At 47.0% G+C, this 141,279-nt stretch overlaps 1 protein-coding gene and 2 long non-coding RNA genes across 3 annotated transcripts; all 3 read left to right on the top strand.

Annotated features, from left to right (window-relative positions):
- Positions 1-9,937: 9,937 nt before the first annotated feature.
- On the top strand, positions 9,938-15,244 carry LOC113844062 (uncharacterized). The gene is made up of 2 exons (XR_003498200.3): positions 9,938-10,227; positions 14,670-15,244. It is a non-coding gene; the product is annotated as an uncharacterized lncRNA (long non-coding RNA).
- An 8,362-nt stretch (positions 15,245-23,606) lies between these two features.
- On the top strand, positions 23,607-47,812 carry LOC119717379 (uncharacterized). Its single transcript, XR_005266785.2, has 3 exons — positions 23,607-23,631; positions 23,766-23,866; positions 46,069-47,812. It is a non-coding gene; the product is annotated as an uncharacterized lncRNA (long non-coding RNA).
- A 6,834-nt stretch (positions 47,813-54,646) lies between these two features.
- Positions 54,647-124,610, top strand: TCERG1L (transcription elongation regulator 1 like). The gene is made up of 13 exons (XM_038181573.2): positions 54,647-54,999; positions 55,602-55,751; positions 56,615-56,795; positions 69,431-69,619; positions 93,269-93,394; positions 100,800-100,894; positions 102,081-102,169; positions 106,145-106,299; positions 112,094-112,163; positions 116,075-116,210; positions 118,086-118,175; positions 121,346-121,464; positions 123,618-124,610. The coding sequence occupies exons 1-13, from the start codon at positions 54,742-54,744 to the stop codon at positions 123,772-123,774; spliced, it is 1,815 nt and encodes a 604-aa protein (XP_038037501.2). The 5' UTR covers positions 54,647-54,741; the 3' UTR covers positions 123,775-124,610.
- The last annotated feature ends 16,669 nt before the right edge of the window (positions 124,611-141,279 follow it).

Below are 141,279 nucleotides of genomic sequence, written 5' to 3'. Positions count from 1 at the left end.
CCATACGGACTTTTAATATGTGAATATAAATTTTGAATTCTAAACAGCTCAGCCAGGGAAGAATTAGTTGCACCCATAATAATCAGACTGCGTGAGTTTATAACTTTCCTTGGGCAGGAGAGCAGTGTTATGGAATTAGTCTTTAAACAACAAATTTTGGATGGGTTTTTGTACTCTATGCCTGTGAGCTGGGGAGCTTTGTTAGATGAGCAGAGGGACAGCCCGGCTTGGCATGGGCTCTGATGGAGACTTGTCCAACTCGAGGCCAGACTCTGCTCATAGCAAAGGCATCCAACAGTTTGAAAAAGCAGTAATTTTTCTGTGATTCTGCAGCTTTGTAGCATGGAGACTGACAGCAGAGAGTGACGACGAATTACGGGGGGGACTGCTGTACCTGAGACAGCTGTCCAAGCAGCACCAACCCACCTGCCTTTTGCAGAACACCCAGCTGACAGCGGTTTGAAAACCAAACCTCTAATAAAGTGTTAAGCCATTTTCCCCGTGCCCTCTGGCTCTTTGCTTGAGGACTTAGCGCTGTGGTTTGGGCAGCTCCAGGCAGCACTGTCGTACCGCAGTGATACAGGAGATAGCACGGGATGCATAAGAGAGGCACGATGAAGCAGGTTTAATCTGTTAGAGTACACAAAAATTTATCACAAATATTAGTTTGCAGCTCTTAAGTGTATGTCCTGAATGTTGAAACCAGAAATCTTTCGGCAAGCGTGGATCCATGAAAACAAAGCCCTTGCGAAGTGGAAAACAAGCAAGTTTCCCCGCCTGTCACAGCTCCATGTCACTTGGCACCCGTTCGTGGGGAGTGAGAGGAAAGGAAAGCAGAACTGTGTGGTGCTAAACACTGAGGAGTCTTAAAAAAAAAAAAAAAAAAGAAAAAGAAAAAGTTGCCAGCTGAATAAAGTAGGCTGCACAGTGATGTTCTGCAGGAAGGTGTTAGTTATGCTCTCCATGGGTTATTTCTGACCAGACCTTTGGTCTAACGGGGGATGAAGCCTACAGGCTCTGCCACTAGCTTTAATGAAGACAGATTTCCACGTAGATGGATGTGTTGTGCTGAGCTGCACGTTGTTGCCCAGCCGTGGAGGAGATGAGGAGGTGCCGCTGGTCCCCCCCCTCGTGGAGCACCTGGGCTGCCCGGTCAGCCTCCTGCTGCTGCACCCAAATAAGTGGCTGAGCTCTGCCAGGGGCTGACCAGGTCTGGGTTTGTTGGCCTTGCTCTGGGGGGTTTCGAGCTCCCTGAACCACGGGTTTTCCTCTGTGTGCTGCTAGGGAGGGCGAGATCAGCCCCAGCCTGGTCTGCAGGGACAAGAGGGATGCTCCAGCACACTGTGGGACACGTAATGGGGGCAAACCAATGGGTGAGGCACCCAAAATATGACCAAAATAGGTGCTGTGGGATATACCATGGCTACGTGAACTGCAACAACCGCGTGGAGAGGAACCCAGCACCCAGAGGAGAGGGGAGGGAGTCAGAGCTGGAGGAAACGCCGTGCCTGCCAGGGCTCTGACAAGAAGACACCCAGTTCATCTTCTGATGTGGAGCTCAGCTCCGTTAAGCTTTCTCCATCTCTTTAACGCTGCTTAAGTATGGCAGCGCAACACAACTACATGCCGGAGTAAGATAACGCACACAATTTTCTTAGTGAATAGCAGCATTATCTCTTCTGATTAAACCCCAATAGATAGCACGCTGTATGTAGGTATGTGTTTAGGCAAGGCCTATGAATTTTAAGTCCTATCACCTCCAGAATCACATATCCAATTATTGCAAAACAGCAAGTCCTTGGAAACTGGCAGCTAGCCAACACTAATGAAAAATTTGTAGCGTGGGTAGGAAATGCTGAAAAATTGGAAGTGCTCTGCTTGTGGCATCGCTCCTCGAACTGCAGGAGCTACACACATCGGCCCTCTCAGGTGTGCGTTTGCACTTTGCCTCGGTCAGATGGCACCTGAGGATGGGCGCTGCTCTCCAGTGAAGCCTGCAACTTTTTCTTTTTTTTCTTTTTTCCCCCATGTTTGATTTTTCTGCTGGTTGAAGCAGAACACAATGGCATTTTGCAGCCTGGCCATTTTTTAACCTTTGAACAAAAAAGGGGATTACTTATCGAGAGGACTCTTTCCAAGTACCCTCATACCTAGTTCCTAATCAAGTCAGACAGCAAATGCAAAACTACACAAGAAGCATTTTTGTATTTCACATCATAGTGCCTTTAAGGACACGTCAGTAGTGTCCACACAACTGAAGTGAGACGAGCTCGTTTTTCGTTAGCACCACAGAGCCACTCGCTGCTGACCCACTGAGGAAGGGGCTCTGCAGCAGCAGGATCTGAGCCCCGTAGGGCTGGGCTGGGCTGGCTCAGGTGAGAGATGTGCCCCTATTGACCCTCATGGGGTCCTCCGCTTGGTCAGCTGCAGTTGTGCCAATGTGGCTGAAAAGCAGCATTTGGACAGGATCTGACAGTCCCTGCATACACAGCCACGGAAAGTTAATTGTGTGTTACAGATTATTTGTATTTGGCAAAAGGCGTTGACAAGAACCCGTTGTTGCAGACTGATATTGGATATAAACAGAGCATTGCTAGTGAGAAAACACGCTGAAGTGTTCAGAGCTGGTTTTGTTTGGAAAAATACTGCACAACTGAAAGCAGATCGGTAGCTCATAACATGAAAGCTCTGAAAAAAGAAAAAAATGACAATTTTTGTAGATGCCTTTAGCTGCGTAATAGATTTAAATAGAGGCTGTGGTTTGGGTTTTGCCTATTTTACTTTAGCTTAGAGTTTAAGGTGCTCAAGTCCCTGTACGTGACTGTCTTTCTTGTGTTGTTGGTGGTGGCTCCAGCCAGTGCCCTCCATGCTGACCTCCCTGCTCAGTGGGAAATTCAGTGCTGTGGTGGGGCTTTTGTGAGGCCAAATCCAGAAGAAGAGACTCTTATGGCTAATGAACTTCCATTTCTAACGTGCAACATTTTAAAACGCTGTAACCCTGCTGGTTTCCCAATTTTTGTCCTGAATTCTGAAATTAATTCCAAATGAATTTATTCAAAAATGAATTATGATCAATCTATTTTAATAGGAAAAATGAGACAGGCAGGTTGTTTCATCCAAAGAAAACATTTCAAAATACATTAGCTGCATAAAAATGAATATTTGAGGGAATCTTTTACAACTTAATTCTGTCCATATATTCTATTTTTAACCATTAATCAAAGCTCCTGGCTTTTTGGGAAATATAGTAAATCTTTGTATCCCTAAAGCTTTTAAATTATTCACTGTGCTTGCTGTTCTCTTCCCGACAGGTGATTATCCTTTATAATTGGAAAATTTCTGTTTTTTTCTTTTTTTTTTTTTTTTTTTTTTTCTTTGTGTGTGTCTGGGATGGGTGCAGGTCAAAGTGCCCAAGCAGGAGGGAGGCAGAGGACGTGCGGAGCCTTCCCACCAAGCACCCCAACCGTGGCAGCCGTGCCGGTGGCACCCAGAGCCCAGCTCTCTTTAGGACTTCTTGTCCCCACTAGCGAGCTGCCATCCCGCAGGTGCTGCCTTTAATCATTACTAACACAGGTGCTTTATGCAACCAGGTGTATTCACCTCGTGCTTTGTGTGCTTTAGGCCCAGCCCTGTAGGTGACCCACGCCGGGCTGTGTCGGGCCCTGAGCGTGTTCCTGCCTGTTTGCCCCTGCTTCAGCGTGTGCCAGCTCCAAACGTGAACAGCAGCAATCACAGAATCACACTTCTGTTACCTCCTCTCTAGGTTATTAATGAAAAAAAAATGTTGTAAATCACTTTAAAAATTGTTGGTTTTAAGTCTTTGGGATCAATCTGGAAGGAGCCACGGCCAGGTTTTACCTGTGATGTTTAATGACACTTCAAATTTTTCCCTCTTATTTCCAATCTATAGAAGCTACCTTTTAATTCTCCGAAGTTAGGCTCATGCTTGAAATAAGGAATTCTTCCTCGATGTCTGTCAAACTGGTGAGACCCTTGGGGCTGATCCCTGTGCAAGAAGAGTGGGAGGCTTTGGCCCAGGGCTTGCAGCAGCCCCGTCCCCGCCAGCCTCCTGGGGTGCCCCACAACCCGTGAGCCAGGAGCAGCTTTGCAGGAATATTTCCACCAGCTCCTTCCCAAAGCTTTCATTTTTTTCATACCAGGCCCACAAATTTCACATAGTTATCCACTCGCTCTGAACCTCTTGAGCTGAAAATTTCATGAGAACAGTCTGCCTCACGATTTTCTGCTATTTCATGCTTTCTCTCTTGATGGCAAATTGCTGTGAGAACAGCCTCTTTTGTTGATTTCAGGAACCTGCCTTATTTTTTTTTGCTGCTCTGAATTGCATTTGAAAGCATCTCCCCGCACAAGGCAAATATTGGGCACTGTGGAGAGCCATGAACTAAGCTGCTTTTGAATCTTAAACGATTTGTTTTGAGCTGCTGATGCCAGGCCACGACCCGCTGAGTTTCCACACAGGCGCTGCCTCTGCAGGCGTTTGCCTCCAGCCCCTGGTCTGGCTGCGGGGGCTCAGGACCGGCTCTGTCCCATCCACCCCTCGCTGTGTGTTTCACTGCCGTGTGGCATGCATTCCTCCTCTGGTGTAGGGCAGAAAAGGGTCAGGAATATGTTCATTTTAGGCAAAAACACATCTACACAGCCAGGTGGCTCAACCAGCACCCAGCATGCCACGGACTGGCCATTGCCTAATAAACACAACAATTATTCTGACAAGTGCTTGATTTTCATCTCCTTGCCCAATAATGCCATGTTTTGCCATTTCTAGTGGCAGCACAGACCAGCCTGGTCCAGGTGGCCGTGATGCTCTGTTTGCTGGAGGCTGGTGCTGGTTTAACGGCGTACACGAAGCATCATTTATTTGCACCTGAGAGGCTCCTGTCCAGCTGAGCATCCAAACCCTGCAGAATATTGGCCGAGTCTGATCTGTGACAAGCGGTATTTAAATGAATTATGATCTTATGATTTATTTAGGCCACGGTGCAGTTTAATCATTAATGGTGTTACGCCGATTTATAGAGGAGCTCTGAAGGACTCATTCACTTTGCTTTAGATGTTTGAAATTCCTAATGGTCCCCGAGGCCCTGCATGGGAAATGAGTTCTTCCTTCTGGTGCTCATAACAGCAGCGAATGGAGGAGGGAGGGCGGGAAAATAGAACAGGGAAGCCGATGCCCTGATTGTTAGCACAGGCAGGTCCCGCGGGCATTGCATTGCCCACGCCCCGTGATCGCTCGCTGCTGCAGGGTGGGTGCCGAGGCTGTGCTGGGGGCTGCAGGGGTTGGGGTGCGTGGTGCTGGCCTGACCTGCACGGGGCCCTGGCCTCCCCAAAGGGGAGAGGTCAGCCCTGCTTTTCCGCCAGTGACTTCCACCTGAGATGCCACTGAAGTCTTTGCTCATCCCGATTCCTGCCTGGTTTGAATGAATTTTATCCCTGCAAAGGGTTTGTTTGAATAGATAGAGTTACGCATTCTATTTTGAACAGAGATAAATGGCTTTTTGGAAAGAATTTTATCAAATTCACCCTAGAAGGAGGATGGAGACAGAGGTATTATTACTGGCAATGGGTTAATGAACATGACATATTAAGATGGCATTCAGCGTGCCACGAAGCAAAACCACATTACGAGTGTTCTTAAACTCTAATACCTTAAATGACTACATCTCGACGACTAGCTTTGTGGCTCAGGAACAATGAAATCCCTTGAAGGGTGCACTGCAGAACTTTCCCCGAACAGGGCATTTTTTCAAAGAACTCTTGCTCAGCACAGGCATGGTAATAATTCAAAACCCAGAATAATTCGAAAGCCCCGAATGTTCCATGTTTTGTTACCAGCCCATTGCCAACGACTACCCTCAAGGAGTGAGCCAAAGCCCCTGCCTCCTTCCCGCTTCCCCCCCGGCTGCCGACATCGCCTGTTTGCATGTCCTTCTTCATCCCTGGCACGCCGCAGTTTGCGGTGATTTTGCTGTAAATTAACTCTGAGACAAGCGGCCTTCAGCGTAAGGCTGGTAGAGAGCTGCCGAAGGGATTTCTGTCCGTCCGTCCGTCCATCCATCCATCCATCCATCCATCCATCCATCCATCCATCCAGCAGCGAGCTGCTCGGCCGCAGAAGCAAGGGCAGGCGGCCGGGCGTTAAGCTGAGGGTGCTTTCGCTGCCCTTCAGCTCTTGGCATCTCTTCAGAGGTGGTGGGGAAAGGATTTTGCTGGAGAGCCGTGATTCTGCAGCAGGTCAGAGCTCAGGGCGCGGGAGCCAAAAGGCAGGTCGGCCAGAGGCAGCTCTCCTTTCTCCTTCACCTCCTGCCCGTCTGCAGCAGAGACAAGAGAGCCTGATGAATACAAACGAACAGCGGCAATGCCTTTAACCAGTGCTCTCTGCTACATGCGACCCATGAGCAAGCAGGGAAGGAAAACCCATGCTCGCATTAGTATGGGCCTCGGGGCGTGCTGCAGCACTGCTTGCCTCCATCGCTGTCAGCTGGCACCGCTCCTGCTCTGCATGCAGCAGGGGAACCACGGGCTCGGTAAGCGTGCACGTTATGGAGAGGCTGTGCACGGTAAGTATGCTCCGACTCAGAAAACAAAACTTCTACTCCTAATTCAGTGTTAGAAAACCACAATATTAAAAAAACATATATTTTTTTTTTAAGTGATTTCTGCAGCTCGAGCTACACCATGCAAGCTAAGAACAGGCATATGGATGATTTGATTACTTGGTTGGGCTCACAGTTTATTTTTGGTTACTGCTGGTAGCACAGCGTTGAAGTTTTCAATGTCATTCAGTATTCCTTAAATACAATTAATCAATACCTTAATAACAAATGCACGGTGGTGCATGCGGAGGTAATTATCTGTTTAGATTCTCCAGCTGTCTGGTACAGATGTCACTAATGGAATCTGGGCAAAAGGCATCCTTTAGTGTCGGCCTGGGGTGGGACTGCTGCGGAGAGACATAAAGCTGCTCAGGGAGTGCTGCAGGAGGCTGCATCAGTGGATCCCGTGCATCATCCTATCTGGGAAGCTCCAGGCTCTGCCAGGTATTCAAAATCCGTCCTGGCCTGTCTTGAGGAATTTTTGTGCTTGTTTTAAGACCAACACTTAAGGCTGGTCTAATAGCAGCATATCTGGATTTCCATGACAATATTCAAACCTTACTATAGCAACTCTGAAGATGAAAATTTGGGCACCAATTTTAGATAAACTGCATTCACTACTACTACAGTCAGCTCACAGTCGTGCCAAGGGAAATCTATCAATATAGTCTCACTACCTCTTAAAATACACAATGCTTGTGGCAATAAAGGATGGCTCTTACAGAAAGCACGTGTGTTACAATTTTAATAGTGCACGTAAGCTGAACAATACCAAAAGTTAATTCAGGGGTTGTGGACCACAGAGCAGAAATGCTGTCACACAGAGTGGATTTGCAGCTGCTTGAAAAAAACTACAGATGTCTCAGGAAAACAGATAACACAGTTTTAACAGAAGGCTGACACTGCCAAATAGTGCTTTGTCTGCGTTGCCTAATGGGAGGGGAGCTGACTAATGTGGGTTCTAAGAAGTGAACAAGGAAAATGTGAACATTTGCTGATTGCCTGCCATGGTCCCCTTACATCAAAATGGTTAAAGTTCATTGGTCTTTTTGTGAATGAAAATTATAATGGTTATAACATCCACAAAATGCACGTGCATCTGTCCACAGACCATCCAAGCCACTGCTGTTAAAACCCAAGTGAATGTGAAGTAAAATTGCCTTTATAATGTAAATAAAAGCAAAGTTTGTCTTAAGTGGCAACCTCCACTTGGTTTTAATTGATCTTACAATTACTGAGAAGGGTGATTTGATTGCAGAAGGGTTGGTCTGCAAGCCCATGAAATAAGCAGTGCAGATGGCGAATGACTCGGCTTGCTGTTTTCTTCTCTTTTTTAGGCTGCTCACCCTGGGGCCTCTCTTCCCATGGGTGCTGGTGTGATGGGGACCCCAGGCACTCCTTTGTGCCGTGCTGGTCTCTGTGCTCCCTGCCCAGCACCAGCAATATACGCCTTGCTTGGTTATTAATGCATTTGCTGATGCTGTGGTAGAGCAAGGAGCAAGGAGCAAGGTCAGGCTACTGTCCCCACCTCCCTGCTGCCGATGAGGGATCTGAGCTCCCCAGGGGATGGTTTCACCCCCGAGGTGCCTGTCATGCCCCAAATGTGCGTGTAGCAGCAGTCCCCGTGCCTGCAGCCCCTTTCGGCTCAGCCCCGAGGTGCTGCAGGCACCGCACGTTGCAGGGTTGGAGGATCCCGCCCATACAGTCTGCAAGGCCAGGGAATGCATTTCAAAGATGAATTAGTTAATATGAGCACACACCCCGTACACAGGGAGAGCGGATAATGTATAGCACGAGCAGGAGACACTGTCTTCACCTCCAGCCAGAATTGCCAGCCTTTATTTATGGCCAGTATTATCAGCAATGTCCCGAGATTGTGTGCGAGGCTGTTGCTTGCAAATAGCTTAAATGTTTTTAGATGAAATACAAGATGGATAAAAAGGATCTTTATTCTGTCAGTTTGATGAATAATTACAGTATGGGAGCTACTAAAAAGCTCTGCTTGTAACAGGTTTCACCATCAGAGTTATGGTTGAAAGAGAAATGCTTTATTTTTACTATATTAACTAAAGCTACATTTACAGTCTGAAAATTGACTGGATAGCTCCAGTCCTTCAGATGTGGATTAATACCTGTTTAATTCAAATATATGACGCCAAGTTTGGTGGAGCTGAATGTAACGGTGTTTCTAGCAAGGTGGTCCTCTCTTAAATCCTCAGAGTCCAAACATTTCCCCCACTCTATAGCTTTTACAGCACCTATTTTTTTTGCAATTAATGAAAATATTTGAACTTTCCTCAGTGCGAGGCTTGCTAATTAGAAATCCATGTCAGTGATGAAGCTGTTACGCATTTAAAAAGGTTCATTTAGGGGGATTTTTTAGTCTTGTGCCTACATTTTTATGCACCTAGAGTTTATCTGTGTGATTGAACACTGCCGTAGCAATGGGTGGGAAAACGTGCAGCCTCCTCATTTGCATGCTCAGGTATCTGGGTTGCAAATGTAGCCTCAGAATCAGCGTGTTTGCCCACAGCTCAGCTCTGTAAACAAGGGCTCAGCGCTTGTTGACATACAGGGAATGGGCAAAAAGCCTTCCACCCTTCCCTGTGAGGAATCCTTCAATGCAGGAGCACATACTGAGAACGAAAAGCTCCAAACCCAGGTTTCGGTAATGGCTCAGGGTGCAAAGTCTGCTGTTATCAGACTGGAAGGAAGGTGGGTGAAATAACCCAAAGTAGCCAAAGCCTCCAGCAGGAGGTGAGTGGAATGTGCCTGACACCAGGGAAACACCAAAATACTTCGTTAAGTGCCTCCTCGCCTTTTGAGGAACATTTAGTTTGGAGCTGAGCCCAGAAAATGCATCTGCCCCTGCAATTTACACCTCATTGGTTAAGGCTAAAGAGGGAGGAAATCAAGATGATTAATTAAGGAAAAGTAAATTAGTCTCACATTGTATGTAGCAACTGTTGGTGATTTTCCTTATTAGAGAGAACCTGTTTGTGAGCTGGCTTATTAGCCCTTTGTTTCTGCAGTGAGGGTGTGTGAGCGTCAGCCCCTAACAAGCTGTGGGCAGGAGCTATGGGGAGTGGGGCACGATTTGGTTGGGGAAAGAAACTCACACCACATCCCCAAAGTGCTCCCTCACCATGGCTGCCTTTCTCTCCTTCCATGAGGTTTTGTTCTCCCTTTGTTGTCTGCCAAGGATGATGATAATATTGCTATTTTTGATGCATGTGATTAAAAAGAGAAGTCAATAGCTTCTGAGAACAGATTAAGCTCTCCTGAAAGTCTGCTTATCTGCCTAAAACCAAAATAAACAACAACAAGAAGAAGAATAGTGTTTTGTTTTTATTCTTGTGATATAAATGTTCCAAGCGTGGTTCTTTCCTGATGCCGGTGTAAATCAGGAGCAATTTAAGGAAAGTCTGGCCCTCTTCTGGGAGTTACAGGGAATGAAGTTTTTATCCTGGACTGTTTGATGGGAGGCCAGCTGGGCACCAGGACAGGTCAATGAAGACCCCAGCAGAGGAAGGGGCAGGAAGCCAAAGGGGTGGCTCTTCCACTGGAGGCTCAAGGAGGAGCTGGAAAACCATTTTCTCCTGGCCCTGTGCAGGTGAGAACACACTGAGGAGCGGGGGGCTTCCCCCCAGCCCTGCCTAATGCCAGCCAGGGGCTGTGCGGTGCTGAGAGAGCATGAATGTGACAGGCAAAACGGAGAGCTTGCAGGTGGAGGGAAAGCTGTGCTGAAAGCTGTGCAAGAACAGCCCCATTCCTTCATTACACGTAGCATCTGCAGAATAACATTCCCGTTGAGTGGGAAATGACAGGTTTGGCTGTTTTTTAATGCTAGCGCTGCAATTTCCCTGCTCTACTTTCTCCCAGCAGCAACGGGAAGCCTCCTCTCCTGCCCGTGAGGTCTGCTGCCCTGGGGGCTGCCTGCAGCAGAAGAGCTGCCGAGCCCCCGCCTGGCTCCTCGCTGCTCCCCAGCTGCCTGCATGTCCCTGGCTCCCCTCTGGTCCCTGCCCTCCCCGAGCCCCTTCCCCAGCTCCTGGGACCCCGGGCACAGAGCTCTGCTGGCCCTGGTGGGGAAGGGAGGCAAGCCTTGGAGATGTGGGCTACACCAAGGAGCCCTCCCAAGAAAGCAACCACTTGCGTGCCACCAGGTCGTAAGGACCATGGGGCACCTGTAGCACACGTCAGGTGCTGTTACCAAGTGCTGAGGCACATCCCAAGGGTCCTGCATGCTGTCCTGTGCAGCTTCCCTCCTGAGCAGGGGGCTGTGCAACCCCTGCCTTTGGGTTCTCGGTGCCTGACCACCCCAATGTGCCCGGCTTTATAGGTGAAAGAAGCATTGTTCCTCGAGAAAGGACCCAGCCTTCCACTTCTTCCTGTATTTCTGTAATGTGGTTTGATTCATTTCACTCCGTTCACAGAAATGGATGGCTGTCCTCTGCTCCTCATTACAGAGAGAGCTTTTTTGAAAACGCAGGCTCTTCTTTCTGGCACAGCAGAGGTTTAGGTTCATTTCAATTCATCATAATTAGAAAAAAATGATGAAGATTAAAAGACACATGACCATCTCCTTTGGACTTTGCTCTGTCCTCAGCAGCAGAAGCGTCTCTGCTGGCTCCAGTGGTAGAGAGAGAAAATCCTCTGAGATAATGAGACTGGCAGCTTATATGTAAATACCGCGACTTTCGCTTGGAGTGGAGAGCACCTAATGAAAGCATCGCCCGTTTTCATTGCCTGGGAATCAAATAGCCAGCGGTGTGCGAGATGTCCTTCTGGGTGCCTTCCAAGGTCACCCCCAGTGAGCAGAGGAAGCGGATGATGCCGATAGCTGGCCTGAGAGGAGGAGGACGAACAAACTTCGAGCTGAACAAAGGCAGTGGGGGGGGAGAAGCATTTTTCACAAGTATTGCCTGCGTCCAGGAGCCACGTAGAATCGCTCCAGATATTGAAACAATAATTTGCTGGCTTTTTCTCTTTGGTGAGCTCCACACAAACCCGCTTATTTCCTGGCAGGTAGACATTTATTTATGTGCTTTTCAACAAAATCTTCTTCTAAATCTTTGTGAGAGGGTAATGGCTTTGCACTGCCACAAGTGACAGCTCGTTGAGTTGCTTTTTGCATATGAAGAGTTTTGCTTTTACAGGTCGTGTCTGGACCCTGCCTGTAACAGCACATCCTGGAGGAGGATTTGGTCTTGCAGAAGTCCCTTCTGGGACCACTCTAAGACTACAACTGGTCTGAATACCCAGGCTGGAGGGCTGTGGGAAGGAGAAAGGTGGGGAAAAGCTCAGGCTGGTTCACTTCATCAGGTGCCGTCTTCTTGTTCAAAAAGCAGCCAAAGGAGCTGTGAAAACCTGGTTTTACCCACTGCTGAGCCTTTCTGGGGCTGGTTTGCTATTCCTTTATTAGTCGTTGAGTGGGAAGGAGAGAGAGTTCATTTCATCATCCCCTTGATGTTTCTTTGGGCAGGACAAGGGGCACCAGCAGCCACCTGAGCTGTGCAAATGGTCACGGCTGGGATGGGACCCTTGGAGCCCTGCTGGGATCTGCAGGGGTTTTTCCCATCCTGGAGCACAGCACCTCTCTGGCAGACTGGGCTTTGCAAAATTAGTTTTGTTCTAGCAAGACCGAAACTTGCTAAAAGTCAGTCAATTAAGATAATAGGAAGCGCATCCTCACCCTAGGAAAAGAGTAGGTAAATGAGCAGCACAGAGAAGTGCAGTATTTTCCTCTGCAAAACCACAGGTACTTAGATTAAATGGATCAATAAGCCATCTGTATCACAGTAAGAACGGTCATAAATTACTCAAAAATTCAGTTTTTGAGCAAGTCTTTGGGCATATGGGCACAGACAGAGCCGCTAAGCGCTGCTGCTGGGAGCCGTCCTTGCGTGCGGCTGGCTGAATGGTTCCTTCTGCTGTCACGGGAGAGTGAGGGATGGGGCGGCAGGATGGGCGGCAGTGATGAAGAATTAAGGTAACACTGGATAAATGGAGTAACGAGTTTAATTTGGGTGCTGTGCAGCATAGTTAAAATCCAAGCAGTGGTTTCGTTTCTGAGCCTGAGCGAACCCCACAGCACGAGACGCATTAAACACCATCGTGGGAGAAAAAAACAGATCTTCAGACCTCCCAGCTAACCATTGCTGGCACAGCCATGGGGAATGTGGGCAGGGGAACCCTGCTCGCCCTGTGCCATGGCTCACGGCACTCACTGCCAGCTCGTGGGGCAGCTTGGCCAGGTGCCTGCCTGGCTATCCGGGCTATAAAAGTGAGCTAATGATAATTTAAAGGCCTTAACTTGGCCCTTTGTGCCGCTGCCAGCTCTGGTGGTTTTATAGCTACTTGCTGACAGCTAAAAGTGATTTTTTTTTTTCCCTTTTTGCTGTGTTACCCGCGCTGGGGAGACGGAGTGAATGAGTGCGGAGAGGAAACACGATGCTACACAAAATGGTGTTGAAAGCACAAAGTGGAAACAGATTTTTTCTCTCTCCTCAGCTCTCCAGTCCTTGTCATGATAAGGAGAGCTGGTGTTTGCAGCCCAGATGCACTTGTTCAGGTGTGTGCCATCGGTGGGAAGCAGGGACAGATCCACAAATTGCCCCTTGCAGGCTGTACCATGGGCAGAGGGAGAGCAGCAGAGCCGCCGGGGAGCAGCTCACACCAAAACTCACACTTGTGCTGCCCCGTAGGAACACGGGGCAGGTCCTGGTACTGATGCTGCGGGGAGAAGAGGCTGGATGGGTCCCGGTGCTGGGGAGGTGACCGGGTCCCTTCCCTCCCTCCCGTTGCTGCTGGGCTGAGCGCTGCGGTGAGCCTCCTGCGCTCCACAAGCAGCCGGCTCTGCTGGCCCCAGCTCCTGACAGTGACCATTCATCCCCTCTAAAGACCGGCACGCTTTAAGGGATACAGATTTCTTTTTTCCTCTGACTTCTGCTGAATTAAATTTTATGACAATGCGGCGTCAATAGGCTTGCAAGGTTTCCGCTGAAGAGACTCTGCGGGTCTGAATGATTCCTGTGGGGGATTGCTCTGCAGTTCGCAGCCTTGTGCACAAATCCTTCCTGTGACTTCAGCGGGAGAAGCAGCAGAGGGGAGGGCAGGATTCACCCATCGGTGACTTTATCTCCTGCTTCCAAAGGTCATATCAAGAAAATATTTTAGTCGGCTGTGTTATCTGCTACTCCATCTTCATATTGCGTAGCGTTTCTCAGGAGGATATTTTAATGCCATTTTTTCTTTGCTTACCAGAAACTCTTATATTGGACAAACAAGATGCATGGCTCATAGCTGCCTGCCGGAGTTTATCCGTAGCTCAGAAATAAAGTATAAAAACATATCTTTAATAATGCAGGGTAGGGCTGTTCCTTAAGTGATTTATAAACTTCATAGATATAGCGAGTCACTGCTAAAGTAGATTTACGGCTATCTCTACACGAACATCATAGAAATAATAAGGCGAGCAGATGCAAAGTTAAAAGAGAGCCCCCGTTTGTTTCAGCATGGCTGGGAGGTAAATCTGTCTTCCCATGTCACGGATTTGAGTTTTGCTTGTGGGCCAAGCAGAACTTCTAGGCAGAAAATAGAAACAAGTGCTGGGAGGAAGAAAATCATTAAGAGACAAGGAGGGGGCAGGAAAGTGTATGCAAAACAGCCCTGGATCTACCGCGCATCTGTTCTCCAGAGCTGCAGCACCAAAAGCTCTTGTCCGTCCTCCCCAGCACAGCCCACCTTCGCCTGGACACTGCAGACTTGGTGCAGACAGCTGGGGACGGATGTCAGTTTGCCTGGCAGAGACTGGAAAAAGTCTTCTGTGCCTCGTTGTCCTGCCCACAGCCGGTCACTGCAGCGTTTTCATGGTCTGACCCCACCCCGAAGTCCTGTCTGTGGCTTCTGCCCTGAAAATCACTCCTCCCCGACCACAGGTGGTGTAAGGGAACAACAGGGTTTGCTGACCGATGTCAGCTCCTGACCATGAAGTAGTAGTCTTGGAAAATCTGAAATGTTATCTTTTAATATGCCACATTTATTCTCTTTCAAAAGGAACAGGCCTCAGTGGTGAATGGACTGAATGCGATGCAAAGCTTGAAGATCTCCTGGTGCTGGGCTGTGGCGTGTTCCTGCTGGAAGGGAAGGAAACCACAGGTTGAGATTGATGCCCACACAATGCCTTCCTTGGGGTTTTCCTCTCAGGAGATACCCGAACGCCTCGTGGTGTGCTGTACCGAGTGAGGAAGGAGGAGGTTTGTCAGTGTCTTCAGTCTCCGCTGCCGTCAATATGGAAACCCAAATGTTACAGCCAACAAAAGCACAGCAGGAGTGGGCTGAAAACTTTGAACTCTTCAGGGGAAAAAAATGTCATTTTATACAAATTCCATTAAAATACGGGTTCTTTGTGTTCCCGGGGCTGTAAGGGAGGAGCCTCTTTCCCTTGGCGGAATGGAAGAAAACATTGCTGATAGCTGCGTGAACTGATGAAAGGGTGGGCAGGGCTTTTAAACAGACTGGGAAAAGGACTCCTCATCCATCTATTTTCTGCCTTCAAATGAACAAACGGGAAAAATAAACACGTATGGTGTCTCGGTCCATTATTCTCCCTTCATTGTCAAAGCAGATGCTTGCTCAGTTAAAAAAAGACGGAAAGGTCTGTGGTTCCTGCAAAGGGCATGTTTTCACTTCAGCTGACACTTTCTGAAGCGATAAGGAAAATGATGTGCTATTTTTTCTTGCCAGATATCTGTTTATCCTTGTTGCTGTGTCTCAGCCCCGGACCACTGTAACACGGAGGACTTTTCCTCCCGTTGCTGGGTCGCTGCACAGCTAAACCTGGTGAGGACGGAGCTCTGTGGTGTGCCCTTTCCTCTGCCCAGGCCATTGCTGGGGTTATGCTGGGGCCCCACACAAGGTCGTGGCCGAGCATCCTGCACCCACAGCCTCAGCTGCCTCTGCTCCTGGTCCCGGCCTCAGCCCCTCAGCCTCCTGCAGGGCTTGGTCACTGTGCTGCAAACCCATGGCTGAGAGTTTCGGTCTGTGGCACGCAGGTGCTGCCGCAGGTGAGCACTGTTAAAAGCATATGTTTACTTATGCTGCTGAGATCTGGAAAAGCTGTTATTTAAAGAGAAATCCTTCAACAGTCTGTGCAAGCATTGGCAGCCCTATCTTCTCAGCTGCAGACGTAGTCAAATTGTATTTGAAAAACAATTTCAGGCGTGCAAAGAGATTCACTTAGAGCAGTTTAGGTACAAAGTCAACACTACAGACGTGTAGGGAGCTGGTGTCAGGTTCTGGGTGTATGTTTAAGATCTGAAAATGTTAAAAAATAGGTTTGTAGCTTTTATACTTAAATAGTACTTACAGCAAAGGTGGCAAGGCCAAAGAAATGCATTTTCCAGGAGCTGAGGTGCTGGGGTCAGTGGCAGTGCTTGGTTTTCTGGGATGTCCCCACAGCAGCCGGAGGCGTGCTGCTCCTGCCCCACAGGAGCACGGATTGAGGTTGCTCTGGGGGCAGGAGGAGGAGAAGGGTGCACGTGTGCAGGATGCCGGGGCAATCAGTGCTGCTGGGCTCCAGCAGGGACGTTGGGTCCAGCTCTCCTTGGGGTTAGTAGCAGGATGCAGAGGACACCCTCCCAGAATAAAAGTTTCCACCTATGTTTCCTCTGAAATAACTAGTCACAACTAATTCTGTGGTCCTTCCAGTGAAATATCTCCAGTAACTTCCCGGGGAGTGTTTGGTAGGAGCAGGCAGCCACCCCACCGTGGGAGTGCTTCTGCAGAAAGCCATTGCAGCAGCAGGGGCAGCAGTAACGTGCAGCCCTTGTAGACTCAATGACTACAGTATAATTTTATTTATGGGTAAATAATACTTAGCGCTGAGCTCACAAACATTAATCTTAAAGCAAGGGTTTTACTTCTAACATTTCCTCCTATTGTAAAATTAATAACAGGTAAGACGCACTGGTGAATTTAAAGGGCTGTGGCTGCGCTGTCACGGAGGCGCTGTGGAAGCACCTCGGTTCGCTTGTTTGCAGACACAGCTGCACCCCCAAACCTCTCCTCATGCAGATTTTCTGAGAGCCTGGGATCGCTCTGGGTTCAAGCAATAACAGCCAGGTGCAAAGCCAAGGAGACGTTTCAATTGCATCCTCTTCCACTGCATTAGAGCACTCTAATGGTATAAAACCAAATCTGTTCTGAAGGCTTCTGTGAGCTGCATTTCACTGGGAAATCTTCATGTATCACAACAGAAGAGTTGGAACAAAAAAAATGGTTTGCCAACCCAGATTCATAGCTCTAAATATCTGTGATCCTGATGCTACCAGGATATGTGGCTCAAATCGAATACAGCCAGCCTGCCTGCATGTGAATTCCCTTCCTATTCCCTTCCAGTTCTCATTTCTCATGAGAAATTGTCTCTTAAAAAGCTTCTGTATGAGTGAATGCTTCCATCCACCCTGGACTTACTCTTGACTTTATGGCTTCTCCTTGACTCAGGACCCTCCTTTGCTATGCCCTCCTGCAAACGACACACTTTCACTTCAAAATCCTTATTCATAAATGTCAACACCTCCAGAGACAGGAAAGTAAATGTGGGCTCTAAATCTTTACTTAAACTCACGACGACATCCTCTGATTTTTAAAGTGCCCGGCATTAAGCAGTTTCCATTGGATTCTTAGCCTAAATCAGCAGTAATAGGATGTCTCCCAACCTTGTACTACAGCCTCTCACCCTATCAGTCATGAAAAGTTTGCATCTCATACATACCCAGGGTGTGCAGCTCTCAGACTTACCGATCCATATTCTGAGATTTATTGGGCATTAACCTGTCTTTTAACTATAAATTTACTCATTTACGTTTGTGATGCGATGTGTCAAGGTAGTTTCAGCATTTGCATGATCCTGGTAGAATCGTGAAGTGTTTCAAAGATGAATTGAGTGATACCTAAATTATTCATGTGCAGTGTCTGGGAATCTTTACATTGCTTTCCTAAATCAGAAGAACTAGGAAAACTGGAAACCTCAGCTAATACCCCCGTAATAACGTGTCATTCTGAAAGGAATTAGAAATAATGCTGCCACTTTCCAGCACTTTTTGCGAGCACTGCTACATATAAATGCTTTGTGCTTGCTGACGGAAAGCTATGGATGGCACATTTTGACCATCATCACGACCGCAATCTGAGGAATACAGCGGGTGTGCCTCCCCGTGACAGCAATGTGAAGGAATCACTGACACTGCGTCTTCGCTGCTAGCCTGCTGTGAATGCCAGGTGCTCGGGAACAAGGCGTTTTGTGAGGTGAGGGGGGGCTGAGCAGAGCAGAGGGACAGGCAGGGTGCCCTGGCTGCTGGATGTAACACGGCCCCCAGGGCAGCCCCCATAAACACTGGGGGACGGTAGGCACTGTTATATGGACATTAAACTTTGATTTTTGGCTCTGAGACCTCTGACATTGTTTTTTCCTTAAACCTCCCCAGGGACATAAAGGGGTAAGGCCACCCGCTGAAGGAGTTATTGCAGAGCATGGGGACACAACACTTTGCCAGCGATGCCAAATGAGACTTTACTACTCGCTGCCTCTGAGCTTCCTTTTGCTCTGTTTTCCTCCAGGAACAGGATTCAGAATTACTGTATGATTACCAAAAGCACGTTGTACTCAAGGGATTAGAAGTGCAAGACTCCCCCTGGCCAGCCGTACGGCTCAAAGCAGACCCCACTGGGCAGCCCGGGGCTGGGCTGCTAACCGAGGAGCAGGAGGCTCGGGGCTCATCCTGCAGCACGGGCTGGGTGTGAGGATGGCTTTGAGCTGTGCCATGCCGTGTAAATGTCACCTGTGCTGCCACACAGACCTCACAGGGATGTCTCATGGGTGTATGTAGGACGTGCATCCTGGGCAGCAGTGTCACACCCCAGCAGTGTCTCTAGCCCGATGCTTCCCCGTGCTGGCAGAGGTCACTCTGAGCAGCCACCAGCTGCCACCATGAAGGTGTCACCCCAAAAGGCCCCGTGGGAGCAGGGACCTCTCCAAGAGGTCTCTGCAAGAGGCTGAGCTCCTCTTCACGCTTCTGCTTTACCACCAGGATCCTTGCGTCCCTAATAGCTTTTATAGCGGCGATGGCCCAGTAACAACACCTCTGATTTAATCTCGTTCTCTGCACTGACAGCTAATTCAAAGCCCTGTTAGAAGTCATCAGATACTGAGAGGCAGAGCAGCGGCGTGTCACTGAAATAAGCTGAAAACGGGTTCCTAAAAATGTCACAGACTGCAATCCACCCTGCAGGCCCCTCCTGTGCATTGCTGCTTCCACGGGGACCTTCTGTCGGTGTCCCTAAACCGGCCCCAACCACCGAGCTTCTAAAGGGCTGAGACATTTCGGTCAGACCATCGGTGTGTGTGCATGTTATCAGCCATCCCAAAGTTAATAGTCCCCTATTAAAAGCATCTGTGATGCGTAGCTGATCTGGATGACCACCAGAGCTGTTCCTCTCCAACCCAAGTGTTTCCCTGCTTCACGTTCAGACTGCACCAGCTCACGTTGCCCCCTTGCATTTAAACAAGAAAAGCCAATTCCATGATGCTTTAGTTCACCAAAACGGAGAAATAAAACCTGCTATATTTTGCACTTCAAAGTTATCTGACAAATTTTATAAACTTCTGCATTTAAAAAGGAGATGATTCAAAGGTCCTTCGCAATACAGTAACTCAGTATAATTTGCTGTTCTGTTTATCATACAAAATTTATCACCGATCCCTTGCAATGTCCCCAAGACAATCCCCACTCAAATTAGTTGTTAAGTAATGTCATCAACTATATTTGGAGCAAAGACAAAGTAAACACAATCCCCAAACTTCTTAGTCGTTGAATAGTCAATGTAAATGATGAAAATGAGTCAGAAATTAAACCACTGTGCTCCAGCAGAAATGTTTTAAGCTTCACTTGACAACTTTGGTTTGCTTTAGACAGGAAAATGTTCCTGGGGAAACGTTTCTCTAGTTAAAGGAGGATTTTAATGCTGCAAAAAACACCGAACTTGTCAGAAACTTTGCAGCTATGCTCTTAGAAAAGAACGCGTTGACTGTTTTCATGCCGTACTTTTCAGATCAATGTCAGGACGCATTATTTGTGGCGCTGAGCCCGCCGTGCAGCATCGCTCCGCTCCGGTCCCTTCAGGCTTCGGGTCTCCAGCCCCTTGTTTTCGGCGTGGGCACATGACAAGCGGCATCCCTACGGTTCAGCTGAATGCTGTCAACAACAGGACCCTTGCTTCAATCTGTCCCTTACTTACAGTAAAGCTTACATCTGCTTTTGTTTCAGTTGTCCATATGAGTCTGGGTAACTGCAACCTTAGCCATAAATCTCCCCTCTGATGTAAAGTCACACTGCTCCTGTTGGTAATCAGAATTTCAAAGGAAAATCTCTCTCACATAGGTTGAAGGGACCTTTACCTTAAAAATCTACCCTCCTCTATCCAATAAAGCCACCTGAGGATGGCAGAGTAGGGGCAGAGCTGCTGGTGCTGCCTCCCTCCAAGGACCACCTCAGCATCTCTCCGTGCCCGCTGGCAGAGGACGTGTGGGGACTTGCTGCACGGAGCTGATCAGGCTCAGAATAGTCCTTCCATATGTTGTTTCTCCAGGAGCTGGCAAAACTTTGGTTAAGATAAGCTAAGCACACAACAAACGGGGAAAGTATGCAAACACGTTTGATTTAGGTGGGAAAATTTTACTCTTCTGTCATTCGACTATGGCACAAGCTCTGCAAATGCTCATCCAAACGTAACGCTCTTTCCAGCCCCCATCCTCAGGGACCAGCAGTGATTTTCTCTGGACAGACTCATTGGACATTTCTCCCACCACTAGCTTTATTTCCCCTTTTTATTACTCAGACTCTGTGCTTGCAAGCGAGGAGTCAAGGACTATAAAACCAAAGGCAAATAAATGAGATAACCCCCAAGATGCTTTGGCAGACAGCTTCCACCCTCACCCACGGGGGCATTTTCTGGTCAGGGGACATCAGAGGTGGAGGCTGCTGCTACCACCAACTAAAAATCTCCCCTTTCTGGTGGCAGACCCCAAGGAAAGGGCTCTCCCACCTCACCAGAGCTCCCCTGGGTGCTGCTAGGGAAAACGCCACCTGGATTCAGGGTTGGTGTTGGTGTCCTCCAAGGAGCAAAGCCCACGAGCACCCTGCTCTGGGCAGCCAGACACGCTGCCGACACCACCCCACACCAAAGGCAGCTCCCATCTGTCTGCACTGGACGCTCATTTGTCATCACCTAGTGATGTGAGGGGGTTTGTATTAACCATGCACAGGGCCACAGGAGCCAGCCAGCTGCTGCAGGGGGCCCAAAATGAGCTGGGGCCTTGGGAGCTGGCAGCAGGGCTCCTCTTCGCTCAAGGGCAGCACCTCACTGGGGTATTTTGTCTTGGGCAGACATGGATACGGCCAGCAAGACGGTTCTGCGGGTCCATCTGCTCCAGCCCACGTGGCAAGGGCGTTGTTAATGCAGAAATTCCTTGTTTTGTTCATCTACTGGTTGTTTATTGTGTTATAACACTGCCTATAGGAGTTTGGGAGGAATATTAGGGAGTTTAGGCACTGCGATGCTTGTGTCACGATCACATAGAAATTTGTTACTACAGTTAACGTTTAAAGTGGGGAATATAAATTAAAGGAACCTATATTCCTGCTTTTCCCACTTAGAAATGTACTATCAGCGTACAAAATGTTGCTGTAACTCCACAGAAAACTAAAAACATGTTAGACCCCAGCTTCTAGCGAGCCAGATTTCTTCTGAGAGATTTCAGCAGGCAGGCTGCCAAGCTGGGAACTGCAGCCACGGAGATATATTTCTTTTTGCTCCGGCTCATTAGCAAGAAGCAGCTGTTAGTTCATTCAGTATTAATGTCAGCCATAATGAAAGACACCCACTTGTAGGAAGAGGTGAATTTGGAGAGAACTATAAAGAAGGACTCCGTGCCAAATTACACGGTATCAGTCAGGGTGGTTGAATTATAACAAGACTCAATTTTTGTGAAACCATAAAGGAATAATGATAAAAGTAGAAAAGATGTGCATAGGCCTGACTCAGCAGACTCTAACCGTAATGCACGCACTTGACTTGAAATTAATGCAACGTATAAAATTAAGAGGAATTTTGCTGGGATGACTTCAAATGTTGAAACCTAAGATATATACATATATATATGTGCGATACTGTTCATGCTTGATGCAACCCGACTCTGAGGCTGCTTAGGAAATTTGCCCTAGGGAATATCTGAAAAAGCCTCCTGAAATGAAACTCACTTCATTTATTTTCCACTTCTGGAAGTATAGGACACGACTTTACAAACATTTAACCATTTTTCTGCCTTTTAAGACCTAAAAAGGAAGCAGTAAATCTGCAGGAAAGATATTCACTGTATAAGGAAGCTAGGAAACATGGAATCAAAGTATTCACTGGAGGAAATGTTTTTTTTTATAACTTACTCATTTTTTTCCTTTTTTTTTTTTTTTTTTCTTTTTTTCTTTTTTTTTTTTCTTTTATTTTCAGACATATATAGGGATGGGGCTACTAAGCAAGGGGAGGATAGGAAAGAAAATAACCCGGAATGAGTAGGCTTTGCTTGCAACCATGGGGAGTGGCTGGACTTGCTCCTTTTAGACAAAATCCAGACAGAAGCTCCTGACTTGGCTGTATAAAAGAGGGGAGCAGCAGAACTGCCACCTGCAGCACCAACCTGTGAACCCACAGCCTGGGGAGACAGGGCAAGGGCTGGGTGCTCACGGAAACTGGGCTGTGGGCTCCAGAAGGCGGCTGGAGCAGGCTGCTGGGGGAGCACGGACAGCCCAAACACCTCCTGTGCCTGGTGCATGGGTAAATAAAATACCTCAGCTGCCAATGCTGCAGATGTGGCACCATCAGAGCGTTCCGCATGCCCTCTAAGAGAAGAGAAAACAGCGCGATTGTGGAATAAATGATGAGTTCATTTCTGTTGCAGAGATGCTGCCTCGTCTCCCGTCGAAGACAGCCTCATCCAGCACCATCCCGGTGTGCATGCAGGCTCCTTGCTCCTAGCAAATCGTGTCAATTCTCTTTCTCCCTGCCTCCCTGTTGGTATTAAAATCCTTTCCAGCAGGACTCCAGCAAGCTGCAAGAGGAGAAGGCAACTGCGTGCCGAGCACTGCCGGGAGTAAACTGAGTGTATGCACACCTTTGCCAGCCTGCTTCACTCATCCCCATTTGGGATCCAAAAACCAGTACATATGCTCAGGGCCCCAGAGCCACCACAGCCACCGCTGCTGTAAGCCAGCCCCATGCCTGGTGGGGGGACACGATGTGTGTGCCACCAGTCCGGGTGACTGACCCAGAGCAGAAAGCATTTGGGCTTGAGACGTGTCTATTAAAGCTAGTAATGTGGGCAGAGCCAGGCTTGCTGTGCTTCTGCAGAAATGTGAGACAATTCTTGTATATGGTAACTTCAGGGAGTTTTATAGATTTAAAGCCGGCGTGGTTGCGAGGGGTGGAAAGAAAGAAAATGCGAGATGGGAGATAAGAGATGGGAGAGCAAACAGCGAGAGCTGATTGGGGCTAAGCAGAGAGAAATCAAATTCTCATTGCAGCTTCTCAACAGATAAAATCCAAATCAAAGCAAATGTGATGAAATGGCAGTGTTAGAAATGTATTGTAACGGGAAGGATCGTGTGCTGCTAACTGTGCTTCCAAGTGTGCACGAGCCAAACGCCTGTGACATGTGTGAGGCCAGGCGGGCCTGCACCCAAAGGAGCCCGGCTGCACCCAAAGGAGCCCATCTGGCCCTAAAGGAGCCCGGCTGCCCCATGTGGAAGCTCAGGGGCAGTCAGGAGGGTCATTGCCATCACTGCCTTCACTGCCCACACCTGGGGGAATCCCACCCCCTCAAAGCAGGGAGCAAGAAAGGGATAAAAAGGGTGGGAAGGGCAGGCTCCTGCTTCTTGAGGGGTGGTCAGCAGGGGGGACTGCTCTGGTGGGTGCCCGGATTATTTGCCCTGGGGTTTGGTTTGTGCCTTTTTGTCATCCTCCTGCAGCCAGCAGGGCCCTCGCTGCTGCCTTGTGTGTGCAGGCCGGGCCAGTGCTGTGACTGAACGTAACCTGCTGCAGGTGTGGTGTCCTTGTACCCTCCTGGCAACTGGCAAGCAGAAGGCTTTTTTACAGGAGTGTGTGTCTGGCATTCCTCTGAAAAGCTCTCGCACAACTTATGGGTGAGTAGTGCCTGAAATTTCCATTATTTAATGGGAGGTAGGCAGCTGGACTCTGAGCTAGGCCAAGCATTGCTTTGTGGCAGCAGAATGGCCTTGGCTTTTGCATGTGCAACAACACTTGTGTGTCTTAATGCTAAACTTGTGATGGTGAGAGGTGAAACCCAGCAGGGGCTGGCAGAGGGCTGGGTGGTAAAATCAGGGTGCTGCCCTCCTCTTCCTCCTCCTCACTGACCTCGTGCCTCTGGACCTGCTCATGGGCTGCTTGCTTGTGGTGCTTTGCAGCTCTCTGTCCCAGCATGGTGCTGGGGTGAAATGTTCCTGTCCTTAACCTGAGTGCAGCACTGAGTTACCTCCTGAGAGCTTTGTGTTTTGCTGGCTGTTGTTCCCAGGCCCTAGCTGCAGTGTCTCGTAACATTGCTTTTGCATCTTTGCTGTGTGGGAAGGCGAAGCGTGGGCACACAGCTGCTTCTGCGACAATAGGGGTGTCAGTGTGCGGGCTTTTAGGTGAAAGTGATGGAAATAACCACTTCTGGAGCTTGGCTTTGCTCCCTGAGATTGCACCTCCTTTAAAATCCTCAAACTTTTTCCACCAAGGGGACAATGCACAGAGGGATTTTAGGTAAGGAAAAACAAGCGGCAGCTAAGGACGCAGGTTTTTAGTGGCAATCTGTTATGAGCTCCCTGGCTTTAGCCACATATTTTATGCAGACACTGGATGAATATATAAACTGTAGCATCTCTTCAGTTTGGTATGGGGTAGTTATAAATGCCTAGACCAAAAATAGGCTTATCAGGAAAGCTCTGTTCTCATTAGGAAATTCAAATGCGCAATGATTTTGCATGTGCATATATTAAGTACTCTGGTTTCAAGGATTCCCCTGGAACAACGTGGTGTGGTTAGACTATGGGCCAAAAGTGGTGGTGAGCAGGGAACAAGCCTGGAGCTGGTGTGTGTGCTTCTATGTGGGTAGTATTTTAAGAAATTGTGTACTACTGTGAGCACTATTTATGCTAATCTGAAGTCTCTTTTGCCCCTGTTGTGAGGCCTCTGAGCAGAGGACTGGGAGGAGATGAGTAAGGCCTTCTGGCTTCCCTGGTATTTAGGAGTAAGATGTTCTGGCTTCCATGGTATTTCTCTGACAAATCCTTTGCAATGGGGCTGTGGTCCTCTCTCTGTCACCAGGGCAGGGTTTCTCTGGTCCCTGCTTGAGCCTGGATGGGAGGAGGCAAGAGCAGATCAGAGGCTGGGTTAGAGGCTTGCTTAGCACGTAGAAATTCTGCAAGCGGACCAAAATGCATTATTTTAAGTACATCACGTGAGATACTTCAGCTTCACGCTGAGCAGAGCCCCTCGTGTTGCTGGGGATGTGCTGCTGGCTGAAGTGCAGCTGTGACTGGTGCATTAAAAACATTTTCAAATGAAGCCACAATTAAACTCATTTTTTCCCTGAGTGAAGCAGTGTATGAGGTGATTCAAAGATCGAAGCCGAAATTCCTTTAAGTGGTATATTCTTTATTGCAGCGCTGGATGCACGGGGGATCTCTCCACCTATCGTGCATACCCAAAGCGGAAAGCAGTCTTGAATTTATACAATCAATCTATCAATATTCTACAAGCGCCTATACATATGCATTACCTATCCCCGCCTTCCCTCGCTTCTCATGCTAATTAGCCTTTTGGCACCTTGCGCCTGCGTAGAGCCTCCCAAGAATTGTGGGCAGGGGTCTTTGGGACGTGGGCAGGGGTCTTTGGGAGGAAGACCCCGAGTCTTCCTCACAGTGTACTTTTCACCTTTGGTCAGGAATCTGCTGAATTGGCACGTTTCTTAATTGCGAGAGCTGGTTGTTGCCAATTCTTCCGTTTGTTGTATCTTTATAATGAATTCCAATGTCCAATTTTGAGATTTATAGTCCTTACGTTTGTTTCTCTGTCCGTCTGCCGCTTCCTTATCATGAGTTCCAGTGTCTTGTTTCGAGATATACAGTCCTTGTCTGGGGATTGTCCTTGCCTCCCCAATGCCTCCCCAATACCTCCTTAATCAATCCCCCCTTTTCTTTTCCCATGCAAATTCTTTTGCATCAGATACTTTCATTATTTACAGTAACAAAACAAAGCAGGCATCTAAACAACATGCACACAAATATTCCTAACACTACTAATGTGATTAGAGCAATGAACACTTGTTCCCACCATTGGAAGTTGGGCAACCAGGCGGTTAACTTATTCCATATTTCACTAAAACTCCATGAAAGATCATCTTTACTGATCTCATGTAGGACCCTTGTCTGCTTCCATATTTCTTCCAGGTCGGTAGAGATCCTTCCACTCTGATCTACATACGTACAACAACTTGTATTTATTACTGTACAGACTCCCCCTTGAGCGGCCAGTAACAAGTCTAGGGCCATCCGATTTTGTAATACTACCTGTGATAAACTAGATATCTCTTCTTGTTGAGCCTTTATAGCATCCAGAGTTTTGTTTTCTAACTTCTCTATAATTGCAGAAATATTAACTATCGCCTTTTCCAATTCATTCACTCCTAGCCATGGGATAAACCATCGAACAAAACTATGAAAAGCGGTGTGTCTCTCTATCAATGGATTGTTAATTTTTCGTCTAATTCTCCAGATATGATTTCTCAAGTAACCTCGAGGCACTACATCATGTACTGTCATACTGGGGACTACTGCTCCAAGAGTGCAAGTTCCCTTCCAGTTCTCGGGCAAGACCTTACGGGCTGTATCATTGCATAGCCAATACCACCCTTTTCCTTCTGGAACTGGCCAGCTGGTTGAATTTGCCCAACTGCTAGTTGTACTAATATCAATTGTTTGATTACAAGATGTCTGATTTCCCACATAAGTAGTACCCGTATTTATACAATCCTGTTTTCCCATACCCTTAGGCGGGTTACACCTTTGTACACATACATAGTAAGATTCCAATGGCACGAAGCTACTAACTTCTAGTTCCAAAACTTCTTCATATTTTTGACCCCAAGATGTGTTTTCCCACAAATTAGTCCAAGGTAAGTTTGCAGGCAAGGGAATCCTGATTAACGATACACCCTTATTCCCATGCTGTGGCAGATGGGTGCATACCCAACAGTTTGTCTTATTAATTACTTGAGAAATTGTTTGTATCAGGGACAGGTGTAAGTTCTCATCCCAAACTGCCCACCCCGAATCTGAGAACCACACCCCTGCAATCATTAGGATCTGGAAAACCATAATTTTGTTGGTCCAATTGGAGTGGTGGTCCATATCCTCGCCAGGGCCTTCTTCACCCTCGAATCGTGGATCCAAGCTGCTTGCTCCTTAATCTTAATGGCGGTGTGTGTTGTCAGTAATACCTGGTATGGTCCCGTCCACTTTCCTTCCGTTTTTCCTCTAGGGGTTGTCCTGAAAAAGTCTGTATATATATAATCCCTGAGCTTAAAAGGGTGGATTGGTTGATCCAACCGTCTAGCCCAGGTCCTGAGAACAAATTTATGTACTTTATTTAATTATTTCTGAAGTTCAGTTATATATGCATATAAATATTCTAATCCTAACTGTGTTCGATCCTCTCCACTAAATAGAAATGGATACGACCTTCCATATAAGATTTCAAAGGGACTCAAATTCCCTTTTATTCTAGGTTTAACTCAAATTCTAAGTAATGCTAAAGGGAGGGATTGAGGTCATGACAAATTAGATTCTTGTCCGATTTTAGCTATTTGTTGTTTAATTAAATGTTTCATTTTTTCTACCTGTCCACTTGCCCGCGGTCTATAAAGAGTATGTAGTTGTCTTTAGAATATCTTTAGAATCTTACTTATCTGTTGTACCACTTGCACACAAAAATGTGAAACTCTATCAGAAGACATTGCTACTAGAATCCCAAAGCATGGTACTATTTCATTTAACAAGACTTTAACCACTTCTTCTTGCTTTGTTTGTTCGACAGGGAAAGGCTTCAGGCCTTCCTGAAATCATGTCAGCCAGAACCAGTAAATAACAATACCCCCCTTTTCTAGGGAGTTCTGAAAAATCAATTTGCCACAGTTGCCCCGAATAATTCCCTTTATCAATGACACCAAATGTCACCCTATTTCCTGTATTGGGATTATGACGCATACAGGTGTCACATTGTTGGGTTACCTGCCTTATTGTGGTATACAGATTTCTTGCTACCAAGACTCGATTTAATAGTTTATACAGGGCATCGGCTCCCCAGTGGGTTTTGTTGTGTTCCCCCAAAACCATAGGCCACACCAAATTAGAGGGCATAACAACCCTGTTGTCCTTCAAATGAGCACACCCATCAACATTCAGCTTCCCTTTTAGATCCTCGATCAACTTTAAATCTTCTTTTGAATATTTAGGAGCCTGTCCTTTCTCTAATGTCTGAATTTTACCGTCTGGTATTAAAGCAAGCACTTCCACTTGACCTCTTTCCGCCGCCCTTCTTGCCTCTTTATCAGCCAATCTGTTCCCAATCTCGAAGTCGGTGGATCCTCTTTGATGCCCTCAGCAATGCATAATAGCCACTTTTTCTGGTTGTTTTACAGCCTCTAACAATTTTAAAATTTCTTCAGCATGTTTTATCTGTTTTCCCTGAGCAGTCAGTAATCCACGTTCTTTCCAAATCGCTCCATGAGCATGTACCACGCCGAATGCATATTTAGAATCTGTCCAAATATTTACCCTTTTTCCAGCTGCCAGTTCCAATGCTCTCGTGAGAGCAACTATCTCCGCCTTTTGAGCTGATGTTCCAGGGGGTAAAGGCTTAGACTCAATTACCTGCTGAGTAGTTGTTATAGGATATCCAGCTTTACGTTGTCCTTGTGTAACAAAACTGCTCCCATCCGTGAACCAAGTTTCTTCCGCATCTTCCATGGGCTCCTCCTTAAGGTCTGGTCGGCTGGAATACACAGTCTCCATAGTTTCTAAACAATCGTGAATCACAGGTTCCGCCGGAGCATCACTAAGAAAAGAGGCTGGATTCACAATATTAGTTATCACAATTTCCACATCGTCCTGTTCTACCAATATTGCTTGATATTTCAAAAATCTCTGAGGAGATAACCAATGAGCCCCCTTTTGTTCTAAAACTGCTGACACAGTGTGTGAGACAAACACTGTTATCTTCTGCCCCATTGTAAATTTCCGGGCTTCTTGTATATTCATAATTACGGCTGCCACTGCTCGCAGGCAGCCTGGCCATCCTTTACTTACTTCATCCAATTGTTTAGAGAAATAAGCCACTGCCCTTTTGTAAGGTCCCAACTTTTGTGCTAGTACCCCTAAGGCCATACCCTGTCTTTCATAGGAGTATAACCAAAAGGGTTTAGACAAATCTGGTAAACCAAGAGCTGGGGCTCGCATCAACTCCATCTTAAGCTTCTTAAAGGCTGCTCGGGCTTCTCCTGTCCATATTAGTCTTATGCAGTTATCTTTAATTAAATCATACAAAGGCCTTACAATTAATCCATAATTGTTGATCCATAATCTGCACCAACCTGTCATTCCTAGGAAAGTTCGTAATTCTTTAACAGTCTGTGGTTCTGGGGTACGACAGATTGCTTCCTTGCGTTCCGTCCCCAATTCACGTTGTCCTCCTGAGATCTCAAATCCTAGGTACGTCACGTGGGTTTGAACCAATTGTGCCTTCTGTTGTGAAACCCGGTATCCATTCATTCCTAGGAAATTAAGGAGGCTCACCGTCCGCTGTATGCAGCTTCCCCTGTCTTCGGTAGCAATCAAGAGATCATCAACATATTGCAGCAGGACCCCTGCAGAATGGGGGGCTTCCCAGGATTCAAGTTCCTTTGCAAGTTGATTACCAAAAATCGTAGGGCTATTTTTAAACCCCTGAGGAAGCACTGTCCATGTCAACTGGACTTTTCGTCCTGAGTCAGGATTTTCCCATTCAAAGGCAAAGAGGTTTCGGCTTTCTGGGGCCAAGGTTAAACAAAAGAAGGCATCCTTTAAATCCAGTACGGTAAACCAAACCAACTTGTCCCTTAACTTGGTCAATAGCGTATAAGGGTTTGCTACCACAGGATGTATGTCTTCAGTGATTTTACTTATGGCCCTCAAATCCTGAACTAACCTATAGCTTTTTTCATCTGCCTTTTTAATTGGCAATATGGGTGTATTGTATTCTGATTCACATTCAATCAATAATCCATACTGTAAAAATTTATCAATTATCTCTTTAATTCCTTTCCTATCTTCTATCCTCAAAGGATATTACTTAACCTTAACGGGTTTCTCTCCTGGCTTTAATTTAGTAATTATTAAGGTCACATTTTTGCTCTTCCAGGGACTTCGGTAGCCCAAACTCCTGGACATATTGATCTGTGATCTCTAAAGGTATTTCACTTTTAGGGTCAGTTTGTATTAGTGCCAAGCTTAACACATTTATTAGTTGTTCTTCTCCTATTCTTAATTTCATTTTCCCTTTTTCAACGACAATTTCTGCTCCTAATTGCTCTAATAAATCTCTACCTAAGAGTGCCCATGAGGAGTTAGGCGTATATAAAAGTCTGTGTATGCCCCATTGTTTCCCTAACTTGTACTTCAAAGGTTCACAAAAATAAGCCTTTTCGGTTACACCTTGTCCTGGTTTCAGTTAGAATAGAGTTAATTTTCTTCCTAGTAGCTGGTATTATTATTATGTCTTATTAAACTGTCTTTATCTCAACTCACGGGCTTCACTTTCCATTTCTCTCCCCCGTCTCAGAGAGGGAGGGGGAGGGTGAGCGAACGGCTGCGTGGTGTTTAGCTGCCAGCCGGGTTAAACCACAACACACCTTTTACCCTAACATAATAATTCTGTGAAGGCATTAATGCTTGATTTAGAACTGAATACGTTGCCCCATATCAATAAGAAATTTCACTTCCATTCCTCCCCTAGCTTCATTATAATCAGTGGAGGATCCGCTAGGGTAGATTCCCCAGGTCCCCGTTATTCCTGTTGAAATCAGGGACCAATGATTACCCTAGAAAAAGGCTAGTCAATTTGTCCTCCGAAGCCAGGTCCAAACCGTTTTGTTTTATTTATTTATTTATTTATTTTCATTACATTTCAGAGTTGGTCCAAAAATTCCATAGGGGTTTCTTTTAGACCTTGTTGGAAGCATATTCTCAATTCCCAATTCATCCAGATTTTAGTATTTACTTAGCCGTTCATAATTTTAGGGATGATTAGGGTCTCAGTGGGGTCGGTCAGGGGAATGCAGTTGTCCACAGTTCCCTGAGCGGTCCCATCGGTAATCTGAGCTCGCACATGAACTCAGGTTGTTTTAAGAGTTAACTGTTTTTCTGTTTCCATAACAACTCTCTCTCGGACCCATCATGATCCATTTGCCCCAAAGGGCTAACACCCATGATTTTAAGATCTCTGCCTAGAGCAGAGGCAGAACTATTAACATTCCTACATCCTCTTTCCCTGCTCATTCAACTTCAAACACCTTTAACACTTTCAACAACCCTTTTAACACTTCCTTTATCTTTCTCCAGCCTGTACTTCTCTAATGCCAACATCAAAGGCTCAGTCAGGGGCCGACTTAATTCCGTACCTTTTCCCACCAAGATGCTGAAACAACATCAGTATACAACATTTCATCCTATTCTCCTTCTCAAAACCAACATTAACTGTAGCAAAACATTAGAGTTTAAAGTTCCATTTAGGGGCCACTTTTCTCCACATTCCAGCTTATAAAGCGGCCACCATTGATTACAATATTTTATCAATGTTTTCCTGTTCACACTTCCACCAGCAGATCCTCCAATATCCTTCCAGTGACTCAAAACACATCCTAACGCACTTTTCTTTAAAATTTCACTGCTTGCTCGCCCCCCCATTTTCCAGTTCACACTTTCAGAATACACGTGTTACTTACAAAAGCGTATCACAAAAACGTATCACTCACAAAATTACAGGCACGCAATATCTTTCAGTAGCGATGTCACAAAGCTACTATTACCAGCAATATTGCTAAAATCACAATAACAATAGTCAGAGTCAAATTCCACATGCGATAAGTCAGAAAACCGAACTGTGTAACACCATAACGATATCTTTCTTATAACAATGCCACGAACCTACTATTACCACCAGAAAAATAGCCAAAATCACAGTAACAATAACCAGAGTTAAATACCACACTCCATGAGTCAGAAAACAGAAATAAACAACACAATTCCAGATGGACCTTAAAGCGAGCTCTTTCCTTAAGGTCCCCAAATATACTTATGGTGCTTACCACAAAGTATATACCAAACACTGCCTCGCAGAAGATCACCTTCTGACTTACAGACAGTTCCAGATACAGATGGACCTCAAGGTCCCCAGATACACTTGTGGTACTAACCACAAAGTATATACCAAATACTGTCCTGCAGAAGTCACCTTCCGACTTACTGGACAGTCCCAGATGACCGGTCTACCAGAAAACCAAACCAGAATAAAGAATATACTCACTGACAATGATGGGGTCCTTGTCTGCCTCCGCAGTGATCCGGTGAGTCGAGGAGTCCCTCCGGGAAATCCCGGGGGTACCCTAGGGAGTCCTGTCCCCAGCGGGTCCTGCGGACCGGCAGAGAGGTAGTCCCATCTGGGGTGCCAGATTGATTCAAAGATCGAAGCCGAAATTCCTTTAAGTGGTATATTCTTTATTGCAGCGCTGGATGCACGGGGGATCTCTCCACCTATCGTGCATACCCAAAGCGGAAAGCAGTCTTGAATTTATACAATCAATCTATCAATATTCTACAAGCGCCTATACATATGCATTACCTATCCCCGCCTTCCCTCGCTTCTCATGCTAATTAGCCTTTTGGCACCTTGCGCCTGCGTAGAGCCTCCCAAGAATTGTGGGCAGGGGTCTTTGGGACGTGGGCAGGGGTCTTTGGGAGGAAGACCCCGAGTCTTCCTCACAGTGTACTTTTCACCTTTGGTCAGGAATCTGCTGAATTGGCACGTTTCTTAATTGCGAGAGCTGGTTGTTGCCAATTCTTCCGTTTGTTGTATCTTTATAATGAATTCCAATGTCCAATTTTGAGATTTATAGTCCTTACGTTTGTTTCTCTGTCCGTCTGCCGCTTCCTTATCATGAGTTCCAGTGTCTTGTTTCGAGATATACAGTCCTTGTCTGGGGATTGTCCTTGCCTCCCCAATGCCTCCCCAATACCTCCTTAATCAGAGGTAAGAGGCATCCGCTTGCAGCTGTCACCATCAGCCATGTCAGCAGGTCACTTTACCTGGTGGCTCACACAGCCAGCTGTGAAACCCTGCATTAAATGCATTGCAGAGAGGGAACCTCCAGGTGAACCTGACCGAGAATCACAGCCAGAGGAGCAGTGGGTTTGAAAATCCCCCTTTGCAGGTTGCAATGGAGGTGTACAAGCTGTGTGCTTGCTTTATTTGCTAGGTAATGTTCCCTGTCTTCATCACAGGGCAAAAACAAGTGGGAGAAAATCCTCATTTAAGAGCATCATTGTGCTCTCAAGTTGAGGAAGAAAGTGCATGAATAAGTGGAAGACTTGAGGAAAATAACCATTTATAATAGCAGAGTGCAGTAATTACGGCACAAGGCAACATTTGTAACTTCTGGGATTTGTGGATTAGACAAGTTCTAGAAGCACAAAATGTATTTTATTATCCTGAGATGTGTTCTCTTATTCCCTGCCACTTCACAACCAGAGCGTTGCTGGATTTTATTGTTTGACAGCTTAATTTCTGCTTTCCCTACAGTGGCAGAGCTGATGGCTAACACAGGTACAGAGGGGAGTGTTGCCAATGTTTTATTTCTGAGCCAGGTAAAGGACTGGGGAAGTACCGGCATCTGATGAATTGGATGGCGTGCTGATTTCTTTGCTCTGCAGCAGTGATGATTATAGCTGCAATGGGATGTCACCCCTCTCGGTGGGATGGCAGAGGCTATTTCCCTGGCTGTGGCAGGTTCCTGTGCCCCTGTGCTGGCAGATGGGCACCACAAGCGCTGGGAGGATGAGGAGGGGGTGTTGGTGGGCATGGCTGTGCCATGGGCCTGCCTCCCCTTCCACCTCTCCAGGGGAACCTTGCACTTTTGTTGACTGGCTAGCAAATACATAGTCTGGGTATCCCTGAGGGAAGGTTGGGAGAGCTGTTGGAGAGCCTGGCAGATCATAGATCCAAGCTGTGTTTCTCTACGTTTATTTTTAAAACGCTTTAGGAATGAGCTACTTCAAAGTGTATGTAAACTAAAAATATTACTTCTAATAAGCCATATCTTATTTAGCAGTATGAACACATTTCTAAATCCTCGCTTTCCAGAGAGATGTAATGTGCAATCCAAGACTATAAAATGTTGAACTCAGCAAGCTGCTCCCTGCCTGACAGCCAGGTAGTGATTAACTTAAATGATGCCTTTCTACACGGGGTGTTTCGATGTCTAATGAACTTCTGGATAATGCTGATTGCAATCAGTTCTCTGTCCAAAATTCACAGAATGATGGCTTTTCTCTTTTGCAAATAATTCAGAGACTTTAAGCGTACATCTTCTGCCAACTGTCCAATGAATATTAATCTATTTGCAATAAACTGCCTTATGAATAATTCGCTTCACAAATGAGTGAGTTTAAGATATTGCAGAGTTAAATGAACCATTAGCGAAGTATGTCTTGTAAATATTGCCTGTTATTGGGTCTTGTTTGAGTTTTGTTGCATACTTTTGTTCCTTCATCTATGAACACATTGCAAAGAGGGGCTTAACTTTTCCTTATCGCCCTTTTTATTGTCCCTATTGAAATGTTGGATGGATTTGTTAGATTACAACAGTAATGGCCCATCACTAAGCGGAAAAGACTGAATGGCTCCTGGCCAGTGAGGAACAGAAGGCAGAGGATGAGAGTACCTCGATTAAAATAAGGGCTGAGGGTGCCTGAGTTCAGATTTTGGGTTGGTCTTAAATTTCCTCTATTAACCAAGGCAGGACTTTCAGCCTGCCTCTGTTCCCAATGTTATAAAGTAAGGATATTCTTTTTGCTTAAGTTTTTTGATGAGAATGCTTGGGCACCTTATTAAGCCAGCGTCCTGCTTAGCACAAAAGGAGGCTGACCTTTGCTCAGGGTATTAAATTCTGTTAATATATTAAAGTTTGTAAAGCTTAACCATAATGCAGCTTAGATGAGTATAAAATGAATGAATGTCTTAGGCTTGTGTTAGGGCTGCCAGGGGGCTGGGGGGGGGCTGAGAAGAGGAGGAACTGCTCCTGTTTGCAGAATGATTGCCTAAATCTCAACAGATCAGTGTTGGCTTAGCGTGCTGTTTTCCTGTTGTGCTCTTAGTTTGAAGTGTTACTCATTTCTGTAGGTGAGCATCAAACGGGCGGTATTAAGATTGGCCTTTAAAAAACACAAAAATAATCAAACCCCATGAGCTTAGTTATTAATCACTTAAACTGCAGTGAAAAACTCTGTAAACTGCTTCCCTCGAAATAAAAGATCCAGTACGCTGGAGAAAGCCATTTTAAAGAAAATGGTTAGGGCAGGTAGATAAGTTACTCCCTTGAAACAATTCTCACCTTGACTTTTTGGGAGCTCTTGCTTTAAAAAAGAATTAAACTAGAAATTAGCATAATGACAGTGGCAGACTTTAATCTGCAATTTAAAGCATATTAAAAAAATATCAGACTTTATTTGTGTTTAAAGCTTTTAAAGCTGTTGCTATGCCTTATTATAGGAATATCTTCATAATTGCTCAAAATTCACTTTCTTGTCATTGAAGAATGTCATTTGCATGTGGAGGAGCAAATGGGGAGGAAAATATGTCACTTTGTTTGCATTGTCTAATCCAGGAATGGAAGAATTTTTGAGTGAACGTAGGTGCTTTGTCAGCAAGTTACCCTTTTCTTTTCCTTTTTAAAATGCTACCTGTGACTTCTGCCGAGAGTGCCGGTGGCTGGACTCTATTTTAATTCACACAATTAGCGTTTCAATATTGTGACAGGTTCATCAAAATCACCAAGCTGCGAACTTCTGACTAATTAGAAGTTGGCTGTACAGGGGATGTGAATCCATTTCCTCTGAGAAATGAGGTGAGACACGAATCTCTCTGCTTCCAAACCCAGAATGGTTAAAGAATTTAGCAATTTGTAAAAATATGCAAGCTGTACAGACAGATAAGGCTTGCTTATGAATAACATTACCCTATAACTCTCATCTGACGCTCTTATCCTTTTTATGCCATTGCTACGAAGATTGCAAAGTAGATAATAGAGCCATTTGTAAATTAAACAAAATGGTTTTTATAAGTTGTTATTCTAACATTTCAATTTGTTTTTCTCTTTCTGCTTTGGGCATCTCGGAGACGACCTATTTCCTGGGCTCTCGTTAGCCTGTCTCAGTGCTGGCTGCGGGGCTGTCGCAGGCTCTGGGGGCACAGCACGCCCTGCCCAAGGACCTGTGTCCATCCTGCCGTGGGTGGCAGTGCCTCTCCTGGCCAAATCCCCATGCAAACAGGCGGTTTGTGCAGTTCCAAGCCAGAAGGCACTGCCTTCCCTGGGCTCACTTTGGTAATGAACCCGTCTGTCCTTGGTGAGCTGGTGGCTCCTTGTCTCATGCTGCCCCCCGGGCACACCATGGAGCTGTGAAGGGAAGAGCTGCCACAGCCCAACCAGCCATGGGACCTCTCCCTGGAGAAGTCCTGTGCTTAACGAGAGGCTGTGACCCCAATAAAATCTATGCAGAGCAACAGCAGTGTCTTCAGCAAGGTTCTGGCCACTCTCTCTGTCCCCAGAGCTGCCACTGACCCTGCGAGCGGCCACCTGCGCGTGGCGGGGAAGGTCAGGAAGGAGCTGGTTTGCGGAGGTGATAACTCAACTTTCTTCTTTTATAGAAAATTAATTAGGCTATTATCAGGGGCTCGGCAGCAGCGGGTTGCCATGTGGTTCTCGTGTGTGGGTGTAGTCCTGAAGGTTTTCTGAATCTTTTAATTACTAGTCATGAGCGCAGCGAAGTCTTGTGAAGAAGTGCCTTTGGAGGAAAATATTACTGCATGGATGGGAGGCTGTGGGGAATGTTTCCAGCCAGGTACCTGCAGCCAGACCCGCTTGAAACAGTCTCTGGGAGAAATAAAACCAGAAGGAACAATTCCGTGTGCTTGAATTAACATTGCAACAGCAGCAGGGGTATATATGTTATGGTTTTAATTTCAACAATCTTATCAAATCTGGCTACCACAGAAAGGGTTTCAGAGGGCCTTTAGCATTGCCAATGTTTTTCTCTATTGAAGCACCCATTAGTGTGTTCTCTTCTGAAAAAGGTCCTTGTTTTTACTTGGCTAATCTGGGCTTTTATACAGATTTTAAAGGTTTATTGCTTAGGAACAGCAAATGCCACATTCATACATAGGCTGCGGTACTGTGTCAAACTGTTAATGTTCCTCAGGTATTGCTGGTGAGGTGGCCAATAGGTTAGGTTAGCTGTCTCCATCAGTAGCTTTCTGTATAGCATCACCAAAAATAAGTATTTTGTTGGTAGCTTTGAAGAAATGCACTGAAAGTACAGAATCGCAGAACGGCTGGGGTTGGAAGGGACCTCTGGAGACCCCTTTGGAGACCATCTCATCCAACCCCCCCCCTGAGCAGGGTCACCGAGTGCATGTTGCTCAGGGTGGCAGCAGGCAGGTTTTGAGTATCTCCAAAGGAGGAGACTCCACAGCCTCTCTGGTAGCATCAGATAATATTAACTCTTATCTAAATCTCCAGCAGATTACTGTTAGAGCAGTGTTTATTACCTGCAGCATTGCCCGTGATGTTGTGTAGTCCTTGGCAATCCTTAAATTCATAAAGATGGTTAAAGCTGGAGATGCTGAGCAGCTCTCACGGCAGCAGCATTCGCAGCTTGACAAAAGCAGCCAACTTTCTTTTGTGGCTATCATTAGGTTGTTTATGCAGGCAGAAGTTTCTGCATGTGGTTTTTGTTCTGAAGATACACATTTAAGAACAAAATCACAAAACTAATAGCCTGTAATAACTCATCATGTCAATTCCTATTTTTTTCTGTGGCATTGAGATTGGCATTGAGACTACACAAAAGTTTCCCTCCAGCTGAGGATCTGAAAGACCTGCGTATTTTGTTTTGTTGATGAAGACAAATTCTTCAAACACTCAGTTGCATTAGCTTAATGTCTGAGTGTGTGTGTTTAGGAATATGATGATAAATTGAGTTGGTCAGTGTTTGGCATACATGTGTGCAGTTGATCACTACAAAGTTTGAGGATAACATGCAGAAGTTAGCTGTTAAATGTATAAAGTCTCTATAGATAGCGTTGCACATCTTGCTGCCACGTCTGCTGAAGTTTCCCTTCCACCCCAAGTTTGGTTTTCAGATTTTTGAGCTTTTCCAGAGCTCCTCGTCCTTTCTCCCTTTCTGTGCAGAAACATATCAGTGGCCTTCCATGTCCAAGTGAAGCATTTGGTAAAAATCTAGTTCTACCTGACCTTGGCTGCATCATGTAAGAAACAAATTTGCAAGATGGCTTAAAACTTTGTTCTTTTAACTGACCTTTGTTCTATTTTCCTTTCATTATTTGCTTTGCTCCTTCATTTTATTCTTCTTGCTTTTTTAATCATCCAACTTTGTCCTCTCAATCTCATCCTTCTTTCTATATCTTATCCTTCCTCTTGGTAATCTTCTATCAGACTGTTTTTTATCTTAACACTGTCTTTTCATTTTATTTTAACATGCTATTTTGAGCTTTAACTTCTGGACTTGCATTTTAAAAAACTGGAGGGAGGTGGCCAATGTGGAGTTGCATCCACTCCCTGTTCTCAATCCAGAAAGCTGACTTCTGTTGCCAGCCTTGAATTCAGAAACACCTTCCCCATCCTTGCAGACAAAACCAGATTTTCCTCCTGTATGGAGGTGATGGCTAAATTCAGGTATTGACCTTGCTGGGAACATGCTGACCTTCAGCCTGTTTGGGCTCTTTGGGCTGGTTACATGAAAGGGTGAGCCCAGGGATGCTTGTCTGCACTGGTCAAGCACTGGCTAGACACCAGCAGAACATTTTCTGGTAATCTAATCTCACTAATTCTGCACTGCTATTGAAAGGGAGAAAAAAGTGATTCAGAATCTGTTTGACTCAACAGATAATGTTTATCCTTCCTGTAAATGCAGCTTGACCATCTATGGAAGAAATATGATCCATTTAGTTTCATATTTCAGACTTCAGCTTCAACTAGTGCAGCAGTAATGAATCATTGACCCTAGAAAAATATCACTGATTTGATTAATTAGCACTTAAAAAAACCTGCTAGGATAGGAAACTTTCAAAGGTTGGAAATAATGCTGGTATTTTATTTGTCCTTTCATTAACTGGATTCCTAAGAAAAATTCTGGCATGATGATCTTTATGGGCATTGTTTCAGCTGGTGCAATGTAGCCTCTGATTAGGTCATCTTTATCAGAAATATTATGATATGTTGATCACAAGAAAACTTCAGAGAAGTTGATTTTATTTGACAGAGATGGAATTTCTCTTTAGAACCAACTTTTTAAATTCAGAAAGCATGGGATCCGTTCAGAACGGGTAATGTATGCATTCCTTCTTATTCATAAAAGATGGTATTTAACAGTTTCCCTGGTTTCAAAGAAATACATCCCACTCTAGCACTTCTGCTGGAAGCAGTGTCTGGCTTTGCCCATAACCAATGTACCCACATGCGACTGAAGACGCAGCTCCCCAGGCTGCTGCAGGAGCAGCTCGTGCATCCTGTGTGCAGTGTTTGGCGCTGGGGGAGGCGACAAGCTCTGTGCAGCAGTGAAGTATGTAAGGGCTGACTGGTGCCGCTGCATCATCTTTATAATATCTCTGCTGTGCTGAACTACTGAGCTCAGTGTTTGCTCTAGATGCGTACCCAAGAGCCTTATCAGTGGAGCAAACGAGCTATTAAGGAGTCCGAAAAGGCATTAAAGTGCAACACTTGCTCTTGCTACAGGGAGTGAAAAGACTTGCATGTGACCAGTGAATGGTGGAGAATGGGTTGAGTGTGGATGCTCAGCAGATACCTGGAGGTGTGATTAAAGGGCTGCAGTTAAGGGATACCTGGGCTGTGATTAAGGCACTTGCAACAGAAAAGACTGATGTGTGTCTGCGGGGAGCCACAGTCTGACAGTGGCCTGGGGCTCAGCACATCTGCTCCTCGCTTTTTGGTGCTTTCTGGTAGACCATGGCAGAAGTACAGAGGCTGGCGTGAGGTCCCCTGGGCTGCCTTGCCACAGGAGGAATACATCACTGGGATCTGCTCTCTGTAATCCAGAAAGATCCGTCTCTGAATTGAGACCTATGCATTTCACGAAACCCATATGCTAACCTAATGGCTTCAGTTTTCCAAGAACTGAAATCTGTTCTTAAAAGGCCCTGGGAAGAAAACAGGAAAATGTTTGCATTTTAATTTCCTTTAGGAACGGACATGTTCAGTGGTAATTTAGAATTTAATCTCAAAACAAGTTACAGTATTATCATTGTATGATATAATGCTATTACATGTTAATTAAATTAATTGAAGTGTGTTAACTGGTAATTAGTCAAATGTACTTTAATTGGATAGATGGCATTATGGCACAGGGAATAGAGCTTGACAGACATCTTACAGATGTCTGCTCTCCTACCTTTGGCTTGTCTACCTCCGTAGTAAATAGGCTTTGCATTTTGTGTTGCTGAACTTTACATGAGCTTTTTTCTGTGAATTGTGCCTTTGGGATATCCTTTGATCCATGCTGCTTATTGGATTAAAACTACTTTAATAACTGCATAAAGCTATGTTTGGATTAAGGAGGGAAATTAACGCTTTGAGGAAGGAAATAACGAGACTTCGCCTAGCTCACTGACTTCAGGCTCCTCGCACGAGCAGAATCTGTCAGCATGCAGCGTTCTGGTTTTTGTTGAGTATCACTTATCAGTATGAAAAATGACATGTTTTTTAAACTCAAATGTCCCTGAAAGTGTGCCATTTGCAATTACAACATACTGAAACGCATTGGTGCCCCTCACAGGAGGGTAGAGTGGCCCTGCCAGTGTGAGCTGCAAGTGAGAGCAGACACGTGAGGATCTGCGCTGGATGCTGGATCATTTTTAGCTGTAAATGGTGTAAAACTCAACACTGCACTTCTCAGCGCTGTGCTGCAGCAGCCCCGTGTCTGTGTGGGCCTGGGTGAGAGCGGCAGAGGATTGCCACGAGTGGAGCTCTCAGCTCAAACCAGAGCTGCGCTGTGCTTAGAGGTGAAGGCCCGACGCTTCCCTCTGGGTAGAAGAGCCTCTACGAGAGCAGCCCCAACACCCAGGTGGCACAGCAGGGCCTTGGGGACAGGCTGTGGATGTGCCCTGCTGTGCTTGGGGCTGTCCCAGGCCTCCTGGTGCCACCATGGGCCTGGTGCTCGCCGCGGGCCTGCTGCTGCCAGGCGCTCGGCAGCCGGCTCCCACTCCTCCGCTGTGCCGCTTCCAGCAGCAGCTTGTTGTCATCTGTTATGACTAGCGATTTGATCGGATCTTATGGTTTGGCAGTTCTTGCTGGGAAGATCCCAGCACAAATCTATACTGTCGAGGGTGACTGCTGAGAGATGAGACTAACTTTTTTTTTTTTCCCTGAGTGTTATTTTCACTCTGGTCTAGTGTAATGATCGTAGATACGTAGTTTTTTTTTCTGTTTACAGCAGTGTGACAGGCTGGAAAGGAAAAATCACATCCAGGAAGCTATTGATAATGTTTTCCTCAACTTCTTCGCTCCAAAACAGAGTATGTCAGCATGAAAAAACCTGCTACAAACCCATATAAATGTAGGGATCTCTATTTGGGAAGCTATTTTCTAGCACAGGGTAGTCCCTGAAGCTGTGTGTGTGTTTCAGACCAGAGTTACTGACCTCCCTGCACTGGTGAATGGCATGACTGGGAGGGATTAAAAACCTGCCTATTTTGAAGCACTTCCTTTTCCTTACGCTGTTTTTAAGATCCTTCTGGTGCTGCCGGGCCCAGCACAAGCCTGTGGGTGCTCAACATGGGGGAGCTGGAGCCGCTCTGGGCCCGTCTGGCTGTGGGTGAAATAATGAGCTCCAGAGCCGAAGAGGATTTCATTCATCTGCAGACGATGCTCTTAAATGAACTTACTGTAAGCTCTTGCTCTAATTAAGGAATAGATGGCTTTCTTAGCGCTCGTTTGGCAGGGAAAAAAAAGATGCACTTGTTTTTGTGTGCTATGCTGGCATTCATACACTGAACACTTCTCTAGCCCTAATACCAAGGCATCCCTCATGAGCCCTGGGCAGAGAGAGACTGAGGTGCCAGTCATGTAAACTGATTATCCTGTCCTTCCCCTTTAAAATATATTTTTTCTTTTACATTTAATGTGCTTGCCTTAGAGCTACAGCACTTTATTGAGAACAAATCCTGCTGCAGGGGCTGCTTGCTGCTGGGAGCTGCCTGGTTCTGCTCCTGGCTGCTGCAGGGACAAGAGGAGAAATTTCAGGGCTCTGTGCACCGGGAGCAAAGGAGTGGTGCTGGCTCCCCCCGGTGTGTCAGGGTGTGAGCTGGGCATTGTGGAGCTGCCAGTCCTGTCCTGGGCACGTGCTGTGCCCTGAGGGATGGATGAGCCCCACAGATCTCGCAGATGAGCCTCAGGATGGGGAAGCTTGCTGGCTGTCCCCACAGCAGCACAACTGCTTGTTCCCCTCCTGCCTGCCATGCTCCAGCAGGTGACAAGCTCCCTCCTGCCTTGGGAACTCTTCCTGGGGTTTCTTGATGGCTGAGCTTGGTAGCAGCAAATTTTTTTAATTTGAGAAATGCAGATAAAAGCCTTGCTGCTAGAACACAGAAGGCCAAGACGATTTCCCAGCCACCCGCCTGTATGGAGAGCCCCCAGATGAAGAAGCGCATTCACGCAGCTGCATAAATATTGCTACTAAAATACTCCAAGCACTGTTATGCCCATCAGCGCCCTTTATTTGGACGTTAGCTCTGCAGCCAGAGAGCAGCCTTCTACCGTAACACAACGGCTCGGCAATCTCATCTGATTACGGGAGTAAGTGGTGCATACGAAGCAAAGCTGCCTGATGACAAAGCCCTGATATGAGGGATCTAGAGATTAATCAGGCACATCAGTTTTTCTGTAGGAAACAGCCAATTTCTTCAAAATTAATGGATTGGAAGACTTCCTAGTAAATTTAGGGAAAAAAAAAAGCAGATTTGTTTGGAGTGTGGAGTGCATGGGGTGTGTTGGGAGGAGCGGTGTTGATCGGTGTCAAGCACAGCACTGATGCTGGGGCTGCTCCAACAGCAGGGCCACCAGGCCCCCATGTGGGACCCCTGGCTCCCCTCTGTCCACTGCACCCACAGGGGATGGCAGTGCCATGGGGAAGTCCTGGGAAACACGAGGTTTCTTTGGTACTGCCGTCACAGCATCGCTGCTGCCAACCAGGCAGTGAGAAGTCTCCTTTTGCCTGCTAGTACCGGTATTCAACAAATAATAATATAATCAGAGCAATCAAATCTTCAAGTGCTGTCACATTATTTCTGGAAGTTGAAAGCATGAAATGCTCTGGCAGCTTTTGCGATAGAGGCTGAGCAAACCGGTGGGTTTGTGATGGAGCAGGGCTGTTTGGGGCCATGGGAGCTGTGCTGAGCTGGGCTTTCTGTCCTGGCTCTGACAGGGAGGGCAGGGCAGCAGCCCCTCTCCTGCCCCCCTGCTGTTTGGGATCAAGCTTAATTTAAGGGCAGAGGTATTCAGGAGACTGCCTGTCAGTGCTGTTTTGTCTGCTGAAACAGGCACAAGGAAGCGAAGCCTGCCCGGTTGGGGTTAAATTTCTGGGTGTCTGTAAGAGTCCTGGAGAACAGAAAAGAGTCAGCTACAAGGCTCTGGCCATTGCTTCCTCCAAGCCAATGAACACAAATCTTTCCATCTTTCCTGAGACATGGGGCAAGGAGAGGTGAACAGAAAATGAATAAAATGAGGTCTCAGGGGTGCGCTGTGAGCTGGGCTGAGGTCTGCGGCTCCGGGCTGAGAAACGGCCGGAATTTTGAGCAGCTTTCATGCGTTTGTATGCAGTGGAGTTACAGGGTGGGGTGTGCTTTTAGTTATTTGTCTTTTAAAATTTTTTATCATATTTTAATTTGTTGGAGAAGCAGAGCTGCTTCATTTAGCTGGGGGAAACCCTTCACCAGTAGCGAGCTGGAGGTCTTTGCTGGAGACACCACGCTTTCCTCAGCTGGTGCAAGACTTCTGGATTCATTTCACAAGTGGAGGAGGGTTTTTAATGGGAGGCCACAAATGTAAGTGGATAAATAACGCCTCAGGAATGGCATTAAACTTACAGTCTGTTAACTTTTATTAAAAGGTTGGCAATGCCACTTCAAAATATTTGTATTAACTTTAGCAACTTATTGGGGAAGCCGTTTCAGCTCCTTGCACCCTGTGCACCCTTACCATGGCACGATCAAGCAGGACCAGCAGTACATCGTGTTGGCTCTGGATGACCCCACGAAGAACCCAGGAAAGACTTAAGAGTGGTAATAAATAATAATAATAGCAATAAAAAAGGCCGATATGTTCAGGGATCTTCCCCCCTGCTTCTACTTGGCGTCACAACAAGAGACACAACTCAATTACTGAAAAAGAAGGACTGTGGAGGATGTAATTGCCATCTAGCAGCAGGACCCTCTTGAATTGATTACTTTTTCCCTTTAGGAGCTTGCTTGTCAGTTGAGCTTTGCTTTCATTAACGTACTTTTCCTCCCAATTTTAGTCTGCTCAAAAATATCCTAAAAAGCAACTTTTTTTTTCTTCCCTCCCTCGCAGAATAGCACTACCAGCCAGTGCAGAGGCTGTTTGTAAATGAAGCTGAACAGGGGAATTTTCTGATAGGGAAGGATTTTGGTTGTTATCGGTCTCCCCTATGAGCCAGGGCTGTGGCAGTGTTCTCGCCTCCTTCAGGTGTCCCCTGGGGAAGACACAGCAGGCGTGCAGCGCTACCTGGGATCGTTTCGCTCCCTTGCTTGGCTTTCTCTGCAAGCTGCTGTGATCAGGGAAACTGGTGCGGGGGTCCCAAGGTGTCCCCTGGGCCTCTCCAGGGCCATGTCCTGGGAAGGGGCTGGTGCATCTCCAGCAGAAACGTGCTGGGAGGAGCGCAGCGGGGAGCTAAGAAGGAATAAAATCTGTTGGACCTGGTGACCTCTGCACAAAATACCTGGTCTGGAGGTGAACCAACCCCTACACCGAGCAGCAGCCAGGAATGTTGTGGTGAGCAATGCCCAGAGAATCGGGGGCGAGATGTGTGTTCCTACCCAAGACCTGCATTAACAATTTTTTTAAGCTCTGTCCTGTCAATCTTTCCATCTTTCCATCTTCCTATGAAGATTTAAGATCATGTGCATTGCACATTAAAAATAGCCATTCCCTTTCCTTCAGGGGAAGGAAGCGATATTTTGGGATTTTGTTCCGATGTCTTTTTCGTATGTATTTCTTTAAAGTGTTCTTGAATATTTTCAAAGAACTGATCTTACAGAGTTAGGAAAGCGCCTTATAATGATGGGATAGCAACGACCGTTATTAGTTGAATGAAAGGAACCAATTTGTATGCAGTAACACTTAGTTTATTAATAATGATTAATCAGAAGTGCTTTGGTCTACAAATATTTTTTAGGTAAGCTTGATGTATGGTTCTAGTTGATGAATTATATCCACTACAACCGAAATAAATGCTCGGGAGCAAATTGACAGACTTGTGTGATATTGCTACCAAGACTTCAGGAAGTGCTGTACGCCTGCTGCAAGGGAAGGACGCTCCAGACAAGGCAAAATTAGAATAGAGAGCAACAGAAATTGAGCAATCAGATACTGCAGGCATTGCCCCAGCTACTGCAAAGCCTACAGTGTGCGTTTAGGACCCCCAGGGCATGTGCCGGGGTCCCTGCTCGTACTGTGGCAGTCCCCAGGCGTTGGTGGAGCATCCCAAAGCACCGCATCCTTTGGGCATGTTTAACCTCACCCAGCACCTGCACTGCCACCGGAGCTTTGTGTTTTACATGGCTGTGTGCACAGGTCATGTGGAAGGAGCTGTGCAAAAACGTAATAATTGTGAAATCTTCCAAAATATGGGTTTGTTCATGGTTACGAATGGCCTCCTGCAGGAGGGTTTCTGTGTGATCTCAGGCTCACGCGAAGTCTCTCTTGCAGTGCTGTGTCAGAGCAGTTTGCTTGGCGCTGTACCTGACAGCTGACTGGGGCATCTTACCCGAATTTGTCTGTACGAGGAGCCAAGTGAAGCAGGTTCTGGATGTCAGCTCGTAGCCCGCAGGAAAACTCATTAAGGGATGAGCTGCACCGTGGACTGTTTTGAAAGCAGAGGTTCTCACAAAGAAGATCATTATTCAACAAAACGGTTTCTCCGAGCAGTAAACAAAATATAATCAGGCTTGTGACGTGAATGGCACATTGTAAAGTGGTGTCAGCTGTGGGTGGGACCTTCAAACAGAAAGAGCATCTGCCCGGCTAAGTGGAAGCGTGCTCTCGGGGAGCCCTCCTTCCTTCAGGCACTGCGCACACAGAGAGGAAAGCGGGGATCAGAGGGGGTCTCCGGCTAATGAAGGGAGGGATGCAGGAGAAAACAACACTGGCTCCTGCCCCCCCGTGTCTCCTTTTAACACTGGAGGGGCTGTCTTCTTCAGCTGAGCACAGCATAAATAAGTCATGGTTCTGGTAACGTTGAACCCAAAGAAAGAGATGCACAGCTTGGGGAGATCTCCAGAGAGACAACATGCATCCGCCCGGCATGGACAGAGGGAACATCAGTCCTTACAGGATTACTTTTATTGTTCTTGGCTGATGTGTCAGGGAAATGAAGCAGGAAGAGGAACTCCAAAGGCTAGCTGGAAAACAACCACCACAAACGACCCCCAATGTGTATTTTAAGGTTTTGAAATCGGTGGAGTCAGCCTAACCACCTCGGAGAAGGAAAAGCAGCCCCGAGGACCAAGGCTGAAATGTCAGAGCAGTGCCCTGGGGAAGGCCCCGAGGTGCAGAGGGACTGCAGGGACACCCTGCAGGCTGTGGGAGCATCGGGTGCCTCTCGGAGCCTGGGACTCGTGTCTGGTGGGGTTATGAGGCTTTTAACAATTCCTGCTGCTTTCAGCTCCTTCCGAGCCACAAGCTTCTTTTTACTAAACAAGGAATTAACTTCCTGTAGGGTTTTCTGTCTTAAAGGGTGGATGCCACACCTCGGTCAGTGTTATGCATGACCTGTGTTAAATGGGATGGTCAGAAATCCTCTCCCCCTGGAAAATCCAACAGGCTGCCAGTGAGTCCCAGGAGCTGGAGCCAGGCAGTGAATCAGGAGAAGCCTCCTGAGCTCTCCCCAGCATCTCCTCCTCCTCCTCCTGCTCCCCCGGGCTCTCAGCTGGAGGCTGGGGGGGGGAGGGAGCCGCGGGCTGCTGCTGTTTGAGCTGTGCACCCAAGGGATGGGGTGCCGGGGGACCCCTGGCTCCCACCTCCAAGGGCAGCAGGACCCAGCCCTACCCCCAGAAACAAGCCATGGGATTCAGGCGCTGTGAGTTTGCTGCACGTCTTTTATCCAGCTCTTTGCTGCCTGGGGAAAGGTGGCTCTGTCTCCGCCAGCCCCCTCCTGCCTGCGGTGCGCGGGAGGGAGAGCTGCGGCACAGGTGGGTGGCGAAATGCAGAAACCCAGAAATGCAGAATGACAGAATCGAGCCCAGCTCGGGGGCTGGCAGCCACTGCCCTATGCTGAGATGGGACTGGGGGCAGAAGGAGCAGCCCAAGCTGGTTGTCAGCTGCCAAGGGAGCTCTTCACGTGTGTAATTAGGTGGCGAGCAGCAGTGAGGAGGGACCGGGAGAGCCCTGACCTGAGAGTGCTGCAAGATGCTCTTCTGGGCATGGAGCAGCACCCGTTACAGCTAAGCGGCTGAACAACAATATTGGGGAGTTTAATGTCAGAGAAATTAAATATGAAGTTTTCCAGATGGAAAAATTAGCCCTTAGTACATTTTTTGTACCTCAACACTGGTATTTTCACATTTGGTTTCTAAACTGGTTTCAGAGATAAGTGTGAGATCGGGGTATGCTGCCCCCACCACCGAATCCAGAATAGTAGGGATGTTATTTAAGAGCAGTAATTTGGGAAGAGAGATAATTAGGAAACAAAAGTGTATTAAAATTACTATAAAAAAGGATAAAGCTCATAAAAATGAAATTGCTTGGCTGATAAAGTGAAGTTTCAAACTTATAATGAGCTTAGACACAATGCTGTTAGCACAGGAAGGTAACACACCTAATTGAGAGGCTAAAAACATGCATTTGTGGCCTGGAATAATGTGTATGAAGCGGAGGTGGTGATGATTTCCCACCTTGTGGTGCCCACAGCGCCCATGAGTTGCCCTCTTGCCCCTTCCACTTCCCAAATAGCCGGCGCTTGGGGTAAGCACCCCCGTTGAAGGGCTGAGTGGCCCACAGCACCAAGAAGATGACAGTTTTTTATCCCTCTGGGAAGAAATATAACTTGCTTTTGAGGGTAAATTAGCAAGTTAGTGTGGTATCTTCTGCTCACCCTGCTAATGCTGAGAGTGTGCTGGGTATCGCTCTTCACCTCTCGTTCTAGCCAACTACCAATGGATACCAAGAAAAATTGAATCTTTCTGCTCTGAAGCCTCCCATTAGTCTTTCTGCGAGAGAGTTCATCTGACTCTCCGTCAAGACTCTCTTTAGAGCAGTAGGTAGATGTGAGCTGGCACCATCTGTTGTTTGTTGCTTTTTGGCTAGCGCGATGTTTGGAGCTCATCGCGTACGCATTTTGGTGAAATTACGAAACAGTTAATTTCTAAACAAGCTACTGAGGGTGAATTCATTGATCTGACTTCACTGAGGACCTGCGATGCTCACGGTTTTTCCCTAGCTATCCAAGCATCACACCCGAGGTACCCAAAATGCATGCAGACCTGCGACGATGAAGAAGGCACGGAGGGGAGGCAGGCTGGCAGGTTAACCAAGGAGGGTTAAAAGCAGATCAGGCAGACTTGGTCCATACGACTGCATGAAAAACAAATCTTTCCTTAAATGTCTGTGCTCTTGATTCTTCAACTCAACAGGAAAATGTGGACATCAACTTGGTCTTTTGTGTGTGCATTTGGAATAAGCCATTTTAAGCATTTCTCTTGGTTTGAGTGCCTTTCTGTTTCTTTTCTTAGCTCCCTGAATGGATCCTCCTATATGCAAAGCCCTGCAGAGCTTAATTCCGGGTGATGCATTTGTTGTTCTGATTTTAAGAAAAAGAGACCTGTCTGACCCCGGAATCCGATGTGCTGGGAATGCCCCTGGGATTTCAGCAAAGGGGCCTGGCTGTCCCTAGCAGGCCTGGCAGGTGTTTGCTCACCCCTTTGTGCTCTCGCTTTCCGTGGAGCATGTGGACGGTGAAAATGAAGTGCAGCGACCCCTCGTTTGTCTTCTCCTCCTAAATAATCAGCGTCTGAAATACGGATATCAATAACACCACCTTTGTATAAAAATAACTTCAGAATGTTGTATGAGAAACTGGAGAACAGATCGATCGAAGTATAATGGGAAGGAAATTCATATTTTATAGTTTAACTTGCCAATTAATCATCTTTGTGCAGTCGTATGCTCCTCTGACAGCTGCTTGAACTGCCACTGGGTTCGTCTCGCACCCAGCAAGGTTAAGATTTACTGTAATCTCCTGATGTGTCCTCCTAAAAAGCCAGCAAGTCTGGGGACAGAGTGAAAAAGGGATCGATGGACAATTAGGAAACATAAAAGGTGCCGGTGGCAGGGCAGCCCAGAGATCACCCCGCCAGCCGAAGGTGGTGCTGCTGCCCCTCTGCCCCTTCCCTCTCCATCCACCCCCCTCCCAGAGGTTATTTTCTGGTCTGCTCCCTCACGGTTTGGCGTTTTAATTCTATATTGTATTTTAATTCTAATATTGTATGTGTCCTCTGGGAACTCAGCAGTGCTGGCCTGACGGCCGGACCCTCTCTGCCACTGCCACCTGCCTGTGGTCTCCTGCCAGAGGGGGGGAGAGGTGTCCTGGGGAGCTGGGCACCTCGAGGCACCTCTCACCATCACCCTGAGAGATGGAAAAAGGGCTCCTAGGAACTCTGAAGTCCCGTGTCACGTATGTCTTGCTGCAGTGGCTTTTGTTGCGCTTTTTATGCCCTTCATTTGACATTTCTGAGAGTTTTCTTGGTGGGGTTACAGCAGGGGACAGACTATTAGTCTGTGTCGTTAGGAGAAAAGGGAATAATCACCTGGCTGGGGCGTTTGTTTGGCTGGGTGTTTTGGCAGCCCTGCTTGGGAAGAAATCAGAGCTCCTCAGATGGGGTTCCTGACGGCTGTGCTGCTGCGGAGGAGTGAGCCGGGTGCTTTAGCACCTGGGAAGAGCAATCTGCTGGTGCTCAGGCAGCTCCAGGCACCCGAGGTGCCAGAGGAGATCCCTCTCCTGCTCCAGCCCCTCTGTGTGGTGTGAACTGAGCAGCTCAACCTCTGGCAAAGATAGCAGCAAACCTCATTCCCTGTGCCTCTCCACTCACAGACAGCACACGGGGAGGCATTTATTCATTAGGAATCTGCTGAAGCATGCAATGCCGGAGGCTCTGGTCAGGGCTAACATCTGGAGGCAACTTCGGCACGGCCACATCTGTGTCTGCATGCCTGTGCACAGGGAGTTCTGTGTAATGCCTGCACAAAATGGCACAAAATGCTGTTCTGCTCCTGGTTATCACAAGTAAATTTTTCCCTCTGTGTGCCTACTGTGCTGGAAGGGAGATCTCAGATACCCCCCTTCCCACCCCCCAAAAAAAGCACTTCCATGCTGAAATGACGATAGTTGAAAAAAGTTATGCTCCAAACACTTCTCTTTTCTCCCACTGTGGCCTTTCCCTTCTAACTCTCCCATTAGTCACAAAGAGGAAAATAAAAGCTTCTGCTGGCGCAAGAGGTTTTTCTCTTTGGCTACAAATCCCGGTGGCCGCGTTGTGTACCTTGCTGGCTTCGTGGCAGAGCCAGCCCTGTGCGGTTGCTCCCTTGCCCCTTTCTCGAGACCTGCAGTGAAGGAGGCTCCCCCAGGCTTTCAGGTTCCCTTTCTCACCCTTTTAAAATTCTTCCAGTTTTCTTCTCTTGCTACAGTTTAGGAGTGCTGCTTCTTGTTCTATCCACCAGGTCCATGAAAAAGAGTAATCCCTTTTTCTTGCCAGCCACCCTTCTGCATATTTATGGATTATTTCTACACCCCTGCTTCCCCACTTCTTTCCCATCTTTAACCCAACGTGGTCCATATCCAGCCACCAGCACTGCTGCTGTGGGCTGCAGCCAGAGGAGAGCCCCAGGGGGGGAATCCTCCAGGGCCAGTCCATGCCCAGGGCCAGCTCGTGCTGTGCTGGCAGCCACTGGAAGGGGTTGCTGCTGTACTGACACCCGTGCTGCTGTGCCAGCTTCTCAGCAGTACAGGCCATTTCAAGCACATCAGCTTTTAATGTGACAGTAAATGCTCCCTGGGCTCGCAGGCAGGTGTACCAAATCTGTCAGCAGCAGCAGAACACCATCGAAACAGGCCCTGAGAATAAGCTCCACAAGGAACCGGGGAGCTGTCAGACCCACGTCACTTCTCCATCACATAGAAGGACATTCTTCCAGCCTTCCCCTCCATAAAACACAAGGGCTGGGCACGAGGATGGCTGCTCAGAGCAGCCCCTACCAGAATGAAGCAACCCCACTGCAGGTGCTTTGGGCTGCTGCATTCTTCCTAAGAAGCTGCTCCGTGCCCTGAAGATGAGCATGAGGCAGAATGTGTGCGCATGAGTATGGCAAGTGAATCCATAGTGGGAAAAGTTTATTTGAAGCTTTTCACTTTGAAAAGCGTGGCTTCAGAGCCAGCGAGTGCTGCACTGATCGCCCCAGTTCTGCGCAGGGATTTGTGGAGTTTGTCCTCTTCCCCCAAGCACTGCGGGGCTGTTCCCAAACGATGGCGTTCGCTGCCCAGGCGCTGTTTCTGTGCGCTTTGCTCCATCCCTGGATGCTTAAATTGAACTCAGCATCACTGCCACTCGCTGGACTGGCCAGGAAAAGCAGAGCACAGCACAGCTCGCTGCTCCTGGCAAGTGCTGCAGCTCGTCCTGCTGCGGTCACCTCCGCCTCGGCTGGGGAGCAGGCGGCAGCGCCAAGCCTGGACCACGCCAGCCTCCTGCACGTGGGCTGGAAAACACCCAAGGATTTCCCCAGCTCCAGGCAGGAGCAGAACAACACTTTCCTTATTATTCTTTGAAGTGTAGGAAAAGAAAGTCTGAAAGAAAAAGCAGCTGATGCTTGTGTGTGCGAGTGTTTAGCCAGGCTACAAAATGTCATTATAGCAGCTGACTCCAGCTGACCTGAGTGAGCTTGGGCTTTCTGAAGTCACATTGCCTGCACAAACCTTCACATCTAATTTTAGTAAAGTATTTGGTAAGATGGCACACTGCTAAGAAATTATAATTCCCCCTCATCACCGTCCCCCCCCCCCCCCCCAAAAAAAAAAAAAGTAAATAAAGTAAAATGCTGGCATTTGCCAGGAACTAAATTTGGATTCAACATTGCAAATAAACTCCTCTGAGAAACATTTTTTTCCTTCTGGACCTTAAATAGAAGAATACTCAAAGATGGTTTTGGTCCTTTCCAACTTTCCTTGCTTATGTGAAAAAAAAAAATAGTATTGACAATGTTGTGTACCTTGGAAAAATGTAATTAAAAGTATCTCCCAGTGATTGGCAGGGCTCTTACTCTGCTCTGAATGCAGAGGTGAGCGGACACCAAGAGCAGCTGAACTCCTTCAAATTCCCCACATTTCTTCTCCCCCAAAATAAATCCCCAGCAACTATGTCCAACGCAATACAATTTGTTGTTTTGCTGCTATATGGAATATTTTAAAGATGAACTGCTCTTAAATAGACAAAAAACAAACAAAAAAACTTTATTAAATAGACAAATTCTACTCCAGGATTATTGCATTTCATAGGAAACAATCATTTTTTTCCTGTCACTATATATTTTTTTTTTTTCCTGTTTAGCTACAATCACCATTACATGTTTTTTGTGTTTAAAAATGTGGCCAAGCACTAAAATATTTAGAACTGATCTTCTCTTTATCTGATTTCTGTCACTTTGTAGATTACTCAAATCTGTGCGTCCCAGGATCTCTGAGGATGACTGTAAGCAATGTGTTTTCCTGACCTCGTGTTTATCCATGTATCACAATAATTGTACTTCAAAACTTCCTGGTAATTAACTTTGCTACGGTTATTCACTGCCACCAGAGACCCAGTTCCTTTGTGCACTGAATACAAAGAGACGATATCAGTTTTTAAGACCTTTGACTTTCTTCTACACTGTTTTGGGAAGCCTCAGGTTTGCCTGTGGACATCTGCATAATCCTGATGCCCCAACTTTTCCATCACTTGTGGGCATCCTGGGCACACGAGGATTTACAACCACGGCAGCAGGTGCAGCGGGATATTTGCCTTTTCTCCCCAGGTGGCACTTGCCATGCCGTTAGGGTGGGGAACCAGAGCAGTGCTGGTGCTCTGGCAGACACAGACCCATCGAACATCCCGAGTTGAAAGGGACCCGTATGGCTCATCAAGCCCAACACCTGCCATCGAGTGACTTTGAGCTGTGCAGCTGAAGTGTTGGTGTGTCCTATGAAGCGAGGCTTCATAAAAGTTGCCTTACTTTTGGAGGGAGGCTGGATGCTGCTGGCCAGAGGCCTGCCCAGCTCCTGGTGCCCAGCTCCATGCTGGAAGCTCAGCCCTGCATGGAGGAAGGCTCCCGAGGCTGACCTGCCATGGAGGCTCCCTGGGGCCTCCCCAGGTTGTGGGAAGGAGCTGCCATGGAGCCCTTTCTCCTCACACCGTCACACAGAACGTGGTGCCCCTCTCCCAGCTGCTCAAGGCTGGGATGCCTCCACGGGCAGCCACATGCCATGGGTTGAGTTTTAACAAGGGCAGTTAATGGGTAGTGCTGCCGGGGGCTTCTTCCCCAGCCTGGCAGGAGCTGAGGGCACTGCTGGTGGTGGTGGTGTACGTGCCTGGTGACAGGATGAGGGGGAATGGGCTAAAGTTGTGCCAGGTGAGGTTTAGGTTGGATATTAGGAAGAACTTCTTTACTGAAAGGGTTGTTAGGCCCTGGAACGGGCTGCCCAGGGAGGTTGTGGAGTCACTATCCCTGGAGGTCTTCAAAAGACGTTTAGATGTAGAGCTTAGGGATATGGTTTAGTGGGGACTGTTAGTGTTAGGTCAGAGGTTGGACTCGATGATCTTGAGGTCTCTTCCAACCTAGAAATTCTGTGATTCTGTGTGTGTGGTGGTGTCACCCCTGCTGTGGGGCTGCTCCGGGCACGCTGTGAGGGCTGCAGGGCCCCCTGCCCTCCCCGTCTGCCCCACCTTGGGAGCACAGCCTTCGAGCAAGCCGGGGCAGGCTATCCCCGCAGTACAGACGCGGGCAGCTGCTGAAAAACCTTAAAGCACCGTGACGGGGGGGGCTCGGTTCCCCTGAGGGGCTCAGCCCGCTTCCCCCGCGGGGCACCGGGCGCGCTGCGGGCGCCGTCCCCTCACCGTGCAGCGGGGGCGGCTCCGCTCTCTGCCCCTCCTCAGCCTCTCCCCCAAGCCCTGAAACACCGAGGGCCGCCCGGAGGGGCCGGGAGCCCCCTGCCATGCCCTGCCCTTCCCTTCCCTGCCCGGCCCGGCCCGCCCCACGCGGGCGGCGCCTCAGCGGGGCGGCGCCTGGGCTCGCCTCAGCCGGGCTGGCACTCGGCGGCGGCTGGGAGCGGAGCGGGGCTGTGGCAGCCCCGGGCCATGCAGGATGCTGCCGGGCCCCGCAGCCCAGCGGCCGCCGCCGCTGCTGTGGCCGGCGGAGCCCCCCTGGGGCTGGGCGGTGCCGGCGGCCGCCGCGGGGCTGCTCCGGCTCGGTGGGGCTGCCCCCCATCCCCATCCTCCTCCTCCTCCTCCTCCGCCACCGCTGCTGCTGTCCGCGCCGGGCTGGCACGTCCCCTGCGAGCCGCTGCTGCCGCTGCTGCCCGCCGAGCACCGGCACCACCGCCGGCAGCTGCTGCCCGGGCAGGTAACGACGGGACGGGGCCGTGGGGGCCGTGGGGGCTCCGTGGGGCTCCTCCGCAAAGAGCCCGGCTGGGCGCTGAGCCGCCGCTAGAGGTACTCCCAGCCGCGGAGCAGCGGCATCTTGCACCGGACCTGCGGTGTTTTCATCTCTTTTTTTTCTTTCTTTAATTTTTTCTTCCCACCCCGCGGCTGGGACCCCCCCCCAGCAGGGCTCGCAGCCTGCCCCGGCCGCTCGCTGCCCCTCGCGGCTCTCCGTGAGCTCGCAGGGCAGAAGCACGCCCGGCAGAGCCCGTGCCCGCTCCCGGCTGATGTTCTGGGTTTGTTCGTGAGGTTTTTTGGTCATGAGGAGAAAAAGCCGCGGTCTGGGGGCGAGCCGCAGCCCCCCCGCCCGGCGCTGCTTTACCGGGGATCGGCAGGGCAGTTCCCGATGCCCCTACAGCGCCTACAGAAACCCAAATGTATTTGGGGGCTGGAGAGGCTTGGTTCTGAAATGTGCAGTCATCTCTTCTTTAATTAAGAAACCATGAAAAGCATCGGTTTAGTCGTGGTGAAATCCCTTTGTTAACTTTTCTCCCTGCTTTTTTTTTTTTCCCCCCCCTCCCTCAGTGGATATTCGGAGGCCATCATTCTCCCGTCATAGGATTTTCGCCGTCGTCGGGTGTGGAATTTGTGCCTCTCTTTCCCCCTGTGTACGCATCCACGGTGCCGCCTCACGCTGGGAAGAACTGGATGGATAAAAGGCTGCCGAGCTGCAAAGTAAGTCCGGGTCTCGTATTCTGGAGGGTGCTTAATGCTGGTGCATGCAGGCTGTGCGAGCCGAGGCATAGTCCTGGTTCTGGAAACTGCAGCTGTGTGCAGGAGGGCAGGGGTTTGTCTGGGAACCCCCCAGGGAGGACGAATGTCACGGGGTGATGGGCAGAGGAGGGCACTTCTAATGTTAAATCTTCAGCCTTGTGAAGTTGTGCAAAGAATAAAATATCTTTATTATTTATCCATGCTACGCTGAGTGAAATGCTTTAGCTTCACTCCCGGATGGGATTTTAAGGGTTTCCATTTTCCCCTCCTGAGCACTTCCCCGTTTTCCTCAGGAGGGGACATGGGGGTGCAGCGCAGGCAGCGTTGTCTCTGGGATCGCTGCCAGCCCTGGGGCTGGCGCCAGGGTTTCGCTCACGGTCCCAGGCCCTCGTGCTGCCCATCGTTATTTACATCCGTAAATTTAACTAGCTGAATAATTGAAATGAGGCTTTGTGACTGTGCGTTCCCATTTCCTTCCCTCGTCCCTGTCACTCCAACCTAGAAGATGACTGAGGTCTCTGAATTGCAGACAGACGTGCTCTGCAATAGCTCTGTCTGAGGCACAATTGGCTTCTGTTATTATTTTCTGTTGGTGATGCTGCATAAACTGATTATTCATGTTCAGAGCCAGTTAATTTTCTCATCATCAGCTAAACACTGTCCACAATGCTTACGGAGCAGCAGCGATCTGTTCTTGTAAGTTTGTCCCCAAATTGAGATACTTTCCGTATCATAACAGTAAGCTAAAGATTAAAAGAAAAAATGAGAAATAGAAGTGAGAATAAAGTATCTCAAACCTTAATGTTTTTATTTGTATTGGACAGATATACTTAAATAATGCATTTGCTCTGGACTCAGCATGGATACATCCTGAGGAATCAAGACTCTTCCAGGGAAATGAGAAGCCTCTATTAATGACAAATCAAGTAGCTATGGCTATAGCCAGGCCAGCTACTGCCTCCAGGCCTCTTCCCACAGTGGTGTTGGCACCTCAGCTGATACCAGGTTAGTAAATAATTAAGTATTTACCGCTTTTTATGCAACTCCAGAGAGGCATAAGCCATTTTCTAAAGTAAGGGTTTCATCCATTCATTTGAAAATCTCTCAATTGATCTGGAACCTTGATGGCAGAGTGCTTTTCATCCCCTAAATTACTTTAAAAGAAAGAAAAGAACATATTAATTATAGAAGATTGCAACAGATGATTCCGTAGCTGGTTGTCTACTTCCAGAAAGATGGGGCAAGCCGCCCTCGAGATACTTGGCTTATTTTCAATTAACCAGAAAAAAATAATACTGATAAGAGTTCGTGTGTGATTCTTCTATTTGCTGTAAGTTGTACAGATTTGATGTGGTTTGTGTAGACGGTAATCAGTAGAGAAGAGTAACTGCTCCATCATCTCATTAGAGCTCAGTTATGCTCGGTGATATTTATGAAATAAATGACATTAATCCACATAACTCGGGTGTGTCACAGCTGCTAATAGAAAAGCTAAGCTTTGTGATTGGAAGAGAGCAAAGCGTGCTGCCATAAAGCTGAGTCTCTCTGTGAATTGCAGTATTAATTTGGAAGAGCAGTTGTCTCACAGAAAGGATTAAGAGCTACAATGCTACTGATGCTTAAACCAGTAACTTACGTTCTGAAATTCAGGATCAGGATATTCTTAATGGTTTGCCGACTTTGTTTCTGTCGTGGATGTAAGGTGATGGTCATTTGGTTGGCAGAGGAGCCCTCGTTCCCTTGGTCTTTCTGTGTAAGGCACTCTGTGTTTTGAGCCTGTGTAGCATGCAGTCAGTTTCTTGTATTTTTCCAATAAGACAGAAGTTCAGTGCGAGTGTGCTGGAAGAGATTACTGTTTGGGTTAATTTGCCAGATTGATTAATTAGCGTGTTGAACAACTCCGATCAGCTCTGTTTTGAAGTTTCCAGCAGCCCTTTACAGTAAGCTGTGCTCGGTCCTTGCCACAAGCAGGCAGTGCTCGGCTGCGGGGCCGTGGCTCTGCTGGGAGTGATGGCAGTCGTAAGTAGGGACACCAGGGGTGAGAACCCATTGCGTTAATGCATTCCCACCTGGATGGGGTAGGCAACGTCTGAGCGGTGTTCCCAGGCAGGATGCATCGCTTGAAATGCATTCTTAATGACAAATGCAGTGGTGAGGAAGGAGTTTGGCATAGCTGCACGAATGCACGTGTGGCGGATGGGTTGGGAGCCTGGTACCTGGTAAACTGGCTGGAATTTATGGGCTGGCTCTGAGTCTTCAGAGAGCTCTGTGCTGAGCTGTCGGCTCAGACAATGCAGCAAAGGCTGAGAGTTTGACATATATCTTATACTTACTCTTTGTATTTGAATTATATATATATATCTGGTAGCAGATGAGGAGAGCTCACGAGGCAGAGCAGGGTCTTCCCAGCCGAACGGCAGGGTTGTGATCCCGAAGTAGCAAGGGGAAGCTGTGTTGTCGCTGAAAATTTCCTTCCTGGTGAACAATATGTGCACAGCCAGGCGTGTGTTGACAGGTCTTCAGATGGATCAAACTGGTGCTGATCCATTTTCTTCTTATTATCCTCCTGCTGTAAAAGGTTTCTGGTAGAATTACCCTGAATGGCATCTTTTTTTCCTGCTGATACAAAGTCTGTCTGCTGTTAATTCCGTCACTGACCTGTCACTGCTTACATTTCAAATTGAACTTGGGGAGCGACCAAGTTGCGTGGTTGCTTATTTGGTTTCTTCTCAGGCTCTGCCTTTCCCCTCTTTTCCCATCTATTGGTTGTTTTCCCATTGCCTTCTCTGTTCAGGGCTGTGTCCAGCACTGTGCTCAGCGCTGCAGCCTCACCTGCCTCTCTGCCCTCAGTTAAATGCACGCATGCTACATCTAATTCTAGTAGCTGCTTTTACAGGACAGGCTTATGACAGAGCCTTTTTTCTGCTCGTGTCTCTAAATTTCTCTTCCAGCCCTTTTTCCTTCAGTGTATGGCAACTTCTTTGACTACTGCAGCTTCTCTCTTGAGCTCCTTTCAGAATGCTGCTCTTAGGGCTGCGCAGCACGGGCAGAGGTTGCTGGTGGTAAAACTCCTGACTCATTCACCTCTGCAGGTCTTACCCTTCAGGCTCCTTCCCCGTGCCACTAGCAGCCTGGCACGGTGCAAGCCCCTGCTTTTCTTCCAGAAGAGTGCTCAGCATTTGCTGCCCTCCTTTTCAGAAAGCTCTCAGTGTTCCCCTTCAAGTGGGAGAGGAGCAGGGGAGGGTGTGAAACACCCCCCAGCTAACTTCTTAAATCCTCCCATCCCTCTCTAAATGTTGTTGTGACCGATGCAATCCATGCATCAGGTGGATGCTAATCAAATAATGTGCTCTGAGGTCTGTGTGCTCCGGAGCTCGTGAAGGCAGACGTGTATATTTATGACCCTGCTGCAAGAATGGGAAGATGATATCAGTGCCTTACAGCCCGATCAGGAGCTGCTTCCAAACATACTTAAAGTTCCTAGGAAGTGTTATGGCAGTACTTGAAGTGTTTCCTATATAATCTTTACAGTTAATATGAAGAGTAATAAAAATACTGAGAGCAAATTGCTTAGTTAAGTGGTTTAAACGCAGAAGTTAATAAGCTTTTTGCAGGCTACATGGCTGTATTCGTTTTGAAAGCCTATCTTACAGGCAGGTTTGCCTTCCACAGTTATCAGTAATGATATAATTGTTTTCTCAGTGTATCAGCAATGTTACAAAGATAAAGGAATGAGGCTTTGGCGTTTGGTGAATGGTAATGCCCGTAATTTCACAGCTGTGAGTACGAGCTACTAGGAGGTGTTATTTTCTGCAAGAGAAGGAAGCTGCTATTATTCTCCAGTATATTACAAAACATGAATTTATGTGCTTACAATTTTGTGTATCTAAAGTGAATAATGGCATTTTATTTTCCCACCCAGAAGCGATAGCTGGTTTTATGTCTGTCGGGCTCATTACTGTAAGCGAGGAAGGCAGTGTTGAGGTATTTTTGCGGAGGAAGGATGAATGCTGCTGTCGCCTGCGGTGTGCTGCCTGCCACGTGGACGGAGTCACAGCTGGTTTGGACCGAGTCAGCCATGCCCGTGTTAGCTGTGCTGTCTGGCTTTGCTCTGCTGAAGGAGCTTCCTGGAAGCTTTCCTCAAAGCACCGTGAATTAGCTGTCCTGGGTGGCTAATCCGTTTGCAACGAGGTCTCTGCCTTGCGCTGAAGCTTTCGGGTTTCAGCACTGAGCTTCCCATGGGGAGCAGCATCCGCAGGCACGGCTCTGCCTGGGGACAGGGGTGCAGAGGTACAGAGATGCACGTTACCTTCCTCCTGCTGCCTTCTGCACGTCCCTGCGCAGCTGGTGGCCTATGGAGGGAGCCTTGGTTCCACTGTTCAGGTGGAAGCTGTAGCCCTCTGGTCCTTGATGTTCGCTGTTTGCTGTTACTGATGGTAGTGAAGCTGCTTTCAGTACGCGTCCCTGCAGCTCGGCGTCTCCGGCTCTGAAGAGCACTGCTGCCAGCAGTTCCCTGGTAAGCCACGTGTTCCTGCTGGTGCATGGAAGAAGGTTTTCACGGGAAAACCTGGAGAACAATCCTTTCATCTTGCCTTCTGCAAGGGGAGGTTCAGGAGGTACAGATGGAAGTCTCGTATCTCTCTAGAAGTGCTTTATGAACCACGGCGAGCAGAGCCCACCTGGGCAAACACCGAAGCTGGTCCCACCTCTGCTCGTGTGCTCCAGCTGCTGGCACGTGGAGGGGGAGTGAAGGAGGCATCCTGGCTGAGGACAGCAGAAACCCAGAGATGTTGTTACATTGAAATGATGGGTTTCAGCCTGTAGCTGTTGAAATCTGTGTATGGCTTCTGCTTGCTGAAGGGTGACTGAAATGTGAGGTTAGCTGTGTGGTGCCTCCTGGGACCGTGAGCACGGTCCCACATCGCACAGCTCAAAGTCCTGTAGGGACTGGAAGCTTCCTGGCTCTGTAGCAATGCCACTAACACGATGTCTTGTGCTGTGTCTGACAGCATGCAGGCACTCTGGCAGCACCAGCAATATAACATCTTCCCGAGGGCTGTAGTACTGTGTAGCTTCCAGCAGAGCACCTGTGGACAGCCTCGGGGATTGTGCAGGGAGATTCCTGGGCCTGCAGAGGGACCTGGGCATCCGTACCTGACCCAAATCCTGTCCGCAGCCGGTGCTGAGAGGGCCCAGAGCTGAAGATTGCTTCTGTTAGTGCTGCTGATGGCTGATTGAATAAAGGCTCCCAAACTTCTCTATGGGCGAGTGTCATGGGCAGTGGCCTAGCCCAACAGTTTGGGGACTTGGTAGCCTTGAGAAAGTGGTGTCTGCAGGAGCCTCAGTGTAAATAGAGCCTGGGTGCTGCCTTCTGCACGTCCTGCTCAGAGCTGAGTAAACTCAGACACTTCATCAGTTTCCATTTTGAAACATTTTGCAGTCCTCAAACAGTTTTTTTTTTTTTTTTTTTTTTAAACACATTTCAACATAAGACCAGTAAGAATATGCAATTTGTGTTGTACTGGCCCTGGTACTTGCCCAGAGAGGTTGTGGCTGCCCCATCCCTGGAGGTGTTCTGGACCAGGTTGGGTGAGGCCCTGAGCAACCTGACCTAGAGGGTGGCAAACCTGCCCATGGTAGGGGTTGGAACTGGGAGATCCTTGAGGTCCCTTCCAACCTGAGCCGTTCCATGATTCTACGGACTCCTGCAGCAGTAGCTGCTAAGTTATGTGCAGAACAATACGTGATGGGAAACCTGTGGGAGCCTTGTCACTCAGAGCACTAAGTGCTGTGAGTGGATACTGAAGAAGTGAAAGCCTTTTAATTGCTTTGATCTTTAACAAAATGCTCTCAGTATTTTTTTCATTGGGGTCAGTCTAACCTGGAATGAAGACTTCGTGTTGGTCTCCTTGATGGAAGTTAGTCTTTTTAAAGCAGATTTTTTTTTTATGGAAAGATTTTTCAACAGATGTTTTCCACTAAGTCAAAGTTTCTTTCCTTCCCCTACACTTCAACGGGGTCTCTTTGCTCAAAACCAGTCAATTTGCTCTTTCATCCATTGATATTGACAATCACAAATATCAGAAAGATGAGTTCATTTATAATTTCACAAAATTACTTTAGCATTACTGATCCCATGTGGACTAGGATTATTTGATCCTTCCTATTAGTATTCATTTTCTTTCTTCTAATCCCACTAACCTTTGCAGAACTACGTCAGTGCCACAGCAAGTATCTGTGGTAGAATTTGTGTACATATACAGATAGATGATTTCAGTTTGAATTAAGACAAATCTATAAAGGAAGGTGACTCCTTTATATATAAAAATTTGCTCAATTTTACTTTGAAAAGTTGTATGGTTCTGAGCAAATTTGAAATACGTGACACAAAAGACCTCTGACCTTCTCTGGTTCCTAAACCAGGCTGGATTTGAGGCTTTTAATGCCAGGAATCCTGTACAAAGCCTGCAAGCTGGGAGATATTTATCTTGCTATTCTTCTCATGCTTCCGTGTTGGCAAAGGCAGAAAAAGAAAACCTCTATTTTGAGTAGGCTGTGAAAAGATGGGCACTGATGGGACACGGCATGCTTCCGGATGCACTTTTCATCTCTGGTACTGGAGAGGGGAGAGTTCGCTGCTGAGGGGAGCTGGGGCTGAGCCCTCAGCAGAACGTGTTGGGGAGCAGACTGGGGGATGTGGACACCCCAGCTGTGAAAGCCAGGCTCAGACCTGGGGTCTGGAAGAGCCGAAATGTCATGAAAGCCTGCTGCCTTTGTGGACTGGTCAGGCGCTGCAGAGAGGAGCACTGAAGTCCTTGGGAACACTTGACTTCAGTGGCACTCAATAAACAAAACAAAAATATCATGAAATTTGTGTTTTTTATGGCTCTTTGTGTTACCTACCTAAGCCAAGTCCAAACCTTAGCCCCAGTAAGATGGGCTTTCGCTCCAGTCATGTAAATAAGGCTACAAGCTGTATGCTTAAGGCAAAGGCTTGTAGTCCTGCCCTGCTTCTCATGTTTTCCTACCCGGTCCCAAGACCCCATTGTACAGAAATTCATTTCTCCTGCGGCTTTGCGGAGGCTGTCAGTGTTTGTGAGGAGCCAGGTCTTTTTACTACATGTGGGCCTAAAAGTGAGCCATTAGTGGTGCTGTTACTGGCAGACGTGTGCAATACCAGGTAACACACATAAAAGGCTGTGTTTTTTTCTTCCCTCTTGGCTTCAGAAGATAGGGAAATCAATATGTTTTCCTTTGTATTGGGATAAATATACTATTTAAGTCAACCCATTGCTTCGTGATATTGATCGATAAGCGCTGCTTCAAGCTGCTCAGCACCTGAAATTTCGAGCCATGTGCACTTCAGGCAGCAGGGCCAGCAGATCCTCCACAGCCTGAATTCTGCAAGAATAAATACTGGTATTACAAATTTATGTGCTGTAGGCCTTCCAAGTGTTTGTGCTGGATGAAAAGAAGCTCCGTGCTCTTCAGCAAGGCCGCGGCCTTCCCGCTCACCAGCCATCGTCCGGCGCCTCAACGTCGCTGTGACAGCCTGGCCTGCCGAGCAGGGGGCAGGCAGAATTGACAGAAACAGGTTCAAAAAAGTGTTTTATTGTTACTAGTAAGTATACCGAGCTTGAGTGGGTGGTTTGTATGTATCCTCTTTAGAGCTAAACTTACTCCTGAGGGGAGTACAGGACTGGAAGGACATGTTAGTCTGCCAAAGTGCTTTGGTCCCATTGAGTCCATGGTACCAGAAAATATCTTTACAGTGGTAGAGACCTGAGTGGAGCAAGAAGGGACAATATCTAGTGTTTGATCCCAACGGTCTGTAATAAAAACCCTTTTAATCCCACTGATGAATGAAACAATGAGTAACTTATCTTCCCAGTTGCTGTCAATTTCAGGGTCTGAGTACATTCCTTACATGTACTGGTCAGTATCATTACATGTATCTAGAGGTAGGATAAGTATCTATATTTATTATTAAGGTGATACTTGTGTTCAAACTTAAAATGTTTATGATCAGTGTCCTTTCAATGCTATCACTTATATCTAACCAATGTTTTTTATCAGCCGATGATCCAAGGTGTGGGGTTTTCAGAAGCACTGTGTTGGAGCAGGGCTGAGATGTTTTCTCCTGGCACCCCGCGGTGGCCGGGCAGCTGTCTGCAGGGAGGTTGTGCTGCGAGCACAGCTCCAGGAGAGGGGCTGCTTCTGGCGAGGTGAGTGCTGTGCCCTGCCTGGAGCAGCAGGGCCCTGGGTGGTGATGAGGTCTGAGGCACAGACTCATCTAGGTTGGAAGAGACCTCCAAGATCCCCCAGTCCCACCTCTGACCTAACACTAACCAGTCCTCCACTAACCCATATCACGAAGCTGCAGTCCCTGTGCACCTTTCCTTGTCCTGTTCCCCCCATTCTGTGGCTTGTCCTCCAGGAGGGAGGATGGGACAGTGACAGCCACTTTAACTCATTTGAACTACGTTCTTTTTTTCTATATCAAAAGACAGTTGTTGTCAGTTTTAATACTGATAATAGTCTAATAAGTCTATTAAAGAGCTGTCATCTCAGACGTTATTATCTCTTTTTTTTCTCTTAAAGACTCTGCAGATGAAGGGAAAGGGAATAAGGGACAGTAAACAATAATTCACACTTGAAACGCTTTGTTCTTTCTTCTGGAGTTGTTTTTTCACACGTCTTCCGAGGAAGTGCTAAGTGTTTTATGACAGCTGTTGCATGAAGCTAAGTGTCCCAGGCACCCCCCTGCTCCCTGTGCCTTGGGGGCACCGTCTCCCTGTGCTGCTCTGCGAACACCCATGGGGCACACTGGGGTGCAGAGCTGCACGCCAGCACTTCATCCCTGCTCCCCACCTGGCTGCCAGCAAGAGCTCATCAGGGAGCTCTCTGTGACAGCTCTAATGCTTGTCAGAACTTATTAACCCCAGGCTGGAGCGGTAAGTGGCAACCATGCGCTGCAGAATAGGTCCCCAGCCAGTGGACTAGACCCGAGGAGTCATCTGGTGGTGGTGAGGTGTTGTGCAAAAATCCCTCTTCTAGCCTTCAGCTGGGTTAGGCAGCATCAGCTGGGATTCAGCAAACATTCCTGAACTGTCTTTGTAATCACAAATGATAGACTTCTTAATTTGTTTTAGATAGTAGCTGGGATTGTGCCTACGTAGGTGCAGCAAATTCAGTAGCAGATGGACTGAGCCCAAAGAACAGCGGGGTGCCTGTGCCCAGGGCTGGGAGGAGGGAAAGTAGCTTGAGCCTTGAAAGAAACAGGGGTAAAGGCAGTTATGAGTAAAGTAAAAAATACATTTGGTTTAAAAAGAAGTAGAAATGGTGTACCTCCCTCTGCGGGTGAGGATTAAGAGCTCGCTGTCACTAACTTCCCTGACTCTCAGGTGAAGGTATTTAACCAACCTGTATTTAATTGGTATTTCATTTCATACAACTTTCGTAGCATGCATCTCTGCTGACAGCCTTCAAAATACCTATTGCTTTAAATGTACATGGGGAGAATTACAAATCCCTTAGGATGCTACTCGGTACTTGGCAGTTTTTTCTGCTAGTACTGAGTCCTTGTGTTCTTTTTGTAAACTACCAAAGATCGTTTGCATAGGGTTGAAATTTTTGGCAATTGGAAAGCTTTGATAGAAATTGTGTTGTGTGGCTCCATAAGTTTGGTATCCACATATGTGGAGAGAGAGGCTTCAGCATGTTGATGTGGACATTTGTGTCAGAATTGTCTTTCAGTTCTTTCAGGTGGAAAAGAAGAGGCAGCAAGGTCAGTGTCTGAGTTAGTGTCCAGTTGTCCTCGCCAGCAGGAGGTTCTCCTAAAGCCACAGAGCTCTTACAGAGCCTTTGTTGGGCACTTGCAGCAGGAGCTAATGGACTGAAAGGGGGAAAAAAGCAAAAACAAACAAACAAAAAAGAGGCATTTGAGTAGGTCCTTAAAAGAAGTGAGAAGGAAATACATTCATGTATTTTTCCTTCTTCAATGACAGCCAAAAAGTTCAAAAAAGTCTTTAACCTGTTTGATTTTTTTTTCCTCCTCTTTTATTTCTTTAATTTAGGTCTTTTGGGAGATGCTCATTTTTGGGGAAAGATGTTCTGTAGGCAGAACTGAAGAAACAGACTGAAGGACAATCTAGCCAAGTGTCATTTCAAATGTATTAAATTACACGCACAGTAAATTTGCACAACACATGCCTATATATGTGTTTTTTCTAAAAGTGAAGGTCTCGAATTAAATTACCCTTTTTTAGAGGAGTGGATCTTTATATCTCACAAGTATTAGTAGTACTTAGTTTTGTCCTGTTAAATTATTCTTTTTTTCTTCGAGGCAGAGAATCTTGTTTCAGTTTTTTAATGTTGGACCATGCTGGTAGCCCAAAGCTGGGCTTTGCTGTGCCCCTCCATCTCGCTGGGTGCTGCAGCCTGGCCCAGGCCCGCTGTCCTACAGTCCCTGGATGTCTGTAGCCGACTGGCCCAGGTCTGCCACGTGAAAATAGGTCGTCCACATCAACAGGGAACTGGATTTGGTTAAGAAACTTAATCAGATGATGCTGTGCTCGAATAAAAGAGGTGTGAAAGATACAGCTCCTCTCCCGTGCGTGTAGACCCTGTCCCACACGGATGTGCGCAGGTAAACATTTGGGGATGGCCCATCGGTCACTGTGCTGGGCTTGCTGCCCTGTTCTGTCGCCTTCACTGCATTTCACCACCTTCGCTTAATTGTCTCGGAATAATCTCTTCACTGCTGCTTCAGCTGCTCTCCAGTAGCATCACATAAAAATCTCAGATGTCTCCCCTAGTCTGCTTGCTGGAGAAGCAGGGACGGCAGCCTGGAAAGAATAGCCAAGTGGCTGTTACACTGCACAGAATGCAGCATGCCTTGGGTAAACAGATCTGGAGAAACAACCATTGCTATTTTTTTTTTCCCCTCAAGTGTATATTGGTGATGGTATTTTACTACTACTTGCAAAGCATTAGACTCTTGAAATTCAAGTAAATGAAGTCATTAAGTGTGATTCTGAGAAACCCTTCCCAGAACTTTTTGGAAATGCTTCCAGCAGAATCGGCTTTGTTCCTGAGCAGAGCTGCTTCTCTCCAGCTATGCCGAATGCAGAAGAAAATCCCGATCTCTGAAGGATGTCCTGGGCCAGGTTCCAATCAGAGTTTGCTTTGGAAATCATATTTTTTCTTTGAGCCTGATAAATTGCTGAGATGGGTTGCTCAGTTGACTGCAAAGGAAGAGATGGGCTTGATGACCCCCAGGCACCCTGCTGGTGATGTACTCTCAAGTATTAACAATTACAGGGGTAGTCCTTGCTTGATGGAATTATTTAGTAGGAGAGAGGGGGAGAGAACCTCATCAAAGGCAGGGAAATCACCGAAACTTCTCTTTCGGCTGACTCATGAAACTTTAATAACGGAATTGATGAAACTTTAATAAGGAAGCCCTGCTAACTCTACTGCTTCAAGAGTTTTACTCGTCTGTGCTCATAGAAGACTTTGGCTGTCCAAGCAGAGAAGACTTCGGTTATTTCGCTGCTTTCCTGGGCTCTTTGGGGGATTTGCATCTTCTCCAAAATAAGAATCAATTGAGAAGTAAACAACCTTGCGGCTTGTGTACCCTGTAGGAAGCCAGTAGGAAAGTAATTTTTCCATGCAACATTAATTTTCATAAGAGTTACGGAAGAAGTTTTGTTGATTTCTTTCTCCCCACCTGAGGCTGGCTGGGATTAGCAGGGAGTGCGATTTCTTGGGGGTGAGGTGTTTAACCTCACCGATGCGCTGTGTTAGCTCTCAGGTGAAGAAACATGAAAACTGGTGAAACGGCTGGAGTAGCTGGACACTGCTAGTTTTGATGTTTCCGTTGTGACGTTGGCAGAATAATCTATTTTTCATCTATTGGCGGTTGAATGGTTAAACCTTTAATATTGTTTGTTACTGTGTGTGTTTTTGCCCGCATGCCTGTCCTATTAGTGCGTGTGCAGGTATTTTAAATGGGTTCTGCTTGGAATTGACAAATGCAGTAGCGATAATGGAATTTTTTCTGTGGTGCTTGCTGAGAACATTGACTTCTGTTCTGCTAAGAGAGAGAGCTTATTTTGTTGGCAATAATTATTACGAAGAGTTAGAAGCAAAGCTGCCAAAAGTTAGCACAATAGATAACCTCAAGAGCCCCAATTAGCTGTAACCAAAACATATTCCTTCCAAAACACTGACCCACTTTTCTCCCCCAGTGCAAAACAGCACTTGGCAGCTAAAATGCAAAAAGTTTCAGGTGTGTGAATGCAGAATGAAACCCTGGGTGAGGTAGCTGGGCTCCAGAGCTGGGCTGTGGCTTGCTGGGGGTGCGTCCACCACCTCTGACCATGGCAGCACCCTCCTTGCCCAAGGCACGATGCCGAGCTGCCTTCCCACCTTCTGATGTGTCCTGGGCCCATGCCTGGTGGGCAGCGGGTGCTCTGGGGCCAGGCAGAGGTACAAAAAATATCTGGGAACTGTCTGAAATGCCTGCTGTGATGTGTCTGAGCAAATAGTTTTTTTTTGCAGAGCTACAGTTGGCTCTTACTGCCTGAAGGATTTCCACATGAACTGCAAACATTTGCTAAATAACATAATAAGCTAATGATTGCTTAATTTTTGAATACATAGCTGAGTACAGAGGGAGTAACAGCTGGTGTTTGTCAAATTAGTTTCTTTCCTTAAGACTTTTTACTACTCATTTTCTTGTTTATTTAGCATACTTAGACAAGATTGAGCTCTAAAGGTCTACCCCTTAAGCTTGCTAGACTTTAAGGTAAATCTTACACAGTCAAAAGTGAATTTGAGCCTACGTTTGGTGGACAACTTCAGAGTTGCTCTGTAAGATGATCAGAATTTTCTGCATGGCGTGGTTTCAGGATGAATGTTACTATTAAATAAAACTTGCAGAACTCAGGTATTTTCTGGCATCTACCAGGACAACAGTCCAGCAGGTAGCACTAACACTGGATGCTGAATATAACAGGCAACACAAAGATTCAGATGTGGAATCAGATGGCTTATATTTAGGAAAAGTCAGAATCAGGCTGTTCGTGAAGAGCTGTGAAGCCATGGCAGATGAAGTAAATACCGGTCGATACACTCAACCTGTTGACTTCATTTATTATTGATTTTTTCATTTAAATTTAATAACTGCACAGCTTATGTATCACCCAATATTACTCTGCTTTGTCCCTCCAGGTTATAGTGGTATGTTCACGTGCATGGGGTTTAAATATCTGAAAATGCACTAACCACAGGCTCGGACTTGGAATAATGGCAGTGAGGTGGGCAAGGGCTCTGGTGCCTGTGGTGCTGCACGAGTCCCATAGCCTTGGACAAGGCATTGTATAAAGTAAAACTTATATTTAAATGGTGCCATTACGTGTGCTTTTTGCAGAAAATTCAAAGGTTTCAAAAGCAGTGTTAAAGTATTTTCAATGCCTAGCATCTCGTGAAGGTGGACTCGTGTAGTGGAAGCCAGGTGGAGGACGTTCCATGTCGTTGTGCCAACTTGTGTTAAAACTCAAAATGCTGAAGCCATTGCGACGTAAATCCACTGGTTTCCAATTGACAATAAAATGTCGTATCTCATTCTTCCCCAGGTGGTTGCCAGAATAGCCTTAAACCCGTCAGCAGCAATCAAACCCTCGCGTTGGCCGCAGCGGCCACTGCAGCGATGATGTCCGTGGAGTCTGAAGGCCCTCAAGGACCTTCACCTCCGAGCATCCAACCCTGCCACGTGCTGACCTTCTCACCTATCAAAATTCCAGTGTTGACTTCGCCTTTTCCAGGTAAGGCTATTCTTGTTGGCATTAAGAAGCAGCTTATTATGCTTTGCAATGGAGAGAGGCTTCCGTGTATGAGCCTTGTTGTGTGCTCTGAGAAATATTTACTGGTTACAAGTGTTTTTCTGGAATTCAAGTTATTTTTTCTGGTATTGTTTAGAGGTGCTTTCTGAAAGTGTGGTAATAGTGAGTTCAAAACTCTTATGCGTTAGTAGTTTTTAGATGTGCTTTGACATTTATGGGTATTACATGAATTGAGTTGCATCCTCTATCACATCTGTAAAACACGGCCTTAGTGGCACTCAGCCTTTGCAGCAGATCCTCAGGTTGTGGTGTTGGCAGCTGAAAGGTATCTGCCAGAAACAGAATCATGGAATATCCCAAGTTAAAGCGACCCAGTGGGAGCATCAAGTCCAACTCCTGGCTCCATGCAGGCCCACCCAGAACCAAACCCTACATCTGAGAGTGTTGTCCTAATGCTTCTTGTACTCCAGCAGCTCGGTGCTGTGCCCACATCCCTGGGAGCCTGTCCCAGTGCCCGACCCCCTTTCACTAACCCCCAGCCTGACCCTCCCCTGTCCCAGCTCCATGCCGTTCCCTCGGGTCCTGGCGCTGTCCCCAGAGAGCAGAGCTCAGCACCTGCCCCTCCGCTCCCCTCGTGAGGGAGCTGCAGGCTGCCAAGAACTGCAGATGTAGAACAATACTTAAGACAGGTAGGTGGTTTGGCTGTTCATAAAATATACTGGAGGAGTGGAGCCTTGGTTTTCTACATTCATGATAGGTTTGGATGTGGTGCTTACTGGAAAAGCTGTTTTATTAGCGTGACATCACTTAACAGCTTTCTGAACGTGATACCCAGGGAGATACTGTGGCATCCCTAACCTGCTGTGGAAGTCTGTCTGATTTAAGTCTTTGGGATAATATTTGAAACTATTTGTGCTTTGAATGCTTAAGTATATATTTTTGAAATACAGTATATCAGTTAAGTTTAAAATTTTATTTTTGGTGCATTTTGCATTTTTTTGATGCTTGAAGTGTACCACAGCAAAATACAGCGAGATTAAAATTTGGGGAAAGTGTGCGGTTATGATATTGGCTGTTCAGATGAGATCTTTGTATGAGCAATGTATCTCAGTGATTATTGTTCCTGTTGAGCAGTCATTAGAACCACTCAGATAAATGACTGCTGAGGAAGTACGGCAGCGTGTTTATCTTCAGGGAGCCTGAGGGGCAAACGTTCCCGTCGGAATAAAGCCTGTCAGACTGTAGGACAGAGCTGTACTCTCTTCAGAATATTGTCTTGGTTTGAGCAGCCCAAAGGGGGGTTCCCTGCCGTGTGGTGTGGGACAAGGACTATGGGGTGGCTGTCTGGGGGAGCTGCCGCTGCTGGGTCTGGCTGGGCACCGACTGGTGGGAGAGGAGCGATTGCGTTGTGCATCCCTTGTTTTGGGTAGATGTTACATATCTATTTCTCTTCCTTCTCTGTCCCATTAAAGTGCCTTTATCCCACCCCCTGTTCTCTGGTTCCCTCCCCATCCCCGTGGGGATGTGAGCGAGTGGCTGTGGCGCTGAGCTGCCTCCAGGCTAAACCACGGCAGCCCTTTGGGTGGCTGTGGGTTGGGATAACAATGGATCTGACCAGATTTTAATATCTGTGGGTTGTTCAGGCTAGCACGGTCCTGTTGCCATGCCTCCTGCCTGTGTTTGCAGCTTTGTGTGAGGTTAACCAACTATTTAAGAATGCCACCCGGGGCAGGACGGCAGCGGGTGGCAAGGTGTGTGGGAGGACGTGGGCAGGTATTTATCGGGATTGTCGCCTCCCATGGCTTTGGAATTCAGGAACAAAGGCGGGATCCTAAAAAGATGACAGAATGTTCTAGAAAGGTATGCCCTGATCTGCTCTGGGGCTGGCTGTGCCCATCAGATGCTCTCAGGACCGTTCGGCTCCGTCAAGAGGAGGCAAATGCCTCTGGGCCTGGACCTCTAGTTCAGGCCCCGCAGCTGAACCAGGGCCAAGCTGTGCTGGTATCAGCCGTCCCTGTACTCGAGGAGAAGCAGTGGATTTGAAACCAGGTCCCTTAGTAAAAGAAGAAACGTGACTAAGAAGGGGAAGGAGGAAGAAGAGGACGAGGCAGGCCACTCCGAAGCAGGCCCATCGTGGGAGCAGGAGGAAGAGGCAGAGCTCATGAACGAGGCAGCACCTGCCTGAATCCCTGTCCCTGGGTCACCTACAAGGTATGCAGAAAGACTTCAGTCATCGTCCAGGGGAGCACACTGTCACCTGGCTGCTCCAGCGCTGGGTAGCGGGGCCCAGGCCTGGAATTAGGGGCAGGGAAGCCAGGCAGCTGGGGTCCCTCTCTAGGGCAGGGGGTTGGCAGAGCTGGTGGCACTTCCCACAGAGTTCTTTGACCCACAGAGATTATTGTGCCTCTTCGCAAGCGAGCATCTTGGAGGAGAATCCAGAGGGGAAGAAAATCGTTCTTCTTCCATGCCGAAAACCAAATGTGGATGCCAGCTGTGTTCTTGCTTGAATTGAGATGCTCGGGCGCTCTTGGAAGAAGCAGTCACAGGACTTGTGATTTACAGCTGCAGTAGCGAGCCCTGCGTGAGTTGTGTTAGGCGTGAGAGAATATTCTAATATTGTGGAGCTCTGCCGCGCAGATAACTGGCTCAGCGCTGCAATGATAAACATGTCAGGCCATGATAATTGTTGCTTTCCTTTCGAACGAGTGTGTGATAGGCTATCAACTATCATGCTTTGAGTGCCTGAGCAATCATCCTATTATCAATCTTTCACAGTAAACCACACACTTCTGGGTGTGTTCTCCTACAGAATATATAGCAGCTTTTTAGAAAAGAAAGCTTGGAAATGCCCAGTACATACAAAATAAACCGGAGATTCAGCTAACCATTTTTCTCTATTAATCATCATCTCTGGAGGGATGGCTATTTCCTTTGCAAAGGCTTACATAAAACATTTTTATGAAATTCCTTTTTATTGTGCTCGCAGTAAAGAGGACTCTAAGGTGTTCATTTTAAATTATCTTTGTCAACATGAGCTTGATGAAAAGCTTCCTGAACTTGTGCCGCGCTCGGTGTGTTCTGAATTGATGTCTGCCCTTGGGGCCGGGGTGGCTCTGAGGATGGGGCAGCGCCAGCTGACCAGGTCCATAAATACAGACATAGCAACCTGATTAAATAAATACGTGTGTGTTTGTGTGTGTGTTCATAAATGCTAATGAATGAATCAGAGTTTGGATAGGCATGAGTGAAAGGGCAAAGAGACACGCTGGCAAAAAGCTTTGCAGAAGCGTTAGAAATAAGCTCTGCTGTGCGTGCTGCAGCTGCCTCCTGTCTCCTCCGAAATACCCCGCAGCCAAGGTGGTGCAGCTAGATTTCACTTCCAGGACAGAAATGGTCAGCTGGCCAAAGGCGGCTCTCTGCTGTCAAACATAAATGTCTGCATTGCCCTGTGAGGTAATGACCGGGAAAGCCTCAAGAAAGAGCAATTTAATTTACAGATAATCCCAAGTGCATAGCGTACTTTGTAACCCTGTCTGCCTTTCTGTTAAAAACATCAGCGTGTTGACGTTTATTAGGGATGACTTACAGTTCTCCCAGAAAAATAAATCTTTGAGAGCACATAATCTGCGGGCCCTGGGGCAGCCGCGTTTTTCTTGTTTCATGTATGATTTATAAAGTAACGTGGTAATTAATGAACTTCCCATGTTCTCCTTGTCTAAAGCATGTGAGGCGATGTTCTGGTGGTATGAATGAACTTAAGGAACAAAGCAGAAGGTTAAATTATTCCCGCGTTAAACCTGCTTGGTGTCAGGCTGAGCAGGGTGCTTTGCTATCGGCCCTCAATGGATTACTCCAGAGGTGGGTGTTGCACCGCCATGTGTACATTGTATTTCCAGTCACTGCAGTTTGTTCGATCAATAAGCCTATAATTGACTGATTATCTATTTCTAGGGAGGTTTCCAGCCCAGCTGTGCTGCTCCCTGCTGGCCCCACAGGTGAGGCCCTGTTGGTAATGGGATGCTGGGGGCATATCCCGGTCCTGCACTGCGCTGGCCTCCCCCAGGAGGGCTCCTGGAGCTTCAGGAGCACAGTGCTGGGGGAACACAAAGCATTCAGCCCCAGGGGCTGGTGCTGCTGCTTCTGGCACTTCTCATTCTGGTGTTCCGCTCTCCTTTTTTAAAAAAAATATATTTAGAATTTATATATACGGTGTGGAGGTACCTTGGGAAAGTCACGGAGCTTTGTCCCAGGCAGTGGATGGGTAGGTTTCTGTGGCAGTGTGATACCTGAAATCTTTGCAGATGAGAACTGATGTCTGGCAGATTCGATTTCCAGTTTTTCTCTTCTTTGGCCCTTCTTGTGTTAAAGTTGCTGATCTTAAGCCAATCCAGATGAGCCCAGTGGTGGTCAGTTTATGAAACAAATGCGAGGAACCTGTACAGCTGCCAGATGCATTGCTCTGTTTGCTGTCTGCCAGAACGTAGAATTGAAAGATAATGTTAGCATTTCCCTACTACAAGCTGAGCGTGCTTTTTTTGGTGCCACTTTTGTTTACAAAAGTTCTTTTTTTTTCTTTTCCCTTGATATTTTTAAACAAAGCTAAACTCCTCAATTTTCCCTAGTTGTCAGGGCCTCTGTCTAGTCTCCCATATGCTCAGCCACAGCCTGCCCTTGGGTGTCTCGGCCAGGGCAGAGTTCCTGCTTTTAGGCTGGGAAGAAGAACCAGCATAAGGCAGGTACGGCACAGTTCTGTAGAGCAAGCTGGTAAAACAGTGAGAAGTGTCTGAGCACAGTGCTTGGTGAGCTGCTCGGTTCTGCTGAGCACGGGGGAAGTGGTTTAAGATCAATCAGCTAAAATTGAGAAAGGTCCAGAAATGCGATTGGAGCTTGGTTCTAGGTTTATTTCTTCCTTTCTTCCTTTTTCATCTGTTGGTGGTTCTGCTCCTACATGTGCCAGGGAAAATGTTCCATGTAATGTCAGCCTTGCTGTTAGCTTGGGTTTTGTGCCAGATCTAACATAAAGACTAAACAGGAGCTTGTGGAGATACAGCTACACAGCTATCTGTGCTCTATCTTCCTACTTATTTGCTCTGCTGGTAAAGAGGGAACTTAATTTTCCAGCAGTATCAAGCCAAGCCTTTGAAGAGGACTCTCTTAAAACAAGCAAGCAAAAAAACCCACTACCACCAAACCAAAACCCGAGAAACTTCCAGATTTCAAGTTACATGGTACTTCAGGTGTAGGATATCTGGCGATCTCTAATGCCTTTCTTATGGCTACTGTATTAGGAGCTGGGGTATTTGTTTCTTCACATACAATTTGTTAATTATTCAAATGGGAAAGGTAAGGTAGGAGTGTGTGGTTATGGACTCTCTAAATTAGCAGCGAGTACAAATATTAAAAAAGGCACCATCTGCCATAGAAGCCATTTGCCACCTGTTCTCTTCCTTTCAGAATTATTTAATGGTTTAAATTTAATGTTTTACCCTGCCACAGAACAGCTGGGAAGTGACTAAGTATTTTTCCTATCAGTAACTTAACGGCCAAGCGTCATTATATGTTCAAAACACCTCTGAGTGCCAGGGTTTTTCTACATGCTCTTTCATGTGTCTGTCAGCTTGCTTCATTAGCAAATTCTGCTGATACAAAACACGTTTTCATAACAACAATTACTCAGTTATTTTAATGGCGTTTTGGGGGGAAAAAACAGCTTCTTCACAGTGAGGAGAGGCGTTGGCTATGCGGAGTGCTGGGGTCCCACTGGGTGGGGAGAGGCGGTGCAGTTACGGCTGTGCAATCCTCACGTCCTGCTCCTCCCTGAGACTGAATGGCAGGGCTAGGTACTGCCTGTCTGTAGCAATTATTTTGTCTGGATGTTAATTAAGGAGCAAGGTCAGCCCTCTGGTGCCTTGAAGCTACCCAGAGCCACGTGGCAGCAGAGCTGAGCCGGTGTTGGACCGCAGCAGTCGGTGTTTCACTGCGGGGGGGCTTTATCCAGCCTCTGGTGCAACTACAAAATCATGAATTAAAAAAAATAATCTTAAAAAACAAACAAACACAAACTTGTACTTGTCTGGCATTCAGACAGCTTCTCTGGGCTCTGCTGGTCTGGGCTTTGGTGGTGGCTTTTTGCTTTTCCCCAGGGAACACGATGATAATTCACACGGTGGCAATTTTCCTTCTGCATTTGTTAGCTGTGAGTGCCTGGCCCAGACATTCCCGGAATTCATAGATGGCAGCTGAGCAAGAGGTAACGTTTATGGAAAATCAGGAGCAATTCCAAACATTCCCAACAAACATTTGGCATTAATATCCTTGGGAAGCTTTTTTCCCCTCCTCATTTCTGGGTGTCCTGTGTCTAGCAGTAACACCGAGCTCGACTCTGAATACTGAGTGGTTCTAACAAGCTCGTTGTAAATGATCTGCCCGGCTTTAATGCTGTGTAACGAAGCAAGCAAATGAATGTTTATAGTTATTAAAGTGATAACTTCCTACTCGACCTAATATTCAGCATAAAATTACCTCTCGGTTTTATATCTGTGTTGGCACATGCGAAGGAAGGCGCGTGCGTACAGCGGTTTTCGGAGCTAGAATCGTGCCAGGGATCACATTTAAATCCCAATTTTCTCCTGCTGCTGGACAGCAAATCCCTGCTGAACGCTGAAGCGCTCAGCTGCCCAGTGAAGGCTCCTCCAGCAGCTGGGCGATCGTCCTGACAGTGATTCTTTGTGGAAATGCAGCCTGGTTTTGGTGGCCCAGCACGGCGCGGCTGGTGCGGAGTTGTCACAGAGGTAACACTGCAGGGAGGTGTTGGGCAGGACTTTGTTCCTGAAGTTTCCCACACCATCCCCACTGAAAGATGAAGTCAGTCAGGGGACACTTATTGATGCAAGTAAGGGGACAGACAGATCTGGACTGGCTTTCTGGATCACGGTTCAGTTAGGCTGCAGAGAGAGCTGGGGATTTCTGGAATAATTTCTGGAATAGCACTGACGTGATTAAGAGCAGGCAGAAGGCAGGGTGCCCTGGTGGGACAGAGGCACTCCGTGCAGGGGCTGTACCTCTGCGGGGCTCCATCCATCTCTTGCAGGATCCCCGTGCCCAGGGGCAGCGGGCACACCGGGCAGAATGGGCTCAGTGTCCCCAGCGTGCCATCGGGGTGTTGACAATAGCAAAATCCTAATTAAATATTTCATGTCCTAGTTAGAAAAGGCAAACAACCCAAATCCTTCCATTCATGCCCAGCTGTTTGCATGGTAAATGTCATAAAAGTCGGACTTAATTTACTCTGTTTAACTACTTGTTAAAACAAGTAGTAGGTTTTTTTCCCTTTGAGCAGTGCTGGCACGCTGCTGCAGGGAGCTGAAATCGCATTCCGTGTGGTAGCGATAGCAGCTACTCTGCCAAAATACCTGCGGGGTGTTTCCTTCCCCATTCAAGAGACAAATAAGCCGCAGACCTAGGCGGTTATCGCTGCTGATACTTGAGAGATGAGCACTAATATCAAAAAGAGGAAGGACGAGGCGGGTGAGGAAGCAGTGATTGTATTTCTCTCTGCTCCCTGTGCTGCGCTGCACCCCGGGGCTGCTGCCCCCCTCACCATGGCACACATGCGGTGAGCTCAGCTAGAGCTTGGCTTTCTCCTGGTGCCCTGTGATCATCCCTCACATTATCCTCACGTCTGTCTCAGGAGTTTTGAAGTCCTGTCTCATCCAGCCGTGGATGCCAGCCTTCCCCGGGGCTGCTCCCCATCCTGGGATTCCCTTTTCCATTGAGAAAAGCCCTTGGCTCTTCCACCTCCCGTCTCCTCCCGAGGCGCTGAGTTCTGTACCCCTGTGCTCTGTACCCCTGCTCTCACACTTCAGTGCCCGTGTGGGTCCGTTCAGCTCCTCCTCATCAGCAGCACGAGGCATCTTTTTGCACCCTGGGACACCTTTCCATAAAGGATCTTCCTGCTCCACATTTTTTCCCCGCTGCAGACTGCCATTTAGTTTCTGTTGCTTAGAGCAGTCTCGTATCCAAACTTCATATATTGTCAGAGTAGCAGGAGTCTTCTGAGAAAAAAAAAAAAAAAAAACAAATTAAACAACAAATTGTTTAAACAAAAAAACAAATTATACAACAAAAAATGGGATGGTTTGGGGAAGGCAGTCGTTAGCTTGCCCCCCTCAGGAGGAGACGTGCGGACAAGAATTACTGGTGGTGTTCGTGGGGCTTACATCAGCCGAGGGAACAAATCGTTTTGGTGACTGCTGGTGTTGTTCCCTGAAATTTATTTATGCAATTAAACCGTTTGGAACTCCGTCTGCGTTTTCAGGGCTTAATAAAGTCAGGATGCGAAGCTGCTGAGATGCCAAATAGCCCAGGGGGTGGTGACGCGGGGCTGCTGCTCGCCCGGGATCTCAGAGCACGGCGAAGGAGCACGTTTTGCTGAGCTCCATGTAAACGATGGGAAGGTGCTGAGGAGTGGTGCTGCTTCGGATTTCACCAGAGAAAATTTTAACTTCTCAGCGAGAAGCTCGCTTTTTTTCTTTATTATTGGTTTCGCCATTGCAGCCAATTTTGTTGGTTTGTTTTGACATTGTGAAAGGAAGCTGTAGCGGGGATCTGAGCCTGCACGCTCTTAACTTTTAATCTGAATCTGTGGTACTGAGCCCGGTCTGGGTAAACCTGGTGCAGAAACAGCCCGGGAGGGGGAAGGCAGGCAGGCATCCCGTGCCTCCTGCAGCTGCTGCTCAGAATCTGCAGTTTTCTTCCTTCTTGTAGAAGATGCTCGTTATGGCCTACACTGGAAATGTTTTTTTTATAATAATCATCGTACAGAAACCTCTTTCTTTTATCCAGTCAAACAGCTCTGCCCGTTCAGCCTCTTCGGCGGTGGGAAAGAAACGCCGAGCGATTTCCATGGCTGCTTCAGCTGAAGCGAGGAGCCCCGTGGATGGTCTCTGGGTGACTTGCGTCTCTCAGTCTGGCCCCAATATATGTGTAAATAAATCTAACGAGGTAAAATGAATCTTGGCTTGTTGGCCAGAATATAAATAAGGAAAATTAATTAAATTCCACGCTCTTAAGCGTGCCATAGGTGCTTCCCTGGAGTAGCTAAATAGAATTTCATTGATTTTATTGCAAATTTAGTTCTGTTGATCGCATTCGGAGTGAGCTGATGATGTTTCTGCAAACAAGGCAGGAGTTCTGGCAGCCCCGCAGGGGGAAGGGCTGCTGCTGGCCCTGCACAGAAACCAAGCACGGATTATTTGGGTAAAGGGCTGGGCTGGAATTGCAAAATCCATCACCAGCGCTGGGCAGGCTGCGTCTGCGGCGGCCGCTCTGCTGGACCCCAACCCTGCGGAGCGATGTGAAGCGAGGGCAGATGTCACCCAGCCCCAAACACCCGGGGTGAGAGCTGCTCGACGGAAAGCTCCCCAGGAGCTGTGCTGATGTTTGCCCATGGGCTGGCAGCAAACAGCACAACGGAGAGGCCGCCTGGCTTGGTACTGCTCTGGGGAACACCTGAAGGAGCAGGCAGCGGTTTAACCAGCCCTCTGTGCTTTCCAGAAATTAAAAAAAAAAAAAAACAACAACAAAAAAAACCCTGCCAGGCACTGCATCGTGTCGACTTCCCCACTAGTTTCAAGAACCAGTCATTGTAAAGCTTGGCTCAAACACCCTCGTTGCACAAGCACGTAAGGAATGGGGAAAAAAAAGCTGGAATCACACTTCTGGTTCCCGTGTTACTGATTTTAAAATTCCCAAACTAATTTATAGCTCAAATCCTCCCAGAAATAAGTATTTGAAGTTTTTTTTCTCCAAAACACAAAAGATTAGTTCATGCAGAAATAATTACTTCGCTCCGACAGCCAGCAAGCTGGAGTTCGGAGGTTTGCTGCCACGCAACTCGCTGTATTCTTTCCGAATTACATCCTATTAAACTGCAAGATTGAAATTTTATGCTGGAGTTGGTTTTCATACGACTGGAAATAGATGATAAACGTGGTGCAGATGTGAATGTATTAACGAGCAGCGTCACCCCAGAGGGGTGCACTGGAGAGCAGCCACTGCCTGGTGCCTACAGGGCTGCTGGGGTTAGGGATGGGCAGCACAAGGGGGGCACGGCACCGAGATGTCCCTCTGTGGCACATGGCATCGTGCTGCCCAGCAGCACCCATGAGCAAGGAAGCGATGGGGATGCGATGCCCAGGACAAGGCAGGAGCGCTGCCCTGCGAGCCATTCCCTGTCCCGGGGAGGAGGCAGCTCTGCAGGGTGCAGCCCCTGTGCCTCCAGCTTCACCCATGTAGATTTGGGGCAGACGCCGGCTTACAGCTTCCTCTCCTGGCAGGAAAGAAGGGGTGTGCGGTCTGTCTGCTTTCAGAGGGAAAATAAAGCTAAATGGAGGCCTTCCATCAGCATGGCAAGCAGAGGCAGAGCGGCAGAGGAATGAGGGTAAAGCCCAGGGGCTGCTCTGTGCCCAGGGGCTGGGCTCTCACTGGTGCCTGTGCTCTGGGGGGGGTGGCACAGGGGGCTCTGTCCCCCCGTGCACACAGATAACCCCAAAAACCATCTGCTCGGTACCTGGTGTCATGGTCCTTGGGTGAGAAAGTCCCTCTGTGTGGCAGCTCAGCAGGTGAGACGTTGTTGGATCGTGGCAAATCTCACACTAACTTTTTTTTTTTGTTCGGCAGAGGGTGAGCGCTGTGCTCTGCCAGGCAGCAGGACCAGCGGTGCCTGAAACGAGCTCGGTGGCTGAGCCGCGTGTCCTCGACACGCACATGAACCACTGCTAGAAAAACAGGGGCTCAAATGCCGCTCCTCAGCCATCAGTCACGTCTCATTTGTGTCTTACTGAGGAGTAAAACAGTAATGTCCCGAGCGTGACCTTTGTGAGTGGGAATTAAGGGGAAATAATCTTTAAGAAGTCTACAGCAGGGAATTCAGGTATGTTTAAATTACAGAGATTTGCATATCAATCTTAATAAATACGTTATTTTAAATATCAGTGAGTAATTAAAATGCTGGTAGTGGGCTGTCTCGGTCCTGGTGCTGTAAGCCTTTCCCCGAGGAAATGTCTGTGCACATTGGGGGAACCACATTTATGTATTTTAAGTGAGCAGGAAGGCTCGGCTTCACTTCGTGCACGGCTTGTTTTCCCGGTAAATCCAGAGGATGCTGTAATTCTGTGGGCTTTGTAAATCACACCAAATAAGCGCCCTGATTCCATTCACTTCTCACAAACGAGTGGTTTGGCTTTCTGTGTGGCGCGGCACGAGCACCACGGCCTCGCTCTTGTGCTGGCTCGCAGGCGCACGCTGGTTACCGTAGGCAAAGATGGTTTTGCTGGGAGAATGGCGATGTTTGATTTTTTTTCTCTATTAGCATATTGTTTGCTTTCCAGAGGATCGTATTCACTGGGTTGCTTGGTTTTAGAAGGCTGTAATCGCTTTGAAAAGGATAAAGATAACTGTCCTGCTGCTGCTCGCCGCGGAGCGATTCAATAACACTGTGTACATCTCCTCTGCAAACACGCGCTGCTGGCCGCACGCACCCGAGGGCATTACAGGAATTAATTTAATTATGATGTGGCAGCGAGTTCATACGGCTTGTGGAAATGCAAACGAAGATGAGTCCTAATGCACTGCATGGAAATGAACTTCAGTCGTGGCACTTGGAAGGCAGAGGAACACCAGCACCGTGCCGGGCTGACCGGGACTGAACTTCCAAAAATGTTTTGCCTGTTTGTCTGTTTTTGGCCAAGGAGTTGGAGGTGGGGTGTCAGACTGCCTCAAAAGTCATTGTTAGGGTTGGCACCCAGCTCTTAGGCGTGCAAGCTTTTGGGATAGTTCTAGCAGCACCACCTTTATAAAGTGAAGCTGCCTCCCCCCTTACAGCAGGCAGAGCTGGGTGCGCACCTCTGCGCCCTTCTGATGACAGCGTTTGGACAGAAGGAACACGGCCAGGTTTTAATATAGCAAAACGGGTAAGTTGGTGCTAGGGTAGCTTCGGTTATGGTTTGGTGCTTAAAGAAATCTTTGTTGGCAAAGGCAGCTCTCCTGTTTGAGGGAAGAGGAGCTAACTCGGCAAACGCAGAGCTGGAGCCGGAGCTGTGCCCTGGATGGTGCGCAGTCTGCACTGACTGGAAGAGATTCAGGGAGTTAATTAATGAAAGCGAGAGCAGGGAATCTAATTTCACACTTGATGTATGTAGCTGTTAGGAAGCATACTTTAAATGGTGGTTAAAAACCCTGTAACTAAATAAATCAAGACTGGTCCTGGAGTTGAAATTTTACGGGCACCTCTGGCGGTTCCTGTCCGGGACCATCCGAGCCCCGAGGGGCAGGACGAGGACTGGTGGCCGTGGGGATTCCTCTCTGCAGGGCATCAGGCAAGGAACCCGCCTGCAGTGGCTCAGAAGCTGGATGTCTGCTGGGTTGTGCTGTTTGCCTTGAATGAGAGAAAGGGTGCAGAAAATTAGAAAAAAAAATCAGAAAAATATTAGAAAATTAGGAAATAGAAAAGGGTGCGGAGCACAGCGGGGTGCAGAGCCTCTGTCCCCTGAAAGGTGAGAAAGGAGGAGGCCAAAAACCCATCTCAGAACGATTCCTCCGGGAAATCTTTCCAATCAAGAAGCCTCTGCCTTCCCTTGTGCAGCAGCGAGGCTTTCTCGAACAGCAATTAGAGGTTTAACAGGCTGCAATTAGCGGCTTCTGACTGACGAGTGGCAGCGCTGCGGTGCTGGGGCTGGGGGCTCCCCGCGGTGCCTGGCGGGGCTCTGGGCGCTGCGGGGCGGCTGGCCCGGCTCACCCCGTGTCGGGAGCACTGCTGGGCCTGGGGCTTTGCCCCCAGGGCTGTTCCCTCTGGGAAGCGGCCTCATGAGATGAGGATGTGTGAGGAGCAGCAGAAAGGCCGAAACTCATCCCTCTGCCTGCCCACCCGCAGGGCTGGGCTGTGGGAAGTTCCTCCGCTACCCCAAAGATGCACAAATACACCCTCGGGATTTTGCAGAAATGTTTTGGTCTCTGCTTAATTAAAGAATGGGGCAAGGTCAGGTGCTGCCGTGGCTCTCCTGCAGCCGTGGTGCCTTCTGCCCAGGCTTTTTGGAGGTTTCTCCAGCTGGAGCACGTGCTGGTGTTTTCCTTGGAGCATGGCACGGTCAGGCTGTGTCCTCCTACAATCCACGCCTCACAGAGTTATAGCCTCGTGTTATTTTCTTGAGAGCAGCTTTTCTGGGAGGAACAAAACATGTGTCAGGGTTCTGCTTGGTATTGGTCTTTACCCAGCTCCTGTTCTCTGCTCGGAGCTGATGGACAGCAGGGACCTGGCTGGGGGGGAGTTGCTCCGGCTCAGCGTGTGCCTGTGCAAATGTGTGAATTTTCACTCAAAATGAGTGAAGTTGTTTGAAGCGCAAGTGGTGTGAACACCCTGCAGGGCTTGGGGTGACGGGGAGCCCAGGGGGAGAGCAGCAGCCGCTTGCTAAACGTCTCATCACCAGCGTGAAAGGGCTGATTTTCCTCTCCTTCCCCTCAAATTAACATCTTGGCATGTGTGCAATGTGTATTATGACAGCAGTCGGGATCATTTTGGAGGAAGAAATTTCTCAGATAAACTTTAGTGGAAGAAAAGTAATTTAAAACAATGCCAGCCTAATGCAGGCTGAAATCTAATATTTGCGGCCGTGCTGTCGTCGTGATTTGTATCTTGTAAATACCTGCTTGCATGAAACGAGATGAAATCGTATTTCCTCTTCTTCCCTAGGAATCAATTGTCCTGTTAAAATCACAGTGAATGAAAATTACCCAGCGTAGAGCAGTTTTGTGATTCGCAGTCCTGCGGGGCAGCCTGAAGGGTTTTCAGAGATGTGAGGATCGTGTCCCGTGCCTCTGCAGGCACCGGGGCTTGGCCAGGGGAAGCCTGAAGTGAGTGCCTGGCGGGCTCCTGCAGAGGGGCTGGGAGGGGAAGAGGGGACAGGAGGGAACAAGAGGGGAAGGGAGACCTCGTCCCAGTGCCTCCTGCGTGGGCAGGGGTGGGGGGACCACCAGGACCCCGGGGTGTCCCCGCTCAGGCTGCTGGTGCTTGGGTGAGCCACCCAGCAGCGCCTTGTGGCTTCCCTGCAGGGCCAGAGATGGGTGACACCGACCCGTTGTTACCGAGGAGCTTGGTGAAAGCCGTGGTTTTGCTTTTCTGCAAGCTCTCGAGATAATTTAACAGAGGAGTTTAAAGCAAGACAGTAATGAAGACGCGGGAGGAAAGTGTTATATGATCTTGACTGGGCTCTAAGTAAGTAATTGCCATATTATCAGGATTTGGCTCTGCTCCAAAATGCATCTCATTTAATTATCTGAAACTGATATGGACGCCCAGCTTGCCAACTTTTTGACACGATAATTTATTTTTGACTTTTATCTTTAAGGGAACAAGTGATAATTGTGCACAAAGGAAAATCACAAACTCAATTTTGTTAGTTTTTATAAGTTTCTCTTCGCACCTCATCATGCTCTTTTTTCCATTTTGTGCACATTTTTTTAAAGAAAACAGAACCAGTTCAGCCTCAGTCAGTGGTTCTCTGACAATGAAAACATAGCTAGAAAATATATATATAAAATAAAAAATAAAAAAACCTCCAAGGACTTTCCTTCAGACAGCCCCAACAGCAGAACCCGAAGCTGCTCCATGGGAAGCTTTCAGCCCAGGACCACAGCTCGCCCCTGCCGCAGGGGAGCTGCCCCATGGGGTGGCAGAGGTGTGCTTCTGGGGGCCTCGCTCAGGGGCAGTTTTATCCCAGAAAAATGTGGTTCTGGGGTCAGGTGCTGAGAGGCGTCTTCCGTCTCCAGTCACTTGTTTTATGTGTTACAGCTTATTTTCAAAAAAATACTAAGGAAAAAAAAAAAGGCAGCCCGACCTGTGATTCATGGCTCGGGATTCCCTAAGTGCTTCCGAGCAGCTGCGAGTAATTCAGATTATCAAACAAAAAACTGTTTGTTCTTCTCTCAGCCCCAGAACGGCTCCTCTCGTGATGTGCTCTACAACCAGGCAGTTGAATCTCCAATTGTTCCCAGTAAAAGGAAGCAGAGATAGGTAAGGCTGTGGAGCACGACCCGACCAGGAGTGCCTCCGTCCATCCCCACGGACCCGCTGTGCCCCAGCAGCACCAGGCGATGCTCCCTGCGGCGGTGACGTGGGGACACGAAGGCAGAGGCGAACATGACCCTTGTACCTGCAGGGATTTCCCACCCTCCCTTCTCCCATCTGAGGATGAAACAAAACGCACCCGAGTTCATTCTCCTCTCCATTTACTGCTCCCTTAACTTGCTGCCTTTCTGTCCAATTTGAGTGATTTTACTTTTAAGCATTTAAAAAGCAATTATTGCATTACTGCTTGAAAAATCTTATTTGTAAAACGGAGGTGGGGGCACGCTGCCCGCTGGGTTTGGGTTCCAGCTGCAGGAATGGCTTTGTCCTGGGGACAGGGGTGCGTAATGCCATGGGGGTACACGACGGGCTGCCAAGGACACTGCTGCAAAGCAGTGTGAGGCACAAGCAGAGGGAGATGCCCAGGTTTGGCACCAATACCCAGCCCGCTGCTGGGGTCACCTCTGGCTCCTGCATCTGGGACAGGCACACGGGGTTCTGCTCCAGTGCCACGGCGTGCGTGGCTTTGCAAAGCAAAAGCAGTGAGTTGTTTAAAAGCCAGAGTGTGGGTTCCTAGGGCAGAAGCTGTCCCACAGACACAGCTTGGATACGTGTTTAATAAATACATTTTGTCATATTTCTCTTCTGGCATGTCCAGTGAGGTGTAAAGGAGATCAAATTAGAAATTAATGGGTGGGAAACAAACCACTTGAATTATTCCCTCATTTATATTTTCTCTCAGCCCTGCAAGGGCACGTATGATTTCGTTTCCCACCTTGCTATACATTTAACTCTGGGTTCAGAAGAGAAACAAATTATCTGTAAATATTTTGCCAGGTTTGTAATTTGTCAAAGTACTTTCTCCGCTGTTTCGCTTGCCGGTAGGTCCCGGTATTTCTGTCTCTGTAAATGGCTGAATTCCTACGTGAGGCAGCAGTCAGATTTCAGGGCTGCCCGTGTTAGTGGGGGAACACCGACTCCCTCCAGCCTCGCTGTGTTTGGTTCTCCCAAGCAGAAATTTTGGGCTCCCCAAACCCTGGGTTTGCCACCACGGCAGCTTTCCATGCAGCTCAGGGCTCCGGCCGTGTTTGGATTCAAATAGTTTTGAAACAGTCTGAGATGTTCTCAGATCTAGAATCCCATAAATCCTCACCAAATCTGTGCAAATTTCATCTGGAAATAATTCTCAGGCTCAAATTATTAAAAAAAAAAACACAAAAACAAAAACAAACAAACAATAAGACCTGCTCAGCTCACAGCAGAGCCAGCTGGAACAGCTGAAATTCTCACCTAGCATTGTCTTTTTCTTTAGTGCACTCAGAGCAGATTTACACAGTTCTGGTTTTAAACAAATAATGGCTCATTAGCAGCTGTTTGTTGAGCATAATGGCCTTCAGAGGAAGGGAGGACTTAAATCCAGGTCTGTCATGGCTCTTTTCAAGGAGCACAGTAGAACTGGTTTCAATACACAGATTTACGAAGTGGCTCATTTTACCCCGAACACACCCGATCCAACCCAACACTAACTGCTCTGATTTACACCATCTGCTTGATCGCTTCTGACTTCAGGTGGTAGTTTCAGAGACGTGTTCTCCTCTGCTCCAGTTGCAGAGCAGAAAATCTGTTTGTGCTGTGATCCCGGCTGCTATGGCTCTGGTTCCCATTCCTGTGTCTCAGCTGGAGGGCCCGAAAGCTTTGCTCATCCCCCGTGCAGGATTGCCTTTGGAAGAACAGCAGAAAGTAGCTGCCAGCCCCCAGAAGGTAAATTTGTGCTCTGCAAGTGTGCTGTGTAGTCAAACATGGTGTAAACTCAACGAAAGGCCGATGGAAGCCAATCTTCTGGGAGCTTTTTCCTGGCACTGGTCGTGGGATGGGGGCAAGCAGGTGGGAAGCACGCTGCCCAGAGCCCCGGTTAGAAGTGCTCGGGGTTGCTCCATGCTTGGGTTGAGGTCTGGGGTTGCTGTGATGCCCCCCAAGACCTGCTGGCAGGCACAGGAGCCTTGATGCGTGCCTTGGCTGTGCAGCTGCGGTGATGTGGGTTTGGTGGTGCTGGTGCTGTCAGAACATTAATATTTGTGCTTCATGTTCAGGTCTCCAAAAGCATCTCTCCTCACTTCCAGTGCTTGTTTGAGGTGAAAAATTGAAGCTGGTTGCAATTCTTCTGGCTTGGGCTAGCGGTAATTTACATGATTTATCGAAGCTTCTTTAAGCTTCTACAAATATTGGTGCTTTTTCAAAACGTGGACATTATCAGGATGAGCCACGCTCGCACATCTGTAACCAAATAATTGCAGTTTCCAGCAGATGCGTTGCTGCAGGAGCGGTGGCATCGTTTCAGGGGCAGTGTCTGCCTTCACGCGGGGCGTCTAAGCTGGGGAGCTGATGGCAATGGGATATTGAAGATCCCAAATCTGGCTGTAGATTGGAGCTGGGCGGGTTGTGCCGTGGTGGCACTGTTGGCAGAGCAGAGCTGCTGAGCCTTCGTCCTCCTGGAGACCTGTCTGAGATTTGTTGGAGAATGCTCCCAGATTCCTGCCATAAACCTGGGAAATTGCCAGCAGTGAAGACCCAGAGTTGTGCTGCTGAAATAGGGAAAAGGGCGTTCTTCAGCACATCTGAGGCTCCCTGGCTTTGGGAGAGGACATCAATCAGCAACAGAACGATCTCAAATTATTTTGGTTTTGGTGTCTGAAACATCTTTCCGTACCTGTCAGCAGCTGGGACTGCCCCACCTGGTGCTCTCTGCGGGTAGCCAGACCTGAGCAGCACTGAGAACAGAGGGAGCCAGTGAGAGACAGGGTGCCAGGTTTGCTTTCTTGGGATCCCTGATTTCTTTTTAATGAGCTGTAACATCATGCAGAATTCCGAGCAGCTGTTTTGCGTATTTTTAAAATGTATTTTTAAGAAAAAAACCTGTAGCTGTTGCCCGTACCTCCCAGATGATGCAGAGCTGGTGTTTAAAATTTCCTTTAAAATTTCATGATGAAAAATGTTCCTTGCCCACAGGGCTGCTGCTTGTGTGGCGGGCAGGCAGTCAGGAGCACAGCAACCCGGTGAGCCTGTGTTATCATGGGGTGCTTTGGACCACGAAGGATCTCATTGCTTTTTTTTTTTTAATCATTTTTTGTGCACTTTTTTTCTTGGCACCTTTGAAGGTACCCACTGCTGTTTGTTTTCTGTTGTCGATCCGTCTCCTCAGACAAACACTCGGGAAGCACTGCCTTCAGCCTGAGCAGAGCAGCTGCTGCACGTGTGGACACACGAAGGACACCAAGACATCTCCATAGGCCTTGCAAGCCAACTGATGGAAACCCGACAGGGGCTGCGGATGGTGCCCGGCCCCAAACACCTCGCAGGCTCAGTGCCAGCTGTTCCTGAATTAACATGTGTGTTTGTACCAAAAAACAAACCAAAAAGCCCCAGGACTTGCTTCCCGGTTTGGCTGCACGCCTGCTTGCTCAAGGCCAGAGCTCTGCAAATGTAAAAACCTCCCTGTAGCTGTAAGGGTTTTTATTTTAATGGGTGTAGCGCACATTCGTGGACAAAAAGAGCCCGTTAAGGATTATTCCATTCTTTGAGCTGTGGTTATTGGAAGGTCTGGAAGTGCCCTGCTGAAACATTGTGCTGGTTCTCTGCTTTATCCATACACCTTTTCCCCATGTTACTGCATCCTAGCCACGTTGTGCTCTTCCCTCAATGTTTGCAATTAGCTGTGTGTAGGAGCAGGGTGCCAGCCCAGAAGGACTTACCCTACGTGTCCATCTTATGCTTAATGTTCGTACGGGCACGACACATCTATCAGATCGGGGAAATACGGCCCCATTTCAAAGCAGGGCTCCTCCTGCAGGCAGTGGGAGCGATCGGTTTGCAGCACTTGTTGTTATTGTGGTATGTGCACAAGTCCGGGGCTTGTTGTGTGATGTTTTCTCTTAATTTGCTGTTGTATCCCATCAGGTTGTTGATAGGTGCTTCCTCGTTTGCTGTGCACAGGTTTTCATTTGAAAAACCCCCAGAAGCCAGGAGACTCTGGAGTAACCCGTGGGAGACGAGGGAGTTTGGATGTGCTTGGGGCCAGGATTTCTCCTTCGGTGTCGTTCTGGGTTGTCCAGCACTGCTCTCCTCTGCTCCTTGGGGCTGTGCACGTTTGGGTTTATTATCAATAACAAATCCAGGATCGATGGCAGGTTTCAGGGTGATGTTCTCTGCTCCCCAAGGACTTGCTTTCTGTACGTACTCACTGTGGAGAGAAACAGCAGCCAAGCCAAGCAGCGAGGACACCTCTTCCAGCATTTCAGGTTCAATATTAGCGTTTTATTTCGTATTTACGGGTTGTGTCCTGGTTTGGGCTGTTCTTTTGGTTGGTTGGGTTTTGTTTGTTGTTTTTCTTTTCCAAAAGAGGAAAATTTCCAAATGGTATCAAAAGGGCAAAGCCTGTGAGATGTCAGCATTACTCGCGGGTCCCTCTGGAAGTTTTAAGGTAAAGCCTTTGCCGAGCAGAGCCAGAGCGCTGAATATTTAATACTCTTTGTTAATAGATTCCCTCATTACATTTCAATTTGGATGTAAAAAAGAACCATCGCAGCTCATATTTGACTTAGAAAGAAGCATATCTGGGAGTACCTGCTGGGCTTATTATTGACTGTGGGATTTTCAGCGTTGCATCAGTGACTTGAAAGTCAACAAAATTATACCGTTAATGGGTTTTCTGCTCTTCAGCCGTGGCTACAGTTCTGAAAATCATATTCTTGGGCTTTATTCCGCTGACATATTTTGCCATCTTAAAAAATAAAAACAAGGGTGATCCTATCTGTACGCAGCAGAGTGTAATGAATATTCATGCAGACAGCAAGAATACGTTTCTGACAAAGCAGAGGAACCAAAACAGCCGTGTTCCAAGCACAAAACAAGGTGCAAAACAGGAAACCTCCATCGCCGAGCAAACCTTCTTCTTGCCAGCTGCATTCACAGTGCCCAGCGAGGCACATCCCTCGTGCTGTGCCATGCCTCGTGGTGCAGAGAAGAGGTGAGCGGCTCCCCGGGGGCTCAGCTGGCCCTGATGTGGCCGCGGGCTGTGCCCAGGAGGGTTCAGCTGTCTGGCCTTGTCCTCCTCTGGCCTTGCAACGTCATTGCCACGGTTACATGGAGAGGTAGGTTTTGGGATCATCAAGGTTGGAGAAGACCTCCAGGATCACCTGGTCCAAAACGCACCACTCGCCAGTCGGTGCTCTGCTGGGCACAGCAGCATTCGGAGGCTTGATAGGAAAGATCACCTTTCTACTCCTCCCTCTCAGAGTGGTTTTGTAGTAAAATTTCCCTTAAACTTAATCACAAAGCACACAGGGTATGTGTGGGTGGGTGCCAGGCTCTTTATGGTTCACCTTTTTGGTATTATTGCAGCCCAGGTTATGTTGAGTTCATGCTGAAAGCTTGGATTGCATGGTGACATTCAGCTAAATCCACGGGGTTTGTTTGTATTCTAGATTCATCCATTGCAAAGACAGATTTTTTTTTTTATGAACACGAAGAACTGGAAAGCATAAATATTTATTCCTTAAATGTTATGATTGCCTTAAATCATTCCAGCTTATTTGGTGAGCGTAAGATAAAATTAAACTAAGCTGTTGAACTTGATCTGCAGAATGAAAAAATATCCGTGTGTATATGCTTGAGTCAAGTCTGGATGGGAGCTCTGAGCTAATTGCTTCCATCATGTTGAAGGATGCGCTGATAATTTTATTTTTGCTGGATGTGATAATAAATCACCATAAAGAGGCAGTGAAAATTGTGTAACGCAAAATCACGTTTCAGCGTGCAACATATGTTTTGATGGAGGGAAAAAAAAGAGGCGAGCTAATCTACAGCGACACGCAGGAGATAATGAAGCACCTAACGAAGTTGCTCCAATTTTATCTGTACGTAATCGTGGCTGTGGCCTGACACTGATTTGTGTTTGAGGTAGCACAGGAAGCATCCCGGTGTCCCGTTCCTCTCCTGTAAGTACTTTACTTGTTGTTCTTCCTTCAAAGTAAGCGTGGATTAAATTTATTATAGCACAGGGCAGTTTGTTTCTCACACAAGTGATCATGTCTGGCAGGATTTCTCCTGTACTGACTTAATGGCTAAAGATAAAGAGGAATAATAGATGGCCTCCTTTCCTGGAGCCTTCCCTCCAGCTGCTTGCAGTGAGCCTTGCCAGGCTCTCCCAGGTACCTGCGTTGCCCTAGCGAGGGCGATGCTCTGTGTGTCCTGGGGAGGAGACAGCCTCGCTGCTGTGCTCCCTGGCCCCTTCCCCCTACTGATGGCACTGAGTTATTGCTCAGGAAAATCAGTGCTGTGCAAATCCCTGCTGTGCCTGCCAGCTTGAAGTGTTCCCGTCCCTCTCCTCTCGCTCCGTGCTCCCAGCAGCCGGGCAGGCTCAGCGCTGTCTGTGCATTGGTGGTGCGGGGCTCTGCTCTGGCTGTTTGGGAAAGCCGAAATGTGGGAAGAAGCCCATAAAAATATTAAGCATCTTCTCGCATTCTTACAATTTTCAAGGCTCGGAGGAGGCAACAAAACAGAGATCTGAAGCTGGATGTGTCGTGGTGCCACAGCTGCGGGGTGTGCACGTCTGAGAAAATGAGCCTGTGTGTAGCACCGGTGCCGTTTGTTTGCAGAACACGCACCCTAAGGTGGCATTTCGCTTCTCCTGGGGCCTGAGCCTGCACCCTTGAAGCCCAAAGTTAGGGATTTTTTCTGAATAACACTGTCTGTGCTCCGTTCTGCGCATCTGGAACTCAGCTTTTCCTTGCTGGACTGCAATCTTGTTTTTCTGAGGTGTTTCATTTACATTTAAAATGAATACCTCATCCTTCACCAAGTAGTATATTCAAGGTACCCTGGCTGTTAGTGAGTTGGTATCATGGAAATGCATTACTGAACAGTCAGGGAGCTTGCAGAGCTGATCCTAGTTCCTAAAGGTTCACACACCCCTTATTTTTTTCCTAAGATTGTTTTTTTGGTAAAGCTTTTCTCTTCCCACAGTGTTCCCATAGCCATTTATAGGAATTAGGCTAATTTTATAAAACGTTGTTTCTTCCATAGGATTGTTTTATTCCCATTTCTGTTGCTGTGAAGCATGAATTAAACAGAATAGGAACATGATGCAAATTGTGTGCTGTGCTCTGAGTTCTTCTTCAGCTGCTGGGGAGGTAAGGGGCCCAAGCCTGGTGACAGCAGGAATTCCTGCCTGGGCAGCACACGAACCGGAGCAGGGAGCAGCCCAGCAGCAGCCGGGGCTGGTTTTCTGCAGGGAATGCCACCGGGTGTGCGTGGAAGTCGTGGGCATCTCCTGGTCTGATAGCTGCTGTGGTCAGCCAAGACCCCTTCACGCTGCCACCAAGGCTGGGGAAGGCAGCGTGGGCAGCAGCGGGCTGTGTGTGCCACCCCCGTGTCAGAACAAGGAGGAATTGCCCCTCTGCCTGGGCACTAGGCGAGCTGGTACCCATGACCATAGATTTGAGCAAGAATAAGGACATCAGAGTAACCACTGTGGTAATATAACGTGCAAAGATGTCCTAGTCATGTTTGGGGAAGCGATCAGTGTTCCCTGTGCCAGTGAGAGCTGTGCTTAATCAGCTCCCTGGATACCTGGGAACTGAGACACAAATCAGTGCAAACATTGACAGTGGACACGGAGTTGAACCCTACACGTTCTGCAGCTTGAGACGTGCCTGGGAAATGAGGTTTTATTCTTGGTCCATCTCAGACTTGGATGCGTCCCTGCTGCCAGCTCAGTCTGGAAATGGCAGCTGGTCAACGGGGCATGGAGACAAAAATGGGAATGAGATGGTGTGATCTCCTCCAGGTTCTGAAAAAACGTGCAGCGTCCAGACATGCAGATAATAGGAAAACAGTGCTTAAGGTTTGACCTTAAATTTGGCGATAGCCACAAGTTCTCAAGGATTAAGTAGCCTAGTTTAATTATGATTTTAGCAGCATGTCTGGATCACTACCTTATCACGAATATCGCGTCTGGGCGATGCAGTGGTTTTCTGTTTTGTGGCTTGTCTGGGAGCAGGCTGTGATTCACGTGGAGAAAGCTGCTGGTGTAAGTTATTGGCAAAATATTTCCCGTGAGGAGAATGGGACACACATGGTTGGTGATGAGTAATGAGCAGAAATTGGAGGTGTGTTGTTTAGTCTTAAAGAAGAAAACTGATCTCGCAGTACGTCTGTTCTGAACACACTAACGTGTTCTTGGAAATTCTTGTTTTGGGGAACGCATTTATAGTAATTTAAAATATCCACCTGTACTTATTTGCCAAAAATCAATGGGCATCACGTTCAGACAAGACGCGTAATTCGAATAAACTCAGCCCCTATTGTTTTAACCATCCGAGCGAGCGTAGAGAGAAATGTTTCACAGGAGCTTGAGCAAGCATTATGTGAAATCCGGCTGAAAGAAGAGATTTTTCTGAAGGCGTTTTTGTCTGCTGGAAAGAAAAAGTGATTTCATTATGGTTCGAATGCAGGTTCTGCCTCCAGAGTGGATGCTCATCTGAGTCCTTTGATGCCAACGCAAGTCGCCAGGGTAACTGCTGTGTCTGCACCAGCTGTGACGTTCATGACAGCCAACCTGATGGATCAGGCATTCACAGGTGTGTTTCTGTTTCTCTGGACTGATTATATTACCGGAGCATATGTTGGGGATCTGTGTACGGCCAACCAAACCGTGTTTTCCATACTGCACGGTAATGGGGGGCCCTTAAAAAATCCGCTCAAATTTTATGGCGTTTGCTTTAGCTAATTACAAGTGTTTGCAGAGCGTTTCAGATCCCGTTTGCTCTGTCTGGCAACTGGCAGTAGCTTTGCATTTGATGCCACAAAAGGCAAGTTTGTGAAATGTCCTTGGGCTTTTCATTTCCCATGCCAATGGTACTCACAAGCATTGCCGTGATAACGTGGTTATCTTGTGGGTAGTTGCTCCATGAAGCCTCGTTGGCTGCAGTCTCAGAGGATGCTTTGTGCTGTACTGAGTGATAAAACTGTTTTATTCATCTTCATGTAAATGCGTGTGTTGTTGTGAGGGAGCCGGTGCTTTCTCCCAAAAGCTGGAAGAAGTCTCGTGGCTTTGTTCAGATCCACACAGACACCTTGCAGATCATGGCCAAAACCAGATCAGATTTCGATAGAAAATGGAGAACATCTTTCCTACTGACAAGAAATCCTTACACACTGTCGTGTTGGGAGGACAGGAGCTCTGGTGGAGGTGAAATCCTACCTCTGCAGCGAGGATGTGCTGTCCTCTGCCCGCCAGGGTGGCTGCAGCCCTCCGTGCCTGGGCGTGCTGCAAGCTGGTTTCATGGCAAATGCTGGGCTTTGCCAGGAATTACTGGGTATCAGTTCTGGTGTAATTCTCCCCACCTAGAAGATGACACCATTTGCACCATTTCTTCACACCTAGGCAGCATTAGTGTGGTTGTGGAGGGGTTGCAAGCTGCGTGTTAGAAGCGGCTGTACTTGTATGCGTGTGCAGGGTTTTGTGTAAAAGCCGTCACTCGTCCCTCTAAGCCCTTTGCCGTGTGGGTGCATCATGCTCACGGGCTCTACCCACCGCTAAGATAAAAGTTTCAGGGTCAGCTGTGCTAGGCAAAGCCCTGCCTGGAGCTGCAGGCTCTCTGTGAATCAGGTCTGTCCGCCCTTAGACCTGTCTTGCGTTAGACCTTCTGCTGGAGTTTATTTTGCTGAGCATTCCACTTCGGGTTGGGAATTTTTGAAAATGTTCTGACAGATACAAGACTGAAAGAAGGTTCATACACATTTCCTGTGATACAGCTTGATTTAAAGTTTCTTGTCTGGCTTAGTTGGCTTTTGCTGAGCACCTACTTCTTTTGCCCTCGGTGCAGTTCCTCTGTTTAAGACCTGTGTGTTCCTGTGCTATTGACTTGCTTTCTGGGCAGGAGCAAGAGGTGGAGGAAATGCTAAAACTGGTTAAAGAATGCATGTGCAGAAAGGCAAAGTTCCGTGTGAGAGTCCTGCTGCTCTGCAGCTCGCTGCTTGTGCAAAACCGCAGTCCTCATTTGCACCGCGTTTCACACCCAGAGGAATTTCATGGACGTGTGGACACAAACCTCCCGCTTCCACCCATCGTGCTGATGGAGGGTTACACCGTGTGAAGCCTTCAATGCCCAGATGGCTTTGGATGACGAGGGCCGTGTGGCGTTGGGTCAATAGGTTGTGTAAATCAAAGGGCCGTGGTGTTGAAAGGTCGTGGGTTTGGAAGAGCAATCGTTTGGTTTCTGCACGTATACAAGTGATGTAAATAAGATGAGCGCTCTGTTTTTGGTTCTGGCTTTACCTTGAAAATAGAAAACACATTCATCTTCCTCCGATTGTCATCTTTGATTTGCTGCTGACCGCATTTAAAAGAAAAATGGCAATTTCACTCAAGTTTAGTATGGATTTTTCTTTAATGTTTTTCGGGAGATCACACGCTTTTCTATAGGTTTCTACAAGCTATCATTATTTCCATTGGAAAGGCAATCAAAGAAAGGATCATAATTAGGGGCAAATAACAGTAATAAAGGTGTTTTCACACATCAGTCTCAAAGCGCTGCAGAAAAGGAAGCGTGCTCTTCAGAAAGCTGTTATGAAACAGCGAGAATTGGACAAAACCCCGGGAGCTGCCCCGATTGTGGAGTCAGCTGGGGAGACAGGGCCCCTAAGGACATGCAAAAAACTTTCCTTCCTGAAGACAGAATTAATCTATGTTTTTTTGTATTTCTGGAGCATAAGCAGTAAACTTTGCAGTGGTCCTGGCGTCTAGTAAGCATTTATTTTGTGTTGGAAGCTGGAAATATCCAACGACCAGTAGCAATGATTTTTTTTCCCCTTACAGTCAAGGGCAAAACACCTCGCACACGATGGAGTGGAGCTGGTCACTGCCACCCGCACAAAGCTCCGCATAACCTCACAGATCTTCAGCGCTCAGACCATTGAGTGCTTCGGGTCAGGGCCGAGATCTTGAACTCGATTTAAGTTTAAAAGGAATTGCACGTAAAGAGCAGGGCAAGGAGAGGCACCAGGAGCTGGCGGAGCTGTTTGGCTGACTGCAGCTCGCCTGGACAGCCCTGCAGGGGTGCACAGAGCTGGGAGAGGGGCTGAGAAATAGCACAGGGGCTGCAGCCGAGAGAAGAAGGTAAACCCAGGCAGAAGACTGCAGACAAGCACAGATTGGGTGGTTCTGGGGTAGGTAAGGGTGCCCGGTGCTGGGGGAGGCCGAGGCACGAGCCCGGTGCTGTGCCCGGTCCTGGTGGATCAGGACAGGGGGGTGCTGTGCACCCTGCGCCCTGTCTGGGGAAATGCCATCCGTCAGAGAGCGTTGGCTGCTCGTCTCCAGCCTCCGCACCAGGCACAGAGCCCGTGCCGTGGTACAGCAGGCAGAGAATTTGTCCTCGTTTTGCTGCCATGTTGTTACCAGCCTTCGGGAAAATAAGGGAGTGAGTGGGAAGGGGTTGGTGCGGAGGGACAAAGCTGCTCAAGCAGAGATGTGCTAAGGTGGGAAACGCAGTGTTTGGCACGTAACAGAGGAAAGGGTGAAAGCAGAATATCCACACCAATTAAGGGGTGAAATGAGCTGTGCGGGAAGGAGCAGGTGATGCCAGGAGGTGCCCGCTGCTCTGAGCGGTGCTGCTGGGTACAAGCTGGACCCAGCCGTGCGGGAGCAGGGCAGGGACTGGGTGATGGAGCCAGCAGTGAAAGCAGCCTGTGGCTGAGCAGCGAGCAACAGGGGAGGAGCTGAGCATCCACCCCATGTGGGTTTTAGGCTAAGCTCAAAAAAAAAAAAAAAAAAAAAAAAAAAAAAATCTGTGGGGAGAGACAGGACTGACACACAGCAGAACTGGTGGGATAGCACAGAGCAGAGCGCCTGGATTGTGCACTTGAAATAAATCCATTTCTCTGCAACACTAAGAGTCAGAATTTTAAACCTACATTTGAGAGTAACAGCAGTGTGGCCTCTAAAAACCTGTGCCAAACAGTTTTATTCGCTCTTTGTCCAGAGCATCTCGTGGGGTAAATCAGTCCTCCTCTTCCTCATCCTCTCTAATTCCACATTTAACATGTTTATAGTCACACGCCTACATCCTCTGTAATAGATGTCTGATAATTTTGCTACTTCACCTCTGCTTTTCATCCTGTGAATTATTCATGTCTCTCTACCTGCCGCGGAGGCTGGGAGCAATCTCTCTAATCAGGCCTCCTTATCCTCCAGCCTCCAGCGCATCCCCCAGCAGCGCTGCGGCGGCTGCGGGAGCGCGCTGCTGGTAATGGTGCTGCTAAGTTTAGGGGCAAAAAATGCCGTGCGATTATGCTGGAGATACGTCACGGTGCCTTAATTGTCTGCCTGCAGTATATTTTATGCACTTAAGTTAAAGAGGGGAAGAAAAAAGGTTTGATTAATGAGAAAAGAGTAAACCCGGGGAAAGACGTGCACCAGTTGCCAATAGCGGTCAATGCCGCACCTTGCCCACTGCTCTTTCTGGCATGTGCCGAGAAGAAGAGATCCTTAATGAGCTAACAAGGCCCAGAAGAAGTCTTCAGTGATGTGAGCAGCCCTGCCCGTGCTCTGTTTCACGTTCTCCTGCACACGCAGAGCGGTCTATGAGTCCCACCTGGCCTCTGGCCTCACCACTTTCGGCTCTCTGCATCTTTTGTCTCAGGCTCGGGTTCCCTCGTTCACACAGCCCCACCTGAGCCCGGGGAGTTCAGCCAGCTCAGGGTTTTTGAGCTAGACGGAGGAAACACAGGCTTGAAACTTCGGTGTCTGGGGAAAACCCATCTCAGTGGTCACTGTGGATATAAAAATATTGCCCCCTAACCTGCCCAGCGACTTTCAGCAGTTCAGCCCAATTCTTTAGTTTTTTTTTTTGTTATTTGTTTGTTTGTTTTGTTTTTTGTTTTTGTTTTTTTTCCATTTTATTTCACATGTCCTGACTGCCCAGCATTTTGCGGAAGGCTGTGTGACGTGTGAGTGCTGAGCGAGCTGTGTGCTGCAGAAGCCCACGTAGGTGTGCTGCGCTGGCGGCACGCTATTTCTGGCAGAAGACGCAGCACCCAAGTCCCTCCGTGAGGCCTCAGATCCCTGCTCAGATGATGCGAGAGAGCTTTTCACTGGAGAAAAGCTGAGAAGATGCTTCGGGCGTTGCCAGCACAGCGAGTCTCCGAGTGGAACTGCGTAAGGTTCAAGCAGGAGTGAGCACGGCGGTGTGCGAGGCTCCAGGCATGGTCAGCGCGGCCGCCTTCGTGCTTCATGCTTCAAGACAGCCTCCAGCTGCTGGAGAGCAGGGTGAGAGCAGCGGTGGCAACAGCAGCTGTGCCGTACATTGCCCTTCCTTTGCATCAAACCTGAACTGCCTGAGCTGTGGGAGTGTTGGAGCTTCTCTCTCCTGTTTCACTCTTCAGGGGTGCAAAACTTCCCCTGAGCTTCACATGTGCAACAGTCTGTTTAAATCCACCAGTTGACAGTTATCCATTTTTATTAATTGATGTAATTGTCAATTAAAAAATGATGCCAGTGAGGCAAACGTGTTCCTCATGCATGCATACGTGTGCATGTGGATGAATGAGAGTTCCTGGCTACTTCTTAAATCAGCTTGGTGATGGAGACTCCAGAAGAATCGAACTAGCTTTTTTCTTTTCTTCTAGGATTAGAGAAATAAGTAAGAAGAGAAAGAAATAGAGCTGGAAGTGGAGTTGATGTGATTGTCCTACTAAAAGAAAAATAAACCCAAGGTCTGCTAAGCATTGTCCAAGTGTGCTGCTCTGTGTTCAGCTGCTCCTCCTTTGCGTGGCAGAGTCAGGGCTTTGCCTTGTCTGAGCAGCAGCTTGTGTATGACTGTTTCACCAGGAGGTAATTAGCCTTCCAGAGCTCTTTCTTCTGGGATTATTTCTTGGCAGGAGCAGAAGAGCCAGGAGCTGGATGCGCTGAGGCACAGCACCGTTCAGCAGCGCTACCTTACAGTGTGCTGGGAGCCTGCAGCCTGCAAACTGCCTCCAAACTGAGGCAGAGATGGAAAACCATGGGGCAAGGTAATGAAGTACCTTCATGAGGGTGAAGAAGCTGCACATCTTTCCTCTGCCATGTTCTAGAGTGTGAGAACATATTAGTAGACTGAAATTTCAGCCAGGTGCTGTAATTGTGCCTCCGGATTTCATGAAGTGGTGAATGAGAGAAACATCCTTGGTTCTCAGGTGTCCTTTCTGCCATGCTTTTTTCCTCATACAGCTCTTCTGGTGTGAGTTTTATGGCTTGTGCCACCATTTACTGACATGAACAAGAGTGCATTACTTTTGTAGGCTGTCTTTTTTTAAAAAAAAAATAATCACAGTTTACATCAGATTGAGGAATGAAATGCGCCTTCGTATTTGTCAGCGGGACCCTGTTTTTTCTCTTGGCTGAAGATGAGCGCCCTGGGGTCAGTTTCTTCCTACTGGTGCTGGTGTCCCTGGTAGGAAAATACCCAGCCATATGTGTGGCATCTCTGTGCTTGTCATCACTGAGAAATTCCCTGCAGGATCCAGAGAGGTCCTCTGATGTCTCCAGCCTGTGGCTCTCTAGCTGTCTGCTCTGAGCCTTTTGGAAGTTCGGGAGGAGAAGGCAGAGGTGTGACCACCTGCAGGCAAAATGAAGCTGGATGTAATTTATCCGTGTTCAAAGCTGAACTTCAGCAGTAATGCTGTGATTCCCTGCTAGCAGATGTCCAATGAAGAACGATAGATTTAGAGATCCTTTTGATATATATTAGCTGCTCCCTTCTCCTTGCTCCTTTAATGTGGAAATTAATTGATATGATTTGTAAATCTTCTTCTTCATTACCCATAAAAATTGAGTAAGTTGTCTTCTGAGAAAAATGACTTATACTTAAATTTTTATTATTGTGATATATTCAGTGGAGAAAGGGAATCAAACACTTTGTGGGCTCCAGCCTTGCCCTTGATGTAGTTCCTGTTGCAGGTACGTCTCTTCTGCTAAGCAATTTCCAAATTAATCAAATGCCATTTCACACGCGAATCGACTCCATAATGCACCCTCCTGGAGCAGCAGCACGTGCCAACCATTCCTTCGAGCTCCTCTACCCAAGTTTTAGTCCTTCTTGAAGCCAAAAAGTGCCCCTCAGCAGCTGGGGATGGGCGCAGTCCATCCGTGCTGCCCCATCTGCAGCGCGCCGTGCTCTGAGCCCTCGAGCAGCGTGCTCGGGGTGCAAGCAGTGCTGCACCGGGGTGCTGGTGGCGTACCCCACACGGGCAGGGTGGGCAGGTTGATGAAGCAGCAGTTTCGGAGGGGTTCGAGCCTCCGCTGGTAATTCTGGTGCGGTGCTGGGACTCGTCAGGGATGTGTGCACAGTGGTGCTGGGGGTCGGGGTATTGCTCTTGGGGTTTTATCTTGAGTGAGTCCAAACGTTGTCACCATTTGTTGTTTAACAGTGCCTAAAATGTTGTAGGATTTAAGGCAGGAATCCAAACGTTGTGCTGTGGAGCCCCAATCATGGTTTGGGGGCTTTTATCCTCGGGGGGATGCACAGGGCCTCACAACATGGCCACCTGCATCCCCAGCCCTGTGTGCTGCCTGCTGGAGCTGCTACCGTCACCACTCGCTGTCACCTTTGTGGAAATAAACACTTTTTTCTGGCTGTTTGGCCTGTCTGATGCCCGCTGCCCTTCTGCCTTTCCTCGCTGTTCATTACGGCCTGTTACTAGGACAGACCTCCTGCAGCCTGTGGAAACATCCCCAGCATTGGGCACCTCGCTTGGAGCCAGCTGCCGTGTGAAAGGGGAGGGCCGGGGGCTTGTTCTTACAGCGGCTCCAATTAAAAAGCAATTAAAAGCTCAGCCACGACTGCTGCAGAAGGCGAGGCAGAGCCCAGCCGCGGCCTGCAGGCCCTGCCGGCCCCTGCTGCTGCCAGAGGGCCGGGGCTGGCGGGCAGAGGGGCAGGGGGCTCAGCCCCACACGTGGCCGGCCATACACTGAGTGCACCCAGCCCAGTAACCCCTTTCTCCTGGCAGGTACCGGGAAGGAATCCAGCCGGCCCTCCTGCCCGCCAGCCTTGATTTTGCACGCCGACAGAAAAAGCGCGCCCGTGGAGCGGGATGGCGACAAGGTCTGCTGTGGGTTTCCGTCTCCCTTTAAAACCCTTTTCAAGCTATCGAGCTGCGCGGATCGGAGTCGCTCTAAAGGACTGCTCTGTGACCTGCAGCTCTGCTGTCGATTGAGGATTGTTTCCTCCAGTCGATTGTAAAGAGCTATCTGTTTAATTTGTCTTAGTGCTCTGTGGAGCTCTGTCAGCGCAGCGTCAGGGGGTCGGCCCCGATGCTCTGACTGCAGCCTTGGGGCTCGGGAGGCAGCGGTGGGGACGGTGCCCAGAGCTGCCCTGCAGCGGGCACTTCACCCACGCGTCTCCTCCGTGCACACCAGGAGCTCTGTCCTGAGGGGGAGATGTGGAAGGAGTTCAAATATTTGTTTAGATTTGATGTTTCCATCACACTGCCTTCTTTAGGCTCTGTGCAAGCAAAACTTCTCTGCCTGCCAGGCTCTGCAGGTGTTCCCCACATTTGCATCTGTATTGGTGCTGGGACACATCCTTGGTGCCTCAAGTGCTTTCAAAATAAAGACCTCTGCATACATGCTTTATTATATTTGCCTGAAGTACGTGCTTCTCACATCTTGATACTGCACTGAGCTAGATCTCTGCCTTCCTCCCACACCTCCTCCTCACGGTTTGTTTCTGTAAGCCACTGAGATGCTCGCTGCCCTTACATATCAGCTGTGCCACAGCGCCCGCCTTGGCTGCTGTGCCCTCTGCACGGGCCAGCCGTAGGCAGAGGGACCCATCCCTGTGGTGAGGGGGTTGATGGGGACAGGAGTGGGGCTGGGTCCCCACACGGGACCCCCATGGGGTTTCAGCACTTGTCACTGTTACGTCTTTGCACAAGACCAGAAAAAACACACACGAGCAAGCAGCAAGTGGTAGTAGCCAGGACGTGACATGGCCAGGACACAACCTCCATGGGGTGCTGAGTGCTCCCTGCTTCTCCCCCCTGCTCAGAGAGCTCCCTCCAGGTGTGTGCTTGCCCACTGAGGTGTGTGCTTGCCCACCAGTGCCACCACGCTTTGATTATTTCCAGTTTATCCGGACTGGTCTCAAGGCAGTTGGTTGGTCGTGAAGCTGTCAGTGGAATAAAGGCAATTTGCGTAATCCCCTTCGCGTTAACGGGAGTGGTTTGTGTGACAGTAGCAGTCTTATGTACCGGTTTTACTTGTTGACTACTCTCTATCTTTCTTTCAAGGATCATTCTTTTAAACTAGTAAATGAGGATGACAGTTCTGCAAATGGCAACAAGCCCGTGGCATCCACTCCAGTGCCAGGATCACCATGGTAAGCAAATGCAATTAGAGCTAATAAAAGTCATTCATCAGTGCTGGTTCTCTTGCCAAACATGCATTAGTTGTCTTTAGGTGGGGAAAATACACTATCCTGGGTGTTAAGTAGCAGCACTGCATTCCTTTCCAAGCTTCCAGTGTGGCTTTTCCTCATTAATCATGTACTTAACGAAAATGAGAGGACAGAGCTGCAAACATGGTGTGAGCCACCTCTCTGGGATTCGTGAGGTATCTCAGCTCGGCCAGAAATCACTTCTGGCAGAAAGCAGCCGGTGGTTTTCTTTCTGATTTGGTGGGTGCTTCACTGCTGGAGTTCTGTGCAGCAGTGCTCAGTATTGTTCTGTAGGGCTCTGGTCTTCCTAGATGTCTCGTGTTGAGGACCCAGTTTCTACAGTTCTTGGGTAGATCAAAGAGGAGATACACCATCCATGAAAAATGTTCTTGCTTTGTAGGGCCAGACCCTCTTCATCTCCCAGTTATTTCATTGGCGGTGGTCGTCTCTTAGTCTTGCAAGATGGGCATGGATTTCAGGTTGCATCTGAAAATCTCTGAAAGGTGGTGGCTCATGCCCTGGGTTTCCCGAGCACATTCCCATTGGGTTAACTACATCCTGGGTAACTGAAGCTCTTGTGGGTTCTAAACAGATACAAATCACTTTGCAGTTTCTGTCCCAAGTGGTTGACAAGAAGGATTTTTCACATCTTTTACCCATATGCCGTGAAATAGTAAGTTTATACTCAGTGGCTGATGGCTGCGGGATCTTTGGCTAAAGCTAATACCAGCCGGTATTTGTTGGTATTATTCTGTGCCATTCTGCAGACCAGTGTTGTAAACACTGTGTTCATTACATCATATTTAATCCTTACATTGTAAATGTGATTTCTATGAATCAGTTCTGTTCTTGAGAGCTGCTGCTATAGGAAGTGGAGCTGTTTGAGTCCAGCAGTTCATGAACAGGCTCGCTGCATGCATCGGTCAGTTCTTACGGAAAAGAGGCAGAGCCAGGTCCCAGCACTGCATCTTCTGCCCAGTGCTTGCTCAGCAGCGTGTGGGCACCGCTCGCAGATCTAAACTGGTGATACTGGAGTCTCAGAGGAGAACCCTTACGTTTCTGAGTTCCAGGGAACTGTTTAGTGACTCGGTGAGCGCTAAGGTGTGAGGCCAGACATCAAAATCTCATCTTTGGGACCAGAGGGGAAGGGCAGTGTCCTAATGCTGAGAGTTGTCCCATGTTCGGATGTGACAAAGTCTCATCTGCCCAGGGGCTCACAATGGATCATGGAGCATGCCTGTAGGGTGTTCAATCAGAATTAAAAAAAATTACTTTTTTGTAGGTTAAAACACAAATTCAGCAATTCCCGAATTTACTCTCCACCCGTAGGTTGGCTCCATGCTTCTGCAAACTCCTGGGTGGTGTGACATCACCAGCATGTGCTGGGCTGTCATTCTGGAGCAGGAGCAGGAAATCTGAGTGGGGCTGGAGGTTGTACCACTTAAAACAGATCGAAAGGTGAGTTTTCAGTTGCTAACATGCTGTCAGCCCCTCTGAGCCTTGTAGGGCATTCAGCACGTCGTGCAAAAATTCACAGAGATGGGTATTTGATCCTTCAATCCTTACTCAGAAACGTGGGATGGGATTATTATAAATGAGTTAGTGTTATTGCCACCGTGAAGACTGACCCGTTTTGCAACAGAAGAGTTTAATTTTAAAATTGAGATCAGTGTCTGTAAGTGCTGGGTATTGAGCGCGTTTGGTAAAACAAGCAGTGAACACGGGGCAATTCTCTCATTCTCCTGCTCCCAGCTTTTAGGTCACTAGCGAGCGGTGAGATCAGCAGAGGTGCAACAGAGGGGAGATCGGAGGGGAAACAATGGCAGATTTACAGACAAAGTGGGAATCGAGATGTGAAAAAGGTGAAGGAATCCGAGCTCATATGCTGCCATCTCACACTGCTGTTAGCAGGATGCAGAGGTTGCTGTACGTGCTTCTGCTGGAGCTGCGTGCATCTGCTGCCTGCAGCAGCACTAAGGGCAGAGCCTGAGTTCAGAGCGTTTTGGGGATCTGAGTGGAGGCAGGGAGGGAGAGGAGGTGATTCCAAGAGCCTGTGGCCATGAAAAGGGAGAAATGGCCTGGGCAAATGGCTGGTAGAGTCAGAAGTGGAGAAATCTGCAGTGACAGCATCATGGGTGTGGGTGTGATCAAAGAAAAGGAGTCTTCTGCCCAGCTCATCACCAGTGCTTCGTCCACCCTCGTGCCTTACCCGTGCACTGCCTGTGTGCACATCCTGTCTGTCTTCCTCTTTTCTCTCACTTCGGTGTTTCCCTGATAACATTGGAAGTGTTGACCTGACTGTTGCCTGTTACTGAGACTGAGAAAATCAGTTATTGAGGAGAGTAGGAGGGTTAGTTCAGGCCCAGAAGATCAGTGACCCAATCTAATGACTGCAGATCTCTAGCCATCAAGGTAACGTAGAAACCAAGACAAATGGGAGACAAAGGACCTATCAGGAGTGGCTAGATCATATTTTTAATGGCAGAAAAAATTCAAGAATGTTAACTAAACATTTCTACAGTATGAAACAAAACATATGTAATCATCTTGTTCCCGTACTCACGCTCAAGCCAGTTTTCTGTAGGGAAAAATGAGCACAGCGATATCTGCACCTCCAGTTTGTGCTCAGAGACTGAAACAAAATGCCATGCGTTCCCTGAGGATAATTGGAACTGTTATTATACTGAGGAGGAACAGGTGACATGTTACATGGGGAAAGGGACATTAATTTTAAATTAAACGTCAGATGATATTAGGCGCAGAAAAGTAAAGGGGTGTCACGAGGGAGCCCAGAGCCTCTAACCCGAGGTGATGGCACACGAGACCCGGTGGCATCGGGTGATTAATGAACACCAGCAGCACGCACGTGAGCGGCCGGAGGAGCCGTGGGCACAGCAGCATGTCAGCAGAAACAGAACGGGTTTCCAAAAAAGCTGGTTATAATCTCTGTCAAATAATAGCTTTGCCAGTCCCATGTGCGTGGGGCAGCGTTGCTGTTCCCAAACAAGATGCTAGCTTCAAGTTTACTGAGTCTCTTTCCTGCAGAGGTTATGCATATATTTATTTTGTGTATGGGCACACTCAGTGGTGATGCCTTACCAGTGGTACACAGAAAATGTTGGGCTATAATCCTATCGTACCTTGCAGGGATTGATGGAGGGTTTTTGGGTTTTTCATATTTGTAGTCTTTTACCCAGAGCAGATTTATTATTTTTTTTAACCGCTTCTGATCCTTTCTTTTAATAACAGCTAAGCATTAGGGCTTCTACTAATAACATTTGTTCTTTCCAGCACTTTATGTATCAGAGACCAATGTTTTCCCATTATAAGCGTGTGTATGTGTTTGAGGAAGGCAGGGTGAATATGTGCTCTTTATTAGTTTCCTTTACAAGTCAGAAAGGGAGGCTGTAGATGACTGCTCTGCTGCTTTATTTACATACAGATTTGGCGGTGTAAATCTGAGCTTTACTGACTGTGTCGTGGGGCTGTGTTATTTTCTTTCATGTTATGTTGGCTGTTTTAAAATGAACTTAGGTGCAAAAACTGATGTCAAGCTGAGACAGTTATTTAACTGAACAAGTCGAAAGACTGGCTTGCACTGCAGCGACTCGGTCGTGTTTCCCAGACTGGATCCGGAGCCCGTGGCTATCACCTGGGCTCGGTGCTGTGGGCTGCAGCCACTTGCACGCCCCAGTGCCCATGGCTCTCGTGTTTTCCTGTGGTTTCTTTGGCTGTGAACAAAGCATTCATTGTGTTTTCCTCTCCTTTTCCTTGTTCCCTGCCCATGCAGGTTGTCGGTCTGAGATGAGTCTCAGCCATGTGCAGCTCACGGTGACAGACGAGAATTCAACTCAGAGTTAATTTCTTGGTCATACGTGTATCTGACATTATCTAAGCATAGTTTATCACTTGAAATAGGTGTGTAGTCTGGACTGGAGATGACCGGGTCTTCTTCTTCAACCCTACAATGCAGCTATCGGTGTGGGAGAAGCCGCTGGACTTGAAGCACCGTGGCGACATCAACAGAATCATCGAGGACCCGCCGCACAAGCGCAAGCTGGAGGCCGCAGCAAGTAACTAACGCCCTGTGATTATTTGCCTCTCCTTAAACTCACATGTTGAAACAGTCTTGATCTCTAAGTGCGTACGGTGAGAATTTGATAAGCGTGATTAGAATGGCTTTCCTTTAGAGATTTCGTGCCAAGTATCGTATTAAAATTGATGCTCATTACAGGGTGTTTATGCCTCCTGAAGTGCTGAACTAGGGGACGGAGTGTTCTCATTACTGGCAATAAAGAACCAGGTGGCTTCTTACACTGGATGAATCCGTGACGTTTAAAATACATCTCGGAAGACACTATGCTTTATTACACTTATTTCCAAGATGTACATTGCAAATGCATTACCAATGCATTATTCAGTTATTCCACAAAAGCAGATACGCCGTAGTTAATGATTATTCAACCAGGTTGTAGAGGGGGAAAAGATTCCCAATAGTAAGTCTCTAATGGCTGCTAAAAGGTTAGATGGAAACATGGGTGCTTCAATCTCAACGTGTATCTACCACTTTTAAACACTGTGGATTCCTGAAGGGGAAATTTGTGGCCCTGGCTAAAGAATAACATGCTGACGTGCAGTAATACATGTTAAGTGGTTCAAAATACAGTTTAAAAGAATGGCCTGGACTTGTCAGCGATCCAAGGTTTGCTGTCTGCTCCTCTACAAGGTTTGTGGAGGCAGTTCCCCCATCCCATGCTTCGTACCTTTTCTTCCTGTCTTTTTATTCTGCTATCCGTAGCTTAGCTGATCGGTTCAGATTTTGTCCCCAGTGGTGTCCAATCCAGCAGTGACCCCACATGTCAGCCTGGGCCTGCCAGTGTACTAGTGGCCCTATAGTCTGTTCCAACACATTTCTCTCAAATTTCTCCCATTTCACCAGTTGACTACCTGTGCACTGTTACTGGGAGTGGTTCCACTCCCAGTAACCACTCCCAGTGCTTCCTCTGTTCCCTGATGCTTTGTGTTGGCTGTCACGTAGGAGCTGTGTCAATAGGATCTGCCTTTACTGGGAGCACATCTAGTATGCACGGCAGCCACTTGGAGCACTGCCTGTCTTGATTAGCTGTTTGTGCTGCTGCAGCCTTGAATATTGTGCTTTGCAACGGTTTCACAGCAGAACCTCCTTCAGCTGATTAGTGGTGAGGTCTGGAAATACCTAGAGGGGGAAAAATTAGGCTTCTGTCATTCCTTTAAAATACTGTATTTTATAATTAGAAATAAGATGGCATTACAAGCCTCATGAAGTGACCTGTCTTTTATCTGCGTGCTGTCAGGAGCCATAATGCATGCTTTGATCCAGAGGGAAAACTTCCAGTTAAGTATTGAAAACCACGTTGTGAATATGCCTTTTTGGACTTGAAACTTGATGCTGACAGGTAGATAAAAGTGAGTAATAAATCAGTATTTGTGTTATTGTTACTAGCAGAACGTTACTGAGGAAATGCTACAGAGAAATGCTGCAGAGTGCTTTTCTGTTAGCGTAGTCCTTATCAGCATATAATGTCATTACAGTATATCAATATTAAATTTAAATCGTCAGATTTTTCAAATTCACATAAAGTCTTTTTGCATTTTGTATAGAACTTTGGTTCAGTATCTAAAATGCCAAAGCATATCTGCTGAATTTCATTCTTCAGGAGAAAAACAGAGCATATGTTTTTATTACAGGATATATTGAGAGATCGATTAGTTACTGACGAAGCGGCGTGGTAGCCAAAGACAGAAGTGAGGGTCATGGTTCACGGTCTATAATTAATTAACAACAAGACTCTGAAACTATTGCTGATGTCTGCCAGTTCACTCCTATCCTTTGTTATCTATCTATAAGTACCACCAAGATTTGATTCATGGACCAATTTTGTTATGACCGTGGTTTTCATTGCTGCTAATAGTCTTCATCTTCCTTGATATAACTGGGACTTGCGGTTGCTTGGTATTTGAGGCAGTTGGGTTATAATTAGTATATATTAGCTGCTGAGGTGAAAGAAATTATTTGTTGCCATTTCTCTTAGCTTCTAATCTCGAGTGAATAAATAACACAGATGAGCCGTGTGTTTGCAACAATGGCTGCCAGATGTATTTAGCTTACTTGCTGCCGCTGAGTTTTAATTAGAATTTTTAAATCAAAGGAACGAGAAAGTTAGCAAGCTTAATTATTCATGGGGTGTTACAGGTTATCTGTGCATCACTCCACTGCAAGATCAAGTGCATCTGTAATTTAGGCATAAATGAAAAATTACTCGTTTATCAATTACTCTGCCCCCACAAAGTGCTCCTTCCCGTAGAGGTGTCCGAGGCCATCACGCTCCTCAACCAGTGGGTTCCCAGCCGGCCATCCCTCGTGGTCGGGCAGGACCACAGCCTCTCCTGCGCCTCTACCAAGGAACACATCTCACACCAGCAGGGAGAAGTCACCTGAATGGAGAGCCTGGTGGTTCTTCCAGAGTCCTGATGTGCCTCGAGTTGTGCTGCCTTCTGATTGATGCTGTGCCTCCCTAAAAAGCCTCTCGGCACTCCATTAAGCCCCACAAACAAGCACAGGCTGTACTTGCTTGGGAAGTAGAGTGAGTATAACGCTAGGGATAAGAAACCCAAGCTCCATCATAATTATTGGAATTTCTGTCCATTTATTGTAAACAATCAAATGGTGAGGAAACCCAAAAGCTAGTGCAGCAGGAAACAGTCAGCACTAATTCCTTAAAGGAAATCTTAATTAAATCCAGAGGTGAAACTTGGAACATCAGCCCACAAGTGTGGTACTGCTCATCAACCCCAAAAGACATGTTTGGGCAGGGGATACTGCAAGGTAAGAGAATTGGATAAGAAAACTGAAAAAAGACTCAGGTGGAAAAAGGATATTTTCTTTCTGTTTTATAGAAAATTGTTTGTCTGGATGTTAAGGTCAGGAATTTATATTTTTTTCAGACAAAGAAAACGAACGTTAACAGAAAATTGCATGTTGATTCATACTTGGTATGATCCTCATTCAGAATTAGGGATGATTTAGTCTGCTCTGTTCCCAGAAATATTTTCAGCCAGTTAGTATTGAGACAAAAAAAAGAAGCCTGGTCCTTACAAATAGCATAGATAGTTAAGCACTTAACTCACAGCCTTACATGTAGAGAGCTAGAGCTCTCTACAAACCAGATTTGAGTGTGTTGCCAATGGATTGGCAACGCTTTAACTCACCAGGTAAATAGTGGTAAATTTTTTTGTTCTGGAAAATGAACTGAAATTCATTACACGACAGATTAGTTGAATGATTTAATTAATCGGCACTAAGCTCGATAGGCCATCAGACTGGGGCAGTGCTCTGGTTCATGATTTCATGGGAGGATTACTGCCAAGTAATATTCTTCCTCAAAGCTTTGAATTAATTATTAGATTCTGTGCTCCATTGCCTTTCTTCTCTTTCAAAGTCAGTTTATAATCTTACCAGAGGTCCAGTGATATGATGTGATTCAGTGGGTTCCTGAGTGAGAGTATAAATACCATTTGTCATCTTTTACTGAGTTTTCCATCGCACCGAAATGTTAAGCGATGATGCTGACTCCAATCTTGTTCCATTTGTCCAAGGCAGCATACCCAGAGAAGTCACTGATGCAAGCAAAGCAAGAAGGATTTAGTGTCCCTCCTTCATACAGGCTGTCATTGTTCAGTGGAAGAGCTTGAGGTTATATATATCAGGAGGCAGCAGGTGGGAGTAAATAATGCAATCAGGGTGTATTGTATCGGGCTTCTTTTATCTGAAAGTTATATGGTAATTAAAGGTTTGGTTTCATAAATATACAGTCCATGGATTTTTTTCACAAAAAGAATCCAAAATGATACAGCCTTCTTTTCAGAAATCTGTGGTAGATCTTTTCCTAAGATGGCTTCAAATAGAGTTCAGGCTCAAGTAGCTTGAGAGCCTCACATAATCGTTTTTCATCACTGGTGAGTTTTTCCCTTGCCTTGTTGAAAATGTGAGCTTTCTGCTTTGGACCTGACTTCCTCACCACTTGCTTTCTTTTCATTCTTTACTGAAAGAACATACTTTCACGTCAGGATTTGTCCAGGAGTATCACTGAATGCATCCTTTAGCCAGCCCTGCAAAGGCTCTGTGTGGCATTTGATAAACACAACTGCTCTGCTAGCTATGGCTTTTTCTTCCTTTTATTAGTGCTGAAATTTGGTAGGAACAGGATTATGCTTGGTCAGTCAGCACTGAAGTTAAGTCATTCTTAACTTCAGCTGTCTTTGAAAACAGCATCAGGTACTCTGCTTTTTCATGTTATGGTACCGATCGTTAAAGCTAAGAGCACTGGTGCTTTGGCAGGTCCAACTTCTCATTAATAGCTTTTACTATCTCTATTGAACTACGTTCCACCATCTAAGTGAATGGATTATTTTTCTTATTTCTTTGTACTTTTAATTGGGTGTCCCAATGAAGAAGTCATCTAGCAAACATAATAGTTTCTGTGAATTTGTATATAGTTAAAACATTATCAAATTGATTAATGTATTTGTAATGCTGAGATCAAACTCTCCTTATTTTGAAATGACATTCACTTCTCAGTGTTATCATTTAAGTTATAGTTAGTAAAATATCAAAATAATTTCAATTTTCTGTGTATTTTCTTCTTACGTGGTCTCTGTTCCTACCCCTGGTCTTCAACATGCCCAAATCTTACAGCTAGCATTTGTGCTATTGTTCTTTTTGAAGTGATTTAGTGTGTGCTGTGCTCATGCACTTAGTATAAATAAACCTTCATATTTGCTGAAAACCCTCTAATATATAAGTAACTTCCCTAAAATAAGGGGAAAAATGAGCCAAGAACAAGTTTCTTAAATTGAAGCTTGGTTTAAATGGCCAAATTTCTGGTAGCTTCAATGATTGGACCTGGACAAGTAAGAGGGACTTGAAATTAGTTTATGCATTTCAAAATAATTACTGATCTCTATTTGTATTAAATTATTTTACTGCAGACCTCTTGGAGTTCTGGATGGATTTGATTTCAGTGGGATCAGATCTCACTGTACAAAGTTATTTGAAGCAGTGAAGCCATCAGTTGAGTTTTATCTCCATAACCCGTTCAGTTTTAACTTAATTTTTATTTATTTTTTAATAGTTTCCTAAATAACAAGAGCAATCTCCAGTACCAACCTAATAGGCTCGGCTTAGTCTTTCTGGTGTCCCCAAGCTAAGCACGTACAGTTTGGTGTTTGTGTTTCTCAGCTGATACACGGTGATCTACTGAGAAAATCCCAGCACGAACCAGCCACCAGCGGGGCATTACTCCTGCTGGTCTGTCCGTGTGAATTTAGATGAAAACCCAGGGAGGTTGTGGAGTCTCCTTCTTTGGAGATACTCAAGGCCCATCTGGATGCCTACCTGGGCAGCCTGCTCTGGGGCACTAGATGTGCTTATATAGCAGAGAAACGGGGTAAGAAATAAGCTCTGGTGTGAGTTATCACCGTTCAATCCTTCAGACTACGAGGACTGAAATAATTTTGCAGAAGCATCTTCGTGGTTGTGTTTTTAAGGGAAGAGAGGTGGAGTAATGAGATTTTATAAAAACGTCACAAATGAACAGCGAGCAGTTTTTCAGAATGAAAATGGCCCGTGTTTGTTGCTATCGCTTCCATTTGCATGAAGGGATTTCTAAGGATTGAATGAAATAAGTTATTTTTAAAATACTCTGTGCAGAGACAAAACAGTAAATACCTGAGCGGAAATCAAAGAACGAGAAATGAAAAGTTAATGTGGGGAATTTGGATTCCCATTTATCTAGTTCAAATCTAACTGCTCTATTTATTTCTCTTTAGCAGATAAAAGCATTGGCTCTTGTCCGGGAGACGAAAATGATGATCTTAGCATCAAAATAAAGAGAAATAAGTAAGTTCTAAAGTTTACTTTTTTATATATACATAATGTGTATAAAATCTTGGGAAACTAAAGTCTGGTCAAATTGGTGCAAAGAGAATAGTGCAATTTTCTTCTGTGTGAATAACTAAATCAGTAAATTATGAAACACATTCTCAAAAGTATCCACTCTTCATCCAACACCATGATTTTTTAAAATATTTATTTCCCATAAACATCATCCATTTTTGTGTGAGTAACTGTTATTTATTTTTAAATTGCTTAAAAAAATACCACGAGGATAAGTCCTTATTTTAAAGAGATTGGATAAAAGCCTTATCTTGATTAAAGTGAAGTAACATTTTTTCACTGCAATCAGGGATTCCAAGGTTTCAGTCATCTCTTTTGATGCTGTAGTCAGGCAAAACTGCAGCCAAGCTACCAGCTCAGAAATGTCCAGAGGCATTTGTATTGCCATGCTTTTGTTTGACCTTTATCACCATGTGTGCTTCAAATCCTTGTGAAGTAGGAGGCTGAAAAACCTGTGCCAAATAAGCAAGCCCCTACCCTTGCCAAAATATTAAGAAACAGTTTGGTTTAAGCAGTGCCTGAGGAGCATTTCATTCTACGTAACCTTTGGCCAGTAACTGCAAATAAGGTCAGCACAGGCTGGCTGTGATTCGTGTGCTGGTTTGGAAGAGTAACTAAAAAAATCTGTAAAATAAATATGTATAATGCTGTTTTCTGTATTTGTGGGCATTTTGATTAGGAAACACAACACATTTCTGTGTTTTGCAAGTGGCGGTATTGAAAGCAATATTATTCTCTTCTATATTGCCGTTCTTGCCTTACTGCCTTGAGTGGGGAGTTTGACCTCAGTAGGGTTCCCATGGGTTTATATTGTTATGAAGGAGAAATCAGATACCTTGAGTTCAATACTCAGAGTATTTAGGCATTTAATATGTAGTATAAAAGCATGCATTTATACTGAATATATTGTAAATACAGGTACTTTTAATATTTATTCTGTATTTGTAAGGTTAGGATAAAAGTTGCTATTTAGTATAAAAGTATTTAAGAACACTTCTGTTGAAATCGGTGTGTCTAACAATAACAGGCTGCTCATGGGACCTGTGTGTAGAAGCAGGTATTTTCTGTGTGCCATTGAGATGATTCCTTTTAACGATTGCTTGAGGTGATGAAACTCCAAGCAAACAGAATTCCAGAACTACAGAAGCTTGTTCATAAACTTGAGAAAATGCATTTATTCAGAGATTTCTGCATCAAAGAAGTCTTGGGCTTATGGTGCCCGTGCCAGTCTCTATTTATGAATAAGGAATATTATCTCAGCTGGATTGGATTTCTGTGACTTATCCAACAGAGGACATTGAGCAGACGTCGGCTGCGGGTGTGCAGGTGCCAGGCTGGACGAGGCTGCGGGGCCTCCACGCCGCTGTCCCCCACAAACCCTCGTCTCAGCACCGTGTCTTCCCACACCATGCTGGCTTCGGCTTCTTCAGACAGCCAGGCAAGCGAGAGGCAGGTGTTAGGTGGACGTTTGCAGTGCTGTGCATGAAATCTGCAGGAGAACAGAAAAGTGGATCTCATTTTTACACACAGGCACACGTTACTTGCTTGTTTTTGCAATATCAACAGTTTTTCTTGGTTAAATACAACAAAAAAGGAGCTGGTGCGTGCTTTCAGGGTTTGTTCTAAAGCATGCTGCAATCCCTATTCCAGGTTGGTTGTGCTCTCTGTGGAAGTTCAGTTACCTCAGTAAATCACGTGGTTGCTCTGGCATTCAGTAGATCACCTGCTAGGTGATCTGCTGGAGGAAGCCCAGTGCTAATGATAAGATGCACTTGCCTCAAAGTTCCAATAAAATTCATCCCAATTCAGCTAGACGGGTCACACAGGTATTGGGTAGAGCTTCTGATTGCAGCACTTCTGTCATTTCCGATACTCACGCTAATGTCCATCTCCACATTTACTTATTAAATTTATATTGGCAAAACCAGCTCTGCTCTTCCACTTCTCCTTCTGTTTGCTTGCTGCTGATGAAGCTGGTAGGGGACCTGACCCAACGCCGACTACAGAACAAGGCAGAACTCCCTTTTTTCTCACGTTGACATTTGCACGAGCCTTGTTCCAGGGCTGCCAGCCAGAATCTGCATTTAGGGGTTTGGGAGCTCTGCACTCCACAAGCTGCTGGTGCACTTGCCGTGCATTTCCTTGGGGTGTAAGGAAATTCCTTCAAAATACTGAAGGCAAATCTTACTCAGGTGATGTTTTAACTGTACCCTATACAAAAGAAAAAAAATATTCATAGAAACTTGGCTCAAATGGGTGTTCTTTGCAGAACGACGGAGGGAATGGGGGTCTCTGTCCCTCCCTGCTCGCAGCAGGTCCCCACGGCTGGTGGCTCGGGGACGTGCCCAGGAAGGTGTGAGCATCTCCACGGCTGGAGCCCCACAGCCTCCCTGGGCAGCTGACTGCCCTCACAGTCAAAAAGCTTTGTCCTGTTTAGATGGATTTCCCTGTATTCCAGTTTGTGTCCTGTCCTTTTTGAGATTTGCAGCCTTCCAAAATTGTGCTAGTTGCAAACCCGTACGTGTCCTTCTGACTTCGAAGTCACATACTTTGTTGTGCAGATTATTGTATTATTTGCTAAGGAAAATTGTATTCTTTATTGTAATCTTTGGCATGAGAAAAAAAAACAAGTCTGTATAATATTCAACAACATTTTCAATCGCCTGAGAAAGATTGAAGAAAAGAAAGGCTCCTCTGGTGCTGAGCTGATTGAGCAATGTGCTGTATTTCTCACAGTTTCATCTTGCAAAAGCTCTTTGTGTGTACTGGAAATGGGATTGGACCTTTCATGGATCATGTTACAGAATAAAATTTGCTATTGCAATGTAAAAAGCACTGCCGTTCTGTGAAGAATAACAATTTGATATCTTTCAAATCACTGGTACTAGAGCATTCTAGGATAAATGTAAGTGTAATGTAATTATTTATAGAGGGAAGATTGTGAAGTAGGACTCAGATTACATACTGATGGAATCCATTTGCTTGGAAATATTAAAAAAAAAAATTGTTTTCATGTTGAAATTCCAAACCTAAGTATTGAATAGCATGTATTAGTGAAAATTGCTTCATTAGCAAACGCAGCCATGCCGAGTAGGAAGCTAAGAATCAAGCAGCTTACTTTCATTATCCTCACTTGTACGTTGTGATCACTTTAATATTCTTGGACTTCCCAGACAATACCTTAATTTTTTATTGAATCAGTTTTTTGCTGAAAGCCATCAGCAGCAGTAGGATGAATGCAGAGCGGTGTGAATTCGGGGTATTTACCTGGTGTAAAGTGTTTGGTTGTGGTGATTACACCAGCTCTGTAGGGTCACAGCCAAGGAGATCACCCTTGGGCTGCTCTGTGCTCCTTTTGGTTACAACGTGCAGAAAGCTGCCTGGGAGCCCTTCTCTCCTGGGTTAGCTGCAAGTTGTTGGGGTGCACGGGAACATAAAGGTTAGCATTGCCTCTCACGTGTGGGGGCACAGAAACAGAGACAAGAAAATAGAAGAGAACAAAATGAGTCCCTTAAGTCACTCTTAACATCTTCGCTCTTTGACAAATTGTATATGAAGCTGTCACTGTTCTGTAGCTTGACACACAGGCCAGATTTCGGTGCTGAGTCGCTCTTTGACCACACAGATGGGCTGTTCTTCCACCTAATGAGTCGCCGGAGCTCCCCTGGCAGGGCCCTGCAGACCTGCAGTTAATAAATAGCTGGCTGCAGGGCTGGGGAGCGGCCGCTGGCAGAATCTGCTCCCTGCCTGCAAAGGGATCCCGCCATCCCGAAAATATTATTTGCTGGAGAGGGTTAAAAATGCCCTCCGAAGGTTACAATTTCTGACCTGCTTTCTGTCTTCCCTTGTTAAAGAACAGAAGATTCCCAAGCCGCTGACCAGGCGGAGGCAGAAGTGGAGGAGCAAAAAGCGAAGGCATCAGGACACCAGATCACACCTCCCCTGGAGGAGCGCATCACGCATTTCCGAGACATGCTGCTGGAGAGAGGGGTAGGAAGCACGCCTGGGTGATCTGACAGACCTCGTTTGTGAGTTAGGGCATCCCATATGACCACTGCAGGAATCATTTCATAATTCTGAGTTGGCATTCAAATGGAGAATTATTGGGAGTGTATTTTTCTATCTATTTAACTATGTAGTTTTTGTATTTCTTTGACTTTTCTTCCAATGCCCTCCAGTAAAACACGGCCATGCAGTGTTAAAGCTCTTTTGCAGGTGCAGTTCTGAATAAATCCCTGTGTAGGCACCCAGAGATGACCAAAATTCGTGAGGAATTCTGGATGCAGTTATTTATAAACATAAAGGTGCCAGCACAGAAATTCATCCCCCAGCATCCCTTCTCCTTCCAGAGAGCAGGAATGGGAGTAATGAACATAACAGGCTCCGTCCTTAGTCCTGCAAACGTAAATGGGTGTGCACTGGAGTAGTGTGTGCAGATTTCACACCTTCTTCCAACACTCTTCAGATACGTATTCGATAGAGGTTTATGTAATTTCTGTAAAGAAAAAAAAATCCTGTTGTTAGACAGTAAAGCTTGTAAAACTTATCAGTAATAATCAGATTTTAAAGGTACATAATCAGAGATTCAGAAGCTCATCAGTAAATTATTTCCAAACAGACCTGCTTTATTAATACATTTTGTTAATTATGCTTAACATATGCAATAAATGAATACTGCTTGAAAACTTGCTGACAAATTTAAAGTAAGGGGACAATAAGTCAAAATTATGAAGGGTATTCTATATGAAGGGTATTCTATAAAAAGATTCCTCAAGTATTTCCCGTTTATTTGCCCATCAAGGAAGAAATGTAGTCAATTTACTGTTTGTTTTTGCTTTTAATTAAAAACATTTAGAAAATAGGTTACTTTACTTTTACCCTAGGCCTTTTTAAATGTCCAGACAAGCTGCTGGTTAGTCTCAGCTGGCTGGCATTTCTTGAAATGCACTGAGGCCATTAGTGTTATTTTAAACGGGTTATTTAAAAGGACGTCTCCTGCCATTTTCTTGTAATGTTGTTATTTTTCAAGAGGGTACTTGACAGCATTACAAAGAGCTTGAGCTAGATCTAGTTCCTCAGCGTAGTTATGAATCTTCATATAAAAAATATATCAACAAAAGAGTAATATACTGTAGCATTAAAAATAAAATATGATATTGGTGCAACCCCAAGGTGACAGCACTATTCCTAAGCCTGCGGCAAGTTTTCCTGTGTAGAAACGTAACCTCTGTTAGTATCCTCCTGAAAGTTTAACAGTTTTCTCAGAAACCCGAGGGTGGTGCACAGAGCCTGGGTGCACACCCAGCTTCCCATGCCAGAGAACAGAACAAGGCAGGAGCCTCCACATGGAGGTGGTGACACCTACACCATGGGATGGAGGTGGTAAATTTAATATGAATATCAAATATGAATATAAATTTGATATTAATATAATGCTTTGAAGATTATCGCTATCAGTTCTTCAGTGTATGATGCACTGACAGCTTCCTTTGGGTTAGCATTACAGTTTTGGAAGAGGGGGAGTTAAAGCTGAGGTACTTACTTAAATTGGAATTGGTGCTTCTGTCATAGAAAGAGGATAATAAAAACAGCATTTCCCTTTCTGCTGCAGATCCTTTCCATCAAAAAATTGGGAGTTAACATCTCCCAGATACTGAGATGTCCTAGAGCAAACCAACAATAATGGCATGGGTGCAACCAGAGCATTGCCAGGACCAGATTGAAATGCAACTTCCAGCTGCTCTGAGGCACCTTTAGAGCATTCAGTAGCTTTCTGAACCACTCTTCCGCTTCACCTTGGAACATTTGCTTGTTTTCAGTCCTTATTGCAATTCTTTAATGCGACTGTACTTGTATACTTCACAGGTTTCAGCATTTTCTACATGGGAGAAAGAGTTGCACAAAATAGTATTTGATCCACGATACCTTCTGCTAAATTCAGAAGAACGTAAACAGGTGAGCATTACTGCCAGCGCCGCTTCTGACTGGTGGCAAACATTTCCCAAATTAGCACGGGTAAGGGAGCGGTTATCTTGGTAAGATAAAAAGCATTGCACAGAAATGAAGTTTCTTCTTTGAATTTGTCAGTGGGGCTTGTAATTTAGGTTGTGTTTGTAGGAAAGTGCTGTTGCCCTTGAAAGGCAACGAGTAAGTTGGCACGTAGAGAGGAGCTGCAGCCTCTTAGGTTGTAGGACCAAAGCCAGCTGAGTCGGGGGAACTCAGCTGTAGAAAGGCTAATGACCATAAGGTAATGCTTCCACTCTGATTTATCTTACATATTGTGGGGAGACTACTTTATTACTTGGATTTTTTTCTAGGAGTTTGGCAGTATTTATTGCTATATTTTTCAATAACTAAACTTGCTAGATGTAAATGGAACGAGCGTGTTGGCTGTGATTGCATGTGTTTGAATGGCTATAGCTTCTGTGGCAAGCTGCAAAGGGAAGTATACTCCTTGCTGCCTTGTTTATTTGGGCATTAATTATCACGAGGAACTAAAAGGACTCCAGGGCTGCAGATTAGTCTAAAAAATTTAGGGGAGATGCAGGGAAGTAGTAGGGAAGGTGAACTCCTTTACGCTGTGGTCATATATCTTCCTTGCTAGTTCTTTGTCACCCTGGAAAAGGAAGAATTTTGAATATGGAATTGTCCATTTTTAAAATAAACATCATGAAAAATGTACTACTAATTTATATTCTGTTGCACCGGGGCCCATATTGTCTTGTGGATTCTCCAGAGAGCTTGCTGTAGGTAGTTACTGAGGGGCTGGGCACATGCATCTTCATTTACCACCTTTCCAATATTTTATTTCCCGAGAAAAAAAAATGAAATAAAACAATAATGAAATATGGGAATGAAAATGTGAGCGAGACTGCTAGAGTGGAAAATACTGCTAAATAAGAGGCTAAGCAAGGAGCCTTGTATTTTATTTCAGGGAATCAGCAAGGACAAAACCTAGACCTTGATCAGTCAATCAAGATACATTACTTCTTTTATTTTATCAGCCATGGAGGTGATATAATAAAAATACATAAGGAACACACATAATATAATGCGGAGCTTTGCTTGAAGCGCTGCTGGCAGGGACCTCATCTGTGGGGTGCACTTAATTCAAGGAGAGGCTGTGAGAAGTGAGCAGTCCTGTGGGTAGAAAGCCTCTGTCGGGCCGGTGTTGGCTGTGAGAGTGATTCAGGGCTGAGGGTGGTTCAGAACTGTGGTGGGAGAGGATGAGCATCAGGAGCTCTTTGACTAGCCAGGGCTTAAAAAAAAAAGAAAAGAAAAAAAAGGTTGGGAGCACATGCCATGTATGTAATTTATTTTGGCTGCTAAACTTGAAGTTAAGAGGTCTGGACACTGACTGTAAGCACTTCCCTTTAATTAGACCTCATTTTCCTCTGGGAAGAAGTTTAAGGAGAAAGTTAGAGCTGGACAAGGATCGATGATTTAATGAAAGCGCGTACTGAAACACAACTCACGTTGGTAGAAGACTTCATTTAGGTCCGTGGAAACATTTACCATGACAGATGCTGACTGTGTGGCCCAAATGGCAAGCCTCTCCAGTGCTTGTGCAGTTACACAAATGGATTAGTATTTGAGGGGTCTAGGGGTGAAAACTGGCTCACAGTGAAAGCAAGGTGTTAGGGAGTGATACATGCATGGCTGTACCACAGATTTCTTCTGCCTGTGGTCAAGCAGGTAGCCTGCAAGGGGCAGGGAAGGTGTTTTGAGTGTGATGTGCACGTGTCAGAGGGAACTTGGTCTTGATTTGACCATCTGTTGGGGCTGGGTTTGACTTCCAGGACTGCAAGCTGCGGTGGTGCGTGTCCTTACGCTGCCCGAGGAACATAATGACCCCTTATTGAATATTTACAGATTGATCTGCCTACTGAGCAATATGTTCCAAGGGGTTATTAACAGTTGAAAGATGCTACTGTGTTCTAGTCAAGGATCAGTGAAGGGTAAAGAAGCGACTGTATTAGATAATGAGCTATCTGTTAATTTTGATTTATGACTGTCGTTAATGGCTGTACTGATAGCAGAAAAGCAAGCTGTAACAGTTTCACACATTTTATTTGTTCCATTTTTCCATTTTCTCTTGTACTCAGCTTATGCAATTGCATGCAGTATCATACATTCAGATTTCCTGCGTTGTCATAGTAGGTCTTGCATGGCCACCTTTGATGTTTACTTTTCCAGCGCTGTTTCTTCCCCGTTTTGCATGCCATGCCCAGTTCCAGTTGTAGTGCTGCTTTCATGAAACGTAGATTTGCACCTGTGCATCTTCACAGCTGATGAGAAATCAACCATGGCAGTAACCATTGTAACCGTATTTAATGTACATCATGTGTGGGGAAAAGAGAAGGATGGTGAACACGGAAAGCTAACAGCTTTCGGAAGAGCAGCTCCTCAGCAGCTTGGTGTGCCTCACTTTTCAGAGCACAAAGTCAGCAGGATCAGATTTTTGGTATTTTACGATGTGATTAAAGCAGTTGGCAGAATTTTCAAATGTAGGGAAGTCCTTAGTTCCTTTCCAAGACACCAAAAACCCTGACGTTGAGCACTCTGCCGTATATTTAGCTGCCAAGTGCTGTTAGGATGAAGGTTGTCAATGCTTCCAAAGGCAGTAAAGCTTTCGGGTATATGTGTAGAGAGCATCATGTGTAAGCTCATGTTTTCTGACAACTGAATTGAAGGGTCTTCAGGCTTTTTTGGGGTAACATACAGGATGCTGATGTTTAGCGTTACAGACGTTTTTGGGAATTAATGCAAGTTGGGAAAGATGTGAGATCCCAACTAAATAGATGCAAGTAGTTGTACAGACACGGGGTAGAAAAAAACCACAGTGCTATAGGCATGAAGATGTGAGCAAGTCAGGAAATTGTGATTTATGTTGCACTCGATGTTTGAGTGATTACATTATCTGTCAAAATTATGCCTGTTTCCATCTGCCTGTTTCTGAAAACACGTGGTCAGTGCTCCGTGAAGCAGATTCAGCTGCGTTTCAGTCAGCAAGTACTGAGGGCAGATAAGAGTTGTACTCGTTGAGATTGACAACCCTTTAATGAAGCACAAATACCGTAAGCCTTTTTAATAAATACTGTATCTTGTTTCCCTTATTTCAAAAGATATTTGAACAGTTTGTCAAGACCAGGATAAGAGAAGAGTACAAAGAAAAGAAAAATAAATTGTTGTTAGCCAAAGAAGAATTTAAAAAACTCCTCGAAGAATCCAAGTTATCACCAAGGTATGGCATTGCCTTATGGAGATCTGTTCAGACAAGGTTTCTCATTTAGTGTGTGCTTATCAGTCCTGGAATGCTGTAAAACTGAATGTGCTCTTTATAGCAAGGTTTCACATCCATTGTTACAGTGCCGTGTTGACATTTCTTTAGTAATATTTGATAATATTTTCTGTTATTACTGGGAAAGAGAATATACCATTTCTCCCTTTCTGTTCCTTTTTTTTTTGTTTGTTTGTTTCTCTCTCATTTAGAATGTGTAATATTTTGCAGAACACATTTATTTTATACACATATATATGGTATAATTATATAAAGCACGAGTGTACATAATATCCGTACCTTAATGCACTTACATTAGGCATGCAGTTAAAACTAGTGAAAAACTGTTTGGGTTTTGATGGAAGAGAAGCATAACTGAACAAAGTTGGTAGTAATATCACATCATTAAATTAAAATAAAGCATGTAGTACAATCATTTATTTTTCTACATTGATTTTTAAGTAATGGACCCAAAGTTGCATGATAGCAAATGCAGTGCTAAGGATGGCATTTGCTCATTTGTAAATGATGTGGAAATAAAGAGGTTTATATATAACAAGTCTGGTTAAATTGTTGGAACTAAGAAATTACAGTTTTCTCCACTAAAATCTGCAGGTGATTGTACAGCACTGCCTGCCTAGACACGTAGATGCAAACAACACATCAAAATCTATGGAAGTAATAATTATAGAAGGGTTTTTTACAATGAAACAGAAACCATTCCGGGATAACCTAACAGCTAAATGCTGGTTCCAGCAATCTCTTTTTCAGTTTGCAAGGGCAAAAACACGCTGGCCTGCAGGAACAGAGAACGTTTTACCATTTAATGTTTTTGTTGAGCTAGCTGTGAGATCCCGATGTCAGAGAAATTCATCTGCCTGCTATAATCTCTAGCTTGATTTTAGTGTGCAGTAAGATAAATAAATAGAAAATATTTCAAATGGAACCAAACCCAAGTGACTGTTACAAATCCACAGTGTTTAGAGCCAACAATAAATGTTGTAAAATTCATATGACGGAGTGTAGTGAGCTCAACAAAGTCCTTGACAAGACAAAGAAGGAAGCGGCGCGGTGCAGCCGGACGGTGTAAGCCCAGAGATGCGCGTTGCAAAGCGCCCCCAGCACTGGCTCAGGGAGCAGCCGGAGCACAGGGTAGCCAGGCTTGGCAGCAGCAGAACAAACACCGATGGGACCTGGAGCACCTCCAGCATTCCCTCTGTGCCTTTCAGGTCTGACAGAGACAGCACACGATAGAAATCATGTGCATGACATGGCAATTCCTGCCTTTCCTATCATAATCGTGTTGCTCCAGTTCTTCGTTAACTCCAGCTTCCATCATTTAGCCCAGCACTGTGAATGCAACCTGAAAGCAAATTAAGCTAGAAACCATTGCTCGGGCAGTGTGTACCTAAGAGATTCCAAAAGTCTGGGAGTTTAAAAACAAAGTCCTGGCCATCGCTCTGTGGGTGCTGGTACCTGGAAGTGCCTGGCTGCTCTGCTCAGTCCTGGGAGCAAGGGGACCCGCAGAGGTGCCCACCCGTACGGGGACCCGCAGAGGTGCTGCCAGGCAGTGTTTTGTCCTCAAATCCTGTGTTTGCAGATCTCCCGGTGGATTTCAGTTGTGTCATGCCTGTAACTCTCAGATTTACAATTAATTTGTTGCTGTTTTAAAGGAGCTGAAGCTACCACGGCCGTCCATCAGGCACCGTGTGCTGCTGGCTGTCAAAGTGCATTCGTTAGCAATTAGGCGTAGGTTTGTGCTTCTGCTCTATTATGGGCTAATTATTGAATTGAACTGCTGGGGATAGATGAAGGCAGGAGTGAGTAACCTGCCTGTTTTAGTGTGCTAATGATTCACACTTAGCCCCTCAGCTATCGCCCAGGTGTCCCCAAACCCAAAGAAGGGAGTTAACCTGTGCAAGGCGATGGGGGAGGCAGCAGCCCAGGCAGCTCTGGCCTTGCCTTCCTTGTCGCAGGGGTTGCCGAGATGTTCTCGTCAAATTTTCCCCAGAACACACCTTACTGTAGTGCCCGTGAAAAGTTAAGCGTGACATCCAGGTCACAGAGTCGGGCTGGATGGACCAAGCTGCAGTTTAACCTGTCTGTCTTTTCTGCAGAACAACGTTTAAGGAGTTTGCAGAGAAGTACGGAAGAGATCAGCGTTTTCGGCTTGTTCAAAAGAAGAAGGACCAAGAGCATTTTTTCAATCAATTCATACTTATTCTTAAAAAGAGGGACAAAGAAAACAGGATAAGGCTACGGAAAATGAGATAAAAGCTCTTGAAACTGGCAATAAGCACAGAAGTCAATGCTGTGACTGCGGTAAGAAAATAAATGAACGCTAAAGCAAAGGTTAAACTTGCAACAGCTGAACGAAGAAGTGGCTATCCCTGGGAAAAACTTCCTCTAACGACGTTTGTTGAACACGCGTAGAAGTTGTGAAGGCTGTTCTGCAGGAGTCTGAAGGATATTTTGTTCTCAAAGAATTAATGTTTCATATTGAAGCTCTCTTTTGTACAACATCCAGAGTTTGATGCATTTCTAATTGCCATGATATGTCAATCCCTTAATTGTTTTAATTATGCAAATTACTTGTAATATACACAAATTATGAATCCAGTGCAGATTTGTAATTAAGCAGAAGCAGATGCCATCCATAACAACCTCAAGATATTTTCATCATTTAGGGGAATTATCTATCGCAATCTTTTGGCAACTTTACGCATTATCATAAATTGTTTAGAAGTACAGTGGTATGCAGGGATTCATTACCCAGTGTTCACACGTCTATGTCCAGTTCTCTGAGTAGTAGTAATAAGATATTAATTGTTAATCTTAGTGAAGAGTGTGAAAATCTTGGCATATGTTCCATAGGAAAACTCTAAGTTTCAGAACTAGCTCTCTAATTCCTGTGAACGGTGCTTTCAGGCACACGAGTGGTAGCAGCACTTCTCCGTCAGAGTTCCTATCAAGCAGTTATTTTGTAAAACCATCACAGTATGATTTGAATTATGTTCCTGTATGTGGAAAGTCTGCATGAGATTTTTCTCATCATCTTTGTATGAATAAATATTTAACTTTTTTAATTAATAATAAATATTTTAAGCCAACTTTCAGGGGTTTTTAAGTTTCTAAACTTTTGGAAGTACTGGGTGAAATAATGCAGGGCTCAATCGTTTCAACTTGAGAGGGAGGAAGCCACGGAGAGCTCCTAGAACTGCTTATTTGTATGCAGATTTCCACTGATGCCAGTTGGCCTTCTGGAGCATACTGAGAGCAAAGGCGGCCCCTCTGCCTGTGAAGATCTGATCTCATGGCTGGAGGAAATCAGCACAGCTCCGCACCAACCTCCAGCGTGTCCCTTCTCTTTCCAGTACGGGGAGGACAGACTCTCCTCTTCCATCTGTGATCATAATCGTTTTCTCAGTTGACCTCATTTTTAAGTTATTATTCATTAGATTGATGGATTTATATTTTGTAGGAGCAATTATAACATTTTCTCCTACGAATGGGGATTTTTCTTTATGATGTTGTGGGTATTTGTTATAGTCAAGGAAATGAATGGTGTTTTCTGTTGCTTTGGAAAAAATGAACTCAGAGCATTTCAAAGCAGAGTACTTAATGTAAGATGTAATTTAGGAAGTTTGTAGAGTTCCCAAGCAGGCTGGCAGCTTTATTTAAAATTGTTTCTGTTTTCCTGTTCTTTTTCACGTTGGTTTGGAATTTTTGTCTTCCATGCTTATTTTTCTCACTTTCTTCCACGCCGATCTCAGAAATGCCCCACGCAGCAGAGCAGAGTGCAGTGCCCACAGGATCCGTCCCTGCTGCTTCTGTGTGAAAAAAAAAAAAAAAAAATCTCATTTATTTCTATGAAAGCAAGATCTGACCCAAAGCGTACGCTGGTGAGAGGGGTGGTGGGACCAGACAGCAGTGACCCCACAGAAGGTACAGGGCTTTCAAAGCACAGACTTCATGGCAGTTTTCAGAGTTTTGCAAAGTTTCCCATTTAGAGGGAACAGATGTAGAAAAGCGAGGAGATCTTGCTGTTCTGGAGGAAGGCTCTGCTTTTCAGTGGCTCGTACCAGTTTTGTGGCTTTCTGCCCTAAATGTGTGAGCACATCCATGCCCTGTACCCCCTCTTTCAGAGATGAATAAAATGGGGTATTGATATCTTGGGGATTCTCCGTGCTTGTAGCACTTCCTGACAGCATCAGAAATCTTTCAACGGGACAGGAGTGCCCGTGACTGGGTCGGTCTGGTTGGTTTTCTTGTGCAGCTCTGTGAAATGCCAGAAGTGAGCGATCAGTGCAAGTGGTGATACATCTGTTATAACGCCTCCAAGCGCAGCTCTGTTTTGTTACATTTAAAATGGAAGAACACTACAATAAATGCAATTAGCCCCGTGGTGCAATAGAAGAAGGTTTTGTGTTGTCACGTTGCAGTGCAAGCTGCTGGGGGTCACTGAGCTACAGCTTCAGAGAGGAAGGAGCTGAACCTCTTCAGAAGGAAGATGCCAGCATCAGCAAAGCTGCCCGCGTGTGGGGGTCTTCTTGGGCCAGAAAAAAACTTTTATCAGGGTGAAAAGATTTTGGTGCTATTGCAGTTGTTCAACATGACAGTATTTCAGCAAACGAGGTCCTGGGCTGCTCTGGTAAAAGAGTCACGGAAAATAAACATGGAATATTTGCGGGGAAAATAAATAAATAAATACATAAATTGCTCCTCCAACCCCTCCCTCCTCACCCCATTAGGCTGCAGCACCCTCAGCTGTGCATCTCCTGGGCGTGTATCGCTCCTGGCAGGCACCTGCCTGCTTGGGAGCCCCAAACCTGCAGGTTTTGGGCAGCCCCCATTCCCTGCCCTGCTGTCGGAGCAGGAGAGGCTTCCCCCTGTGACAGCAGCTCCTGCTGCAGTCTGTGCCCATCACATCTTAGCCCGCAGGGGCACAGGGAGCTGTGTATTTGCTTTTTCTTTTCTTTCCCCTGGAAGCTGCAGAGGCTGGAAGTGTTTTGTGCTCTGCTCTGAGCAGTGCCTGCCCCGGGGCTGCCCCCGCTGCTGCTCCCTGCCTGGGATCTGCCACGCTCCGGGCTCCTTTTCCTCAGGTAGGTTCCTGTGGGTATTATCATGTCTTTAATTTGGGTTTCCCTGCGTTCCTGGCCCCTTCTGGGTGCAAAATGTTCTAAAGCAAGGAAGTTGTGATCTAAAATCCAGCCATGATGAAACGCCCTGCCAAGGGCGCTGTGTGCTGGCTTCATGGGCTGGGGAGGCACCAGGGATCTCGCCACCTGAGCCAGGCTCCTTCAGCAGTAACTTGTCTGTTTGCACCCGTAGCGGGATCACATTGGGTAAAAACAGGATAAATAGGAAGAAACAATAAGAACAACAATGTTTGTGTGGTTTTGTTTTCCTTGAGGAAAAATGTATATTTAGGGAACAAAATCTGGCCAGAATGGGCAACAGGAAAATAAGGCAAGGGCTGCTGCTGGCAGCCTTCTGTGGCTTTGGCTTTGTTGGCTTCGTTTTCTGCCTCTTGGCCTCCCAGTGAGGATAAACGTTTTTGGGTGGAAGTTTAGTGGTTCGCTGATAGTTGAAGTCATTTTGTTTTCCTTTCCTAAGTAGTTCGTGTGTTGTTGTTGTTTTTTATACAAACTTAGTTCTTCCCATTTTATTTCTTCACTTGGGTTTACTTTGGTAAATATTACTTTCATCCCGTTCCTCTGGGAACGCGTTTTTATATTGCTGTGATCATTGTTCGGAGAGCTAATCTCTAACATAAATGAAGAGAAGTCAAAGAAATGAAAACAAATGATGGCAACGTTCCCCCGAGACTGCAAATTTACTTTTCTAGATTCACAGCGAGATGCTTTGGGTTTGCTTCTGTGAGCAATTTAACTTGATTTATCCCTCCAACCGCCAATGAAATATCTATATATTGTATTTCTTCAGCAGTGGCTGTGACATCCAGAATTGTTGCCTCTCCACATGCTTTTCATAATGAATACACTCCTGGCAAGTGTGCTTGTGTCTGAGCCGTTCTGTACCCAGACAATTTTTCATGGTTGTCTTCCATTTACTTGTCTTCAGGTTGTTTTATTTAATAATGCCTTCACATCGGGAAGGAAAGCAGGGCAGCTACCAGAAACGCAGCAAAAATGCCTTTTCTTACAAATGGGACCGAGCTTCTCACCTTACCCCGTTCCCACATAGACGGGCCTGAAACAGATGCGGAGTGTTTAACTTGGAAGGCTTCTGTGAAAAGTTACCTTGGGAAAATAACCGGGATGCTCGGTGTAACCCTGATGGGGGGGTTAGCAGAGATTTCACATTGCCATAGGCTGCACTGCTCCTTTTTTATTGCTGTGTGTTTCATGCAAGCGATGTCGCGTGTGTGCAGCGTGCCTGGTGCTACCAGAGGCCGTCGCCTTCTTTCGCACCTGATGGAGTTCAACATAAATGTGAATAAATGCTGGAGATGGCCTAAAAGGAGGTGTTTGCAGAGGGTGTGCCGCTGCTAGCGGCAGGAATGTGGCAAGATGCTGGGGCAAAACCCTGCAGATTTTTTTTTTTTTTTTTGTGTGGTCATGTTTTGAGTATATAGGGTGAAATCTGTAGCTGTGCAAATGGAGTAGGGGGGTGTATGAGGTGTGCTGGGAACCCAGCTCCTGAGTCTCAAGCACAAAAGATATTCTGGTCTCCAGCTTGGCCAAATGCACACAGAAACTAGAACAGCATGTTTATTTTTAAAATCTAATAATTCTCCTAATAACTGGTGTTTTAAAATTAATGCATAGACAAAATGCTTTGACAAAGTTCCTGCTGACATCAGCGGGGTCAGGCTTCTTGGTACGTAACTGCTAAAGTCTGGAGAACAGCCACGGCGGCAGGGGCTGGGGTCTTTCAGCCCGTTCTCCTGCAGGGGCCTTCCCAGCCCCCAGTCCTTTTGTGCCGATTGCATTTATGCATTCTGTGTGACATTTATGGTCCAAATTCAACCAGTTTGTGCTGGTGTGTTGGCAGAACCCCCTCGTGGCCCTCCTGCCATCACCCACCCAGCTCTCGGGCACACCTCTGCCAGCCTCTGGGGTGAGGTGCTTCTTTTTGCAATTCTCTCAGCTGCTCTTTGCACCTGCTGCAATTTGCACTTCCAGAAGGTTTTCCTGTGCTCACAGCAAAGCGTGGTAATTAGGTGCAGTTGTATGGGTATAAGGTAAATGTAAATTTGTCATGTTTCCGCTTGATGATCGCCTTTGTTGGAGCACAAATCAACCTCCAGGTGCTGTTAAATGTTTCCCATCGCCATTCATTCCCCCAGGTTACCATTTCTCCTTGCTCAGCCTCCCAGGTTCGTGCCAGGCTGGGTCTCAGCAGCAGTGGTGGTCCTGCACAGCCTGGGGCCGGGCTCTGTACCCCAGAGCTTCTCCTTCAGCACATCCCGTGGCTCCTCTCCCCTAATGGGGTGGACACCTTAAGCTCCAGCCTTGTCCCCACTGCGAGCAGAACCACCACTGACACCTTCCTGGGCTCCTCTTGTGGGGTCTTCTCCCCCAAAAGGAGCCCAAAACGGGGCAAGCTCGAGGGTACCAAAGCTCCAAGGGGCACTTCTGGGGAGCTGTGTTCTTCATCACCTTGCCCCAGCCTTGTGAGTACCCAAAGCAGCCACGGTTAATCAAAGGGAGCCCTAATTACCTGCAGGGCAGCTGGAATTCCTGTGGTGGAGGGAGCAGCCGCGGGCTGCACAGGAGCAGCCGGGGGAAGGCAAGCTGCGAGAGTCACCTTGCTGTGGTCCTGGGTTGCATTTCACCAGCAAAATGTCTTTTTTTTTTTTTTTTTTTTTTTTTTTTTTTTTTTTTTTTTATGTTTTCCTCCTTTTTTCCTCCTTTTGAAGAGAAAAATCTTTTCCCTGGCATCAGAAGAAAGCAGAGCTCCTGCTCGGAACAGGCACCGCATGAGAAGCGCGGCTGTGTTTAACTTTAAAGAGCATGCTTAATAAAGGCGTCCTGCACCTGAACAGGCTGTGATCGTCGGCACAGGAGGCTGAGCTTTTCAAGGCCTGTATCTTGTTGGTGTGAAAAAAAATAATAATTTTCTATAATCAGTGGTATTTTTCCTCCAAATAGAATAAAATTTTGGCTTAATCTAAACACCGCAGTCAGCCGGAGGTTGATACACCCAACCCGCGCTGATGCTACACGCTGCAACCTCAGAAGCTTTTGTGTAAAAATAAAGCCATGATGCCTCCTCCAGAACAATCAGCCTGGCTGTGGAGTTACGAAACGGGGAAATTTCCTGTCCCACTGCCCCTTTCCAGCCCGAAGGCCGTGCAGGGAGGGGGGCTGCAGGGAGGCAGCAGGGGCCTGGCGTGGCCGCGGGGCTGCGGGCACCGAGTGAGGGGTGAGCAGGAGAGCCTCCTGCCCTCCTCCGTGGAGATCCCCTCATGGTTTCTTCTTTCCACGCTGCTGCCATTTCGTACTTGTAATCCTGGAGGCTTGTAAGGCGTTAAATTCATTCATAGGTTTTGGTAAGTGGCCTTAGGTGAAACCGAGGCCTGAATTAAAGCGTGCTCTGCACAGCGCACCAGAGAGCTCTCTCCTCTGCTCCATTTCCTCACTCGGTTCCCTCTGCAGGGCACGGCCTCCTTGGTTTCAGGGCACGGCCTCCTTGGTTTCAGGGCACGGCCTCCTTGGTTTCAGGGCACGGCCTCCTTGGTTTCAGGGCACGGCCTCCTTGGTTTCAGGGCACGGCCTCCTTGGTTTCAGGGCACGGCCTCCTTGATTTCAGGGCACGGCCTCCTTGATTTCAGCCCTCGCCCGGCCTACGGCCCACGAAGCATCCCTGCACTGGGCTGTGGGTACACCATGGGGGCTGCTCCCTACCTGGGAATTGTGATGTGAGCATGGGAAAAGTCAGCTGAAACTGTCAGGAGAAGGAGTCACATCCCTGCACAGATTTATTCACCCAGCATCTGCTGCCCCCATCGAGCACAGACTCCGGTTTCCAGCCACAGCTCTCCTTAGGCCTTGGGGTGGGAATTTCCATCACATGCAAGACGTGTTTCTCGATTTCTGCCCATGTTTCTGGATTTCTCTGATCTCGGTCATTAGGCTTTAACCACGGAAAGGAAGAATTTTATTTCCCACAGCGGAGTTGTCAGCTGTGTCTTGGACAAGTAGCCCGTGATTATCTTTCTCTGATAAAACCTCCGTGGTGATGAGACCGCTGTGTTTTCCAGTGGGCTTTTTGTAGTCTTGGACAGAAAAAGGAGTTGTTTTTATTTTTTTATTTTATTTTTTTTCTTGTTTTGTTTAATATCGTTTCTGATGTTTCCAAAAAAATAAAGTTTTACCCCAGCAGTCTGCCTGTAATACCCAGGAAGATGAGACATTAGGAATCTCACCTATTTTCACAGTGGCTTTGCTGTGTTTAGCAGGCTGTCTCCCTGCCACAAGACCTGTACCTTGAGGCAGAAATCGCTGTATTTGCCTCCTGGGCCACGCTGTGGGATCGGCTGCAGGGCAGGCAGTGGGAGCCCGAGCCCCACACCCTGAGAGCATCCCCGAGGGCTGCCGGGGAGCCCAGCAAGAAGCCAGTTTCAGGCCAAGTAACTCAGAAACGCTGTTTTTCAGTCCAGCCAGCTCCAATCTGATTTCCAATTAAATGAAAAAAGAAGCAAAACAAACTGGAAACCTATTGCAGCTGATGCCCTTGATAGTTTCAGCCCAACCCGCGGCAAGGCGGATGGCTCGGTGGCTGGGAGGAACGCCGTTCCCCCTGGCAGTAATGACAGAAGCAGATGGTTTTGCACATGGTTTTTATTTCTAGTTCTATAAGCAAACATTTACTCTGCCTGCCATGCTAACTATATCTGCTTTATTGAGCGGCCTCAGCTGCCACCACAAGCAGCAGTAATCACCAGACCCCTGCGTTGGGGTAGGGCCGGGGTCTGACACCTCCTTTCCAGCAAATGAGTAGATGATGTGTACAGGTACGGATGCGGTGACACTGCTCCAAAGGGATGTGAATGTAGAGGAATCGCCCCCAAGTTCAAGAGGAAAGCATGGAGCCACCTTTGGTCGCTGCTCCCCAGCCAGAATAATTCATAAAGTGGTCTCCGGCTGCTGCGGGTAGTCCCCTGTGAAATCCTCAACAGCTCCAGTTTTCGTGCTTCCAACGTGAGGCTTTTAATAAGAAAATACGCGGCACACCTCGGCCGCCCCGTGAAGCTGAAGTGCCCCAGTACCCGCAGAGAGCAGCGAGCCAAAGTCCTTCTCCTGACTTTGCCGCCCCGTTGGTATGCTGCTCCGGCGGCCTCCTTCGAAACCCCACCTCCTGTTTTTCCACTTTAATTCCTAAACTCTATTATCCGCTCTCCCCTGTGTTTAAGCCAGTTTTGGTTCACTTACTGCACACTTATCTTTTCCAGCAAGGGTCTGTGTTTACAGTTTAGCTCATTTAACTTTGCTTTTCTGTCCCTTGCCACAATTATGTGTTGTAACTGATAATTTTTGCTTGGGGGACATTAAAAAAAAAGGAGGGGGGGGGGCACCTTTTGTTCCCAAACACAAACGAAGCTGCTCAGCACTGCCTAACCCCGTGTGTGCCGGGGCTGGGGGCAACCCTCCAGTCCTCAGCCCAGCCGCAGGAGCTGCACCCGTCCTGCCCAGGGCTGGGCCACAGCAGCTTGCTGGTGGCAAGTGCCTGGGACACGGGGACAGCGACGCAGCTGCTTGCTTTGGGGTAATCACAGGTGTCTCTTTGAGCAGATTCATTAGGCAGCCCAGCGTACTTGTACACGCGTGTGATCAACTGCGCCCAACTACTCCTCTGTCTTCTTTACTCCTGATTAAAAGGGAAGCAATCAATTACCAAACAGAGGCTTTAAAAGAGCTCGGGAAATAATACTCCCATTTAATGAGTGAGGATTTCTTAGACTCGCCATTTCAGCTACTTTCTTTGAGGAAAGGAGCTCTCCAGCCCAGCACCGTACAGCATGTGGCTGTTTGCTGGGCTCCTGGGCTGTGATACACAGCGGGGCTCTGCCCGGGGCACTTTGGGCCAAGCCACCCCCCTGCTGCCTCCTGCCGGGGGGCAGCACCCTCCTGGGGTTAAAGGTGCTCCTGGGTTTAAGGTGCAAGCTCACACCTCGGTCAGGCTGTGGTTTCTGGTTCGAAATCTCGGTTACCATGCTCCTGACACAGCAAAATTGCTGTCTCTGCCTCGGCTCCGTGTGTTCCCCTTTCTCCCCAGCTGGCAGCCTCTGTTTCCCTGCCCCATCCTCCCAATGGGGCTGGCACTGTGCGTCCTGCAGCAACAAGCAGGAGCCGAGCCCCAGGGGACAGGAAAGGGTTTTCCAAAGTTGTTAAAATTTGTATCAATCTCCCTTAATGCCCACTTTTATTGACGTGGTGCCACTTAGCAAAGCAACAGCTCCATTAACATCTGCGCGCCTCCCATCAGACCTGCTCCCTCCCAGCTGAGCTGGCTCCCCGGGGTCCTTTACTTCTGCATTAATTCCCCCAAATGGATGCTTGCATCCCTCTGCAGCACTTTCAAGCCTCACATTAAGTCAAGCTGCTGTTTGCCCTGCATCACCCCTCCGTAACCTTGTGTCAGGCTCTCGATGTGGCTCTTAATGTGCTTTTAATTGGCCTCTGACACTGGCAGCATCTCCTCTGGAGCAAGCCCTGCACTGGATGGGGCCTGGCAGCCTCCTTTGCAGATCCGTGCTCCTCATCAGTCAGCTTCAATGCAATGATTTAAAAGCATCAAAAAAACATAGCGAAGTTTTTAGAAATCTCGCAGTTTGGATTGGAATCAGGATTGTAAGCGGAGCAAGAGCCGGGCAGGCTGGGCAGGGGGTTGTGACATCCAGCCTGTTTTTCTGTAAGTCTCTGTGGGCACTGGCCTGCAAAAGCCAGGCCAAAGGAAATCGGATTTCGTTATCACGAAAAATTCTCATTTTTGCAAAGAAGTGTCTCCATAAATATTTCCTCTTAGTAGGGAAACTCTTTTTCTCTGATTAGCTATGTGGCAAAAGCAAGCCCGGCAAGGGGAGCAGATCGTGCCTCATGTAAGTAATTTCCTTAATCTCGTGGGCTGCCTGCAGGCTTTAATCCCGGCTGCGAGGATCACAAAGATATTTTATTACTGCTGGTATCGCTGATCTAGTCAGGCTTACATTCTTCTTAGCAGAAATCCTGCGTGTACTTTTCCTGCAGATCCCAACCTCCTTTATTAAGCTTTTAACGTGGCTGGGTGAGAGCAGAGCAAGGCAGGGCTTTTAGCACCACCGTGCCGGAGCCTCCCTGGGATGCACCCAGCTGTCCTCTCCGTGTGCTGGTCAGCACAGCCCTTCACACCAGCCCCATTTTCCAGGATGCTTGATCACAAACCAGGTCTAGGCTAAGCTGTCCTCTGAGCCAGGGCTACCCTGCAGGAGCAGCGGGCACTCAAGGGCAAAGAACATGCGATCGATCCAATTTCCTAGGGAAAGGAGCAAAGGAAGCACAGCTCTTCCTGCTCCGGGACAAAATGCCTTGTGCAGAGCAAGGGATGGAGGTGAGCAGGGTTGTGTTGGTCCCCTACATCCCCGTGCTGGAAGGTGGGTGTGCTTTCAGCCACTTGGAACTGGGTTGCAAGAAAAGTTCCTGCAAGATTCACAGGAATGGGGAAAACTCCATAATTTTAACAAACCTTTATGTATCCCCTATCTAAATCTATATATAATCCTATAATCTCTATATAATAATCCTATAATCTACATATAATCCTATAATCTGTGCTAGATACAAAAGTAAAGTGAAGTGTTTTGCTCCCAGGGCTGAGGCCATGCAGACAGCCGATGCACCCCCCGTGCCCTGATATTGATCTGGCGCTGGAGCAGCTTGTGTGCAGATATTTATATGCCTAAACCGACAAAGTCTTAAAAAAACAACTGAATAAGCAAAGAGTAAACATGCATAAAAGCTAAAAATAAGCACATGAACGTGGGTAAAGCGAGGGGTGTGGGTGCCCGAGGAGAGCAATGCGCAGCCCGGGGGCGAGCTGGTGCCAGGAGCCCCCCGCAGCTGGTGGGGGCCGGGCTCACCTGGGGGTGGGGGCGATGAGAAATTGGGTGGGGGGAGGCCCCACAGTGTGTGCCCGGTCCCGTTTCGTGCAGGGAGGCATTGGGGAGATCCGCAGCAGAATTAATTTATTTTAATGCAATCGGTGAGCTCTGAAATACGCCCTTCTCTATCTGCTCCTCGGGGAGATCGCTAAATACGCCTCGAAAGGATTAGCCTCTCCATACCAAATCTGCTTACATTCACCCTAAAATAGCTCCGTGAAAATATTCCATGTCCGGATTTTATTCCTCCTGCCATGGAAGCTGGCGTATAATAACATTGTCTGCAAATACTGGGAGGGAGAAAGGCAAATAGGCAGAACAGAAGAGGGCTTGGGATGACTGAAGAATTTGGGAGAAGTTTAAGAAGGGGCTCTCAGAAGGCTCTTTGGCACAAGCACCTGGGGCTGTGCGTGCCATGGAGATGGCAGTGCCGTGTTTTTAATTGCAGCAAGATGATTAAACACGCCTTATAGGCGCACACAGGGCACCGTCAGTAACAGGGTGTGCTAATCCCAAATTATTAAATGGACGTAAATCTAAATGTAGTTGATACAAACGTGGCAAACGGTGTCTGGCACTCGCCCAGCAGCCAGCTTGGGAGCAGGGGATGCCCCGGGGAGCTGCAGGGAGAGCCAATCTGCCAGACCGGTCAATGTACCGGCGCATTCACAGTTCCTAATTCCACACTAGTGAAGTAATTATTGAAAGAAAGTCATTAATTGAGGCAGAGTTCTTTATTGGAAATGCTACCGAGCCATTCCTGCAGACACCCAGGGTCTCGTTGCACCGGCGCGGAGCCCTCCCTCGCGTGGGGCTTCTCCAGCAGGGTGCTGCTGCCACGCACGGCTGAGTTTGGGATGAATTTTGTATATTTGAGTAGATTTTTTAAATTATTATCATTATTTGTTAATGCTTTGGCTGTCTTCTGTCAGAGTTCCCTGCAAAGCACAGAGCCTGGCGATGCCCTGCAGCCTCGCGGGGGGCATAGGGAGGGCAGAGTCGTTTGGGCTGAAATTTCGTACTGCTCCCCTCATCGCTGTCATCAGGGGGGCGTTGTGCTCTACGCAGAAGGGGGGCTGCGGGCACAAACTGCCCCTCGCAGGCTCCATCCCCAGCATCCTGTCCTTGTGGTTTAATTCTGCAAAGTGAAAAATTAACCAGCGCCCCACTGCACCATCACAACCTATTTGGACAACCCAAATCTCTGCAGCTTGCCTGCGGTGACCTGTCCGAGCAAACCCGAGTGGCCGAGGGGCTCCTGCTCCAGCACGCAGCCCCCCAGGCTCTGCCCGGCCTCCCCGGGCACTGCTGGCCATAGGCTCGAGGCAGCATTTTGAGAGACTACCCTCAGATTTCCTTCTGTCTCAATAAATGGAAAGAGAAGATGAAACAAGCTATTCCCTTATCCCAGCTCCATCTATCAGGGGCTTTGTGCTTTGTTATCGAGTCGGAGTTTATACTCTCATTATCAGCTCTGACTGGCTCCTATCCCATTTTGCTGCAGCTGATGGAAAGCACCGCGTCGTGCCCCTGTCCCTTAAAGCCTCGCGTGGCTCCAGCCTCAGTGGCTGTGGGGCTGGGCTGTGCCTGAGCCGAGGCGAGCTGGGGCAGGTTGGTGTCCCCATGGGTCCCTCGGCACAGACGGGGAGAGGTGGCCTTGAAGGAACGGGGAAAAACCAGGTGTAAGGGTGCCTGTCGGATAATGGGCTTGGGTTTTGCTATTGATTAACGGTATCCTGATAAAATGTGATGATTGCAGAGTCCCCATTCATCCATAAATGGCAGACAGGAGAGCTTTTAGCATGCTCTTCTTGTGAAGTACAAAGTTTTGTGGTATTTGGGTGGGGTGTTTGGGATCACAAGCCCCAAATTTCTGCTTCAAGCACTGTGCTGTGAATAGGACGTGACTAATTTCTGTGATGTGGTAGCATTAGATTAAATAGATAGTGTCTTTTTAAACGCTGCTGGGAAGAAGTGCAGCAAGGAACAGGCATTTCAGCAGCAGTATTGGTTTGGCTGTGTGTCTGTATGGACTTTCTGTATGGACACGGAATGAAGTGCAGCTCCTTAGGAGAGACTAACTCAGGAGGACAATTTGCTGGGGCTGGTTCTAAAACACCCCGAAATCAATAGCTGCCTAAATAGCCAAAACAAACAAGCGGCCCCACAACGTAGACACAGGGAAAGGCTGGCGCCAGGAGCACAGCACTCGGGACTTCTGATTCTGATGCTGAGCAGAATTTTATTTTCAAAGGGTGCTAAATTGGAAGGCACAGAAAAATCATTCAGCTCCTCCGTCTGCAGTTTGAAATAGTACCGTATTTCATTTAGTCTTTCAATAGTGCGCCTTTATGTTGCTTTCAAAGCTAGACTGCCTCTCCTTGGAATCACTAATACTAATTGATTTCCAAACCCGGAAAGTTGCAGAAAACATAAAGCAGATTGGCAGTTTATTAGCCAAGCACATTGCACCTGTGATCAGAAGCCTGACCCAAGGACATGCACAGCGGGGGAACTGCCTGCCCGCCCTCTGGTACTGCAGTAAGCGGCTCTAAAAGGGTGTAATCAGGAATGACAACAGGCAACAAATGAATATGGCTGCTAATGGCATGGGCAGTGCTGATTAACATGTATATATTCCTTAGCTTCCGAGCGCGAGGCTTTATCTGGCGTGCAGGCTGCGGAAATTAAATCATTTATTTCTGTGACCACAACAGATATAAAAATTATGTCATAAAGAAAATGGAATAAAACCTTCAGCGGAATTTAATAATGTTTTAAGTAATTCTAATCCACAGGCTTGCGTTTCATGGCATGGCCACTCAGTTTTGTTTCATGTTCCTTTGTCTACAAGAGAATACTTCCCAATGAACAGGCAGAGAGGTGTGCTGGAGGATTTTGCCCGGAGCCCCAGAGGACAGGGCACCTCCTTCTGCAGCTGTCCCACACGTGTACCTCCAGTGGGACTTCACCCCACTCTGTATTTCAAGTTGCTAAGTCAAAACAAGCAGTTTTTGATCATTTAGCCACTGGCGTTTGGCCACCTCCATGGGAAGTGTGCCTCCACGGAAAGTGTTTCCATGGTTTGTGCCTCCATGGAAAGCGTTAGCTATTTTTTATTGAGCTGATAAAGTTCCTCCTGTAAGAAAGAAAATGTGTCCAGGATTTAATCAAAATTTCACTACGTGATAAAGCTGATAAAATCCAGATGGAGCTTGTTCATGGGAAAGTGCAACGTGTCCCTCCCCATCCAGCACTGACAGCCCCTTCCCCTGGCTGCCACCTGGTACGGGACACGTAAGGGAGTAAAAACCTGCAGGACTAAGCACAGGCTCGGTGGTGCTCCTTCCTGCATTTCTCATTTTGTTTCAAAATTGAATAAAACACTAGGAAGTCAAGTGGGAATTACCCTGCTCTGCACAGGCACGCTGTGTGCTTGTATGAAGCATCAGGCTTGCGAGATTAGGGTTATTCTGAATAAATGGATTCTTCCTAATTTTGCTGAGGACTTTCTTGATGTTGTGCCAATGATTTCCAGTATGTGAGGCTCTCTGAGCTCTTTGCGTGTGTCAGTCCAGAACGTATCAGCCCCATCTCACCTTCTCCTTTTCATTTTAATTTTCGTGGAAAATTTCAAAAGCACAGATAGGATGTACAGAACCAGGTGTTTCATGGGGCTAAGGCTTCCTCTCCCCTGATAAACAGGGAAGTTAGAGCAGAAGTGCCACACATCCCTCCTAGCTGAAAATAGACTAAAATGCATTCTGTTTGTTCTTCCTATCCTCTGATGCTCTTGGAGATTTCTTAAACATTGAGTTTCTAAGTCTCCTAGATGGCCTGGACAAGCTTTTTATGGAAAATGCAGTTCTGCTCTCTGCTTTATTCTCCCTTTTGCATTCAAAGGCCACGCTAGTTTTCTTGCCTAGAATTGCATGGGGTGTTTCAGCTCAGACCAGTCCCAATTTAAAGCCTTCTGCCGCTCATTTATTACGTGCATGGACAGCGTGCTCATACTCCAGTCCATTGCCCCCAGCCTGGTTAGAAGCGTTTCCAGCTCGCCGAGCAGTGCCCCCATCACTGTTGCTTTGCACCACAGCCACCTGATCGAGGTGGGACCGTGGCTGCTCCCTGGTCTGGCTGCATGGCCAAACCCACTGGTGGTGTCCACAAGCCAAAAGTAAACCTCATTTTGTGTTAGAAATTGTTGGTGTTTTAGAGATACCAGGGTGGAACAAGTGTCAGGTATAACGCTTCTTGCTCTTCCACTGGTAATTCATGTATCTCTACAGGATGCCCTCTTATTTATTTGTGCTTGAATCCAACTATCCCATCTTTTTGTTTTGTCATGTGTTAACTGATTTCTGACACAGATAACTTTCTATTTCTGCCCAGCTCTTTCAAGGCAGTGAGAATTACCAGATGCACTTTCCAAGTAAGACCACTCTCATTTAGAGAAAGGTAAATCTAAATCTAGGTTGAGAAACCCTTCACATTGTTTGATTTCTGTTTCATTTTTATGCTGCCTAGTACTTTATTTGTAATGAGCAATGCCACGCAGTGAGCAAATGAGCTTGCTCCTAGAAATGATCCCATGCCTAATGCCTGTGTGACTGCAAGAAATCACCCCAAATTGGTACAACCGTGTCTTTGGCAAGATGTGGATTCCTCCACCATCACCCTGCCAATTTACCTTGACTTGTCGGGATCTGCTCGAGGTCCTCACAGGCTGGTTGTTTTCTTGACCTTTGACTGGTTGCAGGTAATTTGCAGTATCAGCAATTTCCCCACCATACTGCTCAGTCTCTGCTGGAGCCAGGCAAAGATGTCGATTTAAACTGTAAAAAGTCTCAGCCATTCGTGCTTTGACCTTGATTTCTGTTGGTTTCTGAGTCATGAAAAAAAAAAAAAAAGAAAAAAAAAAGACTGAACTTTGTGAGAAAATTCCCAGAAGTTTCTTAAAAGCTCCTTGGGGTCACAGGTCTGAAAGCTGTGGAGACAGCTCCCGGGGGGCAGCCGCAACTCCTGCTGTGAAACCAAGCAGAAGGAGCCCAAAGGGCTGCTCCTCTCTCCTTTCAATACACAGACATGGGGAATTATTTCTTTTAGTACAACAGCTCTGTCTGCAACACCCATCCGTAGCCTCTCCCTGGGGAACTCGGGCACTTTGTGCAGCTGGTGGCCAGAGATGCCCGAGGAAGCAGCAACCCGCACCAGGGACAATGCACTTCACCATCTCAGTTATTTTTAACCAAGTTTTATTTTGATAAAACTTTGTGATTCAGGCTTGAGGGGTCAGTTCCAGCCTTTTTTTTTTTCTTTTTCTTATTTTTTTTTTTTTGGTAATGCTTATATAGGGTGCGGGCTGCAGAATAACAGCCATGAATATTCATTCACAATCTGTCAGTAGCTTTCAATGCTCCTTAATGTGATCCGACAGCTTCTTGGCTCAGTGGGAGGGTTAGCAGCCTCTACTGGGCTGCTGGCATACAGGTGACAATAACAAAAAATATCCCCATCCCCACAGCAATCGCAACCCCGCTCAGCAGAGCACCAGCTCCCGCACAGGGCTGGAGGTCCCTTGGGCACAGGATGGGGTCGTGGCTTCCTTCCCCATTGCTCCTGTCAACATGACTTTCCGCACTTGTTAGCGCCTTTTACAAGAACTTTAAAAATGAAATTGTCAGTGAATTTTATGTATATGTGACCAAGGAGTTCCGTATCATCTGTGCTATTGATCTGTTTTACTCGACGTGATGCTCCTTAATGCTGTCCGTCCTAGTTATCAGAATAAGGTGAACCTCCTGGGACCAGAGCAGACAGTGGCTAATTTGTGGTCAGTGCTGGTGAGAGATCCTATAACCTCTTTCACTGATTTAGTTAAATTCCACGCTCATATCAAACATAAAGGCACAGCTCCATTTTTTCCTTCATTTTTGAACTCATATCAAATTAAAAGAATTTTCCACACCTATTGCAAATGAAACTAGGAAAATCCTGCAAGACTTGTGCAGCTGATGGAGGAGGGGATTGCTCTGCATTTGGTGAGACACCTGTAGGTACTCCCTGGAGCCAGGCAGTTGCAGACTGAGCTTGCACAGCCCTTGCAGAGCCCTCCCAGCAGGAGGTACCAGCAGCAGAGCTTTGGCTTTCAAAAGGGGAGCAGTGCTGAACACACCTGGGCACAGCAGGCAAAAAGGGAGCAGCCACCAGCCCAGTGTTTCCCTGAGCCTTCCAGACCCCGCAGCAGCTCCTCAGCAGGGCTCAGTCCCTCGGCTTGGAGGAATTGCCAGTGTCAGCCCCGAAGCACCGTGTTTCACGGGAGGGATGAGAAGGAAACTTGTTCAGATTAACCTTGGGGAGTTTCCTCGTTTGTCTGATGCTCCGTTTCTCTTCTGTGGGATATTCCTCTTTTCTTCCCACCCACTGGCATTAAATTCAAGGATAACACAGAATTAATCATAAAGCCATTTGATAGCTCATCTGAAGATTTATCCTCTTTTTCTCAAAGAAAAGAACATAGCCTTGCGCAGCCGAATGGCCATGAATCACTTCAGTGTCACTGCCAGGACAGCAGAGAATTAATGTTTATTTTGCTTTTAAAATCTGATATTTAGGAAAGGAAATTCTTCATGCATTTTATAGTGTTATTTTTATTACTCTTGTCACCCCAGCAT

This window comes from Anas platyrhynchos, chromosome 6, assembly GCF_047663525.1.
Source record: "Anas platyrhynchos isolate ZD024472 breed Pekin duck chromosome 6, IASCAAS_PekinDuck_T2T, whole genome shotgun sequence".
In the NCBI taxonomy this organism is placed as follows: Eukaryota; Metazoa; Chordata; class Aves; order Anseriformes; family Anatidae; genus Anas; species Anas platyrhynchos.
Note: the sequence above shows the minus strand (reverse complement) of the source record. Positions and strands in the feature narration are given on the sequence as shown.

What these genes read in the sequence shown, in the direction of transcription:
- TCERG1L (XM_038181573.2), top strand. Translation starts at nt 54,742, where the DNA reads ATGCTGCCGGGCCCCGCAGCCCAGCGGCCGCCGCCGCTGCTGTGGCCG. An exon ending in ATTCAGAAGAACGTAAACAG is followed by an intron (nt 118,176 to 121,345) that starts GTGAGCATTACT and finishes TTATTTCAAAAG; the next exon opens with ATATTTGAACAGTTTGTCAA. An exon ending in GAATCCAAGTTATCACCAAG is followed by an intron (nt 121,465 to 123,617) that starts GTATGGCATTGC and finishes TCTTTTCTGCAG; the next exon opens with AACAACGTTTAAGGAGTTTG.